Source organism: Ovis aries, chromosome 20 (genome assembly GCF_016772045.2).
Source record: "Ovis aries strain OAR_USU_Benz2616 breed Rambouillet chromosome 20, ARS-UI_Ramb_v3.0, whole genome shotgun sequence".
Taxonomy (NCBI): Eukaryota; Metazoa; Chordata; class Mammalia; order Artiodactyla; family Bovidae; genus Ovis; species Ovis aries.
In genome coordinates this window covers 38,621,986-38,765,519 of record NC_056073.1, presented here as the reverse complement: position 1 = coordinate 38,765,519, position 143,534 = coordinate 38,621,986, and the positions used below count along the sequence as shown (strand labels likewise).

Sequence of the window (143,534 nt, the reverse complement as noted above, 5' to 3'; positions counted from 1 at the left end):
AAAAACTCATATGGGAGGACAGCTGTTTCATTAGCAACTGGAGAGGGTTTAGGAATCTGGGGCCCTGAGTTCTGGGATCATTTGAAGCCTAGTTGTTCTCTACAATTCTATTTATTCTCAATCCCCTCAACATTCCTTATAGCCTCTCCCAAACTTTTAACTAAAGGAAACTCTGGGCATAGCCTGTCTATGGGGCCAGTGTTAGAATCAGGATGTTCTATAGACCCACAAGTCAAACAAAATAAAGAACACCGTGCTTATAACATAATATTTTTAAAGGAATAAGGAAGCCGTTTCTAAAACAAGTGAAAATATACTCTTTCTTTAAATAGGAGTACATCTCTAGATTGTTTTTTAACATTTAAGTAACTGTATTCAGTGTTGGCTACCAACAGCCTAGTAAAAGTAAAGGTGCTTGCTTGTGCTCAGTTGCTCAGTCATGTTCAACTCTTTATGACCCCATGGACTGTAGCCCACCAGGCTCCTCTGTCCATGGGATTTTCCAGGCAAGAAAATTACAGCTAATCCATTCTTAACATTTGTGTTTCTGTGAGTTAGGGATGTTAACAGGGGTAAGAGTAACTGGGATAAACCAAAATTATACACATCCCTGGGAGTCAGCTTTGACTCCTTTCTCTCCTACCCCTTCTCTCTCATTTCAAAGGAGGTTGGGTGGGAGAAAGTCCTGATTGGCACCATTTGCCTATATCCATGGTGTAAACACTCTCACCATCACAACTGATTCCAAGTAACAGAACAGAGTTGGGAAGTGATGTGACTTGGATACTTTGGATGTTAAGAAAGATCCAATAAAATTATCTGGAGAGAAAAAAGAAAAATTTTTTAAAAAGGGAAAAAAAATTATCTTGAGAAAAAATGGGATTTATGATAACAGTTCATAGGCACTGGCCCTCAACCTGGAAAGGAGACAGGAATGGGGCTGCTCCAGGGACCTGAGCCTCCTTGTCGTCTCTCAGGAAACACGGGGCCCCTCTGTTTCTCTCTCTGTCACTTCTCTTCTCTCCTCCGGGAGTTTTTTCTGTGTCATCGTAGTTTCTACTCCTTACATTTGGCTTGGCCTCATGGCCGCAAAGCAAGTACCTTGGGCATCACTCTCTGCATCTTTTTGGCTTCTGTCCTTCCAGCTGCCAACTCCTGGCTGCTTTTCCGTTCAATTCGGGGGCAGACAGTAGCTGCCTGGCCATGTTCAGGCTGCAAGTCATGGGCCGCTCAGGAATAGCCCACCCCTGTTTGGCTCAGGCACTTCTTCCTGGTCCAACCAGCCATGTTCAGGAGAGGCCAGTGGAAAATATGGCTGCCTGGTTCCATTTGGGAACCAAAAGTATGCATGCATGCGTGCTAAGTGGCTTCAGTTGTGTCTGACTCAGTGCAATCCCATAGACTTTAGCCTGCCAGGCTCCTCTGTCCATGGGGATTCTCCAGGCGAGGATACTAGAGTGGGTTGCCATGCTCTCCCACAGGGCCTCTTCCTGAGCCAGGAATTGAACCTGCAGCTCTTACGTCTTCTGCCTTGGCCGGCGGGTTCTCTACCGCCAGTGCCACCTGGGAAGCCCCCGCCAAAGGCTATGCTGTAACCCTGGATATCTATGAATGTGATCTTATGCAGAAAAAAATCTTTGCAGATGTAATCAAGGATCTTGAGATGAGATCACTCTGGATTATCCAGCAGGTCTTATATCAAATGACAAGTATTCTCATAAAAGATGGAAGAGAAGACACAGACACAGGAAGGAGACCATGTAACCATGGAAACAGAGATCAGGGCGAGGCAGCCACAAGCCAAGGAATGCCTCAAGCCAGAGGAAGCTAGAAGAGATGAGGAAGGACCTTTCCCTAGAGCGTACAAAGGGAATATGGGCCTGCTGAAGTGGGCCTTAGAAAGCATCACTACAAACAAAGCTAGTGGAGGTGATGGAATTCCAGTGGAGCTATTTCAAATCCTGAAAGATGATGCTGTGAAAGTGCTGAACTCAATATGCCAGCAAATTTGGAAAACTCAGCAGTGACTGCAGGACTAGAAAAGGTCAGTTTTCATTCCAATCCCAAAGAAAGGCAATGCAAAAGGATGCTCAAACTACCGCACAATTGCACTCATTTCACACGCTAGTAAAGTAATGCTCAAAATTCTCCAAGCCAGACTTCAGCAATACATGAACCGTGAACTTCCTGATGTTCAAGCTGGTTTTAGAAAAGGCAGAGGAACCAGAGATCAAATTGCCAACATCCGCTGGATCATGGAAAAGCAAGGGAGTTCCAGAAAAACATCTATTTCTGCTTTATTGACTATGATAAAGCCTTTGATTGTGTGGATCACAATAAACTATGGAAAATTCTGAAAGAGATGGAAATACCAGACCACCTGACCTGCCTCTTGAGAAATCTGTATGCAGGTCAGGAAGCAACAGTTAGAACTGGACATGGAACAACAGACTGGTTCCAAATAGGAAAAGGAGGACGTCAAGGCTGTATATTGTCACCCTGCTTATTTAACTTATATGCAGAGTACGTCATGAGAAACGCTGGGCTGGAAGAAGCACAAGCTGGAATCAAGATTGCTGGGAGAAATATCAATAACCTCAGATATACAGATGACACCACCCTTATGGAAGAAAGTGAAGAGGAACTAAAAAGCCTCTTGATGAAAGTGAAAGTGGAAAGTGAAAAAGTTGGCTTAAAGCTCAACATTCAGAAAATGAAGATCATGGCATCTGGTCCCATCACTTCATGGCAAATAGATGGGGAAACAGTGGAAACACTGTCAGAGTTTTATTTTGGGGGCGCTCCAAAATCACTGCAGATGGTGACTGCAGCCATGAAATTAAAAGACGCTTACTCCTTGGAAGAAAAGTTATGACCAACCTAGATAGTATATTCAAAAGCAGAGACATTACTTTGCTGACTATGGTCTGTCTAGTCAAGGCTATGGTTTTTCCTGTGGTCATGTATGGATGTGAGAGTTGGACTGTGAAGAAGGCTGAGCACCGAAGAATTGATGCTTTTGAACTGTGGTGTTGGAGAAGACTCTTGAGGGTCCCTTGGACTGCAAGGAGATCCAACCAGTCCATTCTGAAGGAGATCAACCTTGGGATTTCTTTGGAAGGAATGATGCTAAAGCTGAAGCTCCAGTACTTTGGCCACCTCATGCAAAGTGTTGACTCATTGGAAAAGACTCTGATGCTGGAAGGGATTGAGGGCAGGAGAAGAAGGGGATGACAGAGGATGAGATGGCTGGATGGCATCACTGACTCGATGGACGTGAGTCTGAGTGAACTCCGGGAGTTGGTGATGGACAGGGAGGCCTGGCGTGCTGCGATTCATGGGGTCGCAAAGAGTCGGACATGACTGAGTGACTGAACTGAACTGAACTGACACCTTGGTTTCAAACTTCAGGTCTCCAGAGTTGCAATAGAATAAGTTTCTACTGTTTCAAGCCCCCAAGGTTAGAGTGACTTTTTTATGACAGCCTCAGGAAACAAGTACACCCCATATACCCATCATGCAGATTCAAAACTACAATTTTGCCATATTTGCTTTACCTATTCTTTTTCCTTTCTTTAATACTCTCTCTCTTCTGAAATGCTTTAAGGCAAATTCCAAACATCATGTTTTTTCACCCCTATATACTTTAGAATACATCTCAGAATTTATGGATATTTAAAATCTTCACTGCAATACCATTATAACAGCTAACTTAAATAGCAACTAAATAACTAAAAATAAGTACATGGTATCCAAAATGTCTTTTTATTTTGCTTTAACTCAATCACTAAAATACTGTTAGATATTACCCCTCTTTGAATTACTCTGTTTTCCATCTATCTTTCTAGAAAAGAATTGCCCAAGATTAAATGCATTATTACAGGTTTGGGCTTGTAGATGTATGGGTGCTCTTATCCACTAAGTGATGAAAAATTCTTGGAATTTTTTTCTCTAGTTAAAAATAAAGATTTCTTTCTTCTTTTACAATATAAGCTTTTGTCCAGGACTGACATTCATAAGTTCCACTTCAAAGTCATACTGGAGGTGGACAAGAATAAAGTCATGATAGAGAAAAGTAATCTGGATTCTAACATCTTTCCCCAAAATGTAGAAGATATTTGCTTTGAAAAAATGAAACGGGGCAAAAGAAAAAGGTGAAAACCAGGAAGTTACTCTACACTGGATTTTAAATAGCTCTTTCACAAGTTTCTCTTTTCTCTGAAAAACTTCTCCACCAGTTTCGAAATGAAAATTGTATGCTGTGAATAATGGCATTTGGCTATCCTTTCAAGGAGAAGTAGGGTACCCATGGGCTGCATTCCAGTGTCTCTTCCTTTGGCACTTTTTCTGTGGTTCTAAAATTACTTTTTTTTTTTCTAAAGAGATTAATATTAAACTTTTCCTCTGCCCACTAATGAAAGGGATTAAGGGTAAATCATTTCTATGAAATGAGAGGATCTATAAGCATTGAGAGGATATGGTGTCAGAGGTTGGGTAGGATCCTCTGCCTGAGAAGCATAGTCTATATATCCTTGGTGACTCTCTTAGGAGTTTCTTCTTGCTCAGGGACCCCTTGTCAAGATTTACATACTCTCTGGGAAAGTCATACCTTTGCATGTTCCAGGATGTGGTCATGCAAGCAAGAAGATCATTCCTGTAGCTGATGACTACCTGAGAATCAGACTTTCAAAAACTGGGTACTGGATATTTTCAGAAAGATAGAAGAGAGGATTGTGCCATAAGAACTAGAGAAAGGCAGCCTAGAAAACAGAAAAGGGTGAGGATTCCAAAGATAAACCCTCCAGATCCTTCTCCCATTTTTTTTTTCCCTTCAAACCCCAAGTCTTGGGCTTAAAGCTAACTTGGCCATCATCGCAATTGCTGAGTTTCACTTTTTCTGCCTGAAAACAGTGGAACCTCATCATCTGAAGTGGGTTTAGTCAGATCTTGAGATCTAGCCAAGTGACTCCCCCTCCCTTGCCTTCACTCACATATATTCCATGAATGGCTTTCTTTCAACAAGGCAGCTACAACTCCCTCCTCTAGACTTTGAAGCCCTTGATTTATGTGACCTATTTGTGCATGCTTCAACGAAACCCTTGGCAGAGTAGAAAAGCTTGTTCAAATCTCTTCTCCGGGGTAGTATTTTCTTCTATCATAACCCAGTCAAGAGGAAGGAGGAGTGTATCTGATAAGCACACAGTTTATAGCACCAAGGGTCAGGAACTAAGAACGATGTGGATTGAATGTCATCACTTCGCCTCCCTTCCTTGCTAACTTTCTGCTTTAGTGTTCTCAGCTCTCTACCAGAAGGAAGGGTGAATAAAGAGTAGGCATCTTTCTAAGTATAGAGGCCCAGTTTCAGTGACAACATGTAAAATGCTTGGAAGTCATTCCTCCTGTTCTTACAATAAGGAAACAACAAAGCCAGCATGGGGGGAAAAATGGTCTTACTTATATAGGAGCAAAGATAGGAATTTTATCTGACTTCATCAGAAACCATGCAAGCAAGGAAAGAGTGGAGCAAAATATGTAAAGCATTTAAAGGAAAAAACCCCACCAACCTGCAGTTCCATAGCCAGTGGAATTGTCCTTCAAAAGTGACAGAGAAAAACAACTTATTCAGACAAACAAAAAATTCATCACAGTAGACTTGCCTATGAGAGACATTAAAAGTAGTTCAGCGAGAAGGAAAATGATATAGGTCAGAAACTCAGATCTACATGAAGAAATGAAGAATGCTGGAGACGAATGAATGAAAATAGAATAAGATCTTTTATTTTCCTATTCTTTTTTACAGGGTTGTTTTTATTTTTATTTCATTTATTATTTTTGGCTGTTCCACATGGCATGTAGGATCTTTGTTTCCTGACCAGAGTCGAACCCATGTCCCCTGTAGTGGGAGCTTGGAGTCTTAACCCCTAGACCTCCAGGGAAGTCCCTATTTTTCTTATTCTTCATTTATCTACTAGCAGCTGAGCAAAGTAATAGTAATAACAATGTATTAGATGATGATAGCATATAGGTGAGTGAAATTGATGACAGCCATGTTATAAGGGATGGGAGGAAGAAATCAGAAACGCTCTATGAAAAGCTATCTGCACTTTCCATGAATTTGTACAGCATTATTTGAAATGATTTGATAATTTCAACTTCACTTTCACTTTTTACTTTCATGCATTGGAGAAGGAAATGGCAACCCACTCCAGTGTTCTTGCCTGGAGAATCCCAGGGACGGTGGACCCTGGTGGGCTGCCGTCTATGGGGTCACACAGAGTCGGACACAACTGAAGTGACTTAGCAGCAGCAGCAGCAGCAGACTTAAGTTAATCGCAAATATGTACCGCAAATTCTAGGACATACACCAAGAAAAACTTTTCTGAAAGATGTATAATTGATACACTGAAAGGCGAGGAAATGGATTCACATAAAATGCTCAACTAAACGGCAAAAAAAAAAAGATAAAATTTTCAAAAATAACAAGTGCAACAAACAAAAAAATGGTGATAAACATGGTAGATATTGATCCAAATATATCAATAATCACCTTACATGTGAATAGTCTGAATAACACCAATTAAAAGATATAGACTGTCAGAATTTAAAAACAAGATCCAAGAAATACACTTTAAGTATAAAGACAGAGACAGGTGAAAAGTAAAGAGCTGGAGAAAGATAAATCCATGCCAACACTCATTAAAAGAAAGCTAGGGTAGCATGTGAATTTCAGACTATAGAATAAGGAAAATTATCATGGATAAAAAGAAGTATTACATAATGATAAAGGGGTCACTTCTTTAAGAAAGCATAACAGTCCTTAATGTATATGTGCCTGACAACAGAGAATCAAAATACGGGAGGCAAAAACTGCTAGGAGAAACAGATGAAGCCACTATTATAGCTGGAGGCATCAACACTCTTCAATCAGTAGTTAATAGACCTGGCAGGCAGAAAATCAGAAAGGACATCGCTGAACGGAACTGTACTGTCAATCAACTGGACCTAATTGACATTTACAAAATATAGGCTACCTGACTTTAAACAAAATTGGAAATATGAAAAACACACTTAGGAAACCAGTAACTTTAGGTGCAATAATATGCAAAAGAATTCTTCAATTTGCTGAAGTGTGTATGTCTATTCTTTATTGTACCTAATAATTTTTATAGCTTCCCTTTAAACATTTAAATTTTCCCTTTAAACATTTAAAGATTCCCAGATGGCTCAGTGGTAAAGAATCCACCTGCCAGTGCAGGAGACACAAGGGACAGGGTTTGATCCTTGGGTTGGGAAGATCCTCTGGGGTAGGAAATGGCAACCCACTCCAGTGTTCTTGCCTGGAAAATCCCACATAGAGAAGAGCCTGGTGGGTTACAGTCCACGGGGCTGCGGAGTCGGACACAACTGAGCAACCGAGCACACCCAAACCTGTAAATTACAAATTCAGTTAGAAATTTCCTGTATCTTTTAAAATAAACCATCGTCATCCCCTCTAGATATTTGGAAAAGTGGACCTCAGAAGCATCAATGGATGTCACTGGCGATGTGACCAGCATACATACAACTTCTTAAGGAGCTCTTGCCAAAGAGCTTGCCTGGTGATTATGGGTTTTTCCCCTTCCTAAGTCTGAAGGAGAGAGTGACAGAGGGGTGCTGTTCTTCCAATCTGGGGGTCCCACTCTTTAGCGGCTATTAGGGGAGAGGGTGTTGAGGCTCGTCCTTCACCAGGGCATCCCTGCAGGCTGCTTTTGTCTGGTTAATGCTTGACCTTCATTCATTCTTTCAGTAACATTTACTGAGCACCTGCTGTGGGTCAGGTGCTGCCCCAATTGACCCCAGACACTCAGGTCAGCTGTTGAGTCATTAACATTACTATATAGGTCAAAGCAATAATGACAGGCTAGAAAAAAATGGAAATTCTCAGCACAAGTTCCTCGCTCAATTTTGCATCTATTATCACCCATATGATCCTTAGGTAGACGGAATAAAAGTCACAGTAAATCAATGCCAGCTCTTCATCTATTTCCTCCCCTCTTCCTGTTCTCTGGGTGCACGGAAGCAGAATCTCCGGTTAGCTAGTTGGGCCTTATTTCCTGAAGAGCTTCATGAAATTTTCATTAAACTCTTTATTAAATTTTTTTTTTTCATTAAACTTCCATGAAGTTCTCCCAGCCACTTTGAATCCTTGGCGAGCTTCCTCTAGGACTTAAGATGATTGTTCTCATTCATTCTTTCATACATTCAGTGCTTACTAGGTACAAGATATGCTGTGCTGGGGATTCTACAAAATGCAAAAAAAAAAAAATAAGCCTCAGTCATTGTCCTTTAGCAGCTTGCAGTCTATCATAATCTTTTCAAACGGTTCCTGCAAAGTTCTTACTTGTATCCTGCATTTCACAAATCTAGTTGCACGCAAGTATGTTCAGTCATGTTTGACTCTTAGCAACCCCATGGACTGTAACCCATCAGGCTTTTCTGTCCGTGGGATTTCCCAGACAAGAATACCAGGGCCGGTTGCCATTTCCTCCTCCAGGGGGTCTTCCTGACCCAGGGATTGAACCTATGTCCTTTGTGTCTCTTAGCATGGCCCGGCAGATTCTTTACCCCCGAGCCAGCTGTGTGGTGACAAATTTGGTTACTTTGATTCAATTATGTTTTCTTCCTCACTTTTTACATCTTTTGGACGCACCATACATGATGTGGGAATAATATAATTATCTATGTATACTGATAATTTCATAATCATCAAAAACAAAACCCTCCATAGCACAGATTTAAGAATTGAAATGTCTGGATTTGAGCCCCATCTCTGCCTGTGTGACCTCAGACCAGCCACTTAACCTCTCTGAGTCTCAGTTACTTTGCCTATCAAATAGAATTAAATATTTCTACCTTACCTATTGCACAGTTGTGTGTGTGTGTGTGTGTGTGTGTATCAGATGAGCAAATGTACATGCAATCCTTTTCTACAACATAAAATGATACAAAGATGTAAACTGTTATTAAAACTCTGCAATGGAATCAACTTCAGGGTTTGCTTGTGTGTACAGTCCAAGTGCCATAGAAATAGTAACTAAGAGCAGAATTTGGCCCAGGGCACTTAACTACAGCATTTTTTATTTTAAGGGCAGAAGGAAAAAAAAATCAAAGACTTTTTATTCAAAGCAGAAAACTTTCAAACAAGTGTCAACACGTGCCAAGGATATGGTTACTGAGTGGCTCTCCTTGAGGGAAATCAGAGTGTGAAGGCGGGCTTCACTGAGCGGGACTGCCAGAGAAAAGTCTTTAATGTTACCATCTTCCTCCTCCACCCGTGCTCAGAATCCCTTATCTAATCAGCTGGAGACACACATCTTAACGGTCAGACAATAAACATGGGATTCGGTCTAAGTATGGATCACGACAGAGGCCAAAACACATTCTGGTCGGGTGGCTATCATCGTGCCCAGAGGATGACACTTTCGCTTTAAGGGAACTATTAATACAAATCAAACTCCTCTCTCCCAGATTTCTGAAGTGTTTTGTGGTGAAATCTGCCTAACACACAGTGCTAAAAATGACCTTTTGTCCCCAGAACCTAGCAAAGTTTATGCGCAGCTCCTCTGATATGAAACGGGGAGGGCGGTGGCGGGCAGGGGAAGGAAGGACTGCAGCCACTCCGGATTTTTCCAGCCTGGCCTCCGTATCCAGACAACCGGTTCCAGAAAAATAGAAATAGACGGGTTAGTGGAAGTTTGCTTGGTGTAAGAGATGAAATGAAAACTGGTAAAGAGAACTGGAGAACAGTGACTGCTTCAATTAAAAACAAAGAAAAAGGACCTCCCTGATGGTCCAGTGGTTAAGACTTCGCCTTCCAGTGCAGGGGGTGTGGGTTGGAACCCTGGCCAGGCAGCCAAGATTCCACGTGCCTCGCGGCGAAAAAAACCAAGACATAAAATAGAAGCAATATTGTAGCAAATTCAATAAAGACTTTAAAAAAAGTCCACGTTAAAAAATGTCTCTTTAAAAAAAATAAAGAATCTGTGTATTTGCGGTATTAAATAAAAAAAAAAAAGAAAGAGAAATCTCAGATCCATTAGAATGGCTACTATCAAAAAACTAGAAAAAAAGCAAGTGTTGGCAAGGATGTGGAGAAACTAGGACCACTGTGTGTTGTTGGTAGGAATGTAAAATGATGCCAGCCCTATGGAAACAGTATGGTGATTCCTCAAATATTAAAACAGAATTACCATATGATCCAGCAATCCCACGTCTGGGCCTATATCCAAAGAATTGAAAACAGGAACTCAAAGTAATGATTGCACACCTATGTTCATAATGGCATTGTTGATAATAGCCAAGAGATAGAAGCAATGTCCAGGTATCCATCAATGGATGGATAAATAAATAAAATATATGCTAGAGCTATACAATGGAATATTATTCGGCCTTGAGAAGGAAGGGAATCCTGTCACATGTCACAACATGGATGAACCCTGAGAAATAGTATGTTAAGTGAAATATGCCAGTCACAAAAAGACAAATACTGTATGATTCCACTTATATGCAGTACCTAGAGCAGTCATATTCATAGACAGAGAAAGCAGAATGGTAGTTGGCAAGGTCTGGGAGGAGGAAGTAATGGAAAGGTGTTGTTTAATGGGCACTGTGTTTTCGTTTTGCAAAATGAAAATGTTGTGGAGATGTTTTGATCAACATTCTGAACAGGCTTAACTCTACTGAGCTGCATACTTAAAAATGGTTATGAGGGTAAAAAATTTATGTGAATGTGTTTTTAACATAATTTTAAAAATTTATTTCCAATGAAAGGAAAAATCTAAATGAAACCTCACTGTCCAGATCAACCTTAACTAATAGCCAAGCCCTACACTTATGGTTTTCCATGCCTGGAAGGTCCAAACTCTAGAACAGCACCAGTAGCCAACAAATGTTTAATGTCGGGCACATCATGTCAGTCTTCTGTCGAGAATCCTCCAGTGGCCACAGTCACTTTTATGAGGGCTGCAAAGAACTGGCATCATCTCCCCAGCCTGCACCCCGCTTCTCTGCCCTCACCTCCCTTCACAACCCCCTCAGTTACTCCAGCCCAGAGTGGCTGCCTTCTTGTTCTCTGACCCACTGGGCACGTTCTCCCTTCAGCGCCTTTACAAAGGTCTTTATTCTCTTCCTGGAATGTTCTTCTCCGAGGTTCCCACCTGGCTCACTACCTTACTGACTTAGGGTCTTTGATCAAGAACTCCCTTCTGGAAATCCCCTTTCTAACCATCCCAGGAACTGCAACCCAGTCCATCTCCACCCCAGCACCCCCTAACTCCATCCCATCTGTATTTTTATTTATCTCCCTCCCTTCCATCACACTTACTACCAGGAGACATCTACTGTATTTAGTTCTGTGGTCTTTTTCTCTTCATTGCAATGTCAGCACCATAAGGGCTAGTATTATTTTACTCTTTTAGTCACTGCTTTCTAAAAAATCCTCAGCATCTTGAACAGTGCCAACATATCATGAGCTTCCAATAAATAGTTGTCTAATGAATTAAATGACTGGATGGGATTTCCCCGGTGGTACCATGGATAGGAATCTGCCTGCCAGTGCAGGGGACACGGGTTGGATTTCTGGCCTGGGAAGATCCCATATGCCTCCGAGCAGTTAAGCCTTCACACTGCAGCTACTGAAGCCCATGCAGCCTGGAGCCCGTGCTCCACAACAAGAGAAGCTACTGCAATGAGAAACCTACACACCACCACTAGAGAACAGCCCTCCTTGCACCAACTAGAAAAAGCCTGAGCACAGCAAAAGACCCAGTACAACCAAAACTACATAAAATAAGAATGACGGAGTGACCACAGAGAGCATTTGAAGTATAAGGTTACTGAATACTTTCTAATTGTTTATAACCCAAATCTTTTTCCTGCGACCACTATCCTGGGCTTGGGGAGGGGGGCAGGGAATTGCAATACAAGCTCTTCTTTGTCTTCATTGTACACGACTTAACCTGTACACAGTAGCAACTGATTGCTGTTTTTCTGCTGGCACACTCTTTAATCATTTCCCATCAGAGATTAAAAGCAAAGGTCATGTTGGATAAGCACTCAATTAAGTCTTTAGATGATGTGTAAACAGACTTATTAGTCCATATGTGTAATTAATTCTCATGCTACTTGCAGATTGCTTCAACCCCGTGGTAACATGATTCCTGATAACTTGCTACCTGTATTCTATTATGAGTCTCAACCTTGCAGTAAGCCCCCTCCCAACATGTAATTGTGAAAAAGTTTCAAAAGTATGGGCAAATGAAAAGACTGTGCAGTTAACCTCCATATACCTGCCCTTTCAATGCTACTATTAACATTTTAGCATATTTGCTTTAATACTTAACAGTGTATTTCTAATTGGGGGGGGGGGAGTACAGGATATTTCATAGATGGCACATGACAAGGTAGGGCTCCTTAGCCCCTCCTCATCTTCAGGGTTCTGGGGTGGAAACCATGTTGAGGATGGGAGATGCTCAGTGTGTTGGGGAACCGGGGTGGGCCAAGGTCTCCCCAGCAGCTAAGGGCCTCTCTCGTCTTCTCATGTTCTCACTGAGGCTGGTGGCCCAAGGGGCTCTTACTTCTCAGAGGCCACGTGGGCTCTAAGCCCAACCACACTGTAGGCAAAGTCATCGCCATACCGAGGAATGACCTTGACAACAACCCTAGCACTGACTGAAGGAGAGCAGGTGCCACTGTTATAGGAGCCAGCCTGGTCCTCAGTGTGGCCCAGGGTGCTCTTTAGGGAGAACTCTGATGTCTGCTTCACCACCTTTTCTTAAAACATTTACTTATGTATCATATGTATTCATCTGGCTGCACCAGCTCTCAGTTGCAGCAAGCAGGATCGTTAGTTGCAGCCTCTGAAATCTTAGTTGCGGCATGTGAGATCTACTTCCCTGACCAGGTTTTGAACCCAGATCCCTTGCAGTGGTAAAGAATCTGGCTGCAATGCCGGCAATGCAGAAGTAATCCCACTCCTGTGCGTGTACCCAGACAAAACTATAATTCAAAAAGATACACACACCCCTGTGTTCATACCAGCACTATTCACAACAGTCAAGACAAGGAAAGAACCTAAATGTCCATCAACAGATGAATGGATAAAGAAGATAAGGTACATATATACAATGAAATACTCTACTCAGCTGTAAGAAGGAAAGAAATCATAACATTTGTAGCAACATGGAGGGACTTAGAGGTTATCAGACTAAGTGAAGTAAGTCGCAAAGAGAAAAACAAATACCACATGATGTCATTTATTTGTGAAATCTAAAATAGGACATAAATGAACCTGCCTGTGAAGCAGAAACAGACTGAGAACAGATGCATGGTTGCCAAGACGGAGGGATGGACTGGGAGTTTAGGGTTCAGTTCAGTTCAGTCGCTCAGTCGTGTCCAACTCTTTGTGACCCCATGAATCGCAGCACGCCAGGCCTCTCTGTCCATCATCAACTCCTGGAGTTCACTCAAACTCATGTCCATCGAGTCAGTGATGCCATCCAGCCATCTCATCCTCTGTCGTCCCCTTCTCCTCCTGCCCCCAATCCCTCCCAGCATCAGGGTCTTTTCCAATGAGTCAACTCCTCGAATGAGGTGGCCAAAGTACTGGAGTTTCAGCTTTAGCTTCATTCCTTCGAAAGAACACCCAGGACCGTCTCCTTTAGAATGGACTAGCAGATACAAATCATATATAGAGGAGATAATAAGATCCTATATTTAATGTCCTGGGATAAACCATAATAGAAAAGGACATAAAAAAGAATGTATATATATGTATACATCCTGTGCTTATCCACTCAGTCGTGTCCAACTCTTTTCAATTCCATGGACTATAGCCCGCCAGGCTTCTCTGTCCATGGGGATTCTCCAGCCAAGAATACGGGAGTGGATTGCCATACCCTCCTCCAGGAGATCTTCCCAACCCAGGGATTGAACCCAGGTCTCTTGTATTGCAGGCAGATTCTTTACCAGCTGAGCTACCAGGGAAGCCTCATATATGCGTATCACTTTGCTGTAGAGCAGAAATTCACACAACATTGTAAATCAACTACACTTCAATCAAAAAAAAAAAAAAAAAGAGGGATATGGTAACATGGAAAGCAGTATGTGACAAGAAAAAAAATAAGATTTTTCCCATCGGTGGCCCCTCTAACCAGTGTGGATGATTCCTCAGGTCAGTAGTACTTCACATGTGGCTGATACAAGGAAGCCTCAGACCAACCCCTTTAAAGAAAAGTGAAAGTGTTAGTCGCTGAGCCGAGTCCGACTGAATGGATTGTAGCCCACTAGGCCCCTCTGTCCATGGAATTCTCCAGGCAAGAATACTAGAGTGGGTTGCCATTTCCTCCTGCAGGGGATCTTCCTGACCCAGGGATCAAACCTGGGTCTCCTGCATTGCAAGCGGATTCCTTACCATCTGAGCCACCTCAGAAGCCAGCATCCCTCTAAGCCTTGCACTAAATTCCATCACCAGCGTGGGAACAGTCCTTATCAGCCTATGTAACAGATGCAAAGTTTACAAAGCTTGAGTTGGCAAGGACGTGAGTGAAAAATAAATTCTAGCAAAGCTTTGATGATGGTGTCATTTGCTGGCTGACATCTGAAAATCGTTGGCAGTGTTTTGGGGCATATTTTGCCTTAACAAGTAGGGAAGATGTTTTAATTGGTGCCCTTTATTTATCATTTTTGTCATTCATGTACGTGGAAAATTCTAGCATCTTCCACACTCCGTCATTGGCAGCATACCAGACTAGCAACTGTTTCAATAGCGAGAAGTTTCTTCTCTCACTCAGGAAACATGTTTTATTGCTTGGAAGATTGCTCTCCATGAATGTTACCCAGTAAATCTTAATCCAGTTTTATAGATTAGAGCTATCCCCCTCATAGCTGATTTTTCTATCATCCCATTTTAAAGGGTTAGTCAGCGTTGAATGAGTGCTCCTGTATCTCAAATTCTGTATGACACAGGACCAGGTTTACTCAGGGGTGATAAGAAACAGATGAGTCGTTGCACACAGTACACATTATTATTATTTTTTGAAATCAGAATTTTCAAGTTAACTTCGCCAGAGTGACCCTAGTTGCTTCTATTTATTTTTTATTGTGGTAAAATATATGTAACATAAAACTTACCATTTTAACCATTTTAAGTGTACAGTAGCATTAAGTACACTGACAAGTGTTGTGTAATTATCACCACTGTCTATTCCAAAAACTTTTCATCACCCCAAGCAGAAACTCTGTAATCATTAAACAATAACCTCCCATCTTCTAGGCAGCCACCATTCTATTTTCTGCTTCTATGAATCTGCCTCATCTAAACATATAAATGGAATCCTACAATATTTGTCCTTTTGTGTCTGGCTTCTTTCACTTGGGAAAATGTTTTCAAGGTCCACCCATTTATAGTACATGCTGGATCATGGGTCAGGACTTCAGGATTTCTTTTTAAGGCTGAATAATATTCCATTGTATGTATATGCTATATTTTGTTTATTCATTCATCTGTTGATAGGTATTTGGTTTGCTTATATCTTTTGAGTATTCTGAATGATGCTGCAGTGAACACTGGCATACAAGTGTCCACTTGACTCTCTTCTTTCAGTTCTTTTGGGTATATTCCTAGGAGTGGAATTGTTTGGTCTTATGGTAATTTTTTGTTTTGCTTTTGAGATACCACCAAACTGTTTTCCATAGAAGTTGTTCCATTTTACATTCTCATCAGCAAGGTACAAGGGTCCCAGTTTCTTCACATCCTTGCCAATCCTTCTTATTTTCTGTTGTTATTGGGGTGGTGGTACCATTTCCATCCTAGTGAGTGTGAAACAGTATCTCATTGTGGTTTTGATTTGCATTTCCTTAACGCCTGGTGAAGTTGAACATATTTCCACATGCTCATTAGTCACTTACATATCTTCTTTTTCAATATTGTTTTGGCTATTTGAGATCCTTCTAACTTCCATGTGAATTTGAGGACATCTGCAAAAAAGGCCATTGACATTTTGATTGGGATTGCACGGACTCTGTTGATTTGGGAAGTATTGACATCTTAACAATATAAGTCCTCCAATCTATCTCTCCATTTATTTACATGTTCTTTCCCTTCTTTGAGCAATGTTTTGTAGTTTTCGGAGCACAAGTCTTACATCTTCTGGATTAAATTTATTCCTAAGCATTTGATTCTTTTTGATGCTAGTGTAAATTGAATTTTAAAAATTTGGAATTTTTTAATGTACTGTTTGATGAGTTTTAGTAAGTTTATACTATTGTTCAAGACTCATCACGATCTAGTTTTAGAATACTTCCATCACCCCCTAAAAGTTCCCTGTGTGTACTGCAGTCAACCCTTGCTCTCACCTCTTAATCCCAGGCAACTTCTGAACTGTTCTCTTTCTCCACATTTTTTTCTGTTCTGCACATATAAGCAGGTGCTTATATTTATATAAAATGTAATTATCAATATATACAATGCAACATCCATCTTAGGACTCAAAAACAACACACATCCTGGCCAGTCCAAATGACCTCATCTCTTATGGTATAAACTAGTTAAATGAGATCTTGGCTCATCTTTATATCTGAAAGACAAGGAAAGGAAAGTTAGTCACATAGTCGTGTCCAACTTTTTGCAATCCCATGGACTGTAGCCCATCAGCTCCTTTGTCCATGGAATTCTCCAGGCAAGAATACTGGAGTGGTTGCCATTCCCTTCTCCAGGGGAATCTTCCCAACCCAGGGATCGAACCTGGGTCTCCCCCATTGCAGGCAGATTCTTTACCAACTGAGCTATTAGGGAAGTCCCACTTATGTTTGAGGAAGATATCAATAGTCAGGCTAACCAGAGCAGGCTCTGAGGGGGTTAGTTCTTGAGAAAACATCAAGAGATGTGTCTATTCTTCTAAGTATCTGAGGCTTGCGAGCATGCACTGAGTTTCTACTGGACAAATCTACCGCAGAGAGAGACTCAGAAGGAGAGAGGACCGTTACGGTTCTTTCACTTTCTTCAAAACCCCAAATTACAGATGTTGTCCAGCCACCGTTTAGAATCCATTAGAAACTGCTGTGTGTGGTTAGCTTACTAGAATAAAGTCATGCTGGGAGTGAGGTTCAAGAGCGGCAATTGTGTGAAATGTGAGGTGGCATTATTAAAAAGTGAATGAAATGAAGACAGGGGCTGGCAGAGGAGGAGAGCCAATCACGGACTGCGAATACTGGATTCAAACACAGCTCCACCGTCCAAGCCTAAATCCTCTGGATGATGCCCAGGCATCGTAATAACTACAGGGTTTTCTGTACTCCCCTCTCTCCTGAGCCTTTGTTGCTATTCCCTTTGAATTCCCAAGACCTCACATTTATGTTTTTGTTCAACGGTTCTCCTAAGGAGGGTCGAGCCATTGCAAACAATGACTCAAAGTGCTTTCATTAGCTCAGATAAAAGGCTCAGTTACTTTAGCCTACTTCTTCCTGCCAACTACAAAGGCAACAGGAGGCTCAGATGTTACTAGGAGTTGCTAAGAAGCACTTTGCTATTGAAAAGAATAAGACAACCAGGTTTCTTAGAAGACATCAAAATCTCTTCTCCTGAGGGGTTTAGGAATTGTTTAAAGGGTGGGAGATGGGGTTGCATTTTGCCTTGGGATGAGGGCCTGGGAGCCTGGGAATTTGAAATTAACCAGGTAAATATTGAAGCAGAGTTCACTGGAGCTGCTGCTGTATCTTTGTCAGCTCTCAAGGATATGCAAATATTTATCAAGGACCTACTATGTGCCAGGCATTGTACTAGCTGCTGGGGATACAGCAATGAACAACATGGGCAAAAATCCCTGTTTTTCTTTCATTCCGGTGGGAGGGAGAAGACAATACAATAAACAAAACAAATAAAGGAAATGTATGTGGTGCATGGTGCTAAGGAGAAAACTAGAGCAGGGAAGAGAGCGAGTTCTAGGTGAGGAGGGACAATCAATACCTATGACTGTAAATAGAGTGGCCATGGAAGGCTCCACTTAGAACGTGGAAACTGAGTGAGGACTGAAAGAGCTGAGGGAACCATTCATGCAAGCATCTGGGGAAAAAGCAGGCCCAGTGGAAGGCGCAAAGGCCTTGATCTGGGAGCGAGCCAGGAGGACTGCAGGGGAGACAGAGAGGGAAACAGGGAGATGAGGCAGGGGGCAATGGGGATGGGGCAGGTCACTGGGGCCTTACAGGCCATTAGGATGCCTTTCGCTTTCTTCCAGAGTGGGATGGGAGCCATCGGAAGCTTCTGAGCAGAAGAGGGACGTGGTCTGATTTAGGTCTTGAGTTTTTGTCTCTGGTTGCTCTATTGACCACACTGGTTAAGATACTTGGCATCCTCCTGGGCACATGGTATGCATTCCATGAATGCCCATGTTTTGGTGTCTCTCAAATACATGCAAGTTATCCTTGATTGAAATTGGGAACATTTACTCATATAACTCTATAGTCCAAAAGTAGCACCTTCATTAACGTGTGGATGGTTTGCGATTGTTCAGCCATTCATTCATTTACCAAATTTGTATTAACAGGTGCCACAAGGAGCCAGGCACTGTTCATTTTAAGCACTGAGGACTCAGTGGTGAGCGAATAAGCTAGAAAAAGTCCATGCCTCAGTGTGGCTTTCACTGGAGTGATAGGAGGGCAGAAAACGAACAAATAAATAAATAAACAAATACACATATAATGTCAGGTGGTAACAAGTGCTAAGAAGATAAAGTACATAAAAGGTTACTGAGGGCGGGCCATTTTAAATGCAATGGTCAATGATGTGCTTCTTTAGCTCAACAATAGTTGTTCAGTTCTCACTGTATCAATGGACTTGAGTTTGAGCAAACTCCGGGAGATACTGAAGGACACAGAAGCCTGGTGTGTTGCAGTCCATGATGTCGAAGAGTCGGACCTGACTTAGCGACTGAACAACAACTCTATGGGCAGGCTCTCCGCTAAGCTCTGAAGCATTTTGTATACAATCTCTGCCCTGAAGGACCTAGTCTGTAGTGGGCAAAATTCTACAGTGGCCTCTAACATTCCTGCCCTGGTACACACACCCTGCATAATCCTCAAGACTTGTTACTATGATATGAGAATCACTCCTTTGATCGGGTCATGTCAAAGGGAGGTTACCTGCTGAGTCTGACTGAGTCATGTACGCTCACCCTGAAGAAAAGATTGAAAGTGGGAAAGGGACTCAATAGCAGGAAGGTTCTCTGCTGCTGGTTTTGAAGATGGAGGGGGACACAGGGCAATGGCTTCTAAAAATCCAGAGTGACTTGAGATTAATCTCTACCAAGAAGACAAGAGACCTCAGTCCTACAACCACAAGGAATTGAATTATGTCAACAACCTGAGTGAGGCTCAGAGCAGATTCTTCATCAGCCAAGTCTCCAAATCAAGCCCAGCTGACACCATAATTTCAGCCTTGTGAGAGCCTGAGCTGAGAACTTGGCCATGTTGTACCTGGTTTTCACACTGGCAGAACTGTGGTATAATAAATCAGTATTATTTTAAGTAGCTAAATTTGTGGTAATCTGTTATTTAACAATAAAAACAAAGATAAACTCTAATAAGACTTCTGGTTTCTGGTCCAGCATATAAGAAGCTAAAAGTCACCTCTCTATCCTAACAACTCTTGAGAGTCCTTTGGACTGCAAGGAAATCCAACCAGTCCATCCTAACGATCAGTCTTGGGTGTTCATTGGAAGGACTGACGTTGAAGCTGAAACTCCAATACTTTGGCCACCTGATGCGAAAAGCTGATTCATTTGAAAAGACCCTGATGCTGGGAAAGATTGAGGGCAGGAGGAGAAGGGGGTGACAGAGGATGAGATGGTTGGATGGCATCACCGACTCGACACACGTGGGTTTGGGTGGACTCTGGGAGTTGATGATGGACAGGGAGGCCTGGCATGCTGTGGTTCATGGGGTCGCAAAGAGTCGGACACGACTGAGCGACTGAACTGAACTGAACTGAACTACCCTAACAACAAGTAAAAATCTGAACAAACTTGAGAATCAACTCTTTTTAAATCTGTAAGAGAAGGGAGGTCACAGGACAAACTGCTGCCCCCCAGAATTAGACAGACTGACAAGCAAATACGAAGAATCACAACTTACTGGAGCAGAAACCTTTGCGGGAACCAGGGCTGGAGTAGGGAACTTGAGCTGTAGTTGACAAATTGCTGGAGGCTCCATGTGGATAAGACTAAGAGATAAAAACTCCAGAGGGACCCAGTAATTGGGAGCCACTCCACATTTTTGTGAGCTTTGCCTTCAGAATCTCTAGCAGGTCCTCACATTGAGTTTCAGGGAAAAATCGCCTTGTGATTCCAGCAGAAGAGGAAAAGAAGTCATTTTGAAATACACCTGAAATACATTCTGCTCTTAACAAGCCCTGTTCTCAGGAGAAACTACTTAACCAGAGCTAATCTTCTGGGGTTTTATCAAAGACTAACTGATCTTGGGGGAGAAGGCAATGGCAACCCACTCCAGTACTCTTGCCTGGAAAATCCTGTGGACGGAGGAGCCTGGTAGGCTGAAGTCCATGGGGTCGCTAAGAGTCGGACACAACTGAGCGACTTCACTTTCACTTTTCACTTTCATGCATTGGAGAAGGAAATGGCAACCCACTCCAGTGTTCTTGCCTGGAGAGTCCCAGGGACAGGGGAGCCTGGTGGGCTGCCGTCTATGAGGTCACACAGAGTCGGACACAACTAAAGTGACTTAGCAGCAGCAACTGATCTTGGGAGAGGAAAATACTTAACTAGCTGGCTTGAGCCTTCCACGTGACAGAAGAGAAATACCCAATTCCAGAGCCCACTCCAGTCATCCTGTCCTACTTGAAGAGGAGGCGGGGAACTGAGAATTATGTGTGAAGTTCACAGTCCAGAGGCTTAGGCACACTAAAAGACCAAGTCCCAGGACTTCCCTGGCAGTCCAGTGGTTAAGACTCTGTGTTTCTACTGAAGGGGGTGTGGGTTCAATCCCTGGTCGGGGAACTATGATCCCACGTGCGTGCTACAGACAAAAAAAATTTTTTAAAGAAAAGAAAAAAGACTGAGTCCTAATCATAGGATGATTTAGAAAAGAAATGCTCCCCTTTATGTCACCCCTTATCAGCACATCATTGAAGGCCTGTTTATAGGAGTGGTTTCTTTTTTTAAAACTCAGTACATCACATCCAGCATTGAATGAAAGATTACAAGGCAGACTAAAAGGCAAAAAACACAGAAGAGATGGAGCAAGCATGAGATTAGGCTGAGATATCACAGAGATGTTAAAATTATCAAGCCAGGAATTTTAAATAACTATGATTAGTATGCTAAGGGGTCTAATGGAAAAAACAGACATCGTGCAAGAATAGGCAGGGTAGGGATTTTCCTGACAGCTCAGTGGTTAAGACTCTGTGCTCCCAATGCATGGGGCCTAGGTTTCGTCCCTGGAGGGGGAAACTAGATCCCACATGCTGCACGCCACAGTGAAGATCAAAGGTCTTGAGTGCTGCAGCTAAGACCCAGCACAACCAAAGAAATAATAAATATATTTTTAAAATCAATAACAAAGATATTAAAACCTTTTAATTTTTTTCTTCTTTTTCTCCAGGGACATGGTCATTTTTAGTTCCTTGGCACTTCCCCACTCCTCCTGCTAATGCTTCATGGAATTACCTCCCAAATAAACTAGAGTCTCAGGATCTGCAAAGAAAGTACTCAAGTAGGGCTAGCTTCACGTGTGTGTGACCTATGAAAGACCTTGTGTCTGATTTAACACCCTCCTGTTGCCATCTTGAAATTATTAATAATTCGTAAACAAGGTGCCCATGTTTTTATTTCACACTGGGTCGTGCAAATTATGTAGTCAGTCTTGACTTAAGACAGTGGTCTAGCCTTCCATTTAGGATTGGGGTCCTTAATAACTGTGTCATTCCTGGGCTCTGCAATTATGATTCATCGTTCTATTACAAAGGCATGATAGAGAACTTAAGAGAACAACTGAATTTCACTCTTCTGTCAGGAGTCACACTTTGTGCTGTAAGACCTCCATTGGTGATCACATAGCTTGGGTTGGGGTTATTCCTTTAAGGTCAAAAGAAAGCTTATTATATTTGTAATGCGTCATCACTGATGCTCCATTGCCCCGCTGCTCATTATTGGAATTCCACAAACTTTTATTTTCCTGCAGAAAAATTTCCAAGGATTTCCACATCTTTGGGCCCTTCCAATCAATTTCTGAATGTGTGGCGGCATTTCCCATAAGAATAGTCAGTTGGCTCAGACTTCTCTGTTTCTTGTCCTATTTGTATTAATATAGACTTTCAATCCACAAAAATCTGTTCTCATGAGGAAGTAATTAAAAGAAACGTCGGAGATTGTTTATGTGGCGCTGGGCCTGCTCTGAATGATGAAATACATTGATTAAAATTCAAGACTTTGGCCAAAAGAGGGAACTCTTCTCATTTGTTGGTTGGCCAGACCAAAGCACTTCACACTTCTAGGGGGCTGTGTTTCAAATGGATGGGCAATCCTCTCCCTCAGAGTCATCCCACCTCTTCAAGAAAGCTTTCTACTTTCCAGATTTAACATCATCAGATACAAACCTTACTCTTCCCTCTCATCTCACAATAATCAAATAAGATAGTTTCAGCCTTTTCGACTAAAAACAGTCTCCCAACAGAATGTCTAAACATTAAGGAATTGTTGAGTGCGGGTGGAAAGCAGAATACAAATGCTCTAAACTTCAAATGGAAAAAACAGAGATTTCTGCATGGAGGGAAAGGTAGACCAGATGAACTTCTGCTAATTTCAGCGCCAATAAGCTGGTTAGGGAAACTACAAAGGGCAACAGCCAAAAGGCCTTTGGGGAAGTAAAGGCTTTGGGAAAATCGGCTAGAAAATGACGTGCTGATGTAGCCACATGGAAATGGTTGATGGGAATCCCTGCAGTAGACGCAGATTTATCCTTAGTCTCAGCACTATGTTTTCTTCCCTTCTTGGCTTTGCTCATGGTGGCTGTTTCACCAGCCCCCTTCAGCTAGTCACTCCCCCTCATCCCTCCAAGCCTTTCTCTTGATGTAATTTCCTTCAGGAAGCCTTCCCTGTCCTCTCCTGCTGCCCGGTCCTGGGTTGGGCCACAATGATTCAGCACTGCTCCATAGTGCTGCCCAAACTCACTGTGTGTGGATCTTTGTTCAAACAGGCTGTCTACTGTGACTCTCCCCACTGGACTGTAAGCTCCTTGGGAGCAGGTGTGATGCCTTGTTTATCTTTAACTTTTGCACACAGTTGCAGCTTCTTACCAAACCTTGGTGGGATGCCCATCTGATTGGCTTCGCTGCCTGATCTCCTCCCCAAGAACGGTGACCACCGTGACCACCAGAGCCTTTCCAAGGACGAGGATGTGAAGGAAGAGGCACCGACTACACAAGAGCTCAGAAAGTGAACTCTTCCTGGTGAATGAAAACGGCAGCTGGTCAAAGCTCAAATGTGATCTGAAGGGGAACATTTGCTGTATCAGACCACACCCGTGGACTTGGCTTGTTCTTCCTTATTTGAGGGTGTGTGGCTTCCTTTTGTCAGATGTCACACTCGCCCCATGAGGAGGAGCTGTTTGTTTCCATTTTTAACGTTTTGTTTATACATTCTAAGTTTAACGAAGTAGGTGCCTGAAAGGTCCCTGAGCCTCCTATTGGGTGAAGGGCTTGCATTGCAGATATAATGGTCTCTGGGTACAATGGACGTAAATGAACACAGAGTAAACAGGAGGTAAACAGGACCCAGCCACTCAGTTCATCACTCTCTAGGCTTTCCTGATGAATGCAAAAGCGAACAGATTCTGGGAGCTGGCAGAGCCACGGGCTTTCAGTTAGAACTGGATTCAAGGAATTCCCTGGCCCAGGGGTTAGGGCTCTGTGCTTTCATTGCCAGGGGCCCAGATTCAATCCCTGGCTGGGAAACTAAGAACCTGCTAAGTCATGTGTTTCAGTCTAAAACAAACAAACAACAAACTAGATTCACGTTCTAGTTTTCTCAGCTTTTAGGCAAGTCACTTCAGTTCAGTTCAGTTCAGTCACTCAGTTGTGTCCGACTCTCCTCAACCCCATGGACTGCAGCATGCCAGGCCTCCCTGTCCATCACCAACTCCCAGAGTTTACTCAAACTCATGTCCATCGAGTCAGTGATGCCATCCAACCATCTCATCCTCTGTCGTCACCTTCTCTTCCCGCCTTCCATCTTTCCTAGCATCAGGGTCTTTTCCAATGAGTCAGTTCTTTGCATCAGGTGGCCAGAGTATTGGAGTTTCAGCTTCAGCATCAGTCCTTCCAATGAACACTTGGACTGATTTCATTTAGGATGGGCTGGTTGGATCTCCTTGCAGTCCAAGGGACTCTCAAGAGTTTTCTCCAACAACATAGCTCAAAAGCATCAATTCTTTGGTGCTCAGCTTTCTTTATAGTCCAGCTCTCACATCCACACATGACTACTGGAAAAACCACAGCTTTGACTAGATGGATCTTTGTTGGCAATCTTCCATTGATAACTTTAAATGGCATAATTTATATACAAAATACTTGAAAGGAGATAATCAATGTTTCCTCCTTTGTCTCTGTACCTATTTGCCTCAAGGTCACTCACTCAGCAGCCTCTCTCTGGTAACTGCCCTTGAAGACTGTCTCAATTCTCAGTGGCTTAAGAATCACCTTGTTAAAAGGCAGTTCCCGGGCTCCACCTCCAAAGACCGTGGAACAGTGGGCCTGGGTTACAGCCTAGGAAGTGTCATTTTAAACAGCTCTCTCAGGTAATTCCAAGTCAGGTGGCTAGCTGTCCACACTTCTGGAAGCAGTTTGAAAACTTCAAAGTCTTTGTCTTAGCACTAAGATGACTTCCCTTTTCACTGGCAACAGCCTGAAGAAAAACCCCTTTACACCAAAATATTTAATTAGGTGCTCCGCCCTGTTGAGGAAGTGCTGAGGTTAAAAAAAAAAAAAAAAAAGACAGTAAGCTGAGGAGGTGTGGAAGTGGTGGAAGAGGGTGGGGAAAGCTGGTGGTTTTCATTGGCCTACAGAATGCTGTCCACACTCCTTGGGGAATGTGAGTAGGGAGCAATTTAGCAGATGGCTTCTGCTGGACCTGGAGACGCAAGAGGTGAGACGGACGGGAGAGCTTCCAGCTTACATTGCCAGGACTTAGCGTGCATGCTAAGTCGCTTCAGTTGTGTCCGACTCTTTGTGACCCCCATGGACTGTAGCCCGCCAGGCTCCTCTGTCCATGGAATTTTTCAGGCAAGAATACTTAAGTGGGTTGCCATAACCTTCTGCAGGGGATCTTCCAGACCCAGGGATTGAACCCACGTCTCTTATATCTCCTGCACAGCCACCTGGAGCTTAGAAGTACGACTTCATTTTCTTCCTTTATGAGCTATAAATTCCCTCTCCATCACATCCATTCAGTTGTAAACATCAATACTCATACACAGCCCTAAGCCAAACAGAAGAGGCTTTGCTATCACCAGTGGTTTAGGGTTGCCCAGTCCCTGTGGCTTCATTAGAATGGGAAACGGAGGGGTGAGCAGACATCTGCTCAGCCTGCCCCTTGCAAAATCCCCTCTGAAACTTAGAAAATCCACGAGGTCTTGGGCTGCCTTATCTTGCCAGGTCCTCAGGCCGTTTTGCAAAGAACACCTGGCAGGGGTTCCCCTGTGGGCTGATCACTATCTAGGTGCCGGCTCTTGCTGGATTTTCTCTCTCGATTCTTACTTCCCACCCTCCCTCCTCTTTCTGAACACCATAGGCATCTGAAGTTCACTGCTCTTTGAAGAAGTGCAGTACGCTGCTTTCAGTGTTCTCCCACCCCATGCAGCTTCTTCACCTGTGTTCTCCACCAAGTCTCCAGTACAGAAGCCAGCTGGTGTTCTCAGCTCTGCGTCTATTCGGTGAACATTTTATTTTTCAGTTGTAGCAAAATACACGTGGTACCAAATTTACCATCGTAAGCATCTTAAAGTGTACAGTTCAGAAGTGGTAGGTATATTCATTGTTGTGCAGTCCATCTCCAGAACTCTTTGCATCTCATGAAACTGAGACTCTACACCCATTAAACAACTCCCTGTTCCCCTCTTCTCCCAGTCCCTGGGTACTCGCACTCTGTACTCTGTCTCTAGGGATTTGACTGAGACATACAATATTTGTTCTCCTGTGACTGGCTCATTGCACTCAGCATAATATTCTCCAGGCTTGTTCCTGCTGTCACGTGTGTCAGAACTTCCTTCCTCGTTAAGGCAGAATCACATTTCATTGTATGAATAGACCATGTTTTGTGGATCCATTCATCTGTCAGTGGACACCTAAGTTGCTTTCACCTTTGGGCTATTGTGAATAATGCTGCTATGAACATGGTGGACAAATATCTCTTCAGACCCTGCTTGCAATTCTTTCGAGGGCTTTGCCAGAAGTGGAATTGCTGGTGGTTCAGATGGTAAAGAATCTGCCTGCAATATAAGAGACGCAGGTTCAATCCCTGGGTCAGGAAGATCTCCTGGAGAAGGGAATGGCTACCCACTCCAGTATTCTTGCCTGGGAAATCCCAGGGACAGAGGAGACTGACTGGCTATCGTCTAGGGGGTTGCAAAGAGTCAGACACGACTGAACAACTTACATTTCAATGTTTTTCACTTTTCACGGTAACTCCATGTTTAATTTTGTTAGAAACTACGATATTGTTTTCCACAGTGGCTGCACCATTGTACACTCTAACCAGTGGTGCACAAGGGTTCCAATTTCTCCCCACTCCAACAACACTTGCTTTTTTCTGATTTTTTAATAGGAGCCATTCTAATGGGTATGAGGTGGTATCTCATTGTGATTTTCACTGGCATTTTCCTAGTGGTTAGCGATGCTGAGCTTCTTTTCATGTGCTTGTTGGTCATTTGTGCATCTTCTTTGGAGAAATTCAACAAATGTTTCTTTGTCATTTGTGAGTTGTCTATCTAACAGCTATTTCCCCTTGTCCTCTGGCTGACCTCTGATTTCACTTCTCCCTGATGTGGTTCGGGGATAAGTCCTGATTTATCTAAGTCAGTGGTTCTCTAGCCTGGCTAATCCAATGTGTTACCTGAATGATGCTCTGGAAACCTCTGGATTTGTGATTGTTAGTGGCGTGTCCAAGGCCAAAATTTCTATGTGGAAAAGAGGTAGAAATTGCTTGTATTATTCTATGCATGAAAGAGAACACTCCAGTCCAAGGAAGGAAAAGAAGAGAAACAAAAAGTTACTTGAATGCTTACAAAGTGATTAATAATACCATAAGAGGAGTGTGAGCTAATAGCTGGCCATCTGAATTCGCCACTGTGGCCACGTTTATCTATGATGATAGAAGAAAGGAATGGAGCCATGGTTTTGAACAGACTTGAACCCTGGACTCTCATGGTGAAAGTCTGGTACTGTACCATCCAAGAGTTTTAAGTTTCATTCAGGAGAGACAGAAAACTAGAAACCTTGGACAGGCTGGGCTGTCAGAGCTAGACCAACGCTTCCCTGGTGGCCCAGTGGTTAAGAGTCCGCCCTGCAATGCAGGGGACATGGGTTCGATCCCTGGTCCGGGAAGATCTCGTATGCCATGGAGCAACTAAGCCTGTGAGCCATGGGCCGCGACTACTGAAGCCCTTGAGCTGCGTTCCACAAGAGAAGCCACCATCGCTTGCCACAACTAGAGAAAGCAGCAATGAAGATCTGGTGCAGCCATAAAGTAAATAAATAAAGAGCCAGACCACAACTGAAAGCATCCTGAACTGAATCTTGTAACTGCCTCAGACCTTCCCTGTGGTTCCCAGCCAAGTCCTGAAATCTGGGTCAGTTACAGAGTTTAGATGCAATACTAGAAAGGAAAGAAGTGGAGTTCATAGAACATTCTGAGTCTAAACCACATAGGTCTTTAGAGATTAAATTTAACACCTTGATGTGATACCTGAGCCCAAACAAGTAACTTAGTTAAACTAATGGCCAGCCAGGTAGTACCGATCAGATTACCTGAGGCTCAGGTATATAGCAGAAGTAACCTTCTTTAGCTTCTTCTTTCCTGGATCTGGGTGTTATCAGATCAGGCATCATTTCTGCTACGGTTTCCTTCAGTTGTACCTGGAGAGGGCCTTCCGAGTACGCACTGGCTATCACCACTTAGTGAGTCCCAGAGGCACGGCTGGTTGGCTGGATGAAGGGTACATGGGATAGTCTGTGGCTGGTTGTAGCTCTCTACCTATTTCCTATTAGAGTCTATGCTCCTTATGGACAAATCCCAATGCACACCAAAATGCTTAAAGATGACACATGGTCAGCTGCTAGCTGACAGCCCTGTGTGACAAGAACCAGCCATAGGAAGGTCTGATTCAATATAAAATAGTAAGAAGGGTATGTATGTCTCTAGCAAAGCCATTAAAATAGAAAACACAAAAGATCTACTTACTGTCAACATTTCAGAATTTGCTTTCTGATTTACTCTTGCAGATAGTACCAAATTTTGAAATGAACATGGATGAGTGTAAAGTTGATCCAAACTGCTGTGTGTGTGCTCAGTCATGTCTGATTCTTTGGGACCCCCATGGATTGTTGCCCGCCAGGATCTTCTGTCCTTGGAATCTCCCAGGCAAGAAAACTGGAGTGGGTTGCCATTTCCTACTCCAGGGGATCTTCCCAACCCAAGAATTGAACCCACCTCTCTTGCACAAGCGCCACCTGGGAAGCCCATCCCAAGCGCTACCTGTCAATAATTCACACCTGGCCTTGGAAATGGCTTGGTTTGGCTTTGTGGTCTCCACAATGAAGCCACAGGCCCGAAACGCCTCAAAAAAAGTGATTTGTGTAGGATGCATCACAGTTTCAGAATGAATGGGAAAAATTCTGAGGGACAAATTGTGAGAAGTAGAAAAGTACATGAGGTGTTCATTCAATTGGATCAGCATGAATGTAGGTCCTGATACCATTTATCCTATGGAAGAAGAACGGTACTACTCAAAACTGTACCATGAAGTCTGTAAAGAACCTTGAAAATTAGGGGATTTTAAACCTTAAAACTCTAAATGAAGAGAACTCATACCTATGTGTAAAGGATGTTCAGAATTACTGCTGGAGTTTTGTGGATACAATAAGGCAGATGATGTGGAAAACACAGAACATTTGAGAAAGATGAAAGACAGTGACACTCAGAGATAGCTGCTGGGGCTCATCAGGGAGGCTGATTCTCCCAGGCAAAGTATAAATGTTGAGACTTCCCTGGTGGTCCCGTGGTAGGGACTCCAGGCTCCCACTGCAGGGGGCATGGGTTCAATCCCTGGTCAGGGCACTAAGATCCCGCAAGCGGTGCCCAAGCAACAGCAGGAGCAAAGCAGACTACAAGTGAAAGCGCAAATGCCACCTTGCACAGAGAGCTACCTTGTCCGGAGACAAAAGGTTGAATGTGGGGCTGGAACTGGCTTGCGGGTGAGACACCTGATGTCTAGAGGGAGCCTCCAATGGCTGGATAATGTGCAGAGAAGTTTCACTGCTGGGCTGTTCCTAAAAAGGTGAGGAGAATTCAACAAAGGGGGCCAGTGGCTCTCGTGGCACTTCTGGGCAAGCCCGGCAAGGCATCAGTATGAACTGCTCTTTCCCACAAGCCCACCTTGGGGCGTGGATATATTGAGATACAATTAGGTCAAGGCTGATCTGAGTGAGCCCAAGTTGGTCATTCTTCTCTAAACCTGCAAGAGATATTGGCTCATTGGAGCTCTTTACCCCTCCTTCACCCTCTCTCCCCCACAAGAAAAAGAAAAAAAAAAAAAGTCCACAGACAAAGACTTAGAGAAGGAGAGTTATCACTGGAAAAGCACCCAAATGCAGGAACTTGGAGTGACAGAAACGTGGGAGGGAGGATGAGAATTGAAGGTAAGAATTAGAAAATGAAGACCCAGAAACAAGAACACCAAAGAAAAGGGCAGAATGGAATCATGGGGAGAAAGTGAAAAATGTGAAAATTCAGGCTGCCAGAACAGTATTTCCAGCAGCAGACCTGGGGTTGGGTAAGTCTGGATAACACTGTACCCTGTATCTAACCATTCCCTTTATTTTGCAATTCATAATGCAAAATAGCTTATTGCTAGCTTTGAGATCTATTGCAATAAAGAAACCCATGTAACTCATAAATTTAATTAAATACAGAACCTCTTTTTCCACATTACCACCTAGTAACATCCTATAGGGCTAGAATTATACATTATATGTTTATCACATGCTTATATACATTACAGTAAGATAAGTAAATACCGTGGTTACAAGAAGTGTTTACTTATAGGAAAAAGCAGGATAACAATGGGAAAACCGAACTTGGTTAGGAGTCAGCAGAGCTGACATCAGCTGCTGACTCTCTGATTCTGCATATCTATGTAGAAAATACACTGTGTGCATTTTATGTTGCTGAAAATCCAAAATCAGAGAGAATTCCAATGGCAGCAAGGTTTAGAATTCTGGTTTTTCTCCTAAAAGATTAATCACTTGTCCAAGCTACTTAACCTCTTCAGGCTTCAATGTACTTATTTAGAAAGTGAGGGGCTTAGACGTCAAGATTTCTGTTATCCTGTATGTGTGGCGGTGTGTGTGTGGGGGGGGGGGTGTGGGGGGGAGCGTGTGAGTGTGCCAGCTCAGTCGTGTCTGACTCTTTGCAACCCCAAGGACTGTAGCCTGCCAAACTCTTCTGTCCATGGGGTTTCCCAGGCAAGAATACTGGAGCGGGCGCTCGCTTTGGCAGGACATATAGTAAAACTGGAACAATACAGAGAAGATTAGCATGGCCCCTGAGCAAGGATGACATGCAAATTCCTGAAGCATTCCATATCTTTTTTTTAAATAATACTACTGGAGTGAGTGGCCATTGCCTACTCCCCAGGGATTGAACCTGTGTCTCTTGCATCTTCTGCACTGGTAGGTGGATTCTTTACAATGGCATCACCTGGGAAGCCCTTTCTATGATCCTACCAAACTTGAAAACCTTTTGTATCACAGGAGCTCTGATAATCAAAAAAAAAAAAAAAATCCTTTCAATGGGTAGCAGGTGACTCTCCTCCCACTCCTCAAAAAAAATCAGACAGTGTAAGGACTTCCCTGGTGGTCCAGGGGTGAAGAGTCTGTACTTCAAAATGAAGTGGTCAAGGAACTAGGATCCCACATGCCACGTGGTATAGCCAAACAAACGAAAAAGTCCAACAACATATTAGTAGTTTGACACCTCACTCAAAACTCAAAGGAGCCAATCATTTTCTTCTATTGTGGATCTCTGAGTACCGACTGAAAGCCAGCTTTGTGCTGCCTTGACATAAGGTGTAAAGCAAAGTCCTTGTAATATGAATACATGATATCTTCTAGGAGCCTGACCTTGGACTCTCGAGGCTCGTTTCGATGAAAGTCATAGACACCCAGGTGGCTCAGTGGTAAAGAACCCACCTGCCAATGCAGGAGACGTGGGTTCGATCCCTGGGTCAGGAAGAACACCTGCAGAAGGAAATGGCCACCCACTCCAGTATTCTTGCCTGGAGAATCCCACGGACAGAGGAGCCTAGAGGGCTACAGTCTACGGGTCGCAAGAGTCGGACACGTCTGAGCAACTAAACAATAACAACAACACAGACACACAAGTCAAACTTGTTTTAGAACAGGAAACTTGTCAGCTCAGAGAAACAGGACATCCAGGGTGATACCCAGCTTTGGGAATAGAAAAACTGGGAGTCCCAACGGTGTTACACGGATGTCATCTTCCCCCGGCTTTCAGCTCTGCTTTCCTTTCTGCGGGCGATGTTGTCAGGCAGGTTCTGTCTACGCTCGAGCATAGATGGCTTCCTGCACGTCTAAGCTTCATGATCGCTAACCTCTGTGCTGAAAAACGGAGGTACTGCCTTACCCCAAAACAGTTCAGGCAAAATAATGATTGCTAAGAGAGGCCGGACACCTGTCAGTGTTCTGCTGCACACGCATAGACTTCTGCAGGCCTCACAAGTCTGCAAAGTGGGTACTTTAAAATTTCCATTTTACAGAAAGAAACTAAGGCTCAGAGAGATTAAACAGTTTATCTACTGTCTATGTGACCTTCAGCAAATTACTTAGCTTCTCTGTGCCTCAGTCTCCCCACCTGTAAAAATGCCACTAGCAACTATCGACTGGACAAAAGTTCCTTTTGAGTTTTTCTGTAAGACATGGAAAGCATCTTACGGACATACAGAACATCTCACAGAAAAACCCGAATCGGCCTTTTGGCCAACCCAGTATTTCCTAGGCTATGATGAGGATGAGATGAGTCTGTGTAAGAAACGAAGGCTGGTGCCTGGTGTAGAGTCTCTGCATCCAGTGAGAAGCTATTCATTCTCAGTACCGTTTCCACTTGGTACTCTCTTATCCTCTGCCTCTGTCCCAGTAATAGTCCAAAAATACTCAACCTCATACACTTCCTGGTCTCTAACAGCATTAGGGAAGACAGAAAGTGTCACCATGGGTCACAGCTAAGGATGGAGGCAAGGATGCCTACAGCAGCCGAGCGAGAGCAAAGCTGGGGCCCAGATGTCACACCTGGGTTGGTACCATGGTGCTGAGGGTAAGAGCTCCAAGTCCAGGCTGCCCTTGGAGCCTAGATGGGAGCCAGTAGTGAGGCCTATGCCCTGGATGGCAGACCCCAGGCACCAGACAGGAAAACCTTTAACTGGAAGCCTCTCATACTGCCCCTGGGGGTCTGGGGCAGAGTGTCCACTTTGGAGTGGACCAACTTCACCAGCTTCCACCGGGTCCAACTTCAGAGTGTGTCCACAGGACAGCTGCAGGCAGGAGCCCTCCTCCCTGCGAGGGAGACGGTAATGAGTCGACCTGGCTGGGAGAGAGAGCACGGAACCCGAGCAAAGGTCACATCCTGACGGGAAGCCTTTCATTGATGGTGTGCACATGAAGACATGGTGCTAAGCAGTATTCATAAATTATTTAGCATGTTTCATAACAAAGACAGGATCTTATAGACACACGCTCTGGCACCCCCTACTGCTGCTGCTGCTGCTAAGTCGCTTCAGTTGTGTCTGACTCTGTGCGACCCCATAGATGGCAGCCCACCAGGCTCCCCCGTCCCTGGAATCTCCAGGCAAGAACACTGAAGTGGGTTGCCATTTCCTTCTCCAGTGCATGAAAGTGAAAAGCAAAAGTGAAGTCACTCAGTTATGTCCGACCCTCAGCGACCCCATGGACTGCAGCCTTCCAGGCTCCTTCGTCCAAGGGATTTTCCAGGCAACAGTACTGGAGTGGGGTGCCAGGCACCCCCAGGTGCCCTAAAATACTTTCAAACTCAGTTGTGAAATATCCCAAATCAACCAAATCAACCCTCAATACCTGGAGAAGCTTTTCTCATATTCTGACCAAGTGCTGGGTGCCTGGAGCCGAAACTCTTCTAATCTTTCATGTTTCTCCATCATGGTTCTTTGAAAGCAGTCTCCGTTTCTGGCCTCTTGACATACAGTTTACGAGTCATGAAAAGTAGCTGCAGATGAAAACCTGCAGTGTCTTTCTCTTGAATAGTGTGCCTCTGTTTGACCTGTTACAGCACAGGAGGGATGTCCCCTGAGTGGCTGAAGCTGGGGGAGGGGAGGACTCGAGTAATCAGGGCCAAGAGGCCCAGCAAGGTCCTGATTTAGCAACAAAGCAGGTGCCAAGCATCGAGAGGTGTCAAGACCACAGGAAACAGGAGGACACTTCCAACGGCAAGCGTCTCTGGATTGGGGAAGTACGTGTTAGGTCCACGTGACGCCTCCTCCCATAAAATCTGTCACTGGCACAATGATGGGAAAGGACTAAATGTGGGAGAGGATTATAAAATGTTTCACTGTGGGGAGGATTGCATTGTAACAACAAATGAGCTTTGTCCAAAGAGGGCACTTTTGACCTTTTTAGAATACACTTACTACTGTGGTGTTTAGCTAAATGTAAAAATATTTTAAAAATACCTCAAGATGCTCAAAAACTCAGCTGAGCATCACTGACCATCAGCTGTCATCTTGCCTTCTTTACACAGTCCCCGAATGCTGACAGGCTACAGCGACAGAAAAACAGATCCTAACATCAGGACCACGAAGAATCAATACTTAAAGACAAATGTTTACTTTTAGTTTTTTAGTTTGTTTTGGATGAAGTGTCCAGCATTGATGACATCAATCAGTCTGGAATTCTAGGGTGATGTCATCTCTTCCAATATCTGTTCTGTTCCGGCTGTAGGGCCCGTCTCCCCTTGCCCCCCCGCCCCATCCCCCCAGCTTGTGCGTTCCAGAGGACTCAACATCCTATGCCGTATTCTTCTGATTAGCTTGTCCATCTCCACACCCGACCCCCGACCATCAGCGCCTGGGAACCTTCACATCCTCACAGCTTTGCACCTTGCTCAACACAAAATGAGCACACAGGAAATGGTCAGCGATAAAATGCTTGCCAGAAAAAAAAAAAAATCAAAGAAATTTAAAAGGTTTTTAAAATTCCTGTTCCAGTATGACTGAGTAAGCTCCAACTAGTCCATCTTTCCACAGAAAACAACCATGAACTCTGAAAGGACACACATAAGGAGATTTCTTGGGCCACTAGATTTCACTGGTGAGCTCCATCAAACATTTAAGAAGAAATGACAACACTGTCATACAAATTCTTCCAGGAAATAAAGCTGGAAGGAACATTTCCCAACTTATTTTATGAGGCTGGCACCACCCTAACAGTAAAACCTGACAAAGACATAACTCTCCCCTTGTCCCCAAAACCCTTGTGAATTAACAGATTTTGTCTATAATCAGAATGCATTTGAATATCCTGTGTTCAGCTTGTACAGATAGTGCTGCTAGCAAATGTAACAAATTCATATAACGTATTTCGTACTGACTGGTCAGAGAAGAAAAGTTACTAATTTTAAGATTTATATTTTAGTGTCCACCAGAGGTGACTGGCACAATTTTGCAGAAATTAACTCCAAAATGTAATGGAATTGGCCTTCCTGTATCATCACTTTTAGTCCGTCCAGATTTATCCATCAGCGGTTTGAAAATGGAAATAGATCACACAGCACAGGGAACCACACTCAATATTTTATAATAACCTATCAGGGAAAAGAATCTAAAAAAGATGTGTGTATAACTGAATCACTTTGGTGTGTATCTGAAACAAAAACGATAGTGTGAACCAACTCTGGTGGTGGTTTAGTCATTAAGTCATGTCTGATTCTTGTGACCCCATGGATTGGAGCCCGCCAGGCTCCTGTGTCCACAGGATTCTCCAGGCAAGAATACTGGAGTGGGTTGTCGTTTCCTTGTCCAGGGGATCTTCCTGACCCAGGAATTGAACCCTGGTCTCCTGCATTGCAGGCAGATTCTTTACCGACTGAGACAAGAGGGAACCCCATAAAACTAACTACACTTCAATTAAAAAAAAAAAAAAGGCAACCCCGCCACCTCAAGAAAAGAATCTAACTGGATCTCCTTGTCCCTTTTGAGAAAAGCTGTTCATCTGAGGCCAAGTCGTAGCCTAGCTTCCTGATCTAATTGAATCTATTTGGCAGGACATTGATGGACAGGTTGCTCTTCATATTGGTGGCACTCCTATCCAAGTAGGAAGCACAGTGGCCGAGGGCTAGCTCATCAGCAGGGCCTGTCGGGGAGGGGAGCAGGTTTTCCTTAGAGGGGGTGGTGGGCACGGTAGACAACCATGACGGCTCAGCACAGTTGCTGTGGTGAGTCCTGGCAGCCTCCCTCTCATATTTCCTACATATTCTTCAAAAAAACCCTTCATCTCCTTATCGACCATAGTACACCACCAGGGTGGTGATGGTCTAGTCGCTAAGCTGTGTCCAACTCTTTGCGACCCCATGGACTGTAGGCTGCCAGGCTCCTCTGTTCATGGAATTCTCCAGGCAAGAATACTGGAGTGGGTTGCCATTCCTTTCTCCAGTGGATCTTCCCAACCTGGGGATCGAACCTGGGTCTCCTGCATTGCAGGCTCCTTTACCAACTGAGCTACAGGGAAGCCTCAGAAGCCCTGGAGCGGGTCGCTCTTAGTGGAGCGCCAGCCACCAGCCTACATCTCGTCTCTCGGTGGCGGTGGAGGATGGTTAAATTGCCATCATCTGTGGGTCTTCCCCATTTTTCTGAGGTATATGGAATACTTCCTCAAAAGGCACACAATTCACTTTCAGTGAGGTCTTCGCCCGACTCACCAGGGAAGGCCTGGATGAGGCACAAACAAGTTGCGATGCTTTGCGTCCCGGGATCCAGAGAGAGTGTGTCTAAGTAGTGGTGTGATTCTGAACCACAGTCCTCAGGAAACGCCAAGGAAGAAGACTGTGAAAATCAAGTCCAGAGGGCAGAACAACGCCAAAACCAGGAGACAGTCCGAGCCTCAGGAATTGGGCGAAACAAGAACAAACAGAGGGTGACGTGAGTGCTGCTGATTGGGCCTCTGCTTGCTTTTACGGACGCACCAGGTGGCGAGGGGTGGTGGGTAGCGCTGGCCTAAAGGCACCTGATTGAGGGGGATTTTCAGGAAAAGCCCATTCCTTTTCCTTCTCCAGTTATTTGTGCTTGAGTTCTTTTGTCTCTGACCTCTGGAGAGTCATTCCAACTCTCCTCCATCCCTGGGAACTTCTTGCTTTATTATTTTTTTAAAATTTTACTGATTTTTATTGGAGTGTAGTTGCTTTACAAGGGTGTGTTAGTCTCTGCTGTACAGCAAAGGGGATCGGCTACTGTTACATGCATCCCCCTCTTCCTTGCATTTCCTTCTCATTTAGGTCACCAGGGAGCATTGAGGAGAGGTCTCTGTGCCACACAGCAGACTCTCATTAGTTATCTACTTTATACATAGTGTCAATAGCGTATATAGTCAATCCAATCCCCCAGTTCATCCCACCCCCTTCTTTCCCCCTTGGTAGCCATACGTTTGTTCTCTATGTCTGTGTCTCTATTTTTGCTTTGCAAATAAGATCATCTGGAAAATGCCATGGACGGAGGAGCCTGGTGGGCTGCAGTCCATGGGGTCGCTAAGAGTCAGACACCACTGAGCGTCTTCACTTTCACTTTTCACTTTCATGCATTGGAGAAGGCAGTGGCAACCCACTCCAGTGTTCTTGCCTGGAGAATCCCAGGGACGAGGGAGCCTGGTGGGCTGCCATCCATGGGGTTGCACAGAGTTGGACACGACTGAAGTGACTTAGCAGCAGCAGCAGTACCATTTCTCTCGATTCCACGTATATGTGTTAATATCCAGCGTTGGTTTTCCTCTTTCTGACTTCTCTCTGTATGACAGACTCTAGGTCCATCCAGGTCTCTGCAAAAGGTACAGTTTCGAGGGACCTTTCTTTCTGCTGCAATGATTTCCTTTGGCCCACCTCAGACTCTCCAGTTCCTCTAGCAGGGTGTGGCTTGAGCGCTTTAACCAGCTTGCTTTAAAGAGCACCGCCCAGAAGGTGAATTTAGCATCTCCATTACAGGTTACTGAACCTATCCCCTCAGCATGTGCATGCCTGTGGATTAGAAACAGCAAAATTGGTGTCTTCGGAAACCCTGCTCTCTATCTGCAGCCTGATCATCTACCAAGTAAAGGTAGCCATTAATAAGATCACTTGTGATCACCTCTCTGATTTGCTCCCACATCATCTTGGGAGCTCACACACCATTCTTCCGGCTGGGTAATCCACGTGCTAACAAGGGATTTCTCCATACGTGCTGCATATATTCCACACCTGGCCTGAAAGACACATTCAGCTCCAGAGGCAAATATGATACAACTGATGATTCCAAATAAGAGAAGGTCTCTTGGACCTTCTTGGCTCAATGGACCCCAAGGCCTTAAAATGTCATTGTTCCCAAGGAAAACATTTGTAACATCAATCCATGGTTGCCCTATTCACAAATGACCAAGTATGAACCTGTATCTCCATCTGAGACAACTTTTCTTGTTGTACAACTCAGCATACCTGTGATGTTGCTGACCTGAGGGTGATTTCTAAGGACAGGGTGACAGTGGGGGTGTTGGGGGCTCTTCCCAGAAGCCCTATTTGGGATGATGCATTCACAAATGGTGGTTGGTCCGTGATGCCTGAAATCATATAAGTGCTACATAACGGGAACATTGAAGCAAAATGGGCTTCTGTGGACTGGTGCGGGAGCCTAGCTCTCTCTTTTAGCCTCAAAGAACAGACTACAATCTTTTTCATAATTTGGGGGCTGTTTCTAGAATGTATGTTATATCTATGAAAATGCTTTGTAAATTAGAATCCTATTGCTGATAAAGCATCAGCTATTACCTAAAGCAAACCCTCACCTTTCAAAACCACTATTTCCTCCCCGAGGAAAAAGTTTTGCTACTGCTTCTGAGGTGCTGGCTATTTGGCATTTTTCCAACAGCCCTCAACTCTGAAATGTTATACCAGCTAGACACACAGCTTATAGAGAAGCAGCTACTTCACCTAAAATCTCCACCTATTCACTTAATTGATGCAACCTTAAAGCAGGCATCATCTTGGTCAAGCCATCACATCAAGAAGTAGTTGAAGTGTTTGAAAGTGAAAAGTGGAAGTGTTAGTCACCAAGTCATGTCTGACTCTTTGCAACCCCACAGACTATAGCCCAACAGGCTCCTAGATCCATGGGATTTCCCAGGTAAGGATACTGGAGTGGGTTGCCATTCCCTTCTCCAGGGGATCTTCCTGACCCAGGGATCAAACCCCTATCTCCTGCACTGTAGGCAGATTCTTTATTGTCTGAGCCACGAGGGATTTGCCAGTGGTTAAATGCCAACTCAGGGTCAAAGGAATTATTTATTGAGTGCCTGGTGTTTGCAACATATGGGACAGATTTAAATAGACAGAGAAAAACCCCATCACAAAAGTTCTTCAGATTACCACTGATCATAAAAAGGCAAGCAAAATCATTTCTGCCATGAACTGACTGTGGTGACTTATCTCTATATTACATTAACAGAAAAATCATCCAGCCCTCTAACACAAGTACATGTGTAGAGCACTCCACAGGAGTTCAGAACTTACATCAACACAAGTCTTTCTCTGGGACTTCCCTCCCAGTCCAGATGCTAAGACTCTGTGCTCCCAATGCAGGGAGCACAGGTTCGATCCCTGGCCAAGGAACTAAGATCCCTCATGCCACGAGGAGGCCAAAAAAAAAAAAAAAATTATTTTCAACAAATAGTGCTGGAATAATCAGACACCCTCATATCAAATAAATAAATAAATAACCTCAACCCATACTTCATGTTGTAGACAGGAATCAACTCGGAATGGGACACCCAAAAATATACCACTTGTAGAAGAAAACATAAGGGAAAAAAATCTTAGTTATCTTGATTAAGTAAAGATTTCTTAGAACACACACAAAAAAACCCAAAACCACAAACCTTTCTCAACCAACCAAGTAGTATTTCCCAAGTGCCTATGGCAGAGGAGTTATAGGCACTAAGAGAAGTGTTGACCTTTTGAATGAGCAAAGTTGATTGCTTTTGCTTTTCAAGTAACTCAGGATCCACAGTAACCTCATCTAAAGAGCCATCAAAGGAACTGTATGTTGAACTAAACTGACGGCCACCACAAAATCCTTTTTCTCTTGAACTCTATGAAGTCTCCTTTCTCTGTGCCTCTAAGTAAATAGCTACTTGTAAATAGAGTACATGTAGCAACAATATACACTCATATATATTTTTCCACATCTGTTGTCTTATTTAAGAGCAAGGGGTTTTGGAGTCAGAACTGAGTTCCATTTGTGACTGTCCGAGTAAGTAAATGTGACCTTGGGTAAATCTCTTTAGCCTCTCTGGGTCTTAGTTTTCTCCTTAAAATGAGATACATAATAGAAATTACCACTGGGCCACTGAAAGGATTGAAGGGGCGAATATTCACAGATTTCTTAGCACTAGGAGTACATAATCCATCAATGGTAGATTTCATTATTATTCTTTAATAATGGCCCCTACCTTTGTTAAGTCTACCAGGCAGTTACAGTCATCTCTGTTGAATAGATAAGATTAAGTTGTTGATCCGGGGCTCAACAGGGGCGGCTCCGGGGCTTCTGGAGCAGGTCCCAGGACCCCCACCACGCCCCATCACCCCCAGTCAACCTTGTAGACTTTTACAGAATGGGCCGCGCTGTCCAGCACAAGAAGAGAACTCTCCTTAGTGAAGGTCAGCGCCACGGGATGCGAAAGACCGTGGGTGACGATGGGCTTCAGCACTGGAAACTCCTCGGGTTTGCCTAGACAGAGGACAGCCGGACTGGAAGTATCGGCAACCACCACGTTGCCCTGATGATCGAAGGCCACGGCGGAGGCGGTGATCTTGGAAGGGAAAAAGAGGCTTAGCCCAAAGGAGTCCACCTGGCCGATGAGCTGCATGCTCGCGCTGAACACCTTCACGGTAGTGCTGCTGCAGGTGCCGGGCCCCAGCGGGTGCTCGACGACCGCGATGGCCCCGGTGAGCCAGGACACCGCCACCCCCCGCGGGCGACGCAGGTGAGCCTGCAACCTTTCGGTCCTCCGGAGGACCCCTTCGGGAAAGTCGACTTCCAGGAGGTGCAGGGACCCCGCCTCCGCGTCCGTGACCAAGACCCCATTCTGCGGGGTGGTCTCCACACCCCACGGCAAGCAGAAGTGGCCTCCCAAGACGAGTTTGATCTGGCCGAAAAAGTCAAATACTTTGAGGGAGCGGTCGCCGGCGTCGGTGACGACCACGTGGCAGTCGCTGGTGACCGTGACGTCAACCGGGTACCGAAGGTCCTGGGCGGCGTCCCCCTTCTCTCCAAACTGATGCGCGCAGCCTCCCCCGGAGTCGAAGACCTTGACTCGCCTCTTACCGTCGTGCACCACCACGACCCGCCCCGTCTTGGGACACAGAGCCAGCCCGGTGGGGTTGACCAGGGTCCCCCAGCCGCCGAAGGCGTGCTGGCAGGTGAGGACCCCCGCGGCGGCGGGCGCGGCGCGCGGGGCGGCCGGGCCCGGCCGCAGCGCGGAGCCCAGGAGCTCCAGGAAGTGGAGCACCGGCAGGCAGTCGCTGGTGTCGCAGCCCCGGCAGGCCCGCCGGCAGAAGGGGCACTCGAGGGCCAGCGTCCGCGGGTGCGCCAGGGCGGCCACGCAGGCCAGGCAGACCACGTGGCCGCAGGACAGGTTGCGTGGGCGCCGCTGCTGGCGGTGGCCGAACCGCTCGAAGCACACCTTGCACTCAAGCAGGCTGGTCTCCGCCTCGCGCAGCAGCTCCCGCAGCGCCGGCCCGCTCCCAGCGGCCTCGGCCCCCATCGCGCGGCCCCCGCCCCGCACGCCCGGCCGCGCCGTCTGCCTGCAGAGCAGGACGCCGCGCCGGCGCGGCCTGGGGTCACGGCCACGGGGCGGGGCCGCTGGGCCTGACGTCCACTTTGTCCGGCCGCTCGGCCGAGACCTGCCGCCCCCTTGTGGGCGCGCGCGGCACTGTATCCGGAGAGGCGGACAGTGGATTTTAACAAGTTCTAATCCACAGAGTAGACTGCGTGCTGCAGTCCATGGGGTCGCAAAGAGTCGGACACAACTGACCGACTGAACTCAACTGAACTGATCCACAGAATACTCATTGGAAGGACTGATGCTGAAGCTGAAACTCCAATACTTTGGCCACCTGATGCGAAGAACCGACTCATTGGAAAAGATCCTGATGCTGGGAAAGATGGAAGGCGGGAAGAAAGGGGGACAACAGAGGATGAGATGGTTGGATGGCATCACTGACTCAATGGACATGAGTTTGAGTAGGCTCTGGGAGTTGGTGATGGACAGGGAAGCCTGGCGTGCTGCAGTCCATGGGGTTGCAAAGAGTCGGACACGACTGAGCAACTGAACTGAAACTGATCCACAGCCTAGACAGCGTTATTAAAAAGCAGAGACATTCCTTTGCCAACAAAGGTCCATATAGTCAAAGCTATGGCTTTTCCAGTAGTGATGTATGGATAGATGTGAGAGTTGGGCTATAAAGAAGGCTGAGCACCAAAGAATTGATGTTTTTGAACTGTGGTGTTGGAGAAGACTCTTGAGAGTCCCTTGGACTGCAAGGAGATCCAACCAGCCCATCCTAAAGGAAATCAGTCCTGAATATTCGTTGGAAGGACTGATGCTGAAGCTCCAATACTTTGGCCACCTAATGTGAAGAGATGACTCATTGGAAAAGACCCTGATGCTAGGAAAGATGAAGGCGGGAGGAGAAGGGGACGACAGAGGATGAGACGGTTGGATGGCATCACCGACTCAATGGACATGAGTTTGAGTAGGCTCTGGGAGTTGGTGATGGACGGGGAGCCTGGCGTGCAGCAGTCCATGGGGTTGCAGAGAGTTGAACGGGACTGAGTGACTGAACAACAATCCACAGCACATGGTCAGATCTGTAATCTTCACACCAATCATGGATGGAGCATCTTCCCTTTACACTTGAGGACACCTATTGAGGACAAGCAGGCTGCCCCCTGGAACCCAGCAAAGTGCCCTCTGATTTCCTGTCAGCAGCACTGGGTGCTAGGGGCTCGGGCTGGCCAGGTGTGAAACCTAGTCTCAGAGCTCATGACGCTTATGAACTATCGGGAAAACACAGATGCACGAGGGAAATTAAAACCCAAGTGGATGAAGCAGGTGCGCACATTTTCTTTTGGACCTTCTATCATTCTCATAGTAAGTAGTTGTTGTTGTTTAGTCACTAAGTCATGTCCGACTCTTTTGCAATCCCATCGACTGTAGCCTGCCAGGCTCCTGTCCGTGGGTTTACTTAGGCAAGAATATTGGATGGGCTGCCATTTCCTTCTCCCAGGGATCTTCCCAATCCAGGGATCAAACTTGTGACTCTTGCACTGGCAGGTGGATTCTTTACTACTGGCCACCAAGGAAACCCTCTCGTAGTAAAGTAGATGCTCAATGAACACTTGCAAAATGAATTTATGTAAGACATCACTTTGCCAACAAAGGTCCTAATAGTCAAAGCTATGGTTTTTCTAGTAGTCATGTATGATGTGAGAGTTGGACCATAACGAAGGCTGAGTGTTGAAGAACTGATGCTTTCAAACTGTGGTGCTGGAGAAGAGTCTTTAGAGTCCCTTGGACAGTAAGGAGCTCAAACCAGTCAATCCTAAAGGAAATCAGTCCTGAATATTCATTGGAAGGACTGATGCTGGAGCTCCAATACTTTGGCCACCTGATGCAAAGAGCCGACTCAATGGAAAAGACCCTGACACTGGGAAAGATTGAAGACAGGAGGAGAAGGGGGCAACAGAGGATGAGATGGTTGGATGGCATCACCAACTTAATGGACATGAATTTGAGCAAACGCAGGGAGATAGTAGTGAAGGACAGGGAAGCTTGGCATGCAGCAGTCCACAGGGGTCGCAAAGAGTTGGACATGACTGAGCGACTGAACAATCACAACAATGTGACTGTCATAGGACAATACATGAAATACACAGGTGAATTTGTGTCAGAGGCAAGGACCAAGGCTGGAAATGTGTTCCAGAGAAATGAATATGAAATTAGAAAGCTGATAGTTAATAATCAACTTACTGCATGCCCACCCTCTTGTAAGTGGTTTGCATAGGTTATCTTATTTAAACCACACGACAGTCTGACAGGATGTGTTATTTTCATTACCCTGTTTCTGCCATAGAGTTTGCAGAGGTTAAGTTTCTTGCCCAGGGTCACGGGGCTAGGAAGCGACCAGGCTGGGTGGGCTTTGAAGCCAGACAGTTTTCAGAGCCCACGTTCTTAACTATCCCAGTCATTTTCAATTTTGGTTGCACATGGCAAATACCTGGGTCTCATCCTCCAATGATTAATCTGTCCAGGGTGTGGTCTGGCAGCTGGGATGTTTTATTTTTATTTGGTTGCACTGGGTCTTACTTCTGGCATGTGGGATCTAGTTTCCCCACCAGGGATCGAGCCCAGTTCCCCTGCATTGGGAGTGTGGAGTCTCAGCCACTGGTCCACCAGGGAAGTCCTTGGGCAGCTGGGATTTTTTTAAAGTTCCCTTCGAGCTTATCACGTACAGCCAAGTTTGAGAACCAGTGATACAAAAGTCCCTCAAATGACATCAAGTTAAATTCTTTCAACTTCAATCAATATGGAAAACATAGAGAATATACAATATGTTAAAAAAAAATCTTCAAACAGGAGGTAACATAGTCTGTCAGGAATTACTGTGGAACTACAAGCAATCACTTTCAGGAATTCTCCCCTCAATGTCTGCATGAACATTGTCTTTGGTAAAATCACTTATCAGATCATTTCTCCTCATTTAGAGATAATTACCATGATCATTCACCCTCTTATTTGCTAGACTTCTGAGAAAACAGGAAATCTTTATCCCATTAAATCCCCTGGAGGAAGATTTAATGTAAGATAAGAAAGAACATTTTCCTACCATTACAAGAGTCAAAGATTATCTGTGTATTGGGACATAGTAATCAACTCAATATTATAATTTCAGACTATAATACATTTTCATTCCAAATAGAAATTGCTTTCTGCAGTAATCCTTAAGAAAAAACACTCAGGAAACCTAAATTTCCACCTAAAAGTGGAATGTTTTTAGAATTAATGTTATCTAATAGAAATATAATAAGAGCCATGTATATAATATTAAAATTTCCAGTAGGCACATTTTAAAAAGGAAAAGAAGCTAGTGAAATGAGCTTAATTGGATATGCATATTTTATTTAATCCAAAATATCCAAAATGCTATCCTTATGACATATAATCACTGTAAAAATTATTGAGATATTTTACACTTTCTGTTTTATTAGCACTAGTCCAGTGTGTATTTTAAATTTATAGCACATCTTTTTTCAGTTTAGTAACCCCATGCAGCGAGTGATTACGGCGGAGGAACAGTTAGACCTCTAGTTAAGAGATCTAGACCAAGTCTCTGGTATATTACCTTCTCAAGATGCTTTCCAGACGGATTTCGTGGATGTTTGATGTGCCTTTAACTTGTCTCTGCTCCCACATTGTTTTAGAACGAATCCAAAGACCACCACCCCAGCCCTGCCACTCACTGCTGACTGTGACGGGCAACTCCGCTTGGGGAAGAGCCTGCCTTCTTCTTGATCCTGTGCTGCCCTCGCGTGGCAACCGGCGGCACTGCGCCAAGAGGTTGACGGTGTTCAGCGAGGTAAATCCAGATAAACCTGCAAGAAATCCGCGTTCTTTAAGAATGTTCACAATAATCGGTCTATCACTTGTCCTAGTAGACAGTACAGTGGTTCCGGAAGGCACCGTGGCACATACACACACAATCGACCCTAACCATTTGCTGTCAAGACTCTAATCGGTAAAGTATGGAAATCTAACTTCGTGGCATTTGATTGAGAGCTGAGGCCTTCTCAGTGACACAAAGCTTCAGAACTAAAAACGTGTAGGTTTGCAATCTTTCACAGCTGGGATACTGCCCCAGCGTTCCTGTCCATCCAACCCCCTCCCCCCACTTGTCCTTTTTCTACTTTACCAAGTGTATGGAGTCTAATTTTCCTTTCTATCTAATCTTAAAATTGTTATCTTCATCCCTTCTTTCTTTTTCTGAAGAGAGAAACCAAGTTCCAGAAGAGCAGTGCCTAGTGCTCGCCTGTGTACACAGAGGGAGACCAACACGTTATTTTTTATTTAATTTTATTTTTTTGGCTTCACCGTGTGGCATATGGAACTTCCCCCACCAAGGATGGAACCTTCGCACCCCGGCAGTGGAAATGTGATCTTAACCACTGGACCACCACCAGGGAAGTTCTCAGTTCAGTTGCTCAGTCATGTCCGACTCTTTGTGACCCCATGCATTGCAGCATGCTCGGCTTCCCTGTCCATCACCAGCTCCTGGAGCTTGCTCAAACTCATGTCCATCGAGTCAGTGATGCCCTCCAACCATCTCCTCCTCTATCGTCCCCTTCTCCTCCTGCCCCTCGATCTTTCCCAGCATCAGGGTCTTTTCCAGTGAGTCGGTTCTTCACATCAGGTGGCCAAAGTATTGGAGCTTCAGCTTCAGCATCAGTCCTTCCAATGAATTTTCAGGGTTGATTTCTTTTAGGATTGACTGGTTGGATCTCCTTGCAGTCCAAGGGACTCTCAAGAGTCTTCTCTAACACCACAGTTCAAAAGCATCAATTCTTCGGCGCTCAGCCTTCTGTATGGTCCAACTCTCACATCCATTCATGACTACTGGAAAAACCATAGCTTTGACTAGCTTTGTCGGCAAAGTAATGTCTCTGCTTTTAATATGCTATCTAGGTTGATCATAGCTTTTCTTCCAACACATGTTTTTTAAATGGATGAACTAATGAACACTTAAAAGGATGCAACATACAGGCAGCAAACCCAATGTTATAACTTTCCTTTGATGGTTCTCTAGTATTTATAGGAAGCACTGTTAGGAAAATAGCATTTATCTAGGAATCATGCTAAGCACTTTCTTATCTCTAAAGTCCACGTTGAAGGGTTTCTCAAGTACCTTATAGAGTACTTGTCACATATGTACACCTGATGATTAATAAAAGAAATTCCTTGAGTCTAACTCTGAGTTTCCTATGAAGAATCTTTCCTCTTCTGTGGTGGAGTCTCCATGGATTTCCTGTGTACTTTCCTCCAATACTCCTCCCTTAGAGGGCCCAGGAACAGCACGACCATCTCTTCCTGCTGCCACCCAGAAGGAGCCCCAAAGGGGACAGAGGGTTTGAAGAATGGGTCTTGTGGTCAGTGGCTGACTCCTGTGCAAAGTACCAGGCAGAAGAGGAGGGGAAATGGAGACCCAGCTCAAGCGGTGACAGCAGAGAGGGGGTGCAGGGCGACAGGCCATGGAGTCTGGGAGAGCTCCAGCAGGCAGGCTGCTGGTTTTGCAAGCGTGGGAAGACACACCACATACATGCAGTTGAGAAGGAATCCCAGAACAAGTCCAAGGACACAGTTATATCGCACAGCATACCTGACAACGATCAGAGAAGCAGGAAGAGAGCCAGTGGCACAGACTAGAAGCATCTCAGTCCAGGAGGACAGACGCAACCTTTGAACCGAGAAGGAGCAAAGACAGTAGGCACCTTAGCTCGGGCTTGTGAGCGCACAGGAGCAAAAACTCACTACCACTGCCAGCCTGAACCCCTCCTGGGTTGGCGAGTTTTGAGCTTCAGGCCAGCCTTGGGGGACCTCCATAATAGGCAGGTCTCCGTCACCTCCGTCCCTGGACCCGATCTGGGCTCGGGTGACGTCTCCAGCTCTGCTTTCCCCCAAGGGTACCCTGTCCTCCAGCACTCACCCGCCTATCTAATTTCATAAACTTGTGCTGCACCACGTGCTCGGCTCCAGTGGTGAGGGATCGGCAGTGAGGGGTAAGTGGTAAGGGGTAAGTGGTAGACGCTTGAACATTTCGAGCACCCACAGAAAAATGAGCTGGAGCTATATGGTTGGAAATGAGAATCTGGAAATGTCAATGCTTCTCAAGTTTTCACACACACACCAGTAAATAATTTTAATAATGCACCCCAGCCTACTAAAATGAGCTAAACAAGCTAAATCGTTTAGGTATTAGGTGGTGCAGTAAGAGAGGAATGTCTGATTTAACAAAATGTGACTGTTAGTGAAAAATGAAAAGTTTTGAATCTAAAATTTCATAATGAACAGACACGAACCCAGCCCTAAGTACACCTTCACTTCTGAAGACTTCATCATTTAAACAAGATGAAATTAAGAGAAACCTCCCCAACACAGGAAAAAAACTTCTAAAAATAATTTATTTTTACAGTTTGGGAAAAAAATATTTTGTTCCATATAGAGTGGTCAATTTCATTAGTTTAAAAATTTTTTTCTTCATTCTGTCACATATAAAATTATATAAGAAGAAAAATGTGAAAAGGAATGCTAGGATTTAGTACAATTTGACGGTTTATAGTAAAAATTAATGTTTTATTATAATGTCTTAGATGGTTAGCTTTTACCTTGAACCCTATTAAAAGTGTTACATCTCTTCAATACTTCTAAACTTCAAAAAGATACCATTTTTTCTATTATATTTGTTACATACATTGCATTTCTTTTTTCTTTAATTATATAAGTAATACATGCTGATTGTAAAAAATTCTTACAATCTGTAAGACATACAAGTATAATCTTTTATTCCCAGTCATACACTCCTTTCCAAAATATATGCTTTTTCTAAAAAGTCATAAGCATTTTTTAGCAAAGATCTGTGGTATGATTTTCGAACAATTTTTTCCTCCAAAAGTCACCCATTTTCAAGCCTTAGCACAATTTTCAATTGTTCAAAAACATTTTGATATTATTTGTTTCTATTTAGGTCTCATTTACTTTTCTGTAAATAGATATAACCTTTCAATAATCTGGTCAATTCCCCAACTTTTATGTCGTTCTTCAAAAACATCAGCCTTCTCTAGACACTGAATATTGCATACTGAACCTGAAACAAAAAGAAAGTGGCAAGTTAAAATTTTATGACGAATACAATCAATTCTTCAAAAACATATCAAGTGATTTTTAAAAACTGTGTGTACTGAAGATTTTTCCTTTCTTTTTAATGAAAATGGGGAAATACTAAGAGTACATTTTCTCAACTCTGAAGGTTATTATAATTTTTTTAACTCCTAAGAGTTAAAATAAATATACAATCTCTCTAGAAGAATTGAGATCTCTTTAACATAAACGTACCATTTAGCTAAAAAGGCATATTACAGAGATGGGTCCCTTTTGGGGGGATTAAAAGAGTCTCCAATAAAATGGTTTTGGACTTGAAAGTACTTTAGATATTAATGGTTTGCTAACAGCTCAAAACTGTTGACTTTAGTTAAAAAGTTATAGCACATATCTATAACTTACCAAACAATTTTTTAACCTCCCCATCTGTAACGTAAAACGGTGGACCTAAGTAAAAGAGAAGCATGGTGAAGAGTAAGCTCTACAGATCTAATTCTAAAGAGAAACAAACCTTCAGGGCCCACTTCTCAGCTTATTCCCAATGACCTAGGGATATTCATTCCACATACAACTCGATTATCCAAACAGGTGAGGATGGGACACCTTTTCTGCTTCTTATTTTGCACATCTTATACCAAAGACCAGCTAACCACTGGTAACGGCAGACGCGCACCTCCAGCTTCCATGAGATGCTGAGTCAGCCATGGGACTTGGGAAAAGGGATGTGAGAGTGGAGTTCATGCACAAATTCCCCTGGGACTTGCTGCTTCCAGAATACGGATTTTCGACCATGCACAGTCCCTCATTCTACACACTCTGCCCATTTTGCTGCGGGCACTTTAAAGGAAACAGCTTCTTCCCCATTCTAGAAGGTATTCTGAGCCTCCACCCCAGACAGAGCTTGCTCTGTCTTCTTCCCACAGGCCCTTCCTTAGGCCTACTGCTCAGGAAGGGAATTTAACACATTATTGACTGGGGGATTTTTGCTGAAACTAACACCTGTGGCTGGCGATTTGTTATGCACGTGAATTTTGAAATGGCTCAGTCAATAACATTCTGGTGGCAGAATGGTAAAGAACCTGCCTGCCAGTGCAGGAGACATAAAAGACACAGGTTCCATCCCTGGGTCAGGAAGATCCGCTGGAGGAGGAAACAGAAAACTGCTCCAGTATTCTTGCCTGGTAGATCCCATGGACAGAGGAACCAGGTGGGCTATATGGTCCATGGGGTCGCGAAGAGCAGACACAACTGAGCCCACGCACAACACACAAACAAAAGATGTATTAACATCTCTCTGGTCGGTAAGTTGCCAGATCACATTTGCAGGGCTGACATCTGTCTCCCTTAGTTTTTATTTCCATCTGACTGTTCTCAGACTTAATTATAGCCAGTAGGTCTCATCTTTTAATGAGTTTTCAAGATCTGACTTCTTCAAACAGAAAAAAAAAAAAAACCCACTAACATTAATTTGTATAAAACAAGGCACTTTTTAAAAAGCTCCATTAAAAATCAAAACGGGAATGTTTACAAATTCAAAGTATATGCACTTGGTTTTCACTTCTTCCTGAAAAGCCATGACTTAAAAGGTCAAGTGTTAATGTTCAAACGCATTTAAATGAATCCAGAAGAAAACATCCCTTTTACACATTCAAAAAATATAGTTATTTTTAACACGTGCTACAGTCCATGGGGTCACAGAGAGTCGAACACAACTTAGTGACCGAACGAGAACATTTTTAACATGCAATAAATTATAAAATTCCAGCAATTAAAATGCAGGAATAGTTCAGAGATTTTCCTGCCCACCTCCTACCTTCCCACGTGCGCTTCTCACCCTATTTCCTATGAAGACGTATTTGTATTTGTTGGCATCAGCCCAACGCATCCCACCCCCCCCCATCATGGCTGACACAGACTTCATGTATATAAGCAGGATGCCTCCCATGAGATAAAGTAGGAGAAAATAATGCTATCCCGTCATAGAAATCAGGAAACAAGGCAACTGGAAAAAGAACAAAAAGGAAACTTTACCTGCATGTTTAGTTGGATCGTAAGAAAGAACAGACAAGAGGTACTGAAACCCAGGTCTCGTCAGGGACAACATTACATCCGAGTAGCTGAAAAGAATACAAAAAGGCACGCGTTACATTTCTTTACAAAGTCAAGGCCTGTGGGAGACCAGACGCAGGGAGGGAAGCCCAGCTTTCCTTTCATCTGTTACTGAGTTTAATTCTCCGAAAAATCACATGAAGTCGAGTCTTATTCTAAACAGCCAGAAATGGGCTCAGCAAATGATGTTACCCACCTAAGCTGGGAGATAGAGAAGATGGGAATCAAAAGGAGCTCTTGGGACTTCCCTGGAGGTCAAGTGGTTAAAACTCTGCACTTCTAAAGCAGGGGTCGTGGGATCAATCCCTGATAGGGGAACTAAGATCCAAATGCCTCGGGGAATAGACCGGAAAAAAAAAAAAAAAGGAAGCCAGGTTCAGGAAGGAGCCCCTCAGACCAGAAGACATCAAATAAAGTGGAGGAGAGGCTCCTTCCAGAGTGACTTGGACCCCGGAGGCTGGTCAGCTTTGAACATGTATTTCCCGAAGCACTGTCAGTTCTGGGGCAGTGGTTCCCAGACCAGGCTCGTATCGAGATGACCTGGGCATCTATGGGAAGAAAAGATGCCTGGGCGTCAGTCATCCCAAGACTGAGTCAGTACGTTTGCTGTGCGGCTGGGGATGCTGCAGTCTAACAAATATTCTGGGTGATGGGGTGGTCGCCAGGGGCTCAGATAAGAGGCACAAAACCACCCCTTTCCTCTTTTTAGCTGGAGAGGTCTCATAAATGGGCTTCCCAGGTGGCGCTATTGGTAAAGAAGCCATCTCCCAAGTGCAGGAGACATAAGAGATGCAGGTTCGATCCTTGGGCCAGGAAGATCCTCTGGAGGAGGGCGTGGCAACTCACTCCAGTCTTCTTGCCTGGACAATCCCATGGACAGAGGAGCTCAGTGGGCTACAGTCCACAGGGTCACAAAGAGTCAGATGCAACTGAAGTGACTTAGCACGCCCGCATGCAAGACTGATAAACAGGCCAAAATTCAAGAACATTAAAGTTCTGCAAGTATGGCATGACCCCTGAGTGCTACTGCAACTGTCCTTTGGAGCAGGTGTCCTGGGCGGCAGGCAATACCACTTCCCAGCCGTGTCTGATGGGTTCGGAGTGGGGACCAGATGCTAACAGGGCCCATCAGCAAACCAACCAGGAGACAGAATGATGAATTTGACCAATCAGATGACTCCACTGGGAAACTGAGTTAGATCCAAAGGGAAGTTGCTCATAGATGGACCTATAGGTTGTCATACTGAGTGAAGTAAGTCAGACAGAGAAGGATAAATACCCTATGACATCCCTTATTTACAGAATCTAAAAAGAAACAATACAAATGAATTTATTTACAAAACAGAAACAGAGTCGCAGTCTTAAGAGAATAAATTTACTGTTACCAGGGGCAGAGGGGGAGGATGGAGGAAGGGATAGTTAGGGAGTTTGGGATGGACATGGACACAAGCTGTATTTAAAATGGATAGCCAACAAGGTCCTACTGTATAGCACAGGGAACTCTGCTCAATGTTATGTGGCAGCCTGGACAGGAGGGGAGTTTGGGGAAGAACGGATACATGTATATGTATGGCTGAGTCCCTCTGCTATCCACCTGAAAATATCGTAACATTGTTAATGGGCTATACTCCAATATAAAATATTGTTTGCTGTTATTAGTGGATAAGTTGTGTCTGACTCTTTGCGACACCATGGACTGTAGCCCACCAGGCTCCTCTGTCCATGGAATTCTCCAGGCAAGAATACTGGAGTGGGTTGGCCATTCCCTTTTCCAGGGGATCTTCCTGACCCAGGGACTCAACCCGTGTCTCCTGCATCGAAAGGTGGATTCTTTACCACTGAGTCACCAGGGAAGCCCCTAAAATAAAATAAAAAGTTTAAAAGAAAAAAAAAAGAAGAGTTGGTGGTTTGCTGTGGTCTTTGAACTAAACACTGAAGTTGCTGTGCCGGGTGGTGGCTGGAGCTGAGAAGGCTAAGGGCTGTGAGTCAGATACGTGTGAACAGGAGTGGTCAGTGGAGAAAGCCGAGTGCTGAGGCAGGAGGACAGAGGACATGCACACAAGGAGGTGAGTGGCCGTGAGAGAGACAGACAGAGGCCAACAGGCTGCACAGCTCTGGGTAAGGTGCTTTTGCACTTGGCATACGGGTTTCCACCGGGTCCAGCTGTGATGCCGGCCCTGTCCGGAGCCCTGGGAGAAATCAGGGAGGCTGTCCAGGGTGAGGATTAGGAGGCCAGGCTCCACCAGGTCCCCAGGCTCAAAGTCCAACCTCTCCACCTACTGGCTGTGTAAGCTTGATAAAGTCTTTGCCCCTTTGTGCCTCAAGTTTCCCCATCTGTTAAATGGGGATAAGACTAGCAGTGAACGCACAGGCGGTTGTGAGGATTCAGTGAGCTCACACATAGAAAGTGCATAGAAAGGCACTGGTATGTACTTGTAAGCACCTGTATTAAGCACAGTATGTATTAAGAAGTCAGTGACTTCTTCCTTCGGCATCCACGACATAAACTCCCCTAAACCTCGAGCTGGTTTGAGCTGGTCGCTCTACCTCGCATGTGAAAGAACCAGCCCTAAGCAAACTTCTGAGCAGAAACCTTCTTGTCTTAACGTTACGATTATCATTTTTAAGAAGGAAGAACTCGCTGTCCCCATTAAGTGATGAGTCAGACGGGTTCGGCAGGGTGTCCTGGGGCCCACCAGCATCTTTCTTCTTGGAATGCAGACTTTCTCAACTTGTTTCCAAAAATTCAGAAAAATGAGAGATATGATTGATGTCAGACAAAAGGCCTAAGAGTCACAGCAGAAAACACAGCAGTTCTCACCCACATGTAATCTCAGCAGGAAGACACCCAGTACTGAGGGCAGAACTGGGATAAAGCACTAAGTATCTTAAATGTAAGATAAAGTCGTGGATCTGTCCAATGGCTCAAAATAAACAGTTATTCCGGAAACAAAGGCCAGTGTTCTCAGGAGTTCTTGGGGCTGTGACCACAGACACTCTCACACACATAGAGATGGCTGAAAGGGAAGAAAAGAGAAGAAGGGCACCAGAAATAGAGTCCACGGCCAAACTGGAACTAGATTCTCTAAGAGCTCCAGAGGAGCCTCATGACTCTTTCTTACCATGAGTTAGACGGTTCAGGGGCCACTTGGAAGGCCTTCATTTCTAGGATGGAGGAGGCAATAGTGGCTGCTGGGAAACTGCATTTCCCTGGCTTTGAGTCTAATTTGTTCTCAATTATTGACTCAACACATATTTATTAAGCTTTTACTATGAGTTAGGAGAAGGAAATGGCCACCCACCCCAGTATTCTTGAAGCCTGGAGAATCCCATGGATGAAGGAGACTGGTAGGCTATAGTCCATGGGGTCGCAGAGTCGGACACAACTGAGTGACTTCACTTTCACTTACTGTGCGTTAACATTTTATATCTATTTGGGGTTGGCCAAAAAGTTTGTTTGGGTTTTTTCCACAGCAGCTTTCAGAAAAGAACAGAACTGGAAATACAGAAACGACGAGGGCCAATACCAACGCGCGCTTGCTCAGTTATTTCCCCAACATCGTGTGTTTTTAGACACAGTAGGAGCTTAACGTGTATTTGTTGAACACTGGAATGAAAGTTTCCAGTAACAGGAGAGCTGAAGCAATCCTTGAAGGAGGGCGGACAGGGGAGAGGCAGGAACAGTCCCACTAAGGATGGTCCTTCAGGGAACAATGACTTTCAAGCATGTGAGGTAGGGAAGGGTCCCAGAGAAGGAAGAAGAGAGGCGCAATGTCAGAAAGAAAAGGGAAAAAGACATATTAAGAGGATGTGGCATGGTCTAATTAAAAAAAGATGAGGTGTGGCAACAAGCCTAATTTGTCAAACAATTCACGTTTAAAATCTGAGATTTCATTTCACTTTTTGCCACGTGCTATGAGTCTGCCTCCATAAAATTAAATAATTCAATATTTATGTGCCATACCCACATGAGTCTGTGAATGACATCTGGGTTGGAAAGCACACAGGAAAGATCACATTTCACTCAGTGCGGCTTCTCATAGTTTAATTTTCTAATAAGACCAGGTACAGATGAAAGGCCACTCAAAATATCCAGATCAAAAGCCCTAATGCAGTAACGGCTAATATTTAAACTGTCATTTAGGGTCGACACGGCACTTTCTGCACGTGTCATTTCTTTCCATTCCCACAACAACCATATGAGGGGGCCAAGGCATGGGCGTGGCTTTAACTATTTTTATTTATTTTATTTTATCTTCTGGCTGCACTGTGAAGCATGTGGGATCTTAGTTCCTATACCACGGATCTCCTGCAGTGGAAGTGTGGAATCTTAATCCTTGGACCAGCGGGGAAGTTCCTGAATCTCAATTCTGTCATGTACTTGCTTGCTACCCTGTGGACATATAACTTTTAACCTCTCTGACCTTACTTTCCTCATCTGTAAAATGGGAATAATGATGGCCTAATACCTCACAGGGCTACTTTGTGGATGAACTTGTTGATCGACATAAAGAATTTCAACAAAGTCTGGCACATGGCAACAAGCCAACAAATATTATTAGCTGGCTGCGTCAGTGGAAGTGAGGAGGGTGGTATGAGTAGAAATATTACAGGTTTACAGAGGAGTAAACTGAGGCTTAGAGGAACTGACTGTTCTGATGAGAGTAACACTGCTTAGAAGTGACAGGGCCACAAGTCTTGCCCCTGTGTCCCCGTGACCAAATCCTATACTTTTTAGACCAAGATGCTGTTAGATACAGGTCTTCTAATTTCAAATACAACAAGCTATTCCAAACTAGTAAAAGTCTAGGAATCTTCTAGAAACCAGAAAAAGTATGAGATACTGAATTAAGGCTAAAAAGGGGAGAGGGGGAAATAACATAATTAAAGAAACCAAATCACTAACCGTTTGCGATCACTTGGATTAACAGCGACTAAGGCTCCTCTATCCCAAATCCGGTCAAATTTGCCAATATTTGCTCTACCAGAAAGAAAAAGAAAAAAAAATTATGTAAGAAAAACCGAATCTTTAACAAGACAGGGTTCCCCACGGTATGTGCTGGAACCTCACCAGCAGTTAAGGAACTGGGATCTCACAGATGCTTTCCCTCAGAATCTCTAGGGATGTGTTGACACGTGTGTACACGTGTGTGTGTGTGTGTGTGTGTGTGTAGCTGTCCATTTCCGCCTAATTCTAGGCACTGGTGGCAGCAGCTTGGACTTGGGAGCATAAAGGAAGCACAAGGGACAGTTTGCAACAACTCTGCTCTCAGCCCCTGGAACAGGTATCAGGAACTCTCAGAAGAGATCTCTCCTCTGTCCATCTGAGACTGAAATGCATTTCCATTACAGACACAGGTGTGAAGTGGAAGACATTTTCTTCCCCCTCCTTTTCCCTACCTTCCTAGGATCAAAATAATTTTTCCAGAGCTTAGAAGTTACCCAAGGACAAAGATATCACGTGTGCAGACATGTAGGCTCTAGTAAAAACAGCTGCAGAACAGACTCAAATGAATGCTTCATGGATACTACTGCAAATTGGATGGAAGTGATAAAAAGATTCTTAACCTACCTCATGACTGTCTAGCAAACACTCAGATTTTTAAAAGTGGAGAGGAAGACATCAGTCCTACCTGGGAAGATCAAAAAGGTTGCAGCAATACAATGAAATGTTCCCTGAAGAACTCTGCAATGAAAAAGTAAAAAATAAAAAATCCATTGTATTAGGAGGTACCTGAATGGTCAGAGAAAAAAAAAAAGAAAAAGGGGACAAAACATAGCATAGGTAGTAGAGAAAGAATATGTAATTAAACATAAAGGACATAATTTCATGGCAAATCATCTTTACACACCATTTGTTAAATGTTTATTTTTTAAGTTGTAAAATAAATACGGACCACATTATAAAGAATTTACATAATAAAGAAAAAAACCTGCCTGCCACCATCTGAACAGTGATTTTCAATCATTTCGGTGAGTTCCTCTCGATTTTTTCCCCTCTCACTTCCTGCACCTTGCAACTTTCGCAAATATTTTTTAACTGAAAATAATGGCACTTAGAAAAATTAAAAACCAGTATGGAATTCTTTGGGATCAACTCAAAAAAAAAAGGGAAAATCAGATATTGGTTAACCCTGAAGATCAGTTAGCACTTACTCACTCTGGAACTTGTTAAATTTTAGCAAGGTTTCCTTTAGCAGAGTCTTGACATTTTAACTCCCTAAAGACAGCACACAGACTGCTCAGTTACCAGGCAGACATTCTAAAAGCGCAGTTCTGCTGACCCCCCAGTTTCTCTCTTTCTTTCACTGGCCGACCAGCATTTATTTCCCAAGCGTCTAGCGGACAGGATTAGCCCGGGTTCTAGAGACTGCAGTAAATCTGAGACAGGCCTTGACCCCGGTGAGGACAGCCTGGTGGGGCAGCGAGGCGTGGGAACAGAGAGCCACCACGGTACACGATGGGCTGTGCTCCTCTGGTTGTGTGCCCAGAACTGTGGGAACAGAGCGGACAGAGCGGGGCCTCACTTCACTGCCCTCGCTCGGGGAAAGGAGGAACAAAAGGCAGCCGCGGACAAACCGGCTAGATGCATCTGCTGATGTCACGGTGGTGGGCGGTGAGGAGCCTGGGGTTAGGGGAGGGGCAGGGTAGGAGAGGTACTGAAGGACCTGAAAATACTGGATTTTATTCTGAAATGAGGCGCCAACGGAGGCTACGATGAGAGAAGCGCAGGTCTTTGCAGACCTGTCTGGAAACACAAGGAGGAGGGGTCTAGAGGTCAGGAGAACAGCCCATGAATGTCAACTCGGGCTGCAGATGGGACTCACTGGGGAGGTTTACACAGACCTGGTGCCAGGCCCAACCTCTAGAGGTTATGACTTAATTAGCCTGAGCACTGGGAATCTTAAAAGATCCACAGACAATTTGAAAGGTGCCACTGGGGCTGAGACGGAGAAGGCAATGGCGCCCCACTCCAGTATTCTTGCCTGGAAAATCCCCTGGACGGAGGAGCCTGGTGGGCTGCAGTCCATGGGGTCGCTAAGAGTCAGACGTGACTGAGCAACTTCACTTTCACTTTTCACTTCCATGCATTGGAGAAGAAAATGGCAACCCACACCATTATTCTTGCCTGGAGAATCCCAGGGACGGGGGAGCCTGGTGGGCTGCCGTCTATGGGGTCACACAGAGTCAGCCACAACTGAAGTGACAGCAGCAGCAGCAGCAACTGGGGCTGAGAACCATGGCCCCCAGGAGGACTAGCTTCTCTGGACCGAGGCAACTGGGATTCTTAGATGATCTAAGAATGACCTGGGAGGAAGCTGTAAAAAAAAGTACTCTCAAGCTTCCTACTGACCTGAGGGATTAATTTCAATCTTTAGAAGCGAGTACTTTGCGAGAGACTGAATGTACAAACACACAGTGGCCAGACTGCACGTACCAACAACTCATGTCTGATAAGAGAACTCGGACCCATGGCCTCTGCAGCAAGCAGCCTGGGAAGTCAAACCACAACCCTGCAGGACGGTGGTCAATTGACCACCATCCTCCATGATTTATAACACCACCCTTCCTCCCCCTCTCTTCCAACTCAAACACGCTTCCCAAAGCAGTCACCGGGGTGCTGCTCCAAGTTAGCCGATCGCACCTGAAGCCTTCACATCTTTCACCAGGAAGCTTTCCCACCCCACTGCCAGGCTTTGAGCCTCTGTCAAATGCAATTGGCTGACTCCCTCTGAACAAACAGTCTCTACTTGTTCTCATTCGGGTAGATTCTGTTTATTTCCACATTATTATTCCAAGCTAGTGCAGCAGTTTCACTGGATCATTCTGGTCACAGGCAAAAGACAACTCTCAAATCTATCATTTCCAGCCCAGACGCTCCCCCACGCTTTGGAGACAGTTGCCAGTACCTCCTTATCATACCACACATCGTTTCAACTAATCATCTCCAGAACAACGCTCATTTTCTCTGCTGTTCAACTTGTTTCTCCTTTATTCTCTGCCATCCAACCAGTCATCTGAGCTGGAGATGTAACCTCATCACTCTCTGGATTCCCATTCAGTTAATCACCAAAGCCTTCCCAGTGTGACACCCTAAACATAGCTTTAAGCCATCTGTTCCTCTAAGCACCCCATCGCTCTCCTAGTGCAGCCCTTCAAGTTCTTTCCTGGACCACTGCTCACAACCTCCTATTTGGTCTCTCTGCCAGGGGGCTACCGCCCTTCAAACTCACTTCCCTTGAGGCTACAAGGGTGAAAGTGAAAGTGAAGTTGCTCAGTCCGACTCTTTGCGACCCCAGGGACTGCATCCCACCAGGCTCCTCTGTCCATTGGATTTTCCTGGCAAGGGTACTAGAGTGGGTTGCCATTTCCTTCTCCAGGGGATCTTTCCCACCCAGGTATTGAACCTGGGTCTCCCACATTGCAGGCAGATGCTTTACCATCTGAGCCACCGTAGCTGGTTGCAAAAGAAATCCTGGCTGTCACGTTCCTACTTAAAACCCTGTGGTGCAGAATGAGGTACCAGCTTCACAGGGCATCTGAGCTGGCTGACCTGACACCCTGCCTGTCCCAGTCCTAACTGTCATCACACTTCAGGAAGCTCCCCTTAGGCTGGATTAGGAAACTTCCTTCTCGGTTTGCTTAATACCCCAAGTCGTTTCACTGAGCTCCCTGTATGACAAACAATCTCCTATGCTTCTCTTTTCTCCTAAGCTAAGCGATTCTTTAGAGCAGGGACCGTGTTTTCATCTCTTCGGTGTCTTACGCGGGGTGTGGCACTTGACAGGTTCTCAGAAACATTTGTTGATAAATTAAAAAGCCAACAAACCCAAACCAAAATTATGACAAATAAGCTCTGATCTTGGCTTTTCATGTCTATTTGTTCACATCTAGCTATGGTCTATCTTTTTATGTTCCTTATGCTATACAAAGTCCTGGTAAATCTGAAGATTAAGAGGGGTCATCTGATGTGTATAGTGCCTTCACTTACTCATGCTGAGAAAAACCTTTTTGGGGGGGGTATGGAAATAATATTTGCCAAAACCAAAACACACCTTGAATATTTTGGCTCCAGGAATTTCCATAATTGGTTCTTCTGAGTAAGAAAGATTCTGCTCCATAAAAAATTCCCGTATCCCAAGTTCGCTGATTTCCACGCCTACTACACTGTGTCCTCGGTCTGCAAACCTGCATAAAATCATATAATTACACTTAAAGTTTTCTTTCGAGTACAATACTAAATAAAAGGGCATACACCAATGAGCATATATTTTCCTTAATTTTAAGAGATCTGTATGAATTCAGGCTCACAGGGTTTCACAGAACGTGTAGATCCATAGCAAGCAGATTTTTATATTCTCTGTATATTCTATGTAATACAATTTATATATTCTCAAACCCTATGCTATGTGGAGTTCTGAGAAAAGGGTTTATAGGACCTTGGGGAAATTTTAAAAGCTTGGAAAATTATACCTTAGAATGTTGATTTACTACAAATGGACTGGATTGGAAGAGTTTTTGATTTAACAGCATCCTATGAATTTGATATGCTTTTCAATTTCTCGAAATCAGCTCTGTCCATTAAAACTTTCAGTGATGAGAGGAGAATCTCTACTTGTGTTGTTCAATCCAGCAGCCACTAACCTCATAGCTGAGGGCCCTTGAGATGTGGCTTGTGTGATTTAGTTTAAATAGCCACATGGGGCTGACAGATATAGTACTGGAGTACATCCATTTCTGTAACAATGTTAAAATTTCCACTTATTTACACTAAACTCTGTCCAGAAATTTGTTTCATTACCATATGCAAATAGCTATTATTTTCCTGATTAGCTTTATGGTTACAGAATTCAGTTTTGGGATCTTAGACTTCAGAGAAAACAACACTAGTGGCACAAATACCCAGGTACAATATTGATTTTTATGCCACATTAAATAAACACATAACTCATTTATGCTATAATGCAATACATGCCTTCTTAAAAACCACTGCACCATGCAAAATCATGCAATAAAATCATGAAGTTTATGGGGATGGGAGTTGGGGTACACATTAAAAAAACTTTACTGTCCCAATGGAATATTATTCAGTCATAAATAATTGAACTCTTGACATTTATGACAACATGGATGGGCTCTGAGGGTATTATGCTAAGTGAAATGAATCAGTGAAGAACAGCATATAATCTCGCTTACATGTGGAATCTAACAAAAACAAGCTTATAGGTACAGAGGCCAGACTGGTAGTTGCCAGAGGCTGGGGGTGAGTGATGGGTGAAATGGGTGAAGGAAGTCAAAAAGTACAAATTTTTACATGTGGAAAAATGAAGCATAGCCTACGGTAGATTCACGCAGACTGGATTATACTGTAATGCACGGCCCTAAGAAAACCCCAAAACTAAGAAAATGTCCTAAACACTTAATGTTTTCGAGTTTCAGCTAATAGTTTATCTATTCACATTGGATACCTGTACAGACCTTTAATACACAAATTTATTACATAAGTGAAAAATCCTCTAACATAACAACTTTTATACAATAATAGTCATGTTCAACTCTCTGCAGCCCCATGGACTGTAGCCTGCCAGGCTCCTCTGTCCATGGAACATTCTAGGTAACCTGGAGCAGGTTGCCGTTTCTTACTCCAGGGTTTCTTCCCCATCCAGGGATCGATCCCTCCTCTTTTATGTCTCCTGCATTGGCAGGCAGATTCTCTACCACTGACCCACCTAGAAAGCCCATACAGTTACAGTAGCTTAGTTCTGGAATTCTTATTACAAATGACTTTAGACCCTGAAGTCTAAAGGAACCTTCAGCAATCACATTTAATCGGCTGTTTCCTTATACTGTTTTCTAATTTTGCCTCCAAGCTTCTGCTAGAACTAGGTTGTTAACACTTATGACAATAAGACAATCTGTTCATAGAGTTAATGTTTTTCTTGCAGGTAGTTTCCAAAGTAATTCTCTTGTCTGATTCAGTCAGTCAGTTAGGATGTAATGTTCTCAATTTTGTGGCCACCTAGATGGAGGAGCCTGGTAGGCTGCGGTCCATGGGGTTGCTAAGAGTTGGACCTGACTGAGCGACTTCACTTTCACTTTTCACTTTCATGCATTGGAGAAGGAAATGGCAACCCACTCCAGTGTTCTTGGCTGGAGAATCAATCCCAGGGACGGGGGAGCCTGGTGGGCTGCCGTCTCTGGGGTTGCGCAGAGTTGGACACAACTGAAGTGACTTAGCAGCAGCAGCAGCAGCAGCAGACTCTTTAAGCCACAGCAGCCACTCGCAAAAGCTCTCAGCTACAAGTTGCGGGAGCGGTGGCAGGCTGCAAAAATGTCACTGTCCCCACTCAGAGATCCACTCCCAATGCATACAGATTCTGTGGTTTGGCCACCTATGTTTACATAGGGAACAGAGCATTTTTAAGTTACCGTATTTTTCACTTACTAATCGCTTTCATGTATTTTATTTTTCTTTCCTGCTTGATGATCAAAGTTCTCAGCGTTCATGCTTATAAATGAATAGTACATCTTGGCACATAAGATAGCATCTGTACATCAATCATCACAACAAATTCTGTATAGGAAATAATTGTCAGGTTTGTGACTTTAGGGTAATCCATAGTGAGGGTGGCTTGTTAATTCAAGTGAATTCTTTTCACAGAGAATTACTCACAAGAAACTCTTTATCACTGGTTTTATTAGCAATGATTCATGAAAACAAAAACTCCTACGTGCTGGTTGAGGGAGGGGAGGGTTGAGTTGAACTGTGGACTATACACATTCTTGCCAAAAAGCAGTAATTCATTTTTCTGTCCACCTCTATTTAAAATATCTAAAATTAACTTAGCCACATTCCTAAAACACCTACAAAAACCAAACCAGGCACAAAGGTGAAGGAGATTTAAGAAGGAAGACTGGTTTCATTCTTCCCTCTCCCATCTCAATGGTTCTAAACTAATTCTTTTTCGTAACTCAATACAGAAAGACAAATTCACCCCTCTGTTTCGGCAGTGTCTTCACTGTTTGAGAATATTACCTCTATGAAGCCATCAGTAATAGTCTACTAAATATAGAATCCCTGTACATTTCCTGAGAAAGGAACTTTTTAAACTCACATCCTGTTAAATATTCACCCATAGTATCTATCATCAAGACAAGAGAGGATGTTCATGCTTATCTGTTCATACCATTTCATTTCAACTGCTTTTCCACAAAGGGGAAAAAATACCCTCAGTGCTTTCTCGCCTTTAAGAAAAGTATCCAGATACTTCTTTAATAGCCTGAGAAGAAAAAAAAATGTTTTAATTAGCCCAAGGCACAGAGGAAAGGACTACAATCATATAACGCTAAGTACTTTTCATGAATTATCTCACATAATATTTCCCAACAACTTTTACTCAGTAGAGAACCTTGGTTATTAAAATTGCCAGTTTACATATGAAGAAACAGGAAGATTAAGCAGCTTGCTCAGTCATGTAACTAGTGAGGGGTTAACCTGACCCAAACCTGGGATTTTCCTGGTTAGTAATTAAAAACAAAATTTTATTTTTCGTTAGTTGCTATGTTTTAAAAATGTATACCTATGTGATAGAGAAGGAATGGCAGCCTACTCCAGGATTCTCACCTGGAGAATCCCATGGACAGAGGAGCCTGGCTACACGGGCTACATAGTCCATGGGGTTGTAAAAGAGTCGGACCACCCACCACCACCACCACCACCACCTGTGTGCATGTTCTAAAGCCATCTACACGACAGAGAGAACTCATACGATGGTTCTGGGAGATATCCCAACTATTACTCAGTGTGCAAACGTGATAATAGTAACAGTGTCCCCTGGGCAGTCAGGGTGGCTGCCTGGACGAAGGAACATCTGTCACAACCACTTTACTCGGCAATGGGCCATCGTCTATTGCTGCTGCTTCAAAGCTGACTTCGACTACCATTACATTGCTCAGCATGTAGCTCACATTAATTTCTCTCAACTTCTCTTCTTCCACCATGTAGACAGTACTTTAACATTTGGACATATGCTATTGGAAAGCGAAGTCATACCACCACTACTTTTCAGTATAAAGAGATAGCAGCATTAACATAGCTTGAGCATCTGGGTATGTATAAACACACATGACCAATGAATAGATGTTACAGGGGATTAAAGAAAGACATATTTCAAAAATTGAAGATGCCATCAACTGTAGGTCGCACCATGATTTATACTCCACGGGAAGAAATATCACTGTCAATTAAACCATGACATGCCACAGACGCATTCTGACTTCAGAGATGCTCAAATGTGAAAAACTAAACCTGTGCATCTTAAAAATCAGTCAAGTAATGTGTACCTATATTATTATTTCTATTTCCAAAGTCAGTTTCTGATGGGGCATTTCTGTTATAGACCCACATTTAATATAAACATTTCTTACTGATGTCCTTGTTCTTGATGAAATCCAGTGTTGTGATTCACCCACTTTTCTTGCCATTCTTCCAGAGTCAGCACCCGGTCTTTCTGAACCTCAGTGTCTGGGTACTCTTCACTGTCAAGTACCGCTCTTGTATCAGCCATGGTTTTGTAGATGGCTCTGGCTCACAAACAAATGTCCCCAGTGCCTAAAAATGAAAAATGTCTGTAATGCTGTCATTTAAGGGCATTTCAATTCTATGATAAATGAAATAAAACCCTAATATTTTCAGCCATGTAGCTTTAAAAAAAATATTTCAATATTCAAGGAAAAGCCACATGAAAGTTACTTTTCAGTGAGTCTGATGGTTTAGGCATACCTCATAATCCATATTAGGAAAGATCTTTAAATAAATTGAATTACATCTTAGAGTAAAAGAGTTTAACTTTTTTAAAAAGAGAGAGAGGATAAAAAAATAAACAGGCAGTATAACTTTTGTTAGCTGAGAACTTTTCCTAACATCTCATTCTTTTGCATTGGCAGACAGATTCTTTACCACTGAGCCACTAGGGAAGTCCCTTTAACATCTCATTCTTTAATTTTGAAAACTTCTTTTAATGTTTACTTATTGTTTTTAACCAATGTTATGTTGTACACAATTCAGAGCTCAACAGAGTTATGAAAGCAGGTCCCCATTTCTGAGAGGCAACCATCTTTAGTTCTTTTAGCTGAATCTTGACATATATCTCAAAATATGACTCAAATATCATGCTTATTTTGTATCTTAATTTTTCACTTCTAGGAAGCATCTAGAAAATATCAGCATTTAGCCCTCTTTCAACTTGCCAACACACACACACACACACACACACACACACACACATCACCTTCTCATTTTTCCGATTGCATCCATACACACATAGCATATTTGTGATTAAATATTTCAAGTATACATTACAATGACTAGATAAATACTATTCTCAGCTAAGCCATGTAGAATTCTATGATTACTTTTCCTTTCCTGTGCAACCTTTTAAATCTATAGTTAATAACTGTCTGGCTTTTTCATTTATAAAATTTCTATGTATTTATTACTAATTCAGCACTAAGTTCTCCCAATCTCCTATCAGTACACTGTCAGTCTCTGCAGTTATCAGATATCCTATCAACGTCATCTTAGAAGAGCCTTCATTCGTGGGTGCTCTCTTCTCCTGGTACATAGCTGGCCTTCTGGGGTCCTTCCTGAGCATCATCCTGAAACTTTCTTTTTTATCTCGCGCTAGATCCCCTGTTTCCTTAATTGGCTATCCCCCACTTTTCTTTGTTATCACCCCTACATTGGTAAAGTATAACCTTCAGCAGCTTTCTGAGAAAGGGCGTATGGGAGGAAAGGGTTTCTTCTGCAACTTTGCATATATAAAATATCTTCATACTATTCCCCACCCACTGGCAACCCACTCCAGTATTCTTGCCTAGAAAATCCCATGGACAGAGGGGCGTGGAGGACTACAATCCATGGGGTTGCCAAGAGTCGGACGTGACTGGGCCACTGAGCATTCCCCATCCTTGATGTGTAGTTTTGCTGCGTAAGAATTCTCAGGTGGAAAACATTTTCACTCACAATTCTGAAGAAATCATTCCCTTATCATCTAGCTTGCAGAGTTAATGCTTAAATTCAAAGACATTCGGATTCTGATGGGTTTTTTTGATGTGGCCAATATTTTTCTCTCTCTCAAAGCTTTTCTTTGTCCCTTAGTTTATGCAATTTCATAATTCTGTGCCTTACTCTGGGTCCACTTACATCTGTTTGGTGTAGTTCTTTTAATCAGGAAGTTCATATTTTGCAATTCTGGAAGAAGTCTTGAATTATTCAGATGATTTTGATCCCTCCCCTTTTTTTTTCTGTTTCTATTTCTCAGACCCCTTTTATGTGGTTGTAGAACTTCCCAAATGGCTCAAGAGGTGAAGAATCTGCCTGGAGTGCAGCAAACACAGGTTCGATCCCTGGATTGGGAAGATCCCCTGGAGAAGGAAATAATGACAGTACATTCTAGTATTCTTGCCTGGGAAATCCCATGGACAGAGGAGCCTGGCAGGCTACAATCCGTGAGGTCCCAAAAGAGTAAGACACAACCGAGAGACTAAACAACAACAGCAGTAAAATCTTCTGACCCAATACTGTAAATCGCTCACATTTTTTCTATTTTCCAGCTCTTCACCGTTTGCCCTGTTTTTTGAGAGATCACCTTATTTTTATTTTTCTACTTAGTTTTTCTTTCCTGCTTTGAAGTCTTTACTTATTAAGAGCTCCTTTCTGTTGTTGTTTCTGATGCTCTCTTTTCATTTTAATTTTATGTACAGAAAGGCTATAATATTTTCTTTTATTTACCTGCATGGTTTGTTACTGAGTCACTTTTTCTGTTGGTTTTGTCTTGTCTTCCAAACTAGTGATTGCCCTTAAATGCCTAGCAATTGCTTAGTCACTCAGTCATGTGTGACCCTATGGACTGTATGTAGCCTGCCAGGCTTCTGTCCATTTAATTTTCCAGACAAGAATACTGGAGTGGGTTGCTGTTTCCTTCTCCAGGGGATCTTCTTGACCCAGGGACTGAGCTTGCATCTCCGGCTTGGCAGGTGGATTCTTTACCAATGAGCAGCCAGGGAAGCCCCATTACCTACTCACATTTAAGAGTAAATACCAAAAAGCTGATTACAAGGTTAAGTTTGTGGATGGAGCTTACTGACTCTAAGCTTTACTGTAGAATGATGTGAGCAGATATCATTTGGAAACTTAGATGTCATGATCTTTATTTTTTTGGACTTAAGACTTTCCATAAATGGACCTTCTAATTCCTGTTGAAAGCTTGAGTCCTTGGGACCGTGATTCTATACTCACATGCTGCTGCTGCTGCTGCTAAGTCGCTTTAGTCGTGTCCGACTCTGTGCGACCCTATAGACGGCAGCCCATCAGGCTCCCCCGTCCCTGGGATTCTCCAGGCAAGAACACTGGAGTGGGTTGCCATTTCCTTCTCCAATGCATGAAAGTGAAAAGTGAAAGTGAAGTCGCTCAGTTGTGTCTGACTCTTCGCAACCCCATGGACTGTAGCCTACCAGGCTCCTCCGCCCATGAGAAAAGGATAAAAACGGAAGAAGGTGCCAGCATTCATTTGCTTGTGTTCAGTTAATTTCTGTACTTTCAGTATGGTACTCCCATCCCCAGCTGTGAACTGTATCTTCCCAGTCCAAAGACTGCACCCTCTCCAGGGAATAAACCCCGAAACATCTGCTGATGCCGAGAGGAGCAGGAAGTTGGGGAAGGGATCAGGAACTTAGCTTTTCAGGAATCAAAATTTCAAACAATTGCCTTAATTTAGACCAGACCCTTCCACTTCCCAGAGATACCTGGTGCTGCTAACTTGGGAGCACTGGGCAATTCTACACTACAAGAGGATTGCTCATTGGCTTCCCCATTGCTGGTTTAGAATTTAGCTTTCTTCAGTCTGCAAAATCCTTCACCACTTGTCCATCTGCTTTCTTGATTTAGAAATTTTATTCTTCTCTTCTGTCCTTCCTTTATGCCTTTAAAAATCCTGTTGTTGTTTTGGTGGAGTTTCAGGAAGGAATAAAAGCAGATGCATGGATTCAGTATCCCACCTCTATCCCACAAGTCTGCATTTTCAAATAATTTTCTTAAACTTTTTTTTTTAAATGGAAAATGCATACAAAGGTGTTGATCTAAAGAAAAACACACAACCTAAGAGTTATGAGTTTCAATTTTATTTGGGGACCTCACTGAGGACAATAGCCTAGGAGAGAGTCTTTCAGGGGCACGGCCTTTCAGAGCATAGCTCCAGGAAAATGCTCCTAATATGTATGTTCTGTATACATAAGATCTTTTTTTTTTTTTTTTAACTAGGAAAAATATGTAGCCTAGCGTGCGTATGCATGCTAAGTCACTTCAGTCGTGCCTGACTCTTTGTGACCCTATGGACAGTAGCCCGCCAGGCTCCTCTATCCAGGGGGATTCTCCAGAATACTGGAGAGGGTTGCCATGCCCTCCTTCAGGGATCTTCCCCACTCAGAGATTGAACCTGCGTCTCCTGTGGCTCCTGCGTCGCAGGCAGATTCTTTACCGCTGAGCTACTGGGGAAGCCCGTAGTCTAGCACACATCTTGGTAAAAGATTACTGCTAATCACAAAGAACAGATACTTCAAGTTAATGATTTTAGTGACTTCTGTGTACAAAAAGTTGCAGGAATCTGGGACCACTGTATAATTCTCCCTGAAGCATGCTATCTAGGGGCCATTGATCCAAAACACATAATGCCTCACTCTTATTTTCCTTCCTGAAGTCCTGAAACACTTGGTGAATAAATATCACTCTCTGCAGGGGGTTTCAATTTAACCCTTAGTATAACTGGATGATGAGCAATACTCTGTTCCTAATTTTTTTTCCTTTACAAAGAGAACTAAGGAGAAAAGACATGTGAACATAACTGCAAATCTACCTGAAGGTATGTGGAAAATGTCTGTCTTTTCAATATGAAATTTGTTACATAAGGACAATACAACACAATAGTTCTAACGTATCCTGTGAATCGTTAGTGAAACTAATTTGGTTTGGATTACACTAGCAGGCTAATCTTAGTGGAGTTAATTTAATGATTCATCTGTGAGAACAGCAAACATCATGGAAAAGAAGTTATTCAAGAAAAAGTTCCCTTTATGACAAATTGGGCTTCAGTGTGCTTAGGATTAAACGGAGAAGGCACCTCCCTTGGAATTAAGAACACAAATCACTTTCCAGCCAACATTTGTTAACAAATGGCTTTTTGAAAGGCCCTGACATGTCAGGAGGTGATCCTTGAGTCTTCTGAGAGGTGAGAGGAGTATCTGACTATATTGTGTACAGAAAAGCGAGTTGTAGTTTTCCCATTTCCATTTTCAGCCACAAATTTTGACACCTGAACTTGAGCCTGATTAAAACAGTTCTCTAAAAGGGAAGCATTTTATCATGGAACAAGGCCAACCTATTGGGCCCTTCTAGCTCAGTCGGTAAAGAATCTGACTGACAAAAGCAATATTCTCTTTGAATCTGCCTGCAATGCAGGAGACCACGGTTCTATCCCTGGGTTAGGAAGATCCTCCGGAGAAGGAAATGGCCACCCACTTGAGTCTTCCTGCCTGGAGAATCCCATGGACAGAGGAGCTTGGCAGGCTCGAGTCTGTGGGGTTGTAGGAGTTGGACATGACTGAGCAACTAAGCACAAGGGCAGCCTGGAATAGTTTAGCTCCGACTGGACTGAGTGACTAACAACAACCACCTCTCCTCCCAGCTGGCGCTAGTGGTAAAGAGCCTGCCTGCCAGTGCAGAAGACCTAAGAGACCTGGGCTCAATCCCTGGGTCAGGAGGATCCCCTGGAGAAGGAAATGGTGATCCACTCCAGTATTCCTGCCTGGAGAATCCCATGGACAGAGGAGCCTGGTGAGCTACAGTCCACGGGGTCTCAAAGAGTCAGATACAACTGAAGCAACTTAACACACATATTCCTCTCACAAAGACTTGGTATCATGAATATAATTTAGTCATTTCTTAGCCGTTCTCATAGCTTCTCAACACGTACTTAACTTGTCCACATCCCTTTCTGGAGAAAGAAAAAATTTCCTTCTATAACAAGATAAAAGTGCAAAATTATAAGAACCAGGACAGGCTAATTTCATAATCATTCTTACCTATACACAGAAATAGCAGATGTGCACAAATCTCCTTGGGTCTTCTCCCAAGTCTGGTTTCCTCCTCACCTTTTTGATAAAACCATGTTTCTGCTTTAAATTTATTTTAAAATTTTTAGCAAACTGAAAATTTAGTAAATTGAAGTTAAATTTTCCTAAATTAAAATTAGTAAAATTCAGTAAATTTATTTTAAAAATTTTGGTAAATTGTAGAATTTAGAAAACTGAAGTAAATTTAAAATTGAAGATTTTAAACTCAAGGGCACAAATTTTTAGAGTGTGGCTCAGTGATTTCCTATTACATATGCATACACCTATGCATTTACCATGGAGCAAGACAGGATATTTACAACACCCCATTTCTCCCACTTCCCCGCCCCCAGCGCATCACTCGTTATTCTGGCAAGTACTTCTCTTTTCTTAAAATCAACCATGCCCGACAGTGATTTGGAGGTCACTTTAATCAGGGACTCAGAACACTGCGCTCCTTGAGTCCATTTCAGGGCGCGGATTGCCGGGCGGTGCGCACACCGTGGGGTGCCCCGTTCCCGATTCCGATCACACACTCACACTCGCAAAGTGCCCGTTGGTCACCGCACCCTCCTCCGCGCCCAGCGGCCCCTACCTCGTGCGCTGTCCGCCCGCCGGCCGCTGACTCTGGCGCTGCCCCAGGGGCCGCACCGGCTGGGGACCCGCGCCCCCGACTCAGCTCCGCCCCCGGGCCCGCCCCTCTCGCGGCGCACAAACCCCGCCCCGCCTCCCCAGGCGCCCTGGCTTTGCGCAGCGGCGGAAATGGCCAGGGCGGGGCGAGCCGCGCGGCGGAGGCGAAGGCGGGGACCCGGCTCCTCCCCGGTCCCGCCGGCTCCTCCCACCACGGGTCACGTCGTGACAGGGGCGGAAGCGGCGGCGGCGGCAGCGGCCGAGTTGAGGCTGCGGCTCGCGGCGCGGATCCTGCTGTCCTGTGCGCGCAGCGCGCGGCTCCGGAGAGGCGCCCGCAGCCCGGGGCGGCGCGCTCGGTCTCGCCTGTGCTCCGAGGTGGGGGGGGCGGGGAGGACGCGCGGCTCCGGGGGCGGGCGTGGGGGCAGCGGCGGATTTCTGGTGACAGCTCTGCACAAAGCAACCTGGCCGGGGTGCAAGCTCCCCTGCCCCTGAGCCGCTCTCCTCGCCTGGGTGGGAGGTGGACTGGTCCCTCGGGGCTCTACCTCCGTCCTCGGGTTGGAAAGGGGCGAGGGGTGCGGGGGAGGGTCCCAGCCCGAGGAATTGGGGAGGGGGTGGATTCCTGGCCTGGGGTGTTGGAGCGACCGGCTTCCCGGATTCCTCGCGGTGTTGCGGGTTAATCCACCTCCTCACAGTGTTTGCTTTCTGTACAGGGGTGCCGTCTCCCCGAGACTCCTTGCACGCCTCCAGCGCAAAGGTGAGCCTGGGGAGGCTGCGGCTTCGACTTCGGAGGAGTCGAGAGAGCTTTTCGGAAAGCGAGGCGGCTGCCCGTGGCACAGGGAGCCTTTGGGGGCTCCCTCCTGGGGGCTGTCAGAGCCCTGTCACCCGGGGAGAGGCTGCTGCGAGGAAGGGGGCACCCACCGTCCGGGGGCTGGAACTCGGTCGCTTGCCTCCCAGCTTTGAGAGCGTGGCGGCGAGAAGCCGGTACGGCCTCGCAGGTGCTGTTAGCTGGACTGCAGCGCGGGGACCACGCATTAAGACTCTATCGGCATTGCCAGGTTGCTGGGGTGACTCCTCCGGGACCCGGGACCCGGGACCCGGGACCCAGAGGGGGCGGCCCGATTTCAGTAGCTGTTAGTCAACAGCCCAGCAGCTGGCAGGTGAAAGAGGAAGGAAGAGACAGGCCCAGCTGTAGCGAGTTGGGGGTTCTGTGACCTGGAACCTAGCCAGATGGAGGCTAGGCCTTCCTTCGGGAGAGCGTGCAGGCGTCCACACTACTTCGTTTGGAGGATCGGTCACTCCACCAGTGCACACACAGCTCAAGGCTTTTACACTTTGGTTGGTTGGTGGTTTTTTTTTTTTTAAACCGACTTTAGTGGAAGAAAGGTGAGTGGGAGAGAAGGTTTTCTTCAGGAGGTACAGGAGAAAATGACCATCAATAATTAATTATACTCCGTGCAGAGAAAGTCCTAAACAAAGCATTCGGGCAATTGAACTGGATCCATATGTCTGAAAGTTGATTCTTGTGGGTGCAGTTTTAAGTGGCCCGAAGGGAAATTTTTGCCCCTGTTGTCTCTGGAGAAGTTTCTAGTAGTTTGTCCAGTTTCGAAAAATTATGTTAATGCCACTATACGTTTTTATTTCAACCTGGAGTCCTTTAATTCATATTTTTATGGATTCTGTATGGGTTTTTTTTTTTCAGTTTTTTTAATAAGTTACTTCTGAAAAAATCTTGGAACTTACTAAACTAGAAATCTAGACATTGATATATTCACACATATTTAGGTACCCCCCCCAACCATTTTTTCCTTTTTTTTTTTTTTTTGTCATATTAAGAGAAAACCAAAGCTATGAACTTAAAATTAGGAAGAACTATGCTTATAAGGTCATACTGAACCTGAAACAAATTGATTATATTTAAAGTTAGGTGTGTTTATTAATTTGAGGGAAAATCGGGAAAGCACTTCCAGTATACTAATTTGTTTAACTAACACTTGGTCAGTATTTCTAAGATTATATTTAAAAGCATAAGTAACTGTAGTCCTCCCAATTTAAAATTTTTTCCTCCATTTGAGGCCCCAAGAACCCAGCAACAGTGAAAATAAAGAAATTACAGTGTCAAAAAAGAATGAAGGTACATAACTGTTAATGGTATAATTAAAGGTGAAAATGTACTACTCTGAAAATCTTCAATCATATTTTTCCCAGACCACACAGATTTCTTAACGGCTTTCATAGCTAATGTTTTCATTTCCTCTTAACCATTTCTTGGATTACATCATTCTTTTGCAATCAAAAATATGTTTTTCAGTATACAGTTGGGTTAAAATGTTTGATGAAATTTCCAGAAATTATGCTTTCCTTTGAGAGTGCTTGCATTCCCAAGTAACATGGTCAGATGTTGCTTGAACTGATTTTATTTGCATTCCTAAACCGCACATTAGACGCAAATATTTTTGCTGCAATACTTAACATATACAGTGTACACATTTACATATGCTTTATTCGTGGTTCATTTTATGAATAATGTAGGTTATAAGTTTTATGTAAAGAGATTGTAAATTATTTTGAAAATGTGAGCCAGAAGCCCTTCTTAGGGTATAAGAATTAAGGTAGACTGTAGTACTTCTAAAACCACTTAGTGCTTTATCCCAGAGAAGGCAATGGTACCCACTCCAGTACTCTTGCCTGGAAAATCCCATGGGTGGAGGAGCCTGGTAGGCTGCAGTCCATGGGGTCGCTGAGGGTTGGACACGACTGAGCGACTTCACTTTCACTTTTCAGTTTCATGCATTGGAGAAGGAAATGGCAACCCACTCCAGTGTTCTTGCCTGAAGAATCCCAGGGACAGGGGAGCCTGGTGGGCTGCTGTCTCTGGGATCACACACAGTCGGACACGACTGAGGCGACTTAGCAGCAGCAGCAGCAGCAGTGCTTTATCCAGCTACATAATGAGTGCTGTAGGACTAATGGCAATTTTTTTAAATGGCTAAGAGCTGTAATGAATTTCAGAATATGTATACAGTATATTTGTTCCTATATTAACATAATGATTTTGAGATAGTGAAGACTAAGTCAAAGAAAAACCACCTATAACGTTGGTATCAAGATTTCTCAAAGTTGATGTAGATGGCAGATTGAAAGTTTTTACATGTGATGTTCATAAATCCATAACTTACAAATGTTCATGTAAATAGTGAAAGTGAAGTCGCTCAGTCGTGTCCGACTCTTTGAGACCCCGTGGACTGTGGCCTACCAGGCTCCTCCGTCCATGGGCTTCTCCAGGCAAGAATACTGGAGTGGGTTGCCATTTCCTTTTCCAGGGGATCTTCCCTGATCCAGAGATCGAACCCGGGTCTCCCGCATTGCGGGCAGATGCTTTAACCTCTCAGCCACCAGGGAAGCCCTGGTGTAAACAGTAGGATCACAGTTTATGTAGTGAAGCAATAGGATTACAAGCCCTTCAAAGCTTTTCCCCAAGATTAAGATCATATATGTGGGACTTGTATCTTAACAACACTTCTCCACTTTCAAATTCCACTTTCAATTCCTTATCTGTAGGTATGTCCTATTTATTTCTCATGCTATTGTGAGTATGTGTGTGGAGTAAATATGGACCAGGGAAGGAGATGTCTGATAACTGTAGGATCCATATACTAGCGAGTACTTAGTTATGCTAAGCATTTTTCATTCCTTATTTAAGTTAATTGAAAAAAATGGTAGTATGACAAGTCTTGATCATTCGTGGATTTATGCATTTTTTTTTTTTTTGCGTAGACTTTTGATTCTTAATGTTTTAACTGTGCTGTGATTAAACTAGTTTGAGAACTCAGTTTGTCCAGTGACTGTCTAACCCAGATTCCTGTATTCAATAGCGACCAGATAGTGTGCCTGAGATTTATTTGTTGGGTTTTACTGAGAAGAAATGAATGCTTTTTCTTTTTAAATTATGGTGGTGGTTGGTGGTTTCGTCGCTAAGTTGTGTCCAGCTCTTGCCACCCCATGGACTGTGGCCTGCCTACAGGGTCCTCTGTCCATGGGACTTTCCAGGCAAGAATACTGGAGTGGGTTGCCACTTCCTTTTCCAGGGGATCTTCCCAATCCAGGAATCAAACCGAGGTCTCCTGCACTGCAGGCAGATTCTTTTCCAACTGAGCTACGAGGGAAGCCTGTGTACCTTTTAAAGTAAAATAGATCAAAATTTGGGAACTAAGACGTAGTGAGGAAGAGAGGAACATAAACAAAAATAAGATGTTTTTATTCATTGAATTTTATAAACAGTGTCTTTTGTTTATAGGTCCTTCATTTCTGTATATATGTAAAATATATATACTACTAATGGGTAACATTTATTGAGTACTTACACTAGGCCTGGTGCTTTCAATTAATTATTTTACTTAATCCTCACAACAATACTAGGGTACACACTAGTTGTGCCCATTTTATATATGAGAACACTGAGGCTTAGTCTTAGCTTAAATAACTTGAAAGCAGTGGTTTCACACTCAGGCCATCTAACTGTAGGGCATGCACTCTTACCACCAAAACTACTTAATAACTTGACTCCAGAGTGTTGAAAGTATTAGCAGATGCTCTTATTTAATATTTTCTGTTTTTTCTTTTTCTTGACAGATTTTCTGATACAATGGCGACCTCACGGGGGAGAACAAAGAAAAAAGCATCTTTTGATCATTCTCCAGATAGCCTTCCTTTGAGGAGTTCCGGTAGGCAGGTATCGATTATTTCTTCATTCACTGACCCTGTTTTGAGCCAACGGACTTATTGTGATTGGGACTGAAGAATTAGAGATGAAAGAGTAGAATTCCAGCCCTCAAGGGACTTGCAGTCTAGTGGAAAAATTCACCTTGGGATTTCCAGTGTGATAAAGTGATAGAATGTAGGGAAAAAAGCTTATCTGGCGGAGATAAAGGCATTGCTGTGAAACAGCACAAGGTGTTCAGCTGTGTGGTTGCCTCCAGGATGTGAGCTGGGGCCAGATCATGCTTGGCTTGATATCATTCATAGGCATTCATAGTTAGTTGGGTGCTGTTGATGGCTTACTTGCTGCCATCTTTCTTGTAGGGCCATTTTTTTTTTTAAGGAAAATATTGAATGATGTAATTCTTTCTCTAGAATTTGTCTACAGATTTTTATTGTAGTTTTTAAATCTACAATACTGAGAGGATAGAACTTCTCTAAGCAAAGAGAACAATCTTAATTTGAAAGTGGCTTTCATTTTTTATGATACGGCCTAAAAAAATTTCTTTTTAATTTTTTATTGGTTAGATTATCTGGGTCAGATAATCAATATTGAAGTAGAGTTGAAACAGCTTTTTCCTAAAAGAAGCTAGTATGCATTTTCGGTCTCTACTTAGAGACCTGTTTTCGAAGTGGTGGTTCCAGATTTCTAGCAGATTAGTGAATTGTTTACACAATGCAGTCTCAAGGAAATTGCTGTTATCGTCAGTCCCTACCCCTCTGCCAGGATGCTGTTGATCTTCACACTTAGAACTTCTAACGTGGAAGTGATTTCAGGAGTAAACCTCCCACCACCTCCACCCTGGGCCATGCCAGTGTTGATCTTAACCTCAGCTGGTTCTTTCTCAGGCAAAGAAAAAGGCCACGGAGACGACAGATGAGGATGAAGATGGTGGGTCAGAGAAGAAGTACAGGAAATGTGAAAAAGCAGGCTGTACAGCCACATGTCCGGTGTGCTTTGCAAGTACTTCTGAAAGGTCTGTTTAGATGGCGTGTCTTGGCCTCACCTTCCTGCCAATGATCGCGTTCATCCTCAAAGATAGTCTTCCTAAAGATACATAGAGATACTGCTATCCTGCAGTAGAGACATCGCTGGTACATTTTGTACACATCATACCCCACTATTCACTCCCCCATTAGACTAGCCTGTATCAGCTCTGCACAGTGACCAACCCCCTGTGCTCACATTGCATTCCCCATAGTTGTACCTCTGGAGGTTGGGAATGGGAGGATAGTTTGAGGATGGGATGGGGTAAGAGGTAAGGGGGGAGTAGGGAGAACCTTGAGCTTCCTACGGAGACCAGTGTTTGCTTATTTCTCTGGGCTGCTTTTCTCCCTCTTACAGCATACCTCTGCCTCCAAAGATACATACAGGGTTCATTCAAACTACCTCGCTAATTGCACTCTTGCCATTTTGTTGGGATGATCCAAGCATGACCTTTTACTTCCAATGGAAAGAAATCTTCAGTTAAGATTCAATGAAACCTGGAAAACAAATTCTTTCTTTTTTTTAAATCACAAAGAAGTGGTGGTGTTAGTGTTCATAGTGGCTTTATAGTTCGTTCTTTTGCTACATTATTGGCTGTGTGGCAGGTTTTATTTGCCAGATTGCCCACGGGATGGTCCGATCCCAGCTGGCCAGATGTTGCTGCTAGAGACCACACTTCCCTCCTTCACACACATGCGGCAAGCCCGCTGCCATCCCTTCTTTCACGTCCTAAAACCATATCATCACTCCATGGAGTCCTGATAAAACTAAGTCCCAGGGCCTTTTGATGAGCAGGCAGCTGGGTACCGCAGATGTAAGTCCCTGTGCCCTCCCCATGCATTGTTCTGTGTCAGTCAGCCATTTCTTCTGTTGTAATATCCAGTCATTAGGATTCTAAGTGAAGGTAAGGCAAAATGGGCTCATAGGAGGTGTTTGATAAATGTTAACAGAAAAAGCAAGACATGTTTATTTGTTACCGAATCTATCTGTTTTTGCTGTTTTCAGATGTGCCAAGAATGGCTACACATCCCGATGGTATCACCTCTCCTGTGGGGAGCATTTCTGTAATGAATGCTTTGACCATTACTACAGAAGGTTTGTTCTGATGATTGTTGGAAGTTTTGGGGGTGGAAGGGATGGTGGCGTGGGCAGTGGTGAGGGTCAGATGGTTAAGTCTGAGCACTCCCCTCCCCGGAGTTACTGAATTATTTCACTGTTTCATCCATACCTGAACTGACTACAGGTGTTCCAGAACTTTGATGCTATAGTTTGCATGTGTGTATGCTTGTGTGTGCACACTCAGAGCTCAGAAAGTATCTGCCATGAGACAGTTGTTCTCTGTAGTTCACAAATTCTGAAAAATTAAGGCGCTGCTTTGCTCTTCTATGCCAGTGCAAAGGGGCAGGAATGAAAAGATTTTGTGGGGGATGCTGACAGCTAGAGGGTGCTGGACAGACAGGTAACCATCCCTTCTTGATAGTTTTAGATACTAAAAATGCAACCTGTTCTGTGCATGCTATGATAACTTACCCCTCCCCCCTTATAATGTGGCTAGTTAAGTCCTTCACATAAGATTTCTATCTGCCTCCTGTTTTGAAAACCTCAATAGCTTATTGTTTGATATATTTATTTTTATTGTTTTTCAGCCATAAGGATGGATATGACAAATATACTACGTGGAAAAAAATATGGACAAGCAATGGAAAAACTGAACCTAGTCCCAAAGCTTTCATGGCAGACCAGCAGCTCCCCTACTGGGTAAAAAAGATAAAACTGTATGATTTTGTGAAGCATTTATAGGGCTTCCCTGGTAGCTCCAGGGTAAAGAATCCACCTGCCAAGCAGGAAATGGGAGTTTGATCCGTGGGTCAGGAAGATCCCCTGGAGAAGGAAATGACAACTCACTCCAGTCATTCTTGCCTGGGTAATCTCATGGACAGAGGAGCCTGGCAGGCTACAGTCCATGAGGTAGCAAAGAGTTGGGCACAACTGAGCAACTAAACAGAAAAAGCATTTATAGCACTAAATGCAAGAGGAATGGATGAAAATTCCAATTTTTAGGAAAGTTTTCTTTAGTTACATTTATTCTTTCTGTAACTATGAAAGCCAATCACTTTTTTATTTTTGTGGAAAAATCACCTAACTTGACCTGTAGCATAAAGAAGAAACTAAAGACTCATTACCAGCTGTTGATAGCCATTGCTAAGTTTGGTCCATATCTCTCTTCTTTGTTCATGTTTTTCTGTGTTTATTTAAACACAATTTCACACTTAGTATGCAAATCCTAATTTGGTTTAGAATCATACTTTGCATGTAAGTTTTTAGTAGCTTTTAGGTTTTTTTAAATTAACTTTATTTTTTCTATTTAGCCATTCTTTGAAAACACGCTTTCATGATTGTATATATAATATAAATATACCATCATTCAATAAATTATTTGCTAATTTATTTAATGTTATAGGTAATTTGAGCTATTCTATGCATACCTTAAAATTTTTCTTAATTGAAGTGAGATTTACATAACTTTAAATTCACAAAAAATTCACAAGGGAGACTCAAGAGGAAAGAACACACACACACTTATGACTGATTTGCATTGTTGTACTGCAGAAACCAACACATTGTAAAGCAGTTATCCTCCAAGTAAAGAGTAAGTTTAAAAAGGTTTTTTAATTAACCCTTTTAAAATGTACAACTCAGCATTCAGTACATTCACAGTGTGGTCCAATCACCACCAATATCCAATTCCAGAACGTTTCATCATCCACAAAGGAGATTTGTGCCCATTCAGCCGTTACCTCCCATTCCTCCCTACCCCTACCCCCTGGCAACCCCTGATCTGCTTTCTGTCTTTCTGAATTTACCATTTTGGATGCTTTGTATAAAGAAATCAGGCAGTGTGTGACCTTTTACATTTGGGTTCTTTCACCTAACCTCATGCATTTGATGCTGAACACTTGTTAACCCAAATCATGTGGAGGAGATGGCAAAGGAAGAGAGAAGAAATGCTCACTCAAGAGGCGCTAACTCATTGACCTTGACTTCTTACTTTCCATCTAGGTTCAATGTACAAAACCTGAGTGTAGGAAATGGAGGCAGCTTACCAAGGAGATCCAGCTGACTCCCCAGATAGCAAAGACCTACCGATGCGGTATGAAACCAAATACTGCTGCTAAGGTATGATGTCTTTGGTTTTCTGTTTGAATTAATTGATGGATTAGTTTAGTTGTCAGCTGGTAGTAATGACGTATATTTTTCCTTTATTGTATTGGTCATTGTATCAGGATGGTACTGTCCCATGTATAAAGAGAACCTCCACTAAAATAGCTTAACAGATTAAGGCTTTTCTTTTTCTCTCATTATAAACAGTTTAGAAGCAGGCAGTCCAGAGTTGGTATAGTTGCCCAGGGAATTCTCCTTCTAGTTTCCAGCTCTCCTACAAGATCATTATTGCACCATCACCCATCATTCCAAGTTCAAAGCAGAAAAGATGGGAAAGGCTGGAGTATCGTAAGCCAAGTCTCTCCTCCTTTTACTGGGAAACCAGGAGCTTTCCTGGAAGTTCCAACAGTAGATTTCTATTTATAGCTCTTTGGCCAGGACAGGATCTCACAGCTAGTCTGAACAACAGTGGGGACAAAGGAAGAAGATATTCCATAACTGTTGCATGTTTTATATTTTATAATTGGAGGGAAATCGTTCATAACAGCATCGAAATTAGGATCCTGTTAGTAAAGAGAAAAGGATGAATATATTTGGGCTCAATAGACAGGAGTTTGAGCAAACACAGAGATAGTGAAGGACAGAGAAGCCTGGCATGCTGCAGTTCATGGGGTTGCAAACAGTCGGACACGACTTAGCGACTGAACGACAACAACAATATGTTTGGGCTGTTAGCAGTCTTTGTTAATTGGTATATTCTGCCTCTTTGGAGATTTGACAATTGCTTAGCGTTTAAAAATGTGCTAATTGCTTCAAAGTGTTAAAGCATTCATCCATAGAATATGTCTTGTTTTATCAGTACATTAAAGAATATTCGGAATTGTAATCTCAGGTGCAAGATGCTTTTCCTTTCTGAAAATTTTGACTTAATTCACAAAATTCTCCCTCTTAAAGTATATAATTCAGTGGTTTGTGGTATTAATATATTCACAGATATGCAGTTATCACCAGCAAAATATTTTCTTAGTTCAAATTCTTCTTTAAAGAATGAATGAGAAACATTTGAAAAGCTTTATGACGTTTACGATCAAGTTTTTCAAAGCCTGGGATTTAAGATACAAATGTTATTGAAGTAACTCATAATTATTAACATATTTGGAAGATTTTGCAAAGTAAACTGGTGAGAAAAATGGTATGACTATTTAGGAGTTCTGTTTTCTATAGTTTTAAATTTTACATAAGCATTACATGAATATAATCTCAAGTTTAAAAAAGCAAATTGAACATATGGGTGTATATGTAAGTACATGCACACACATAATCTGTAAATGAAAAATGGAAGTCCCCTTTAAACCATCTCTTTCTTCCCACTCTAATAGATAACAACTCTTAATGATTCATTTATCCTACTAGAACTTTCTTTATGCTCTCATTATGTATTTATGCTAGGCACATTTTTTTTAAAGCACTGGAAACAAATATCTAAACTACTTTTTAAAGATTTAAAGAAGTATAGCTCAGAGTGATCATAGCCAATCATAGCCTCTAAGGATGATATCATATCTTTTAAGTCCCCTCTGCCCAAGAAATCCTCCCTTGAGACCCTCTAGCTCCATTCTGATTGATTACCATCTATTAACCTCAACTTTTGAAATATTTATTTAAATGGTGTTTATTGACTCAGAGGCCCTTTGGTTTTCAGCTTGGTCTTCTGTCAAGGACCAAAGTCTGGAAAGGTTTATTTGTAAAACAACATTAAAAAGAATGGTAGCAAACAACACACACTGTTTGGAGCTCACTGTTTGTCATTTAATGTATCTTGAAGATGCTTCCATCTCAGTGCAGAGAGATCTCTTTCCCTGTAAAGACTGTATAATACGTAGTCCGCTGAATGGATTTATCGTGATGAATTTGCCGTGGTCGAAGGGCATTTAGGTGACATTTAAACGTTTATCGTCAGTGAGTGCGCTGTAGTGAATAGCTTCATGCCTGTGCAGGTTTTATTTACGTATTTTTATTTTTGGGTGGCCTGGGTCTTCCTTGCTGTGCGCAGGCTGTCTGTAGTTGTGGCGAGCGGGGGCTACTCTTCATTGCAGTGTGAGGGCCTCTCGCTTCAGTGCCTTCTCTTTGCAGACACAGGCTTAGGCTCACGGGCTCCAGTAGTTGCAGCCTGCGGGCTTAGTGGTTGTGGCTCGTGAGCTCTAGAATTCTGACTCAGTAGCCGTGGCGTCCGGGCTTAGCTGCTCCGAGACGTATGGGATCATCCCAGCTCAGGGACAGAACCTGTGTCCCCTGCATTGGCAGGCAGATTCTCATATTCTGTGCCACCAGGGAAGTCCTATCAAGCTGTTCTAATTTGAAATAATTCTTAGACCCACAAGAGGATTTATAATTTGTGTGTAAGGAATAAAGGATGAAGTTGAACACTCACCCCTAGTTTTAGAAACAGAGCGTGACCAATGCCTCTGTAACCCCCTGGGTGCCCCTCAGTGGTTATCTTCCTCTGCGTCTCCTGCAAGAGCAAGCCGTATTTCAAATTTCGTATTTATTATTCCTCTGCTTTTTGTTTTTGAGTTGATACATATGTATGAAACCCTAAATAACATGTGAAGTTCTGCATATTTTACGTTGGTTGGAAATTGTACCCTGTTGTTTGCCTTCTTCGGCAGCTTTCTTCTTTTCCTTAACACTGAGGTTTTTGGGTTGCCTCCATGCTGATGCCTACAGCTCTGAGTGGTTAATTGTCCCTGCTGTGTAATTTTGCACTGTGGGAATCTACCATAGCGTGTCTGTTCCCTTGCTCATAGGTGTGTGAAGGTTGTTTCTAGTTTGGGAGTGTCATGTTCTTTCATGTCTCTTCTAATGCCGTGCTCAGTCATGTCCGGCTCTTTGCGACCCCATGGACTGTAGCCCACCAGGCTCCTCTGTCCATGGAATTTTCCATCAAGGATATTGGAGTGGGTTGCCATTTCCTGTTCCAATTTACCTAGTGCACACGTGCGGAGAGTTTCTCTGGAATATATTCCAAGGGCTAGATTTCCCAGACCATATGGTATGCCAGTCTTCAGTTTATATAGGTAACTTTTTAAATTGAAATATACAAACAGAAACTGCACAAGTCAAAATGCCATAGTTCAGTGAATTTTCAGAGTCCACATTTAGCCAGGTCCCAGTAAAGAAAGCTGAGTGCCAAAGGATTGATACTTTTGAACTGTGGTGTTGGAGAAGACTCTTGAGAGTCCCTTGGACAGCAAGGAAATCAAACCAGTCAGTCTGAAAAGAATCAACCCTGAATATTCATTGCAAGGACTGATGCTTCCAGTACTTTGGCCACCTGATGCAAAGAACTGACTCACTGGAAAAGACCCTGATGCTGGGAAAGATTGAAGGCAGCAGGAGAAGGGGATGACAGAGGATGAGATGGTTGGATGGCATCACCAACTCAATGGACATGAGTTTGAGCAAGCTCCAGGAGTTGGGGATGGACAGGGAAGCCTGGCGTGCTGCAGTCCATGGGGTCACAAAGAGTCGGACACGACTGAGCAACTGAACTGAACTGAACAGTTAAGAAATTGACCAGCCTCTCAGAAGCACCCTTGCACCGCCTTTCACTCAAAGAGTCCATCCCTTTCCCCTGCCCAGAGTAACTACTTACTTCCTCTTCTCCCACATCCAAACACTAACCAGCCTGACCCTGCTTAGCTTCTGAGATCAGAGAGGACAGGCGCTTTCAGGGTGGTATGGCTATAGGTCCCTACTTACCCTTCCAACTTACTGTGGATGTTGCTTCCTTTTGAACTTTATGCAAATGGCGTAATACAGCATGCATGTTCTGGGTATGGCTTCTTTCAACTCACTGTGACGTTTGGAAGGTGCATCCATACAGTTTACTCTCATTGCTGTGCCGTTGTTTGACTGTAGTACAGTTTGTTTCGGCCTGCTGCTCTTGATGGACTTCTGGCTTGTGCTTAGCTTTTCTCTCTTACAAACTATGCTTCTTCAAGAATTTTCTAATCCTTTTCTTGGTGCACGTGGACGAGCGTCTCTCTAGAAAATGCAGGCATGCCTTGTTCTATTGCACTTTGCTTTTTTGCGCTTCACAGATACGAATTTTTCACGAATTGAAGCTTTATGACAAGTCTGTATTGTCAGATGATGGTTAGCATTTTTAGCAATAAAGTATTTTTATTTTATGTATTTATTTATTTTTGGCTGTGCTGAATCTTCATTTTGGCACAAGGACTCGGGGGCACTTGGACTCTGTAGTTTTCGCACACTGGCTTAGTTGCCCCACGGCATGTGGGATCTTCCCTGACCAGGGATCAAACCCCTGTCCCCTGCATTGGCAGGTGGATTCTTAACCACTGGACCAGAGGTATTTTTTAATTAAAGTGTGTGCAGGTTTCTTTTTTTAAGCTATTGCACACTTAATAGACTATAGTATAGTATAAACATAACTTTTATATGCACTGGGAAACCAAAAAATTCTTTTGAGTCACTTCTATTGTGATGCTTGCTTTATTGCAATGGTTGGTCTCAAACTGAGCCCACAATGTCTCTGAGATATGTCTGTATAGCAAGACTAGAATTGTTGGGCATCATGCAGTCATATCTGCAGGGCTTGATTCCGGGACCCTGCAGGTATCAAAATCTGAAGATGCTGAAGTCCTTTGTCTAACATGGCATAGTATTGCGTATAACCTACACACATCCTCTCGTATACTTTAGTTCATCTTTAGAATACTTTTAATACTTCATATAATGTAAGTTCTATATAAATAGTTGCTGGTGCATGGCAAATTCAGATTTTACTTTGTGGAACTTTCTGCAATTTTTTGGAGTATTTTTTAATCCAAGGCTGACTGAATTTGTGGATGTGGAACTGATCATAGTATGTACATCTTCAGTTATACAAGATAATGCCAAATTATCATGCATTTAAAGGTTTCATATTTTGTCAGATTCTTCTCCAGAATTATTACACATTGTTGTAGGTTGCCATCGAGGACGTCCTTTCAAGAGGAGCTGTCTTCCTCGCACCCTCACTCATGTGGGTGTTTTATTACACTTTCTCTTTTCCAGTCTAATTGATGAAAAGAGATATCTTATTAAAGGTAAACTGACACTTAGGACTGTATTTTAGGGACTTCCCGGGAGGTCCAGTCGTTAAGACTTCACCTTCAGTGCAGGGGGTATACATTCGAGTGCTGGTCAGGGATCTAATGTCCCACATGCCTTGGGGCCAAAAAACCCAGAAGCAATAGTATAACACATTCAATAAAGACTTTAAAAATGGTCCACATTAAAGACTCTTAAAAAAAAAAGACTATATTTTATAATTAAACCTAATTAATACTTTTTGTCTTGTTTTGCAGCCTGAGACCTCAGACCATTGTTCCCTCCCAGAGGATCTAGTGAGTATTTCTGCATGTTTCAGATTAGCCAGCATCACACTTTCAGCGATAAGTGCAATAAGTAAAGCACAGTAACAGTGTTATGAGTGCCTTTATTTGGTTGCTGATCAAAGGCTTTTTAATCTCCCGTGATAACTATGTGATAAAAATGCTAGCAGGAATGGTGTTATGAGTGATCCTCATCCAACTTGAAAAAAAAAAAAAACACTAAAATTTTATCGCTTTATGTTTAAAGGAAATAAAAGGGCAGAAACTGACACCATGCCTTCCTACAAGGATCAGACTTGTTATACTTGTTTTCCAAGGGGGACTTTATGACCTTCTCGCCACTTGAATCGTTCCAGGAAACGAACAAGAGGCCCATGATTTGATGGTCTTGGCCCAGATTCAGCTGTGAGAGGGTTCTCGTGTTATTCTGACCTCAGCGTAACTGCTTTGTCCCATCTCTGCCCAGATGTGGAAGGGGCAGCAGCTGGCAAAGCCTGGCCACGTGTTGCTTGTCTTAGGAAACTTTGCTCCCTGAGCTGACTGATTTTGCCACATAAGCCAGATCCAACGGCTATTTCAGAAGATGATTTTTTTTTAAATTATTAGTTTCTGAGTTATTCTGCATGACAGTGATTCAGGATTGTTAATTTGTAGTTTTTCTAGATGCAAAACTCAGGAACTGTGATTGATGTTCAGGCAAAGGGCGAAATGACACCTGGCAGGTCTGTTCTATTACATAAAGGGGTGTGTGAGACACACACATAAAAAGAATAAATAAATAGCTTACACACACATACACCCACATTAAAAAAAAAAATAGCTGTACCCTCGAGCATTTTTACAGTAAAGCAGTGGCCCAAATAATTTCTGGATTCAGGGTAAACGAGATGACGTTATAGAAAGAAAGGAAAAAATAACTTTAAATACAGTTTTAAAAATTACTTTATGAATATTTCCCCTACTGTTCAGACCATTGTGCTCTCAAGGAATCTGAACTTTAGGACAGAGGCCATGTTCTTGGGATATAAGAACCTTAAAAAGTTCAGAAGAGTCGTCCCTGGATGTTCATATGCCAGTTACTTATTTTTGTCATCAGTTGAGAAAGAGTCTGGGGCAGGTTTATGAAATGGAACTTTCCTTCTTTTTGGTCCAGCCCAGGCTGGTCAAGGGTAGCCAAACCTAAAATAAGCCTTGAGGACAAAGATTGCAAACTGAAAAGCCATCAGGGGCCAGGCAAGTAAAATGAGTGTGTGAGGGACTTTCCTGATGGTCCAGTGGTTAAGACTTTGCCTTCCAGTGTAGGAGGTGGGGGTTCAATCCCTGGTCGGGGAGCTGAGATCTCACATGCCTCATGGCCGAAAAAAAAAAAAGGTATATAACAGAAGCAATATTGTAGCAGGTTTAATAAGTGAAAAAAAAAAAAAAAAGGTCTGCATCAAAAAAAGAAAAAAAATGTGTGAAGCAGCTGGGAATAATTTATGAGGGATGTTGGGGCTTGTAGTAAGCTGAGAAAATGCTTGCCTGAGATTTGGACTCTGAAATCTGCAGGGCAAATAATGCATCTTTAATTCACAAACCACAGTTTGATGGCAGGTGGCACTTGCTTGGAGACTGGAGAACTAACGTGAGAGGGTTCCTGAGCCCAGGATTCTCCTCTATTAGATTCCTAGAATTTCCTGAAGCATACATTCAAGATCATGTTTAGCAAAGACTGCCTAGTATAGGATTTCTGGCTGTGTTGTTTTAGAGGCAGGTAAATTTTATTTTTTATCACAACAGTCATCACCAGGCTGCTTTGATCGAATGATTCCATATGTTAATTCAAAATCTGGAATATGATCACATATTTTAAGACCAAAGATAGTTTCTTCAGTCTACACGGAGCATCTTATTTTGCTGATTGTCATGTATTTTTCCCTCTGAAAAAAATTTTTAGTAACCTCTAGCAAAAAGCAGTAATATTTGACTGCTACTTCAGATAATTTTTTTTCTTTTTTTTGCTGAATTTTGCAGTTTCCATTATCTTTAGATCCTCAGTTAAAAGGGGGAAGGGCCAGGTGATAAATGATTCCTGAACAGAAGGAAGTTCCTCATGTCAGACTTCAACAAACCTAGGCTTCCAGGAGAGTTAGTGGAGGCACCATTAAGACTTATCTGATGTTGGGGCATCCCTGGTGGTCCAGTGGCTGAGACTCTGTGCTCCCAATGCAGGGGCATGCTTTTGATTCCTGGTTAAGGCACTAGGGTCCCTCATGCCACAAGATGCAGCCAGAAAAAAAAAAAGACTTGCGTTGGTGGCGTTTTTTTGCGGGGGAATGAAGAGAGCTTCTTGCTGTAGATCTGAAGGAACTCGGCCTAAGAAACATTCTCTCCAGGTCTCCTCAGGGGACTTTGTTTCTGAATCTGCCTTTGTAGGACTCTGGCCTAGGACTGAGGAGTGGGCGAAGGCAAAGGAGAAGGGTTGGGGATGAATGAGGATGAATGACAGGGCAAGAACCCTCTGTCCTTGGTGGACCCTGCAGGTCCATTTCTTGTCCGCCATTGTCCCTGTTTGTCTTGCTCTGCCCCCTTGCAGAGAGTGTCGGAAGTGTCCAACCATTGGTGGTACTCCATGCTCATCTTACCTCCTTTGCTGAAAGACAGCGTGGCCGCCCCCCTGCTCTCAGCCTACTACCCAGACTGTGTGGGCATGAGTCCATCCTGCACCAGCACGCGCCGCGTGACCAGCGACGCCAGCCCCGGGAAGCTGGAGCACCCCAAGGCGGTCCCCTCTGTGCTGGGTGAGAGCTGGGCCTGGCCCTCCCTGCCTTCCCTCCCCTACTTTGCCCTGGAAATGTGTGGGTGAGCAGAATGGAAAAGATGGGTTTTTTTGTTTGATTGTTTTAAATGTGTTCACTTAGTACAAAGCACCTCATTATTTCATGAATCTGGTTTTACTGTGGATCACTCGTATTATTTATATACATTTGTTCATTTTTCCCTTAATCATTGGGAAGGCCTGTAACACTTGGCTAGGAATCGTACCTACGGAGTTTAATGAGCATTTCTTTGAAAGTCGGAGAGCCTCGTAACTTGATGATCGTGCCTACTCACCCTGACATGCCGGAAGAAAGTTTTGACTTGAGCCACTTTTCTTTCTTCTCTTTGAGTCATTCTTCTTCTAATTATGCCATTGATAATTATAGTCAAATGACCCGCTCTTGAAAAAACTTCAGGTCAAGGCAAGCAGACTGATGACTTTACTTTCAGGGGATTTAAAAAATTCTCCATCAGAATTCTCTGTGTACGAGCGAGAATTCTAGATCATCTCTTGCACACTAACAGACTTGATCTTTGGTGCAAGTAGATTTTGACATTGTGGGCTTTTATTAAGGTTTTAACTAGTAGCACTTGACCCTCTAAAAATATGGATGTGGTCAAAATCACAACTAAAATGATAAATCCCAGTGTTACCGAAGGTGGAATGAAGCAGGCCTTAAGACGCTAATTAGTCGGTGTGTACATATATGAAGGCCATTTGGCAGTGAGAATGAAAAACCTTATAATAGATCCTCTTTGGATGTAGGAATTTATCCTAAATTATCGAAGATTATCAAAAGTAAGTCCAAAGATGTGTGGTGTTGTTCATAGTAGTAAAATAATTGGATAAAATAAAAATGCCCAGAAATAGGGGAGTATATAATAAATAAGATAGCATTGTATGTTCATGGAAGTCGTCTTTAATGACATGGGACAGTGTTCTTGAAGAGCAGGTAAGAAAAACAGCCTTTTCAGTGCATTTTGGGGGCTTTTTTTCTTTCTTTCCTAGAAACAACGTAGGTTAGACTGGGTTTAACACTACACAAGGATTATCAGGGGTTAGTGATTTGTTATTTACTTCTGTGAACCTGTCTTCTAATCAGAAAAACTCCAATAATAGTTTCTTTTAAGATATATTTCCATGGGGATTTGGCATTCAGTTGGGTTTGGAATTTCAGGTTTGCAAAATGAAGTTGTTGTTCAGTTGCTAAGTCATGTCCAACTCTTTGCGACCCTGTGGCCTGTAGCACACCAGGCTTCCCTGTCCTTCACTATCTCCTGGACTTTGCTCAATCTCATGTCCAGTGAGTCACTGATGTCATCCAACCATCTCATCCTCTGTCACCCCCTTCTCCTCCTGCCTTCAGTCTTTCCCAGCATCAGGGTCTTTTCCAGTGAGTCAGCTCTTCATATCAGGTGGCCAGTGTATTGGAGCTTCAGTTTCAGCATCAGTCCTTCCAATGAGTATTCAGGGTTGATTTCCTTTAGGACTGATTGGTTGGATCTCTTTGCAGTCCAAGGAAACTCTCAAGAGTCTTCTCCAATACCACAGATTGCAAGATGAAGACATTCTGGAAATCTGTTGAGAACAATGTGAATATGTAACACTCAAGCATGATTAAGATGGCAGATTTTATAGCACATGTTTTTCTTTAACAAAAAAAATTTAAAAAATTTCTGTGCCACAGAAATTGAATTTGTGAAGAGAGAATAGGGCAATATTTTTTAATTTCCACCTAGCAGGTCTAATTGGACAGAGGAAGTGGAGGCATTTACATAGGACAGACCAGGAAGCTTGTCTAGGCCCTTCTTTCTGGTTTAGTTTTGTTTATGCTCTTCAGCTTACCCGGATTTCCCTGGTGGCCCAGACAGTAAAAAATCAGCCTGCAATGCAGGACCCCCAGGTTCGATCCCTGGGTCAGGAAGATCCCCTGGAGAATGAAATGGCAATCCAGTTGAGTATTCATGCCTGGAGAATCCAATGGACCGAGGAACCTGGTGGGCTACAGTCCATGGGGTCTCAAAGAGTTGTACACCACTGAGCAACTAACGCTTCCCCAGATTTGGAATTTACAGCCTGTGGGATTTACTCCTTTGCTTCTACCCTCAGTTCCAGGCATGAACCGGTACTTCCAGCCTTTCTACCAACCCAACGAGTGCGGCAAAGCCTTGTGTGTGAGGCCGGACGTGATGGAGCTGGATGAGCTCTATGAGTTCCCAGAGTATTCGCGGGACCCCACCATGTACCTGGCTCTGAGGAATCTCGTCCTTGCCCTGTGGTTCACTAACTGCAAGGTGAGTGGGGGGCAGGTTGGCCAGCAGCACGTGGACACAGACTTCTCTTAGAGGAGTGGCTTGATCTCCTTAGATCTGTGTGTCTCCACCACACGTTTGGGTGGGGGCTCTCCTATGCATTGTAGGGTGTTTAGATAGCATCCCTGGCCTATACCCACTAGATGCCATAGCAACCACCATCCCCCCCAACTTGGTGTGATAGCCAAAAATGTCTCCAGATATTGCCAAACGGGGCAAAGACTCACCACCTGAAAACCACTGCTTCAGACCATATGCCACCAGAATTCTGACTCTCTGGTGAGTGAGTACAGTGCAAAGTTGGGTCAAGGAGTTCCGATGACAATGCCGGGAGAAAAAAGAATGAAACATTAAAGACTGAATCATAACCCCCCCGGAGGGCAGGATTCTTCCTCAGTTTGTTATCCTCAAGCATCTGAAACCAGTGATTGGTTCTTTTCTGGGATTGAATGAATATTAGGGGCGTCAAACAGCACTTACCTTGAAAGGGATGAAGATAAATTGGGGGATGGGGCGGGTGGGGGTACTACAATTTTTTTTTTTAAGCAAAGTCTTTCCTGACCCTCGTATTTTTCCAATTTATTAATTTCTTCTGCAATTATTTGAGTGACTGCTGAATGTGGAACATTTTGCCAGACTGCCAGTCTTGGTTAAAGAAAGATATTCTGGGTCTGCGCTGGTATTTCATTGAATTAGACCCCAGCCCTAGATGATTTGATTAAGTTACAGCTGTAAATGCAGTTGATATGAATTACATCCAGGTGAGTGGGCTGGGCAAGGTAGAGTTACTCATTTCCTCTCCAGCAGCCTTGAAGTAGGTATTAAACTAAGTAGTAAACATTTGCTGAACTAAACAAAACTGTGGTCAGAATTTTCCTGTAAATAAACTGTGAAGGAAGATGCATTTTTCAGAAACAGCCTTGGGTTCCTTTTTCTTGACATTTCTTTTTAGTGGACTTTGAAATTGGACTTATACCGTGGAAGACTCTGATTTAAAAAGTCCTCTGCTTATCAGTGTGTCTCTATTTTAATTTGTAATAAGATCATAAGATGTATCTATTTAATACTCTAGCGGGATTATGGTTGCTTTTAAGGAGTCAGAAAAACACACAAGGAGTCAGACTAAGTATTTTTTCTTTAAGTCATGAATACAAACACATTTTTTAATCCTCTGCAACAATCCAAGCCAACGTTGTACATGTTATTTCTTTCGTATTTTGAGCCTGTAGTCATCTTCCTGTGTTTGATCAGGTTCTCTTGGAGCTGGGGGTTGGGGACAAGTAGAAAAAAGGCCAGAGTGGGCACCTCCCCCCTGCGCCCCATGGCCCAAACCTGTTCTAACTTCACGACCCTGCGAGGAGGCTGCCTTACTCTGGAATCTTTGAGATGAACCAACCCTTGCCAAAGCTTCTGGGGTAAACAAAGTCAGGGTCTTTTTCTTTCTTTTTTTTTTTTTTCTGAAAAGTTCCTAAGTCCATTCCTCCTATATCTTATCAGTGATGAGAACCTAGGTTTTTCAGATCCCAGGGCCAGCAGCAGCCTGGGTTTCTATAATGGCCTTTGTTGTGTGGTTTATTGAGTCAGGAATATATTTGTGGTGTGCTCTGCACCCACGCTCCCCATATCGGTCATTCTCTGCGAGGGGAAACTTAGGTGATAAAACAGAGATTGCCGTGTGCCTCTTTTGTTCCTTTCTTTCTTCCTTCACCAGGCAGACCTCCCTTTGGTCTTCCTATGTCTTAGTGATAAATGGTAGATTCCAGTTACCCTGGGAGGTTGTTTTTTTATTTGGTAGCTCAGATGGTAAAGAATCTGCCGCAGTTTAGGAGACCAGGGTTCGATCCCTGGGTTGGGAAGATCCCCTGGAGAAGAGAGTGGCAATCTACTCCAGTATTCTTGCCTGGAGAATTCCATGGACAGAGGAGCCTGGTGGGCTACAGTTCATGGAGTCGCCAAGAGTCGGACACAACTGAGCACTAACACACCACACAAAACGTGCACGTGAGATTTATCATTTTTACCATTTTAGCCATTGTAAAATGTGCAATTCAGTGGCCTTAAGTACATATACAGTGTTGTATAACCCTCAGTTCTATGCAATTCCAGAACTTTTTCATTACTCCAAGAGGAAACCCCACACCCATGAAACAGTGACTCCCTACTCCCAGCTTCTGGCAACCCTAGCCTACTTTCTGGGCTTGCCTGGTAGCTCAGCTGGTAAAGAATCTGCCTGTGATGCAGGAGACCATGGGTCAATTTCTAGGTCAGGAAGTTCCCCTGCAGAAGGGATAGGCTACCCACTGCAGTGTTCTTGGGCTTCCCTGATAGCTCAGATGGTTAAAGAATCCGCCTGCAGTGTGGGAGACCTGGGTTCGATCCCTGGGTTGGGAAGATCCCTTGGAGGAAGGCATGGCAATCCACTCCAGTATTCTTGCCCGGAGAAGCCCATGGACGCAGGAGCCTGGCAGGCTACAGTCCATGGGGTCGCACAGAGTCAGACATGACTGAGCGACTAAGCACAGCACTGCCTACTTCCTGTCTCTGTAAAATCTGCCTATTGTGGGTGTTTCACATACATGGAATCATGTAACATGTGGCCTTTGGTAACCAGCTGCTTTACTTAGCATGACCTTTTCAAGGTTCTTCCCTGTTGCAGCGTGTGTCCGTACTCCATTTCTTTTTATGACCAAATCATATTCCGTGTATGGACAGACCACCTTTTGCTTTATACTGTCATCCACTGATGGACGCTTGGATCATTCCTACCTTTTGGCAGCTCGAATAATGCTGCCACGCGTTGAGCTCTTTCCAGTACGTAGATGGGAATAGAATTGTTGGGTCATGTGGTTCATTCTGTGTTTTCCCTTTTTGAGGAACCAAGACTTGTTTTCGGTTAGTTAGTTTAACAATCTGGTTTTATTTCCAAACACAGGAAGCTCTTACTCCTCAGAAATGTATTCCTCACATCATCGTCCGGGGTCTCGTGCGCATTCGATGCGTGCAGGAGGTGGAGAGGATACTTTATTTTATGACGAGGAAAGGTCTCATCAACACAGGAGTGCTCAGCGTTGGCCCCGACCAGCATCTTCTGCCTAAAGATTACCACAACGTAGGTGACGGTAACTCTAGCAGCGCTGCTACCAATGATACATGATTGTACGTTAATAATACAAGTAAAACTCACATTATTGCTGTAAAAGCTTTAGCAAGACTTTTGTAGATTTTGTGTTTCTTCAGGAGAAAGAATATAAATTACTGTTCTCCTTGACGGTAGAAAAGAGGAAAGGATGGATGGCTTAGGACAAGTACTGATGTGTTCTTTAGGGAAATAACTTTCTACAAATGGGACAGCAAAGAAATACAGATGAACTAACATTGCTTGGCAGTTGGCTCCTTCTAGTACGTTTTTTTTCATTGCTCTAATTGGATTTTTGTTTCTTTTTTTCTTTTCGTAAAGAAATCAGTCATCATTATTGGGGCTGGTCCAGCTGGATTAGCAGCTGCTAGGCAACTGCATAACTTTGGAATTAAGGTAAGACTTGGGGGACATGGAGGCAAAAACAGATGGTTAACTGCTCCTTTGGTCCAAATTTTCTAAGACTGGGAAACTAGTTCCTGATTTTAGCAAAGAATACTGCATACATTATAACGTCCATGGGGTTGTAAGAATCGGACATGACTTAGTGACTAAACTACCATATTTGGGGTAGCCTTCTTTCCCAAGGAAAGATATTCTTTCTTATTTTCATATCAAAATGCATTTTATTTTTATTAATTTTAGAAATCCTTTATTTTCTGTGTGTGTTGGTTTCTGCCATACAATGATGAGTATCAGCCATAATTATACATATATATTCCCTCCCTCTTGACCTCCCTTCCCCCCACATCCCTAAGTCATCACAACACACCTAACTGGGCTCCTTTTGTTATATAGCAGCTTCCCACTAGCTAGCTATATTCTTTCTTTTTATTTAGTGTATTGCCTTATTCTACTTGTTAAAAATTAGCCAAAATAGAGTTGATTACAAAAAAATTGTGCAATTCAGTATCTAATTTCCATTAGATTCATTCAAGTCTCCCAGATTTCTGGGACTTCCTAGGTCTGACTCATTTCTCCATTTTTTTAAAAACTTGTTTTGCAGGGACTTTGGTTTTCCATTAAACCAAACGTGAAAATCAATTTGGTAGAATTGAATTAGTCTTTCTCCGTGCTCTGTGTGGCTAAAAGAATCAACATTTTTCACAGCATCTTCTCTGCTGGCAGAGTTTCAGAAATGAGAAAGTTTGCAGTGGTTATGCCTCAGAGGTTTTCCTTTTGGTGGAATGCAAGATCTATGTCTTGGATTCTATATTTACTACTGACAAAAACGGGAGAATCTGAGTTGAGTTTATAGGAAGTGTGTTTGCATTTCAAATTATTGTCTAAGAGGTATTAAGCTGTGAGGTATTTTAATTGGCCATATGTATATTTCAGCAGTAGATATTAGGACCAAGGTTTCTTATGTGTTTTTTGCTTAGAAAACTCACATTATGTTACAGGGAAAGTTATTCCTGAAAAAAAACTGTATGTATACATATGTATTTATATGTATAACTGAATCACTTTGTGGTACACCAGAAGCATTGTAAGTCAACTATATTTCGATTAAAAAAAAAAGTTATTTCTAGCCAAACTCGGGGGAGGAGGAGATTTCTTTAACATTCAGCCTTCCTCTTATAAATGAAAAAAGAAACTGGAAATGGATGGTTCTAGGTTCATCTGAAGTCAGAAAGAAGGTGGAGAGTCACGAGTTGTAGCCTTTTCTAATTGGAGAAAATAAGGAATTTAGGTCCAAGGAAGAAGAATATTCAGGGGACCTCTGTTGTTCTCCCCTTTCTCTGGGGAAACCACCCCTCCTGGTTAGGAAATAGATTCCTCTGAGTAACCTCAGAGATGCTTAGCTCGGGGAGCCTCCTGGAGCCATCTGAAGGAGTGCTCCTGGGGCTCCAGAAGCGAAAGGACTGCTTTTGGACTGAAGAGGCTTCCCATTTTCAGCTTCTACAACCAAGGGCAGAGTCACTCTTTGAGGCACAGGGCTGTCCACCGGAGAGCAGCTCCCCCACCTCCAGCATCAGAAATTTGCAGGAGATAAAGTAATCTGGCTGTGGGACCAGTCTGTGCTGGCCAAGCCCCTGGGGTCATGCTTAGAATCACACGGGATTTTTTTTTTTTTGGTCTGTTTCTGTTTTACAGATACATTCATTTGTGTCACAGATCCCACGTATAAGTGACATCGTGGGGTATTTGTCTTTCTCTTTCTGACTCACTTCACTCAGTATGATCATCTCTGGGTCCATCCATGCTGCTGCAAATGGCATTATTTTGTTCTTTTTTGTGGCTGAATAGTATTCCTGTGTGTGTGTGTGTGTGTGTGTGTGTGTGTGTGTGTGTGTGTGTGTGTGTGTGTGTGTGTACATATACACGCACTGCATCTTCTTTTTCCATTCATCTGTCGAAGGCCACTTAGGCTGTTTCCACATCTGGGCTATTGTGAATAGTGCTGCTATGGACATGGGGATGCGTGTATCTTTTTGGATTATAATTTTGTCCAGAGAGACGCCCAGGAATGGAATTGCTGGATCCTTGACACACTGCCTTCTTTTTAAAGTCGTTTTTCTAATAATATGATGATATATTAACTAGATGCAAAACTCATCTTACTGTGTCACTTCACCTTTGTACTGCATTTGGGATGACTGTTCCATATTCTTCAGCTTCTCCGATTGTCTCTCTTTTTAGGTGACTGTCCTGGAGGCCAAAGACAGAATCGGAGGCCGAGTATGGGATGATAAGTCTTTCACAGGCGTTACAGTGGGACGAGGAGCCCAGATTGTCAATGGCTGTGTTAACAACCCAGTAGCACTCATGTGTGAACAAGTGAGTTTCTTTAAGATTTGTACTGTAGGTGAACAAAAGATGGTCTCAGTTTGCTTGTGTGCAGTATTAATATGGCTCTAGATAACATGCAATAAACCCAGAATGATTTGTTCCCCCTCATCCCCTCTGAAAAGTAAATAAGAACAATTACAGTTCTTCCTTTCTCCGAAGGTGGAACTGGAAGACTTAATACCCCCTCCCCCGCCTTGGTCTGTAATTATATTTGTGTGTTAATTTGCAGGCCACTTAATTAGCTTATTGCTGTAGGGTTGCCAGATTAAGCAAACAAAAATACAGAATGCCAATTTAAATTTGACTTTCAGATAAACACCAATACTTTTTTTGATATAAGTATGTCCCAGTATCCCATGGAATATTTTGTATGCACTATCTGGGACCTATTTATACTTTAAAAAAAAAAAAGTATTCATTGTTTATCTGAGAATTAATTGGGCTTCCTGTCTCTCGTTGGGCAACCCTACCTGATTTCTTTGAAGACCAAAGCTTTTTGTGAACTATTGATTGATGGTCAGTTCAGCCTCAGCTTCTGTGAGTGTCTGTGCGTTTGTGTGCTCTTTCCCGTGAGACTCCACAGAGGAGAGGGGGTGTCAGAGCAGGGAGGGGCGGTGCGCAGCACTAGCGTCTGAAGCATGGATAAATCTTGGTGGAGGGCATGGCCTGGAAGCTGCTGTTGGCACCCTTCCATTCTCCGGTGCCATGCTGGTTTTTCACTGCCTGCCTTTGTGGCCATGCCCTGATCAGCCTGTATTTTTGAGAGATCCTGACTGACCCTTTGCTCCACAAGAGCTCTGTCTGATTGCAGCTTAGAACCTGTACCTATTTTTTCCAGGGAAAACTTTTCACCTTCTTATTCTTATTATTTTGAAGCTTGGCATCAGCATGCATAAGTTTGGAGAAAGATGTGACTTAATTCAGGAAGGTGGAAGAATAACTGACCCCACTATTGACAAGCGCATGGATTTTCATTTTAATGCTCTCTTGGATGTGGTCTCTGAGTGGAGGAAGGATAAGACTCAGCTCCAAGATGTCCCTTTAGGAGGTATGGGGAGAATGGTGTTCTGATTGTTCGATCTGAGTCTCATTCTAACCTAAGCTTGATCAGCGGTAGCATCATTCATCCATGAGCCTGGGTGGACCCAATGAGAATAGTCTTTCGGAGCATCCCTTTTGGACTGGCCATTCCACAAAGGGGAGCAAAACTGCCTCAGGGACCTTTAGATATGTGTGTGTGCATACACACACACACACACACAGCTTACTTCACACCATAGCCAATGTTTTTAAAAAATCACATAAATGTTTAATTTTCAGTTTCCCAGAAGAGCTTGCTTTTAAGAAAGCATGTAATAAGCTCTATGTGAATAACTAGCCACCATATAATGACTTTTCTAGATGAGTTTCGATGTGCCAGGATTTCTTTTCCTTTTTCAGACAGAAGGTTAAGATTTTTTTAATGTATATACATTTTGTTTAAGAATGCAAGACTCTGTATTATAATTTAAGAATTTTAATTCAAAACTTTTAGGCTTTGGTACCAAATGGACCATATTCACCACAACCCTCTAGAAAACCTAACAGTAACAGCTCATTTCCTTGAGGGCACCAGCTGAGATCTTACTGTATTGCTTCTTAAATTGATATTTATTTAACCTATGATTTCATGACCTGAATGTATTCATTTGTTATTCTCGGGAGCATAGTGGAGTCGCTTACATTGTAAGCATTTTAACTCAACTATCAGGGTGTTAATTGGTTTCAACTTTGTGTTTCTGTGTGCGGGTTCTGGCATACGCTCCATCTCTGTTTGGGGTAAATTTCTCAGCAGGGATTGTCTGTCTCTTCTTTTAATCCTCTCATCCCACCCCACCCCGCATGACCTCAATTCTTCACCTCTGAGACCGACCCACTTTCTAACCGCCCTTAGTAAAAGTGTTGACAGACAAACCATAACAGAACATTTTTAGAAACGTCCTGGGGTTGACTGGGATCATTTAGCCAAATGTGGCAGTGTCCAGACCAAGTGGCAAGTTGTTGAATTTTCTGGAAGACAGCGACTAGGCAGACTTGCAGGATGTTCTCAGAATTTGCTTAGTGTTTGTGTGATAGTTGCTGGGTGGCGCTCTCTTTACAGTTCTTTCAGGATCACTGTCTACAGAAATTAATAATGTTGTTTTGGCTTTACTTAAAACAAGTTATTAAGGGAGGACCAACCATATTTACTCTATAAGTAGTTGTTTTATCATAGTGATACATTGTTTTGAAAAGCTTTAGTAATAATGCCCCCATCTCTACATGAGGTTACATTAGAGCCTGCCTAGTGGTTTCTCAGCTGTCTGAGCTCTCACCTTATTAGATTTAGCTCGAAAGACAAAAGTATAAGTAGTTAGAAGTTAGAGTGAATTTCACAAAGCAAATGGACTAAAGCTTTAAAATGTTATTTACGTAGAAATCACATTAAGGCTTCTCTCTGCCTGCTTCTACTTTAATTTTATGTCCTATTTTAGCAATCTTGATGCTTCCCACACCTTTACAAAACCTAAAGAAAAACAGAAACTGCATAGCGGGAGACAAGGATGGCGCTGGAGAAGGTCCTGAAAGTGGAAAGAACCCAGCGGCCTAGGAACAAGAGCGCAGCACAGAGATGCTGTGGACATCTCCGTACAGCAGTCTAGCATAAGAATGGAACATATTAATGAGAACCTTCAGTTGTCGAAAAAAAAGTTAACTGGTACCCAGTTCTGTTTCTAGTCAAGCACGTGCAGAATACCTTATAGAAGCTTTGAGTCTGCCGTGTCTCCGTCGGATGGTTGTCATCACTGGGAACATTACAAAGAAGTCATTTGTGCTGAGATATTTGTCAGGCACAACCCTTTTCCCCCTCCACCTCCCCACAAAAGGAATCTAAGATAATCATCGGAATGATAACACCAGGATGTGTATATGTAGTTGAAAGTTCTAGTTGGATGGGATAGATAAGTGCTGGGTGTGGATAACCAAGGGAGCGATTCCTGAGGCTGGTAGTGACCAGGTGATGCTAGTCTATAAAGGATGGATGGGACCGAGGTACGGGGGGAGGGCATTCCAAGAAGAAGCATGGTAGTAGCAGATGTTGCCGGGTTGGCATTTACCAGGAAAAGATTGAGTGAGTGGGCAGGTAGGGTTTGCTGTCTTTGGAAAGGCTAAAAATGTGTTCACACTGTCTGGCTGTGGGTTTTGGAATTTATTACATAGGCAATGGAGAACCAGTAATTAAAGGTGTTGAGCCGGAGAGTTACCTTCGTGAAAGTCCATGGTGGAATATTTGGAATGTTTGCAAGAGACGATAGCCAGTTGTCAGTCTGTGATAAATCTTCTGGTCAAGGAGAGCTGTTAAAGAACTTGACTTTAAGGTGGTTCAGTAGGAGCGGAAAGGGAATGGGAATTCTCTGTCTGTATTTATATATACAGACAGGAGGTTACTTTTCCTTTATCTCAAGCAAAGGAAAAAATTGGTTCTCCACTAAGCAAAAATGAAACAGGGTTGAAGACATAGGACCCTCATAGCTTCGCTCCCCATTAAGATAGCTTTTCTTTCCTGAGAGAAACCAACCTTGTCAAGACATTGACCCTTTCCCCCGGGACCACCTGGGAAAGATCTTCCAAAGTTTGAGGCCTTGCGGGTTGAAGGAGGTGGAGCACAAAGGATAAGGAATTGGACCATAATGTCCAAATTTTTTTTTTTTTCTGCTTTGCTCCATTCCCATTGCAGAAAAGATAGAGGAGATCTACAAAGCTTTTATCAAAGAGTCTGGAATCCAGTTCAGTGAGCTGGAGGAGCAGGTGCTTCAGTTCCATCTCAGTAACCTGGAATATGCCTGTGGCAGCAACCTCCATCAGGTGGGCTTTGAACATGCTTGTTTCTCTGTGTGTGTGTTTCCATATTGAAACGTTGAGCCCATGATGGTCTGGATAACGGGGATCAATGGGTCTGTTGCTTAAAAGTCCCAGAACCACAGCTTTAGAGTATACAAATCCCATGGTGGTTTTGAAACAAATTCTTTAAAGCAGGAGACGTTTTAAAGAAGCATTATTTCTGCAAAGCATTATTTCTGTGAAGATGCTCACGCTATAAACCTGAATACAGGAAGGCTGTTGTGCTGAGGGGCAGGGGTCACAGGCTTGTGTCTGTCCACTGCCCTCTTCAGGGGGCCCTCAAGGCGTGCCTGTGCAACTGGGAGCTGAAGACACTGCTCTTAAGAAGCCAGAATAGAGCATCTTTGCAATTAGGATCTGTTTGTCTTGCTAAAATAAATTTAAAATTGCCTAGGTCAGGAAAATCCCCTAGAGAAGGAAATGGCTACCCATTCCAGTGTTCTTGCCTGGAGAGTTACATGGAGCCTGACGGGTGACAGTCCAGGGCATTGCAAAGAGTTGAACACGACTGAACAACTAACTTTCACTTTTCAATTCATGTCACCAGCTCTGATCATGCAACTTGGATATGCTGCACGTTGAATCATGGTTCTGTGGATGATCCCCTACTTAATTATCCTCTTTGGTAGGGGTGGGGGAGGGACAACAACTGATGTTTGCATTCGGTGATTCTTTGCAATTGGAATAACACTTTTCTAAAATCATGCTGCATTTCACCTTCTATGTAATTTCCATGTCGAAGACATCTAGGTGGCATATTTCTATATGGAGTTGATCAGATGCGGGTCTCCTCTCATAGAATTCTCTTTTTCCAGTGTTGTTGATGTATAATACATCTTTTTGTCAGGGAGTGGTACCCATGGCCAAATCATATCTACATTTTGTTCTAAAATAAGCTTTCCTGTGCATTACTGAGAAATTTCCTTCGCCTGGAGCAGTACCCACCTGGCTCTAGCTGCTCGTCCGTCACCCCCACTCCCTTCCTGTTTCACCCTGTTCCCCTGCCTGGGATGGCTTTCCCCACCCTGGGCTCCTTTTCTCGTCCCTTAGGTGCAGCCGCAGTCTCCACCATCTCTTGTTTTCCAACCTCTCCTGGTGTTTCCCAGGTGTCTGCTCGCTCCTGGGACCACAATGAATTCTTTGCCCAGTTTGCCGGTGACCACACCCTCCTCACTCCCGGATACTCCGTCATCTTAGAAAAACTGGCTGAGGGACTGGACATCCGGCTCAGGTCTCCGGTGAGTGTCCACGGCGGTGGGTGGCTCAGGTTTGGTGGCGTTTGGAGCATGTGAAGTTTGGGATTTGTAGATAGCAGACAGGCGCCTGCTTTGATGTTCAGCCAGTGTCTGCAGGTACTTTTTGATACTATGATCAGTTGCACTCTCCTTGTCGATTAGGTCACTGCTGTTGTTGGAAACAATAGTGACTGAGATGCACTTTTATTAATAATCAAGCGTTCAGGTTGCTCACCACCTCCCTGATCCAGTGCGGTTCTTTTCACACTTAAATTTTCCCTTCAAATATACATTTCTATGAAATCATGTTGTACGTGGTTATAATCATAGAGGCAATTACATATATATGTCTGTATTTCACCTTACACGATGTTATAAAGATTTTTGCATATTCTGACATAGTGTTTATAAATTTTAATGACTGAGTGAGAGTTCCCTGGAGGAAGCGATAGCTGTTTAGTTCTTCAAATGCCAGGAAGTAGTTCCCCATAGCCTGGGAAATGTAAACTCCCATCCTCAAAGAATTGGAGAGGACCCCGGATCGTGTGGTTCCATCCCTCATTATGTTTTCCATAATGGCTTTTCTTGAGCAGGTACAGAGTATTGACTATTCTGGAGATGAAGTGCAAGTTGCCACTGCCGATGGAACAGTGTGTACAGCACAGAAGGTAAGCGCTGTGCTTCCACTGGGTGCTGCCAGGGGCCTGGGAGTGAGGGAGACCAGGCTTTTCCACCAAGCAGTTTGCCTTTAGCCATCTCCCTGAAACCTTATTTGAACTCTGAAGAACTCTGTATCTCCACTAGTTGTGTGTGGTTGTACAAAGCCGATTTAATTATTTGACCAGCATATAGATTCATGGCAGATGGAATTCTGGGTAGTGCTGCATTAGTTCTGAGAGTTGAACAAGGAAAGAAATTCTTTGGCCAAATAAGTTTGTAAAGTAGGATATATGAGTCTGTGTTTCGGGTTAAATAAGAGCATATTAAAGGCTCTGAGAAGTCCTGCGTTTGAGCAACCTGTTTTCCTCTGTCTGATTCAGTGGTTTCTAAGTGGGCGGTGTCTTTGTTTTTGTACCACAGAACCTTTTTTCAGATCGAGAACACTCTGTGTTTTTATCTTGAAACTGGCAGAAGTACTTTTACATCATTTGAATTTTTTGTAAACAGCTTTAGTAGGCAGACTGTGAAAGGTGCTGTAATGTAATATATGAAATCACATTGAGATTTCTGTAGTGTTAGAAAACAAAGTTTTGAGGGTGGAGGGGGCTTAATAAACCCCATCGATCTATTTAATTATGTCTGAAGTGTTAACCAAAAACTGATGAACTGTCACCAGTTCCTAGACTAGCTGTGTTTTATGCTTTTCAGTTAACTAAAAATATTTCATAGTCCTTGGTATTCACACAGAAATGATGGTTTGCATGTCAAATGGGAAAGATCGGGTAGTGTATAATTCCGGGGGGGATGGATAATTCCTCATATTGTTCCTGCCATTAACTAGCTAGGTAGTGAGTACTGGTCATATAGACTTTGGACTAGCAGTAGTTCTCAGCCCTGGCTGCACCTCTGAATCACCTGTGGTGCTGGTTTAGTCACTAAGTCATGTCCGACTCTTTGCAACCCCATGGACTGTAACCCACAAGGCTCCTCTGTCCATGGGATTTTCCAGGCAAGAATACTGGAGTGGGTTGCCATTTCCTTCTCTGGGTAGAATCACCTGGGAGGTGCTTAACAAGAAAGGTTACAAAGCCCCACCCTACATAGGTTCTTGCTGAACTGGTCTGGTCATGTTTTTAAAGCTTCCCAAGTGATTCCAACATGTGACCAGAGTTGAAAACTACTTGTCAGTAGCATCCGTATTTGTGATTCCCCAGGTGAGAATCAGGCCAATATCTAATATTCCTCCTAATGGTAAAAAAAAAATTTTAAATACTACGTTATAAAATTGTAGGCTTCTCTTGTGGCTGAAGCTGAAACTCCAATACTTTGGCCACCTCATGCGAAGAATTGACTCATTGGAAAAGCCCCTGATGCTAGGAGGGATTGGGGGCAGGAGGAAAAGGGGACGACAGAGGATGAGATGGCTGGATGGCTTCACCGACTCTATGGACATGAGTTTGGGTGAACTCCGGGGGTTGGTGATAGACAGGGAGGCCTGGCGTGCTGCAATTCATGGAGTCGTAAAGAGTCGGACACGACTGAGCGACTGAACTGAACTGAACTGAACTGAACCTGTGGTAGAGATGGTAGAGAGTCTGCCTGCAATGCAGGAGACCTGGGTTTAATCCCTGGGTTGGGAAGATCCCCTGGAGAAGGGCATGACAACCCACTCCATTATTCTTGTCTGGAGAATCCCATGGACAGAGAAGCCTGGTGGGCTACAGTCCATGGAGTTACATAGACTCAGACCTGACTGAGTGACTGACGCTCACAGGCCTTATAAAATTGCAAGTCAGCTCGTGGTTCAGGACAGCACGCTAGGTGTGCTAACCCTGCTGCGTCACCCTCTGCCTGACCCTGACCCGGCCCATTTGCTCTTTTTCTTTGTATTCTGGCTTTTAGAGAAATTAGAGTGGAGTTTCAGGCTGTGATTCAAAAAGCCTGCTCTGAAATGATGAAAGCAGGTATTTTTAGTAGTCAGCACGCATCACACAGTTTCAGTTGGAAGTTACCCCAGCTTATAAGTGAAAGATGTCCAGCCCAACAGAGTACATTGATAAACACTTGACAAAATTTAAACGGTTCATTATTTCCCACAGGTGTTAGTCACTGTGCCACTGGCTTTACTGCAGAAAGGTGCCATTCAGTTTAATCCACCGTTGTCAGACAAGAAGATGAAGGCCATCAACAGCTTAGGAGCAGGCATCATTGAAAAGGTGACTGAATTACTTAAGCCTGGCAACTAGAGAGATGAGTATCAGATGACAGGGATCCCCAAACTTCTGGTATTGGGAAATAGGTGATTTTTGAATCCACATCACATTCAAAGACTTCCTTTTCCTTTGAGTAATTGTTCCTGAAGAATACAGAAGGATAGCATCAAAACAAAAAGAGCAGAGCGGACAGAGCTCTGCAAGTTTTGATTCAGGAGAAAGACTTTTCATTATTCAGGGTTTGAACTGGGAATATAAATAAGCAATTCTTTTTTTTTTTTTCCTGCTTTCCATATCTACCCTTCACTAGTAGTAGTTGTAATAGTAGTTTAGTCGCTAAATCGTGTCCGACTCTTGCCACCCCCATGGACTATAGCCTACCAGACTCCTCTGTCCATGGGATTCTCCAGGCAAGAGTACTGGAGTGGGTTGCCATTTCCTTCTCCAGGAGATCTTCCTGACCCAGGGATCAGATCCGGGTCTCTTGCACTACAGGCAGATTCTTTACCAGCTGAGCTACCAGGGAACCCCTCATACCCTTCACTAATTAGCCCCAGTGAGGAGAGTGTTTTACTTCCTTTGCCTTGAAAAACTGCTTTAGCAGAATCTGCCAGTGCTGCAGTAGGTACCAAGAGACCTATGAGTAGTAAGACTTTCATCTCCTGGACATAAGCTTCAAGACTAAGTCTCAGCAGTGCTCTGCATCTTCGGATTAGCCTAGAGGTTGTCAGTGGGTCCCACCATTATCCGTGGGAGGACAGGACTGAATGGCATTAAAAAACAGATGTTCACAGAGATAACAAAGGGTAGAAGAATGGAAAGGGAGTATGTTTGAGTTTTTTGGAACGTCTTTTTTTTTTTTTTTTAAACATAAGTATTTAAGAGCTATGGGTGGCTTCTTAGAGATTGCCCCACTTTTGATTTCAGTGAACTCTTAATAACCACCTTTCTCTTGCTTGCTTTCCAGATTGCCTTGCAGTTTCCTTACAGGTTTTGGGACAGTAAAGTTCAAGGGGCTGACTTTTTTGGTCACGTTCCTCCTAGTGCCAGCAAGCGAGGGCTTTTTGCCGTGTTCTATGACATGGATCCCCAGGTAAAGTCATGGGTGTTAGAACATGGTTTGAATTCCCTTGTTAACAGTTTAGAATTTGGTTTGGTAATTACTCCCGTGTCAAGCCCAGGAACTAATAGACATTGTGGATACTCTGGATGTTTGTTTGTATGCTGGGGGGACACTTGGAGGGCATGCTTCCCTGTAGGAAAGGAGCCCCTGTGTCTCTCATATTTTCTTAAAGTACTAATGTTGGTCCCTGGGAAATGAATTCGTTGCAAGGAAGTGCAGGAATTCTTCCAGAATCCTCTTAGGGTGAGTTGGTGATAGCACAGTAATGAATGGCACTTGAAATATACTCCCCAAGGGTCCTCCAGGGGGAGAGCGGCAGGTATGATTGGCCCACACGAGGGCGGGTCTGGGACTCACTAGACGTGATTGGTTGGGGGAGGAGGACCAAGGAGAGGACCACCTGGACTAGAAAGTGATGGTTGTGCTGATGTCCTGCCAAAGCCTCACAGTTGTTTTCCCTCCGGCGCATTTGTCCCAAGACAATTTATCTTCAAAGGTTCCACGTGGGAGCCAAGAGCAGAATGTCCTTATTGTTCAAGAAGGGCTTTTTTCCCCCCCATTATTTTATGTGCAGAGTTCCCTTCTCAGTCTCATTCCATTTCTTCTAAAACAAGTTCTTAGAAGGGAAAAGCCAAGAGAACCTGGGGGTTTGATATGTACATGACTTCTGGAGTTTTTCCAGCAGGGAACAATAAAATGCATAGATGAAGGTGGGTGGCCTGGGCCACAAGACAGTAGGAAATGACGACCTGTGTCCTGTGAGGATGAAGGCCACGTCTGTTGCGTTGGCCAAAAGGTCATTCAGGTTTTTGCATGAGATCGGCTGGAAACACCCGAACGAACTTTTTGGCCAACCCAGTGCTTAGACCCGTGCGTCTGGAGACTCGGGCCCCCAAAGCCCAGCCTGTAAAGTGCTTTTCCCCGTCACGTGTCCAGAAGCAGCACAGCGTGCTGATGTCGGTGATCGCGGGGGAGGCGGTGGCGGCCGTCCGGAGCCTGGAGGACAAGCAGGTGCTGCAGCAGTGCATGGCCACCCTGCGCGAGCTCTTCAAGGAGCAGGTCAGACACACGCCCTTTGAAAAGAGAAAAACACACTTGCCGCTGACTTCCCGTGCTCTTCAGAGTGGCGCGGGCCCCAAAAAATCCATTCGTACCGAGTACAAAGGGGCTCAGGGCAATGGGCCACAGTCTTCCTCTCTCTTTTAATATCCAAGTGTTAGTTGCTTGGCTGTGTCCAACCCTTTGCAACCCCATGGACTGTAGCCCGCTAGGCTCCTCTGTCCATGGAATTCTCCAGGCAAGAATACTGGAATGGGTTGCTGTGTCCTCCTCCAGGGCATCTTCCTGACCCAGGGATTGAACCTGGGTCTCCCATATTGCAGGCAGGTTCTTTACCATCTGTCTGAGTCACCAGGGAAGCCCCAACTTTCCTCTTAAGCATTAGTTTACTCACGCCACGATGACAGACTGCCCCAGACTGGGTAGTCCAAGCAACAAAAATTCACTGTCTCACAATTAAGGAGGCTAGACACCAGATTGAGGGGTTGGGGTGGGGGGTCGTTTTTCCCGAGGCCTCCCTCCTTGGCTCACAGAAGGCTGCTTCCCCCGTGTCCTCGTGTGGTCTCGCCTCTATGTTGTCTGTGTTCAAATCCTCTCTTCTTAGAAGGGCACTTGGCATCCTGGATCAAGGCCCACCTGAATGACCTCATCAAAGTCCTTACCATTGACTTACCTCATCGAACTCCTATCTCAAATAGACTTGCCTTCTGAGGTCCTGCGGGTTAGGGTTTCATCATCTGAATTTGAGTAGAGGGACACAGTGAAGCTTATAATAGTACCCCATTCCTCCTCTTACACTCTTTTCCTTTTTTTCCTTCACATCATGCACATCCCCTTTCTCTCCTCAAGAGGGAAAAGACTCAGCATTTTCCAGAGATCCTATATTTGGGTATCCTGTTCCCAAACCCTCACAAGCTTTGACAGCAGTTTTCCATTCAAAGGGACCTTGTCCAGAATTTTCTTGCACCCCCCCCCCACCCCCCGCCACTGCTAGTCTCTTTCCCTTTTCTCCAAGAAGCTCAAGATACTTTCTATTCGCCAGTTTACTAAATCTCACCGTCTCTGGAGAGTTATAAATGGCACGATGTATGTCTTTTCCCAATAAAGGAGCAGAAGTAGAAAGAAGAGAAATGACATAATGTACATTAGAAAGAGGGGGGCCTTCGGGGTATTGCTTATTCCACACGGGGCAGTTCTCTCTCACAGTAGTCCCTCACCTGGGACTTTGTCTCAAAATTTGTTTCCAAATCAATTATTTGGAACTTAGCGCACAGTTTGTACAGAAATCTGTTTCACGGTGGCGCTTGGCAGTGGTCAGCCTACAGAATTATCTGAAACTTAAAGAGTGAAACATGACCGGTGTAGCTGTTCTGTGGAGAAGCCTGTTGAGAATTCCAGTCAGAGGTCCTCAGACCCTGCCCGTCCCTCTCCTCCTCTGGTCCAGCGCATTCCAGGTGGTGAGAAGGGGAACATGTGTGTGTGTCAGTCGCTCAGTCATGCCTGACTCTTAGTGACCCCATGGACTGTAGCCCGCCAGGCTCCTGTCCATGGAATTCTCCAGGCAAGAGTATTGGAGTGGGCTGCCATGCCCTCCTTCAGGGGATCTTCCCAACCCAGGGATCGAACCTGGGTCTCCTGCATTGGCAGGCAGATTCTTTACTGTCTGAGCCGCCAGGGAAGCCCCAGGGAAGAGGAATGCCTGGACTCTTAGCCTTTGGTGATGACCTCTGGTAGGTGGGGAAAGTGTCTCTGGCAGAAGGACAAGGTGTTGGAGTGAGGAGACGTGTGGGTGTTGGGGAAAGTCAGAAAGATGGGGGAGCGACAGAGGAAGAGACACAGATACAGAGGCTTGGGCAGAGCAACAGGCGGGCAGGAGGGTCATACTGGGAACTGCTGTCTCAGGATGCCACAGGGATTAACTCACTTTCCGGATGGAGGGAGGGCTGTAATCTTAGAAAGGTTGGGTTGCACCCAGTCCAAGTCCCTTCCGATCCCTCTGCTTGACACAGGAGGTCCCAGATCCCACCAAGTACTTTGTCACCCGCTGGAGCACGGACCCCTGGATCCAGATGGCGTACAGCTTCGTGAAGACGGGGGGCAGCGGTGAGGCCTATGACATCCTTGCTGAGGAAATACAAGGAACCGTCTTTTTTGCTGGCGAGGTGGGTTTCATTACTCCGACCCCGATTACTTTCATTTGGATCACTTGCTTTTAGTTGAAGTGGTCTGTGTTCAGAGTTTAAAAGCAACATCAAATACCGTCAAAAGTCTTATGGCAACGAACGGCAGGTACCCTGACAATATTCTCCTCAAATTCCCTGAGCAGCCATTTTTAACTCTTTTTGCTGTTTTCTTCTGGAGTTTACTTCATACCTTAAGATTTTTACTTTGTTGTCTTTGGATTTAAGAAGTTAAGACATCACCTCCAGACTTCCTGTCAGGTTAAAGACTTAGCCTGTTTCATCCCTTCCCTCTGTTTACTTCACAATTTAATTTTAAATTAGTGTCAGTGCTTATATGATGTGGTTGCTTACTGCTGAGCCAGGAAGGCGACCGCTGATTCTTTTCTTACACAGCTGTTTCCTCTTCAATCATAGTAGCCTCTTCTTTCATTAGCTTAACTCTTTCTATGCTGCTGCTGCTAAGTTGCTTCAGTCATGTCTGACTGTGCGACCCCATGGACAGCAGCCCATCAGGCTCCTCTTGTCTGTGGAATTCTCCAGGCAAGAATACTGGAGTGGGTTGCCATTTCCTTCTCCATAACTCTTTTTATACTGCTTCTTAAACCTCCCCACTTTTTTCTGTTGTTGTTGAGCCATGCCTAGGAATCTTAATTCCCCAACCAGGGATCCAGCTCATGCCCCCTGCAATGGAAACACAGAGTTGCAGAATCCTAACCACTGGACCCCTCATTCGAAGAGTTGACTCATTGGAAAAAACTCTGATGCTGGGAGGGATTGGGGGCAGGAGGAGAACGGGACGACAGAGGATGAGATGGCTAGATGGCATCACCGACTCAATGGACTTGAGTCTGAGTGAGCTCTGGGAGTTGGTGATGAACAGGGAGGCCTGGTGTGCTGCGATTCATGCGGTCGCAAAGAGTCGGATATGACTGAGCGACTGAACTGAACCAAACCACTGGACCACCAGGGAAGTCACATGCCTCCGCACTTGGTGGACAGCCTGTAGGTTCCATTCCTTGAAACCCCCTTTCCTGACATCTTCTCTTTGCTCTAGTTTATCTTGGGGACTCCTGCAGATGTATCCTCCCAGGATTCCTCCTTACCACTTGCCAGGGTTGGGGTTCATACTTCCTAGATCTCTCTTTTCAGTACTTATTGTTGAAATTATGATAAAAAGATTTCTGGGGTTGAATTAGTTTGCTTTTGCTATTCCCCACCACCCCTTCCCCACCCCCAACATCCATCCAGTTCATCAAAATAAATTCTCAGCACTCTTTTCATCTGTGTTCATACCCTAATACCATTTAGGTTATACAGTTCTCCTCGATTCATCTAAGTGTTTTTAATATTTTCTTTTCAGGGTTTTTGAATTATTACAAAAGAATATCATTTTAAAACCAGCTGACTTTGATTTCCTCTTTGGGCTATAAAGCGCCAACTTTGTAGGAACAGAACATAATGGTTGCATTCCAGGCCACAACTGTCAGCTGCTTCCAAAAGATGGCCCTAATAGGGCCAAAGGGCCACGAACGGGCTTTAGAAGTTTTGACTTTTCTTTGCTGCTTTGATACAATTGCTACCTCAGTTGAGTTGCTTAGCCGTGTCCGACTCTTTGCAACCCCATGGCCTGCAGCATGCCTGCCTTCCTTGTCCATCACCAACTCCCAGAGTTTACTCAAACTCATGTCCGTTGAGTCGGTCCATCCAAGCGTCTCATCCTCTGTCGTCCCCTTCTCCTCCTGCCTTCAATCTTTCCCAGCATCAGGGTCTTTTCCAGTGAGTCAGTTCTTCACATCAGGAGGCCAAAGTATTGGGAGTTTCAGCTTCGGCATCAGTCCTTTCAGTGAACATTCAGGACTGATTTCCTTCAGGATGGACTGGTTGGATCTCCTTGCAGTCCAAGGGACTCTCAAGGCTTCTCCAGTTGCTACCTCAGCTTCTTATAAAGGGCTTCCCCAGTGGTTCAGTGGTAAAGAATTTGCCTGCAGTGCAGGACACCTGAGTTCAATTTCTGGGTCAGAAAGATCCCCTGGAGGAGGGCATGGCAGCCACTCCATTACTTTTGCCTGGAGAATCCCATGGACAGAGGAGCCTGGCGGGCTACAGTCCATAGGGTCGAAGAGTCCGACATGACTGAAGCGACTAAGTACTTCTTATAAAACCCATTTCTTTTGAGGTTTCTATTACTCCGCTACTCTTTTCCCCTGAGTAATGGTGTCCCCCTGACCTCCTGATCATCCTCCCACTTATTAAAGTCTTTGGCACCAGGATGTTTTTCCATTTCATGCCAGCTACCAGTTTGGGTAACATGTAACCTAAATTCACATGGAACTTCGTATTTCTTATATTCCCTTTTCTATAACCTGCTGCTGCTGCTGAGTCGCTTCAGTCGTGTCCAACTCTGTGCGACCCCAGAGACGGCAGCCCACCAGGCTCCCCCGTCCCTGGGATTCTCCAGGCAAGAACACTGGAGTGGGTTGTCATTTCCTCCTCCAATACATGAGAGTGAAAAGTGAAAGTGAAGTCGCTCAGTCATGTCCGACTCCTAGCGACCCCATGGACTGCAGCCTACCAGGCTCCTCTGTCCATGGGATTTTCCAGGCAAGAGCACTGGAGTGGGGTGCCATCGCCTTCTCCATTTCTATGACCTACTTGACAACATTTTAGCTACTCTTCTCCCATAATCACATCCCAGATTTTTGTCTTGGTTGCATGCGTGTTCGTCACTTCAGTCACGTCGATTCTTCATGACCTCATGGACTATATATGCCAGGCTTCTCTGTCCATGGAATTTTCCAGACAAGAATACCTAACAATGACAGAGAATACCTAACAGTTGTAAATCCAAGCCTAACTTTCCTGTCCTGGTTTGCTTATTCTCTTCTCACTATACCCTCCTTGCAGGTGAGGTTCTCTGTTGATAGTCCTCACCTTTTCTTTCCCTTCTGTGTTTGTTACATCTCTTCTTGTTAGTAGCCATCCAGCAAAACTCCAGCCAAGGATGAACTGATTCACTTCTTGTGATTGTCTGATGGGAGGGGGCTGTGTCTTACCATTATTCTTAACTCCAGTACCTGGCATACATAATACCTTTATGAATGTCACACAGTACTTCACACGAGTGCTGACTGTGTAGAATGAATTTGGTATGGTGAGCTAAGCCAGAAATGTTCAGGTGCTGTGATGGGTGAGTCGAGTGTTCCTGTGAGCACACAGGAGGGGCAACATTTTAGGAGGATGGGAGAAAAGTTTAAGTTCGTATTATATTTTGATAGTCATCTAAATTTCTTATACATGATCTCGAATTATAATTTTTTTTTTAAACAGGCAACAAATAGGCATTTCCCACAGACTGTTACAGGGGCATATTTGAGTGGTGTTCGAGAAGCAAGCAAGATTGCAGCATTTTAAATCGAATTTGTCTGGACGCAGCTTTCTTCTGTATCCCAAATGGAAAGGTTTGAAAAACATGTTAGACCTCACTTTGATAAAATCAAACAATCCTCTCTAGGTAGCAAAACTTGAATGTTCTAAGGTGGTATGTATGGTAATATAAACCAGTTTTTTACCATTCTGAAAGCATGGGTTACAAGAATCCTTTTTAAGCACTTATATTTAATAGCATTTTCCATTGGTCTGACTAGTGCTAAATGTTCCAATTTCAGAGTAAGGCAGAATATAACCTTCAGTTAAGACCTTGGATATGATTCTTCCATGGTTAAGAGATTCTCTCTAAATCTGACTTTTTTTTTGGCTGACCAATTTTCACACATTGAAAAACCAAGTCAAGCAGGAATCATTAAAAAAAAAAACAAAGCCATGTACTTCTGTGACAATTAATCAGTATCTTTGCCAATGAGCCTTAAGATTTTTATATAGTTCTAATATTGACTTTTACTTAAATTTAGATAGAAATCTTCCCTTTTTGGATACAGTACAAACTCTTCCAAGGTAAATAAAACCTGTATTTTATATTGTATGTATTTCCTCCCATTAGGTGTTCAAAAGAAATTTAAATTCAGGTATCTTTTATAGTAAAACATATTAGATCTGTGCACTCATTGGCAAAATTTTCAATTCAGCAGTACAGGTTGTGGTATCATTGAGAATGGAGAAGAGATTGTGTGGTCTTCATACTTAAGACTCAGAATATGGCTATTTTTCTTAGAGCCATGTTTGTGCAGATGGCACATTTTAAATAGCCTTAACTTTGGCAACCACTAGCATAAGGGTCTTGTCAGAATAATTTAATAAAAGTCTCTCCCTACTGCCTCTTTTTAAAATAACTGATTAAGTCTCTAGGAATATTTTTTATAGAATTATGTTTTCAGTATTCCATAGGCAGGTCCACTGGAAAACTGCAGAAAAATGTGAAATATCCTGGGATACATATTACACATTTTATAAGCCATATCTTAAAAGCCTGAGAACATAGTAAATATTTTCTTTTTCCTTCTTTCACTCATGACAAATAAACACTGATTTCAGGGTCTTCAGGATGCCCATCTTGCCAAGAAACGTCAGTTTACAGGTTAGAAATATGGGTAACTTAAGTGCTTTTGTTTTAAAAAGTCTTTGAAGAATTCTTTCAGTACGTTGGTCAGCTTAAAAAAGGACTCAAAATGACTTTGAAACCACTTTTCAAAATATTAGGTATTTTTAAAATTTAAAGTCAGGTTGTAACTAGAAATTGTATTTTATGCAAAGAATATATGGTGAACTTTAGAAAGAGCTTAGACACACCTCCCTCCCCAGAAGTATGATACAACTGAAAGAAAGGAAAAAGCAGTAAATTGGTTTCAAAGTTAACAGGAAAAGGTTGATATTTAGGGTTATCTAATGAAAGTCATTGGTACTGATTGGGAAGTATTCTGCTTCAAGTGTTTCCTGTATTACAATGTTCAAATAGCATGTGTCAAGTGATAAATGCAAAAACTTTAAGTTGAAATGGTTCACAGTCCATCGTTACTTTGGTTTCTGAGCACTTAAACTTGTATAGTGCTATAAGCTAACAAGGGGGGAAGACCTATCTAAATAAAGTACGGTAAATGTGTATTTTAAAAAAACCCCTCATTTCCTGTCTCAAGTGACATCACCTAACATTTTGTTCTTTAAGGAGCCACGGTACTTTTTTTTTCTTATTTGAGTATGTTTTTCACTGCTGCCTGAAGATTTTAATAGCAGTGAATATGTATGTGTTTTAACTGCCGACTGTGAACAACTGATTGTGTAAACTGCTTAATAAAACGTGTTTTTCAAATACACTGTGCACTGTAGTGATGAATACACACTGCTCAGCAGAAACACCCTCACCACAGTCTTTCACACACACCAGCTCAATCCCTTCAACCTCCAAACCTCTTTAGACTGTGCAGGTCATAGGCATTACTGTGTATGCTTTTCAAGTGAATGATCACAGTTAAGTTAACTCTGATCAACTTAGTTTTGTGAGAGCACAAGCTTCCCCCACCCCGATTTCTTTGTAATGTATTTTTTCAAAGTAAAAGTGATCAATTACCAGCAATGAGCACTCCAAATTATATGGGCTACAAGGCTAATAAATCCATAAAAAAAAAATCTCTACTCTGAAATACATGTTAAGATATCAAATGCAAAGAGACAGAGGTGTTGATTTATTGTTTTTATTGACAAGGTTTATAGGAACAAATCAAGTATTTAAAACCAAAGGCCAGTTCTCAAGTCTCATTTAGTTGTTTATTTCAACCTTTCTTTAATGTCTTAATAACTTTATCAAGAAACAAGTCAAACCTGTGAAAATACCTGTTAGCAGTCAACATATTTTTATAAATTTCTGTACTATGATGCAAAGATATTTTAAACACTCAGTGGTTCATCAAGGGCCTAATTCTCACATAAGCAGCAGTTTTAAAATTCAGAGATTATTTAATAAATTTATTAACACAATCAAAAGACAAAATTAGTCTCATTCAGGAGTGGTCCATGTGTCGATCACCTAGAATCCTGAATGGCCAAAATTTAACACCCCTGATTCTGTGAATATGTTACGTTTCTTTAACGTTAGAAATAAGTCCATCACCTTTGAAAAATACTTTGTCAGATACCCACTACTGTCTATACATTATCATCTTCTGGCATTACACTTGATACTTTCAACCATAATTATAAAGGCGGCCAGGTTTCCAGTAAATACCAGCTTTTAATGTGGGCAAAAGCAGTTAAAAATCAGTATATTTATTTGAAGCCAAACGTGCTTCTACTTGATCCAGATCCCCCCAATTTTTGAAGTTTTGATGTGTTGATTTTGGTCTACCCTTAATATAAAATGTATCTACAGACACTTGCAGAGTTAACACTAAAACTATAAACTGATGACACTTCGAGGCAAAGCAGAGAACTAACTATTGCTTCAGTGTTTTCTTCACTGAATTCTGACTTGCACTGCTCCGTCATACCATCTGGTTGAACACTGTCATTTCATAGTTTATAACTGTAAAGATACCTACTTATATGAGTTTAAAAATTGATCTGCACAAAAGAAATAAAAAAACTTTATATACAACAAATTCGTTTTTAAAAATACAAAAATAACATCTGTCACTCCTGTCATGCTGACAATTTTGACATATATATACATGCAGGAGAGAAGTTCCAATTTAGTAATCTGGGCTGCTGAAGCTCACATATTTTTAACATGATGAACACACCGCCACTGGTTTTAACACTGACAGACGTGTATTCAAAATATTTTATCTACTAAATACTGCAACAGTCTCTGCATGTATAAATGCCAATTACCATAGTTTCTGTTCTACTTGATTAAAAGTATGACTTAAGCTAATATTGCGCACATACACTAAAAACTACAACAGTTCAAGAATCTAGTCTTATATAAAGAAATCCAAAATGTACAAAATACAACTATAAAAGCAAGGGACAATTACTGTAGCCATGCAAAAATTTAAACTAAAAACTGCATAAAAATGCAATTTAAAACGGCAAACGCAATTCACCTAACACTTGAGATAAAAAGGTCAGCAGGAAGTTCTACCAACAACGCTTGCAAAGATTTAGAAAAGGAAATACATTCTCTTTGCTGGTATAATGGTATATAAATCAGATCTTTAGCTCCATGTGCATGGGTCATCTGTCTCTGTCCTCTTTCTCAAGAAATCAGCTGTAACAAAAGAGAATGTGGTACACATAAATCAAAACCTCCCTTTATTTTTAAACTTCTACTTTACTACTGTGATCTTGGGAAATCAGCTGGGATCAATAGAAGACTACAGCTACTGTTGATTTTCTCCTGCCTTTAACTGGTGGACAGGAAGGACCATGTGCTCAAGTGGTCGCGTGAGCTCCTTGGAGCTGACTGCCTGCCCATGTACACTGAGCCTGTATCTTCATCTGAGGCCAAGTTTTGTCACTAATGTTCTATTTTTAAGCTCTAAAATGGGGATGAAAATTACTATCTTTTCCTATCTATCTTGAGGAAATTTTGAGCAACAAATATTTAGTGACATAAATATTTTGAGAAATATGCAACATTTACGCGTATTTCTTGTGTCTTGTGAGTCCAAAATGATCAAAACTGCGAAAGCTGGATAGTTACCTCTTTAACAGTTGTTTTTATGAACTCTTTTCTTTCAGTTAAGTCATAAGCAGGATAATTTTCATATACCTATAGTGAAAAGGGAAAACAAAAGTAGATTTAAAAATCCAAGAACATTCTCTCTTTGGATAATGAAGAAATCTGTGCCATGGACAAAGAGCTACATGTAGCTTTGAACAGTACATGCTAACCACCAATGGTTCATTCACCATGTAGAATTCTACAGCAAATGAGTAGTTTTAGTAACAGTGTATATACAGCAGAAAATAAACTAGCGTGCAAATATTTTCAGTGTTTTATATAGTAGTGCAGCTGAATTAACAATATACATGCATTAGGAAACCATTTAGAAAGAGCTTAGTTAAGTGGATTAAATTCTTTATATTGGTAGGTTACCTGTTATTTTTTAAAGGTATCCTTTTATTTCTTCTGTTATAGCATCTAATGCATTTATGATTTTCAACTCTGATGAATTTCAGCCTCCACATCACTGCTCCATCCCTTCCCCAAAGCTATTATCACTGAGATCCAGTTATATCTTTGAGTCCACTCCTAAATTTTTAGCCTCTAGATTTCTCAACCTGATACTTGCTGCTTAGTTTCACAATGACTTCTAGTCCTGACCTGCCCATATACACCCGGCTGGCTTCACTCCTACTGTACAATTCAAGGTCAGCAAACGTTTTTTCAGAAGACGTTTCCAGCTTTCCAATGAGTTTTGGTCACAACTACTCAGCCATGCCACTGCAGCATAAATGCTACCATAGGCAATACTCAAAGGAGTGGGTATGGCTGTGGTACAATGGCCCACAGGCTGTATTTTGCCAACCTCTGCGAACATGGTCAATCACTTACATTACTCTAATTGTTTGCCCTTTGTTTTTTCTCTGCAAAACTCCAACCCTTGTCTAACTACCAATTTTTCTACGGTTAAGTTCTGGAGGAAAATGTAACAAATTTAAAAAGAATGGTCTTTTATCAACCATACTTGAATAAAGTTAAAGAATGGTCCTGTTAAGTTCGTGGTATTCAACGTCATAGCCTCCCTAGAAATCCCAAGGAGTTCTAATTAGGTCTCCCTTGCATTCTTACCAGTGGCAACTTTATCCCCTTGTGTCCCACATACTTGCTCTCAGTTGAGAAGGCATTACTCTGAATTTCCTCAGCTTTCTAACTTGCCCCTTCTCCAATTCATGTGTACAGGATCCATCAACAGTTCTGTCTCTACCTTTGCAGGGACCATCTCTCAAGGCTCAGGATATTCAGCTTCTCCTTTCTCACAACTGTCCCTTAGCCTAACACAAGCTTCTATTCTCCCTCCCTGACCTTAGTAAATATTTTATCAGCTTGTATCATTCTCCAATTTAATTACTAACACAGAAACTTTAATTAATTCACTTTCCTATTAATTCTCAAAGGGATAACCCTGGCATCTACCATCCTGCAGAACTGCTATTAAGCGAGCAATTCTCTCTGAATTTACAGAGTCCAAAAAAACCCTATGTTCTTCTCACCTGACCTCTCCATGTTATTAATAATCCCCTTAAAATTACATAAATGTGTTCACAAAGTCATTAAAATGAACAGTACTTGTCTTCCTTCAACTTTCCTTTCAGTCATCTTCTCTCAGAGGAAACCAATGATCAGTTTGCTATTATTCTTCCAGATCTTTAGAAATGAGTTTATATACAAACATATGAACGTGTCAAAGGCAATATAGTCTTTCTGTATTTACATAACAGGGAAATACCTGTTTTAAAAACTTGAAAATACCTGGAAGGTTTTTCGATGTTTGAACTGCTACACAGTATTCCAAGAGTATAGATGTACAGTTTAAACATTTCCCTATCGAAGGCCATTTAGGTTGTTTCTGATTTTTCAGTATTACAGACAGGCTGAACATTATTGAAATCATTTTGTGTAGATGTGACTATGTCTTAAAAATAGAGACCTAGAAATGGAATTGCTAGGTTAAAGGGTACTTGCCATTTAAATTTTAACATATTACCTAACTATTCCCCAAAGTTGTTACACTTTATAGAGAATGAGAGTACATTTCCCTATACCACTCCTAACACCTGTCCCAGGGCCTGATGTGTAGCAGAGGCTCAGCTAATGCTGAATAAATTAGAAAAACAATAATCAATATCTTTAAAAAGTTAGGAATATTCCTTTAGTACATTTAACATTTTAGTTTCCTTTTACCATAAGAAACTAGATTCTAAAATCTAATCTCAATCTAGAATATGGAATCATATTCAAGACTAGATCATTTCCTGAGAAGTATCAGAAGAATTTCACAAAAATTTGAGCTAAGAATCTAACCTAGAATCTAACCTTCTCATTTATCATAGTAGTACTCAAAGTAAGGTGGCCCAAGAGATTTTGCTTGGTTAAACAATCTAGGGATGCATCAGTAAAAATTATTTCCAGGTTAGGAAAAAAGATTACTTATTCCTATGCAGTTTGGAATGTATCACTTCAACTTCAGTCACTGTATACATTCTACTGTTTGTTTATAAAATGACTCCAATAGGGCAGAGGTTTTGACTAGTTTACTCCAAGTGGTACCCCAGCACCTGCAAGAACAGCTGGCATGTAGTAGTTCTATAAATACTTGTTCAATGAATGAAAGCATGTAAGCCTGAGGGATGGGTAAAAGATTTTTTTCAAATAAAAGCAATTTACCTCTTTGCAAATCTGCTTCATTGTGACTTCCTCCAAGTTAGCACTGGCCAATAATTTCTTTACTGTTTCCTTTAACTCTTCATCTGTAGGAGGTTTCTTCAATTTTTTAATTAAAGGTTCATCATCTGAACTATCCTCAGATTCACTTTCTAAAAGTAAGATATTTTATGACATGAAAATAAACTTTTTCTTACATAGAAAAGTAAATTAATATTCAGGACAGATTAGGAAAGATTCTATAAGCATTCATCAGATTCTTCAAAAGGTACTAAATTAAAAAAAATTATAGATAGCTCTATAGTACCTATAAAACATGCACTGAAATTTGTCAATTTTGAAAAATTATAAACTACACAAAACTGGTATACTCCCCTCAATGTTCTTCAGTTTACCTATTTTTCATATATGTTTAAAAACCATACTATAGCATATAAGTTGTATCTTTAGGGTTGCTGAAAATGTGTTGTTTCTAACATACCTTTTTTGGAACTATTTTGATTCTTCTTGGTGGTACTGCTATCTGCCTTCTTAACATTAGCACCTTTTACAGATTTTTTACTTTTAGGAGTGGCTTTCTGTTTGGGCTTTTCTCTTTTGGATGTCTTTTTTGGTGGCTGCTGGAAATAAAAACAAAGTATATATATTGATGAGTGATTAACTGCCATTCCTCTACTTTCCACACCCCTCAACAGTACTAGAGAAACTTAATTGGTCAATATCACCAGTGAAAAATTATTACTAACTGTCCACTTCTGAGATGAGTAACATTCAAGGAACTTAGTTTTATCCCAACACAGGACTAGTCAGGTGAGGTAAAGAATCAAACTTTAAAAATAATAGGTGCTCACATTTCTTACACACTATGGAGAGAAAACTTTATATGCAGAAGACTTTACTCTTGGGGGAAAAAATTGTAAAATATAAGTACTGTTAATATTCTATTATTTATTATCAATCTCTCCCAACTAAAAGGTAAGTTCCAAGAGAACAAGTATTTTTTTGAACTTTTTGGGTTCACTGATGTATCCCTAACTCCTAGAATAGTGCAAAGTAGTTTCTCAATAACTTTTTATAAACATATGAGGAAATGAAGGCTCAGAGAGGTTTTGTCCAGTCACATGATAAAATAAAGAGCTTCAAACAGATCTCCGGATAATCCGGATCCTGTTTTCTTAAACACTAACTCAGCTAATCAAGTAAAAGCAAAATACACACATATGGAGATTAAAATGACAAAATTACAGTTAAAAAAAAATCTTTAGTTTGTCAACTGCTCAGCTGTGTCTGACTCTTTGCAACCCCACTGACTGCAGCCAGCCAGGTTCCTCTGCCCATGGGATTCTCCAGGCAAGAACCCTGGAGGGGGCGGTCATTACTCTATGTGACAAACTCATGGTAGGAATTCAGTAAAGTATCTTTTTCATAATGTAAGTGCTGGCACAGGGAAACAGTGAAAGCCAAGTAGTAACAAACTGTAGAAACTCATGTGTTTCATCTTGAGCAGAGAGGCAATCAGATAAGTCACATCACATGCTTTAGCCTTACAGGTGCTAAAAACCACTTCAGCTGCCCTGAATATAAGATACTGGGTATAGGAAAAAGATGTTAGGTACTTTGGAAAACAGCGAATCTCAAAAAGACAGACCTTGACACTGCAACAATAGACAATTTTTGGAAGTGAAGGCAAACAAGATCACCTAGGACTTGGGAGGCAATGAGAAGAGGCCCTGGGAAAACTGAGGAGGAAAGTAAAAAACCACACCCACTGAAATTCTACATGACCTTTCAAGTTTTCCTTAGTTCCATTCCCTCTCCTCTACTTAGGAAAATTTCACTCACAAGTCTAAACCTCTCTCAGCAATCACCTTCTCCAAATCTTTCAGCCAACCTGATTAATCGGCAGCCACCACAGTACGTGACCTACAATTTATTTGCTCTGTCGTTATGGAAGATTTTGTGAAGCAGTGAATTAGAATACAGGTTTTTAGAGCCAAACTTCCTGATTCAAGTCCTGACTTCACCAGACAGCAATTCTGAATTCTCAGACAAATCACTTATTCTTCCTGTGTCTGATTCCGCATCTGCATAGTAGAGGTAATAATACTAGACTTGGCTAAATTTAACATTCCCCCACTCCCACATCTTAGACACTGGGATACATTTTACAATCTATATTTAAATGATGCCTTCCAGGCGCTGCAGATTCGACCAACTATGGCCGTTATCTGTAGAACTTCTGTGAAGATCAGATGAGTAAATACATAAAAGGCACCAAAGAAAACATTTAACGTATTTATGTGTTTCAAAGTGTAGGTATTTACATGTCTGTTCTCCCACTACATTGCAAGTTTCTTAGGGGCCTATCTGATAATGTCCATGAGAAGAGACACCTATCTAATTTAGCTCTGTCCCTGAAAACTACAAGAGCACCTGCCATAAAGTAGCCACTTCAATACTTCTGGCTATGTTCATCTCTGTATCATTTGCAGGATCTGGTTTATCTGTACTTTGAACCCAGAACATGGTTAAAAATTAAAAGGAAAATGAAAAAGGCATTTGTACAGCACTGCTTTCATATACACACGCTCACATGACCTAAAAAAACAAAGCAAAAAAAAAAAAAACAACAAAAAACCCACAATGACAAACAACTGACATTATTATAATTGAGGAAAATACATCTGTGCAGTTAAGTGAAACAATGCCTTACAGCTAGTAAGAAGCGAGACCCGGTTAGGTCCAGTGTGCCTCCTACTATACTAGCTGCTTAAAGAGGACCAAAGCAGCTGCAGTTTTCTGTAAGCCACAGGTCAAATTACTGAACTGAACCAGTGCAGCAGGTCAATACCATGATCTAACCCACTGTTACATACAAATGTTACTGATAATAACAAAGAATTAAAAGTGCTGGGAGAAAATACAGAAAGGCAACAAAATGTAACCAAACTCAGTATTAGGGCTATCTCTGGCCCTTTCCTCCAAACTCTGTATGGGCTCCAGGATCATTTCTCTACAATTTTTTTTTTTTTTGGTGATGCTAAGATGGGCCTTTCATGTAATTCAATTTTGTATCATTTTCTCCAAATCCGTTTCTTTCCTTATGCCAACCTCTCCTGTTTATCCTTTATGGCTCAGATCAAACTGTAACCTCCTGTGAGGTTTCCCTCTCTGGATCTTTGCTCCCTACCTGCTCACAGACAGAAATACTCCAGCTTGAGCAAACCACTTTCTTAACTCTTTTTCCCGTACTTTTCCCCTCCTAATCTTTGACCTCTCCCCTCCTGCCAACTAGACTGAACGGCTTAACACTGAGACTCTATCTTGTTTCTTGATCTCCACTGCCAAGTTTAGAACTACCACTTAGCCGTTGCTATGTAATTATTTGGAAAATTGAGATGGGAAAAGATCCTTGGAGACAACTTTTCAAGATCTATTCTAATTCCAAGGTTCTATTTCATTAGAATCACTCTGCTTGCTAAGACATTTTTTTCTATCAATAGCAGCTAGCCAAACTTTTTGATTTTTATTATCAGTCTTTCGGCACAACTTATCTAAATAGATTGTATACTTTAAGAGAGAGAGAAAAAATTAAGGGTGGGGGCTGGGGAGGACCTATGTATTTCTTAAAAGCCCCACAGCTTACTCACCTAGCTATAAACTATGTAAAATGAGAAAAATGTATGGTCTAGGTCTGTCACCAAGCCTTTTCTATGAAGTGCAAATAGTAAATATTTTAGCTTTTGCTGGCCCCTTATGGTCATTGTTGTACAATCTTACTCTTTTGTCTTACAAATACTAAGAAACTGGAAAAATCACCCTTGGCTTCTAGGCTGTATGAAAACTGGATCTAGGCCATAGTTTGCCAACTCCTGGTCTAGGTCATGAACTATTGGAGACACACAGAGAATAGGCAGAATCAGAGATCAACAGGCTGAAATTTACACCAGCAGATGTGGATATATGCCCATGTTAAACTTTCCTAAAGCTACTGCTTAAAATCAGATTTGGATATAGAGCTGAAGACAGAAGTATATGAACTAGCAGCTCTGGAAAGTTGGATAATTAATATCCAAAGCAAAAAATAAGAATGTACCACCTTCTCTCATGGAGTCAAGGCTACGCAAGGTACAAGATGTAAAGGACAAGGCACATGGTAGGTTCTCAACAGTATCCTCCTTGCTGTCGTTAGTCGCTCAGTCGTGTCTTTCTGTGACCCCCTGGACTGTAGCCCACCAAGCTCCCCTATCAGTGAGATTTCTCAGGCAAGAATACTGCAGTGGGTTGCCATTTTCTTCTCCAGGGGATGTTCCTGACCCAGGGGTCAAACCAGGTCTCCTGCATTGCAGGAGGATTCTTTACCGCTGAGCCACTGCAGAAGCCCATCCTCCTTGTCATGCACCAATAAAGGCTTACTGAAAGACTGGTAGCTCTCCCCACCTAAACAGTCAGTTCTTGGAAGACAGAAGCTATGTCTCTTTTTCTCCACTTAGCAAAATGCTCAGGTAGAATAAGCAATCATTTTGAAGGAACGAGAATGCCGAATCTGTCCCCAGAGGTTGTATTACTCACACAACAAGGCCCAGCATGTGGGTTCCCTATAGTCTGGCTCCAGTGTATACTGCTCTAGCTGCTTTCCTTCTGGACAAACCACCTAACGACAGACACGTGTGTAGTGCCTTTCCATGCCCCATCTCTGTTCACATGTGCAACTTTCTTTTCTACCCCCAAAGTCAATTACAACTGGTTTTCTTCCAGCGTCTTCCCAAAGCTTTCCCTCATCAACACAGCTCTTTCTTTTAAAATCCTATACCAAGTAGTACTCAAATGATATTTGGGTAGAAAATATCTTCTGTAACCCCAACAGCACATAGCACACTCTCAATTTATCGAACTGAGCAACTGAAAGTGATTACATTAAAAACTAAGATCTGGCCTATTTTAAGTCTTTTAAAAAATACTTTGAATATTTTAGTAATTATAATAAACACATTATGTAGCATAAAAGGTTGGAAGAACTCATGACAGTTAACACCTTTTGCATTTAATCAAACAGAAAGTTAAGACTTTGAGTCTTTCAGCAAAATGTATGGAAAAAAAATTAGGTGAAAAATGGAAAAAAAGTAAAAAAAAAAAAAAAAAAAAAAAAAGCTAGTTTCCAAATTGCGATTTACTTCTAGATTCTGGCTTGCCATTTCTGAAGATGCTGTGAGTGGTTCAATGAGAACCATCAGTATTGTAGGTGTTTCTGATGCACTAAAGGGAAACAGATAAAAGGGAAACCAACTGCTGCCAGTAATTTCAGACAGTACAATGTACTGTAATCTAATAACCATGAAGGTACAGAAGCAGGGGAATGACACAAGCACTTTTTGAAGCAGGGGGAAAAAAAAAAAAACCCTTGGGAGAAAGCTTACCTATCTTTTATAGGGAGCAGGGCTATTGAAGGAGGGTCTTCAAAAAAGATGCCTGTCACAGAGCCAGAATTCTGTCCTCACAGCAGAAAGGTTGTACTGGGTGAACAGATGAACAAAATAAGCATTAGCTTCTAATACACTATCCTTTTAACAACTTGGCCGAGAAAACTCGAGAATGCCAAGAGTAAAGAATGTGCAAGCCTTGCTCTAACCCACAAGAGGCCAAGAAAGCAAGTTTAACTCTAAAACAAGATTTTATTTAGGTAATTATTCACTTTTGCCTTCCAACAAAACATTCCAATAGTTTATATATTCTGTAATTCCTTTCATCATATGGGGGGGGTTTCTTATTTTTTAAGACATAATTAAGGGCTAAGAAAGCTTTCACGTTCACCCTCCCGCCACTACCAAATTCCTCAAATGGTCCAAATGTTCACCAAAACTGTAACTGCAAAATTCTCTGACTGGGTAAACACTGTATGATGGCTCACTCAACATCCCACTTTTTATCTGTCTTCCTCCGACAGACGCAGGAGAGCTGACACCTGGGTCTTTCCAGCTTCCCCTACAGCCAGCGGTGGCCAGGTAATAGTGCTCTGGCCCATGCAATGCACATGGAGATCTCTGGTGAAAAGTATCCTTGCCAGGGGAGAAAACATCAAAAGAAAGCTTTTTGCCCTTCTCTATCTGGCACAGGGACACAATGCCTAAAGGTAAAATAATCTTCCTGAGATCATGAGGTTAAATGGCACACGTCAAGACGGGGCTCAGGAGGAGATAGTCCCTAAATTCTTAATACTTTTCTTGAGCTGCTGTCCTGGCCCAGAATTGCCTGTTTTTGGATTCCTTGTCCTGAAAGAAAAAGTAACTCCTGTTTCGGACATTAGTAATAGGGGTTTTAAGTACAGAGCTGAAGATATTCCTGATGTATTTGGGAATCTTCAGATAAATTCAATACTCACAAAGTAAATATTCACAGTTAGTTTTATACTTTCCTAGACATAAAGAGTGTTTATAAAAACACTAGAAAATAAAAACTGAAGAAGCACTAAGCTAGCTCTTAAGGATCTAAAGTATTATTAGAGTTGTTTTCACTAACGTGGAAAGCACCGCTTCTCCTTTCTTTGTACTCTTCAGTGAGTTTTCTGTGCTTAAGGTGACACGTAGTGAAAGGCATGCCTGAGCATGGTTTAATCTCAGCAATCTTCTCCTAAAAATTCTATTCCAATACGGGAATCAACTGATTTTCATAATAAGTAATTAAACCTCTATTCTCTTTGTAAAGAAATCTCACGTACCAGTTTCTGCCTGGTTCCAAAATGCTCTCCTTCTACCACCCTGAGTAATAAGCAAATGTCCAAGAGACAAAATGATAGAGAGGTTTACAACAGCTCTTTTATAAAGAAATTATTACCCAGTCACTCTCAGAAAGAGCATCTTCTTGTTTGAATTAATTCAAAAGAAAAAGAGAAGGAAAAATGGTTGTGAGCCCCTCACGGTCTATCACAGAAACAGAGGTACAGGTACAGAGAACCTCAAAGTATTTCAGCAGTTGCTGGCTAACACGCTAAATGTGACATACTTCATATAAAAGACTAAAAAAACAAAAAACCCTGCCAATTCTTTAAGTAGTTTTCAGTGAGTTTAATCCTGTATTTTAAAAATAATAAACTTACTTATAAATTAAGCATCCTGGTCTTTCACACAGCTAAATATGAAAAGGACCAGGTGAATAATACTCAGCCTCACTTAATTGGCTAGTGAACACTATAACTGGAACTGGATGTCTGCTTAAGACTTCTGACTTCAGCAATACGATATAAATTATATGATCCAAAGCTCTCAATTTACAGAGGAAAGAAGAAACAAACAAGTTCATTTATTTATTCCAAGAATCTAAAATAGAACAAGAAGTTAATCTTAACAGGGAAAAGTTCTATCTATGAAGGAAAAATTCATTTCAGGAAATAAAAATAAAAAATATCAACAAAGTAATTTTACATGGAAAAATAATCTGCAAAAAAATTTATATCTATATGCAATCCTCAAATTTTCCCATGTAACAGCAACTCTTCTGTATGGCCTCTTAGAAATAAGAGGTCTTTTCATAGTACTGAACAAAAACATCTCCATTTATGAAGTCCCTAATGAGGCTGCCACTTAACTGAGTCTTCAAAAAATAGAAGAAAAAGGGAAAACAAAGTTACTATAGAAATACTATCCTTCCTGCCAGCACTTACCTTTCAAAGGCAACTGGAGCCTTTCACAGTAATGGAATCAACAATAAAGTTTGTGAGAATGGCCCTAAATTTGAAAGTCTTTAAGTGAAAAATTACTGTTTGTGAGACGGTGATTTAACAGGAAAAACAAAGATTTCTCAGTCCAGATTTTACTAGTATATTTTATGAAGTCTGTCAATACCAGCCCAAGCAGAAAAACCATACAGCATGACGATACAGCTTTTATACTGTGTGACTGTATATTAGGTTGGTTGAAAAGTAACCGTGGTTTCAGACCATAAATTTTAAATCATTATAACTAGGCTCAAACACATCTTTACTAATCAAAATAGAAACCATTACAATCAACACATTTCTGCCAACGAGAAATAAATTTATTCTCGCAGCGTGAAAAAATCCATTCTGTGAGATTCGACGAGTTCCTGGAAAGCACATTCTGTCTCCTGCTGGTTGTGGAAGAATCTTCCCTGCAAAAAGTTGTCGAGATGCTTGAAGAAGTTGTAGTCAGTCGGCAAGAGATCAGGTAAATATGGTAGATGAGGCAAAACTTTGTAGCCCGATTCTTTCAACTTTTGAAGTGTTAATTAAGTGTGACATGCAGTCACGTGTTGCCGTGGAAAAGAATCGGGCCCCGTCTGTTGACCACTGCTGGCTGCAGGTGCTGCAGTTTTTGGTGCATCTCATTGATTTGCTGAGCATACTTCTCGGGTATGATTTCACCAGGATTCAGAAAGCTGTAGTGGCTCAAACGGGACCACTAAACAATGACCATGACCTTTTTTTGGTGCCTGTGTGGCTTTGGGAAGTGCTTTGGAGCTGCTTTTCGGTCCAGCCACTGAGCTGGTCTTCACCAGTTGTTGAATAAAATCAACTTTGTTGCACATCACAATCTGATCAAGAAAATGGTTCATTATTGTTGTGTAGAATAAGAGAGGACAACACTTCAAAAGAAAAACGTTTTTATTTTCGGTCAGATCACAAGGCACCCACTTATCAACCTTTTCCGCCTTTCCAATTTGCTTCAAATGCGTAATGACCACAGCATGGTTGACGAGCTCTGCAGCAACTTCTTGTGTAGTTTTAAGAGCATCAGTTTTGATGATGGCTTTCAACTGGTCACTGTCATCTTTTGATGATTGGCCACTATGCTCCTCATCTTCAAGGCTCTGCTCTCCTTTGCAAAACTTCTTGAACCACCACTGCACTGTACTTTCATAGGCAGTTCCTGGCCCAAACATGTTGCTGATGTTGAGTTGTCTCTGCTGCTTTACAACCCATTTTGAACTTGAATAAAAAAATCGCTCAAATTTGCTTTATGTCTAACAATCATTTCTATAGTCTAAAATAAATATAAACAGCAAGTAATAAGTCATTAGCAAAAAAAAAGTGAGAAATGCATGTTAAAATGAGTAATATAACAACATTTAAGAATGTATTCCAAAAAAAGTACTCCAATATCAAATGGCAAAGTTCAACAATGTAAAACCGCAATTACTTTTGCACCAACCTAATTCTAAATGTCTGAAAAGCATTTTTGTGTTTTTTTCCTTTATCGATTTTCATCATTTGACCTAGATTCCTAACAAGACCCTCATTTAAGGCACTGTAGAAAGAAAAGCTCTGATTTGTAGTGGGAGAGTTCCATGTGTGATCCTTATACAACAACCAACATAGTCATGAATCAGGAGTTATCTGCATTCACCGACAGCAACTAACTCTACTCAGAACAAAGGGACAATATTCTGAAGGAAAAAATGAGTATAAAATATACTCACTTTTAAAGTTACACCTTAGTAATGACAGAAGATTGGATTTAGAAATCTTACATATGAAAAAATGTCATAATAACAGTAATAGCAGCTAATATTTTACTTAATACTGTGCTATGTACTGCTCTAAGTGCTTAATACAACCCTTGGAAGATACTACTACTATTATCCCCATTATACAGATGGGAAATTGAAATACAGAATTTGTAAGTAACTTGCCCAAAGCCAAACAGTGATGATCAGAACATAGCTGGGATTTGAACTCAGTTTCCAAAGACCATGCTCCTAACCATAGTACCTCTATGAAAAAATTAAATGTTTATATTCTAAGACAACTTTTCATGCTTTAAATCTGCCTTTGAAAAGTTTAATGAATATACATAGTAGATAATCAAAAATGTGTTGAATGAGGAAATCTATTGCAGAATTGTTACTATTACATATTCACATATAACATGTTTTCCTCCCACTTCCTTAAAATCTATTCCATAAAAACCTCAGTGCTCAAATTACTCATCTTCCTCACACCAAAAATATATTAAGATACTATTTATGAAACACCTGCTGGATCTGTACTATTCTTTTTAAAACTAGGAAGTGTTTCATACTTAGCTTTACAGAAGTCTTTATAGAATCTGACGTTAAAACACGCACGGATTTTTAAATACCCAAAGACAAACACAAAGCACAAACCTTTAAAAACATAGTTTACCACATCTTTGTTCTAATAAAGTAGTTGTCAACTGAAGGTGATTTTGTCTCCAGGGGACACTTGGCAATGTCTAAAGACACTTTTGGTTTCAACTAAAGGTTGGGGGCAGGGGTGTGCTTACTAGCCTCTAGTAGGCAAACTCTATAATGCCCAAGACAGCCCTACCTCCACACCGAAAAATCATCTCCACCCAGGCCAAGCCATGTTAATTTAACGAAGTCCCTAAGTAAAACAAGGGAGATTACCCAAACAAGTTCAGTCAGCAAACCACTATTAACAACAGGAAATCATTCCTTGTACCCACTCGTCCTCATCTACTTGGCTCAAGGTACATTTCAGGAAGAGGGTAAGCTACCCTTAAATGGTTCAGCAACTCTCTTTCCGAACTCTCTGGAAACTAAGTATTCTCAACATTTCATTGTTGTCCAAGTATTCTCAACATTTCATTGTTGTTAGGTTGCTAAGTCATGTGACTGTTTCGTAACCCCATGGACTGTTGTAGCCTGCCAGGCTCCTCTGTCCATGGTATTTCCCAGGCAAGAATACTGGAGTGGGTTGCTATTTCCTTCTCCAAGGGATCTTCCTGATCCAGGGATTGAACCCGTATCTCCCGCATTGGCAGGAGTATTCTTTACCACTGAGCCACCATGGACAACATTTTTAAGTCCCAACATTTAAAAAATATTCCCAAATAAAAGAAAATGGCAGGCATTCCTAAGTGATATGAAATTTGCCCACCAACAAAATAAACTTCAAATGCTGCCAGTTTCATTAAGTAATCCCAAAGTGAGATAAAACGGTGGTTCTTAAATCCCTTTTTTGCATAAAACAGAATAAAATAGCACAAGTCAATTAAAAAATACTGATATACTATGGAAAAATTCTCCTCAAGATCTCTTTTATGGTACTGTCACACACACCCCAGCCCCGCCTTCATTTACGTACTCTCATCTACAAGGTCCAGCTCAAATCCAGTCCACACCAACCTCACTCTTCCAACTCTTACACTCTGGCACAGTAATAAAAATAAAATCTCCTTAAGAAAAACAAAGGGTTTACATTTCATCATTTCTGTGTCTTTGGAATTAAAAATCACCAACATGGCATGTATGTGTTTTCCGACCAATCTATTATACAGACTAATATTTAACTCTCCGCATGAAAAGAAATGAGGAAAAAGCGCCAACATGTTACCTCCTCTTCACTCTCTTTATCTTCATCCTCTGAGGACTCCTCTTTGTTTTTCTTTTCCTCTTCATCACTGCTAGATTCATCTGACAGGATTTCAGGACATTTGGTTCGCTTAGCTTTCCTGGCCATCCCAGAACTGTTCCGTTCCTTTTTGTTGCCTTTGCTAGAACTTTTTTTAGATTTTGGCAATGGCTGCATAAAATAAAAAATACCAATGAGGTCTTAAGAGAATACCAATGAGATACTACAATTCCCAGTCAATCACCTGTTTCTGATAACTACCTCTCAACTCAACAGCTTCTTTCCTGACACAAGCTTAGCAGCTTTACAGAGTAATACACCTCTAACTTCACGTGTCACGTTAACCTTTTTGCCTGCATTACCGATAGCTTTTCATTTTGTTTAGAACTCTCAACACCCAGGCAAGAGACTCTTCACATACTGATATAGGACTAGAAGTCTGAGTGTACACTGTGTGACATTTAAGACGTCTACTTATACTTCATCAGGACAATATTTTCAGTTAGACTCATAATTTATTTCATTCCCATCAACATTAAAACTGTCACTGTCTTCCTGCTTTCCTCCAATCAACAGACTGAGAGACATCATCCATAAAGGAAATAAAACCTCACTTTACACGTCCTGAATTTATGAACCATATATTTTATATTCGTATTACCTAGGGGTTCTTCTACTTTCGGTAATGCCAGGATTACACTCTCACTTATGATTTTAAACACAGTAAGTGTTTAAACACAGTAAGCAGTAAGTGTTGAGTATGTTAATTATGAAACTAATTAGGAACTACAAAATAAGTGCCACTGCCATTACTTTGATATTCAATTAAATCTTGCATATTTTAAAAGCAGAGATCACATGAGGAAAATGATTTGATATTAACCAACAAATTTAATTTTTAAATGCTTTCTTAGGGGAGTAATTGGTAACTTCAGAAATTGAAAACCATAAAGTAACTTTGCATAAAGATTCTGAAAAAATATACACTAAGGAATTAAAATTATGCATATCTTGTCTTTGTTTTTGCCTGTTATTTTCTACAATAAGCAGAAACATTAAGAAAAATTCCATAACATAATCTTAAGATACACAATTGTGTACACGTTCTCAGTAACTTTAAGTAGTATCTCTCACAAATACAGCAGAACCACAGCTCCCTTCCCTTCCGGAAACTCTCAGGCTTTGGAGTCACTGTTACCCACACCAAAATTAAGAAGTGGCTGTTTTGTGTAATGTGGCACTTTCAGGCTATCTACAACCCACGGGACAGCATCCAACTTGCCCAACCTACCCTTCTAAAGGCAGACTGGGAAACAGTCAATCTAGGTGCCTCCAGAAACTAAGTTAGTGGACAAAGATATTTCTCAGAGAGGTTCTCCATAAATCTCCTAGGATAAACATATACAGATAATCTCATTAGGTGAACTACTGCCATTACCAGGAACCAATCCATTTTGATGAATTCTTTGATATGTGTTTGGAGAAAAGCTAATTCTGTCTAAACTCACTACTCATTAAATGAAATCCAAGATATGAATATATTTGAAAAAAGTGATCTCCCTATGTCAGCTCAGGAACCAGATGCAGGTGTTGAGAAAATAATCTGTATGTGAAATCAGTTAAGATGAGGACTGGAATGGGGAGGGGGGGTGCTGGATAAATCTGCACAAGAAAATGAAAGGATGTTTCATCATTCAAGAACCCAATCAAGAAAATTCAACTTCTAAAAATAAATGAAGAGATCTTCATTTTTTAAAACTAATAATATATAAGTGCCTTAGAGGTTCTAAAAATAGTTGAATATATTCATCGGAAACCAGTGTCAAGAGCATCCATCCCTTTGAGGAACAAAACCTAACAAACAAGATAGAAGTACAAAAGGAGAGTAAAACAATGTTAAATCAACCCTTTCAAGCACCTCTAAGACTATTCTAGAGCAGAAAAGATGAATACTTATGACTTTATAGTGTTTTCCTTAAATGATGGAAGCAGATGGTAGCATAGAAAATAGCCTGAGATCGATACCATTAGATTAAGGAGTAATCAACACAGAATCAGATATGAAAAATGGATATTAGAATAAGACATCGTTAAAAAAAAGATAAAACAATGGTTCTCAAAGTATGGCTCATGGACCCCAGAGTTTCCTGAGACCTTCCCCAAAGCCCTAAAGGTCAGAACTATTTTCACAGTAATACCAAGAGAGTATTTATTTGCTCTTTTCACTGCCCTGACATTTGTAGTGATTGCTTAAGCAACAAAGGTAGGCAAACCTACTGATACCTCATGGAGCCTGAGGCAGAAACTTGGGTTTGTAGTCATTTCACTCCTCACCACCTCATAACCAACCACACACTAGTCCTTGATGTTGACTCTCAACCTAACCTCTGAGCACATCTTCAAAACATCCGTACAACAAAATGGGAGGTTCACATACAGTACTCTGGCTCCAGGAGGAAGTTCACGGATTTTCTTGATGAAAAGCATTTGTGCAACTGAGCAGTGAAAATGCCTGGGAAATACCATGGACAGAGGAGCCTGGTGGGCTGCTAGAGTTCACGGGGTTGCAAAGTTAGCTACGTTTTTCTCTGGAACATTATTTTTAAAAGGATAATTGAAAAATGATGCTTATTCAAACTTCGTATTTGAAAGACATATTCTGAAAAATGAATGTGAGTCTGTCACCTCAAAAAAAAACCCAAAACACCCCAAACCGACAGCACTTGTTTCCAATGATAAATTTCAAAGTTTCAAGTGAAAATTAAATTTTGGAAAGTTCACCTCCACTATCATGGGCCTGACAGCCTCCCAGTACTTGAAGATTCTTTCCCCCCTGATAATAGTTATGTTAATGAATGTCGTTTTTTGACAGTGAAATGTGCTAACATTTGGAAGATATGCGTAATTCAGGGAATCACTATTTTCCAAATGGAGGGTACCTATCAGAAAACCACACACAGGTAAAAGATCCAAGTTTATCAGCATGATTTTAGATACTACATTACAGCTAACCTTTAAGACTCTGCCCCCCCAACTATGGAGGTTTACTGCTGTATCAAAGGAGACTATCCAAAATTACTGGAAAGGCTTTTTAAAATATCCCCCCTTTTTCTAACTACATAGCTGTGTGAAGTTGGATTATTTTTTCTTATACTTCAAGCAAAACAATACATTATTGCAACAGAAGGAAATGCAGAAGCAAATGAGAATAGATCTGTCCTAAGTCAAGACACAAACAGATCTGCAAAAACAGAATGTCATTCTTCTCATTAAAATTTTGGAAACTACAGCTCTTTTTCAGACAAAATATTACTTTTGTTAACATGCAGTGGGCCTGTTGCTATTTTAGAATTTTTCAGTTTTAATTTAGAATACAGTGTATATCAAAATGGGCTTCCCTGGTGGCTCAGTCTCTAAGAATCTGTCTGCAACTAAGGAGACCTGAGTTCAGTCCCTGGGGTAGGAAGATCCCCTGGAGAAGGAAATGGCAACCCATTCCAGCATTCTTGCCTGGGAAATCCCATGGACAGAGGAGCCTGGTGGGCTATCATCTATGGGGTCACAAAGAGTCAGACACGATTTAGGGACTAAGTCACCATTACCCAATATCAAAATAACTCACATAAAACAAAAGCTCTAGAGGTCCTCACTAACTTTAAGAGAGTGATAGGGTCTTGAAGCTAAATACATTTGAAAACCACTGAGGGAAAACTGAATTAAACACATTCCTCATAATTCAGGCAGCTTAGTAACTGCTTCTGGGGAAACAGTGTTCAAACTCATCTTTTAGATAAACCAGTGAGAATTCCATCCCCATCACCTCTTCAATTTGTAGCTACATGACAAAAATATCCTTAGGGATCACTGTCCAGCTAATAGCAACAGGACCAAGAGCAGGCAAAAATAAAAGTCCCAGAGTTATTTCCCAGTTTTCTAATCTTAACGCCCTTCTCTCCTCACTAATGGACTCTGAGCTCTTAGGCCTTCTAGATCTCTTCTCAATTCTTTCCCATTACTATGAGAATATATGAAAATAACTGCTACAAGACTTAAGCTGAAAAGGCAAGTTCAGATAAATAACACTTCAATTCAGTGATGTCCTTTGCTACTGTTAAACAATTTGGGCAAATCTAATCCAGATTTGAAGCTGAAACTAATACTTTGGCCACCTGATGCGAAGAGCTGACTCACTGGAAAAGACTCTGATGGTGGGAAAGGCTGAAGGCGGGAGAAGGGGACAACAGAGGATGAGATGGTTGGGTGGCATCACCGACTAATGGACATGAGTTTGGGTAAACTCCGGGAGTTGGTGATGGACAGGGAGGCCTGGCGGGCTGCAGTTCATGGGGTCGCAAAGAGTCGGACTGAGTTACTGAACTGAATCCAGATTTTAGAATAATGGCAAAAACCATAAGACCATTTCACTCCCCTGTCCAGCTCCTGGGCTCTCTTGATGTTTCTGGAAACCCAACCTAAGAAACTTCAAAAAGCCAGCTTTTTTCACCCCCTTTTCATCACCTTATTCCAGTATCTAGTAAATCTCTGGCTCGAGCACACTACCTTGTCTTTCTGGATCTGATTACAGGCTGTACACCCTCCCTCACCAGCCCAACAGTTCCTCCTCAGCCCTATTTCTGTTCAAGTGTCTTCTAGATACGTAACTGTGGATTCTTTGTATTTCTGTCCCATTTGACATTTAGGTAACAATTATCTATCTTTCTTAATCTTACATCCTTTATGCTTGATAAGGGAGAACACATCTGTATGCCTTCTCTGTTTTCTCTATCAAAATTGTTGCGTGTATGTCAACCAAAGGCAAATTCTTTGAATGTAGAAGATATTACTGAATATTGATAGCAATGTTGCTAACTATTAAAATGTTCATTAAAAAAAAAAGAGAGAAAGGAGAAGCTAAAAAGAATTGATTTGTTACTGAAATAGTAAGAATTGATCCTCACTTTGCCAGAAGGCTTTGGATGCATTAAAAAATTCAAGATCCTTTTCACCAGTTCACTATTTACACCCGATCTCTCCAAGTCAAGAACCTCGCAGATGCTCTTTAACATGGCATTTCTAAATCTGAAACAGAAAACGGAAAAAGCCAATGTGATTACATAGGAAAATTTATAAACATTCTCCACAATATAAAGATAAGAGCTAACCCAACTGGCTCAGCCACAAACATTAAGCAAGCAGCCAGTGTTTCTGTGAATCTTAGAAGCACTCCCAATAATCCTGACTGGGGCATGCACAAAATATAGCCAGGTACTACTGTAAACAGAAAACATCATTTACCATTTAAGTTTTAATTGTGGTGTAAGAAAAAACTTACTTCATTCACTAGAAAATTATGTAAAATTTTTCATTACTTAAAATTCACAAACTTGTTAATTCTTGTGGCTGGTGATTAAATACTACATTTCCCCCTGAGCATTCCTACTGACAATGTCTCAAAGAAGGTAATAGGTAATCATATTTAATACTCAAGTTTTAAACTACAGGGGCCTTAATAAAAAACTTTAAACAATGTATCATCTTATTTAAAAAATTGTTTAAAAAGAATATATCATCTTGTCTGCATTAGGGTGGAAATTATTTCTGTTAACCTGACTATCTTCAAAATAGTTTAAATGGCACTTAAAAGTGAGGGAATGGAGTGGCTGACACAGAATAGGAGTGGAAGAGTTTTTACTACATTTACATTCCCTTTGGACCTTCTGAATTTGGAGCTGTGTGAATGATTTACCTCTGTGTATCATTCTTCTAAGGAACAGAAATGTCTTTTAGCTTTCAATAATCTTGATAGCCACTATTTTTCAGAAAGCAAGTTAATAGTTTATGATGACATGGTCTTGGAATTTAAAGCAAAGAATCAGCAGTCTACTGAAAATGTAAGGGCAGTTATACTTAAAATGTTAAAAAAAAAAAAGCTGAAGCACATTAATCTAAACATGATTATTTATAAAGATAACTTACTTTTTCAACATTTCTTCCTTCTTTTTATACTGGATACTTCCTTTTTCAAACGGAAAGCCACTGAACTGACCCACATTCTTCTTTAATGAGGACACCTGAAAACGTTTCTCCTATTATTAATGCTACTTATTACCCAGTAATGTAAACAAGAAAAATTTCAAAGCCAACATTTTTCTTTTCACATTTGTCTCCACGTTACAATAGCGGTTTATTCCATATTTTAAAATTCACAATGGAAAAGTGCATTTGTTACTAAAATATTAACATTATAAAATGTTTACAAACTTAATTCTTTGAAAATACCAATTTCAATTAAAATGTATTTCATTTGGGAAATTTCCCGAGTAATTATAAAACCACAATTAAATGTTATCTGATAACACCCAGGGATATGGAAAGCTACTACTCTTATTCCCTGGCAGTTCAGTGGTTCTGGCTCCCCGTTCTCACTGTCAAGACCCAGGTTCATTCTCTGGTTGGGGAATAAATATTCCACAAGCCAGGCAGTGCAGCCAAAATAAATAAATAACTTAAAAAAAAATTCCTTCCTTAAGTAACATAAGTTACCAGTACTATTAATTTTTCAAATAAGAAAGTCAGGGATTTATTCTTTAAAAAGCAAATAACAGAGTCCCTCCAAAAGTCAATACCATTTAGCAGTAATGGGACTTGTGTAGATCAGACTATTGTCAGGGTGGAATGAGGTAACACACATGAAAACAAAGCTTACCACGCTTCAGACAGCCAAACAATGTCAAGCTTTACTTTGCCCATGCATAGCCCAAAGCGAAGTGTCCTCAGGTGTATGGAACACTGAAGTTGTGTGTACAGTATTATGATCAGTAAATGAAACACTGATTTATTTTAACAAACTGCTGGCAAAAAATTATCCCCTGGTTTATCAGATATTTCCTCATAAGGAGACACAATATTCTGTATCGTTTATTCTGAATGGCTAGAAACATTCAAAAAATAAATTTCTTCTAACACAGTTAAAGATCACTAAATCAAAACTTTGATTTCACAATCTGAAATTTTAGTTTGGCTTAAAAACAACTATGGGCTTCCCTGATAGCTCAGTTGGTAAAGAATCCGCCTGCAATGCAGGAGACCCCAGTTCGATTCCTGGGTTGGGAAGATCTGCTGGAGAAGGGATAGGCTAACCACCCCAGTATTCCTGGGCTTCCGTTGCGGCTCAGCTGGTAAAGAATCTGCCCGCAATGCGGGAGACCTGGGTTCAATCCCTGGGCTGGGAAGATCCCTTCGAGAAGGGAAAGGGTATCCGCTCCAGTATTCTGGCCTGGAGAATTCCATGGACTGTATAGTCCATGAGGTCGAAAAGAGTCGGACACGACTTAGCGACTTTCACTTAAAAACAACAATATAAAGAGCTCTGGATATTATAATACTAATGGCTATATCTAGCTACATTGTATGGAATGGAGATTGATCTAGTTGATTTAGTTCTGGAACTAAAGTCCTTTCCAGAACTAAAATTATGTTCCTGTTGTAAAGTATTTTAACACGTAAGTACACTACTAGGTAAAAAGTATAAAAAAGGTCTTACTGTTCCTGGTCTGTTGTAAAGCAGTTTATGGAGATTTCTAAGTTCATCTGTTTTCTTCTTACTCAAAAAGAAATGTATCCTTTCAATTTCACAAAGTTTCTGCCCTTTTCCTAGGGGGGAAAAAAAATACCATGTTAAACACCCATTATGTGTTAGAACATTTAATGAGAATTATTTTTAGAGCTTAGTTTACATATGCTCTCACAGGACAAATTAAATTACACCTATAATATATTAGTACTTAATAAACACTAAAAACTAAACATTGCTAACCATCATGTTGTATACTGAGGCATTTTCACTACAGAATGAAAGGAATAGAAACTTACCTTGTGCGATTGTAAATGGCTCTCTTTGTAAAGAAGAGACTTGCATCGTCAACCTCTCTACTTTCTTCTTTTCCCTCTTGCCTTCCACAATGAGGCTCTTTTCTAGAAGTTAATTTAACACTTCGTAAGTAACAAAAAGCTTAAAGGATGTATTATATCAACATGTAGGAGAAAAAAAACTGTAGAAACCTAGTACCTCCTAAGTATGATTTAGAGAAGCAAATGACACAAACAGAGGTGAAAATACTTGGTAAGTTAGTATCATCACTGAAATTTTAAAAATGTAATATTTTATCGACCTGGCCAACTTAACAGAGGAACTGGTGCTTTAAAAAGAAAAAAAATCAGAAAGCAAACAAACTGTTATCTAGCTACAATTATTGCTACAGAAGTCAATTTTTGAAAAATCACCAATATGCTCATTAACCTACAATTTGATTAGACATATTCTATTTATTGGGATTCCATTTACTGTATATCAGAAAACAGCAAGTTAAAATTGAGATAAAAGAATTTCAAGAGATATCCAAGGAAAGCAGTAATTTAGTAAGCTGATAGAAGAAAGAAAAAGAAGAACAATAAGACAGAGCACCCAGGTTAGTTACTACAGCTAGGGTAAAATTCTGCAAGTTAACATTTAAGGCAATCAACTGGGATGCCATTACTTTGTAGTTCAATAAATGATATTCATAATAATGGTCATAAAACCTTGGGAAAAAAGTTTTGCAATGTTTAGTCTGGACTGCATTTTTTTAAGCTAGGTAGTATATACTTTAACACTTAAAATATTAAGCTGGATTTTCTAAAACCCATTTATTTTCTGACTGAGATAAACTCAGACAAATAAGAGGACGATACATATTGTTAGAAGGCCTTCCATTCGTTCACCTGAATGCCTGTTTTGTGCAAAGCTGCACTAGGTACTAAGTGGGCATCAACAGAGGATTAAGAAATTGAGGGACTCCCCTGGTGGTCCAGTGGCTAAGACTCTGAGTTCTCAATGCTGGGACCCTGGGTTTGATCCCTGGTTGGGGAACTAGATCCCACATGCCACAACTAAGATCATGTGCAGCCAAATAAAGAAATAAAAATAATATTAAAAAAAGAAATTGAATATTTCCTGAAAAGAGATTTTATCTACTAGAGTCTAGGAGACTCAAATATACTCCAAAAAAGATAATACACTTCAAGAAAGATAAAACTGAAGTTCTGTGAGTTGATGAAAGAGTCATTGTTTTAGGATTATGGAAAAAGGATCAAAACATTGGAGCTGGCTTGAAGGACAGGCAAGATCTGCAGATGTAATGCTCAGCCCAGAAATTTAAAAAAAAAAAGGGGGGGGGGGACTCCAGCAGGTGTGCTCTGGCCATGGCTTGTATTAGCTGAACAAAGAACGGACAGACAGCACTCTAAAGCAACTCTGAAGATCACCCGGCTTTCCTTCCCTGAATGATTTATGTCCTTTACTGGCTGTTGATTACCATCTATAAGCTAATGACTTCCCTGGTCTACCTCCAGTCCAGAGCATTCTCTTGAGCTTCATACTGTCAACTGGACAGCTCCACTTCATGTCCTACAGGCGCCAAACTCAATGCACCCAAAACAGAAGTCATAATCATCTCCACTCACTCACCTTCCTGAATTCTACTTTTCAGAAAATGGTAGTATAATCTACCCAGCTGCCAACGACAGAAACCTCGAAGTCATCTTTTATGAGGCATCTCCTGCCACCTTTCCCCTCACTCCCCAAATCGCTGCCAAGTCCAGTCAATTCCACACCTTATTTGGCACAAATTTCAGTGCCGTGTTTCTAGACGCCTCACTAGTAGAGTTATATTTTCAGGGCTAAGTAGGATGAAAACATCCTCCATTTAAATTGTCACACAAACTCCTCAGAGGAGGAAAAGAGAACAGTAACAAATTTAAGACAACTACAAAACTGCCTGGGCAATTTTTTCTTAATTTTCATGTTAAAAAAAAAACCCCACAATTTGAACTATCAATCTCCCAAGCATTACTGTACTGGTCATTTATGGTGCCTTTATTGAACACATGACTTCTATAATTTTTTCCTGACATGAAGAAATTCATCATCTCATTGGTATCCAAAAGCAAAAACTGCAGGAAAAAGTGCTGAGAAAGTCTTGGACTAGCAGTGAGATACTGCAGCCAATTTTCAGTTATTACATTATGAATAATTTAAAATTAATCCGTATTTTTCTCCTAAGCGTTTCTGTACTTAAACGCAGACATGCTTCCCCTCTTAGAGCACCTACCACTTTAGACAAACAAAAAAGCACACTGAGTAATCTCAACCCAGATTGTATTCATAAAATGCTGATTATGGACTGGTTTAGGCTTGGAAAAAACCAAAACAGTGAAACCTGGGTTTGGGACGAAAATCTCAAACCTCTTCTCAAGTTTGGCTGAGTTGTAATCAAGTATTAAATAAATCCAGATTGGGCTAATATCATCAAGGAAGGCTAAGATCTCTGACACGGAGTTTTAAGTGGCTGGAAACATTTCATGAAGCTGGCATACCTCAAGACTGACCGCAGGACCACTCCTCGACTCTGTAAGGTTCTCCCCGTTTCAAGCATCCAGTCACATACATCACTACTGTTCTCCCTCTACACCAAAACTGAGACAACTCTGAGCTCTTTATTTTAACTTTCTTTTCACAGTTCACTGCTTTCGTACTCTATTTTAAGGAGCAACCGCTTTCACCGGTGTTTCCCCGTGAAAGTAACTCTCCCAAACCTCTGAAACGAACGTCTGCGTAAGTTCAACAAATATACTCGAACGATTAAAATATTTCCAGGTCTAGCATTAACAACTTCTTCAATTCTTACTGTCAGAGACTTACAATTTCGAAACGCAAAGGATGTGTACTGAAGAGCAAAAGTAAAAGATTACCGTAGTACCCCAAGGGCAGCAGTTAAAAAAAAGCAAAAAACCAGATCTGAAACTTAGAAACTTCCTGTCAAACAGTGCAATGTTATGAACGTCTGTTGCTGGTGAAAAGTAAACTACACTCCGAAATAACAACGGAACGAGGATTTTGTTCTTTTTAAAATAGAATTCACAAAGTTATTTTCTCCGCGGCTGCTCGGAGCGCGCGCACACACAGACAAACCCCAGATAATTCCACATTCTTACTGGGGGAAAAAAAAAAAAAAATCACTCCTACTGAGCGTCTGTAAGTGCACAAAGAGCCAGAAAAAGCGTTTTCGGTACAATCCATCACTAGGAAAGACGACGTCCTGTCCCCACCTTTCTCTTCCTCCTCCTCCTCCTCCTCCTCGTCGTCCTCGTCCTCCTCTTCACTTTCCTCTCTCGGGCCGGGCATGTCGGGCTCTTTTTCGGACGCGGGCTGGGCGGGGGCTGCCTCTCCCTCCGCAGCTGTGCCCGAGGAGGACATGCTGTGGACCTGCGGGTGCGGAGGACACCAAACCCCTTGGCTCGGTCTCCCCTCGCCCCCGGCCGCCCCGACCGGTCGGCCCACCCTGCGCAGCCCCAGCGAGCCGCGAGGAGCCCCGACCTCAAAGTTTGCCTCCCCGCGTATCCGGGAAGACTGCGCTCACTCCCCCGGGGGGGCGGCTTTTCTCTCTGGCCCCGCGGACCGTCGCGCGTGCCGAGGCGGGAAAGCGCGGGCGCCGCGCCGCCCCTCCCACCGCCCGGCCCCGCGCCGCCGGCCGCCCCGCGTCCCCTCCCCTCCCCCCGCCCCAGGCCGCCGTCCAAATGGCCGCGGAGGTGCGGGCGGGGCCCCGCGCGCCCTCTCGGCCTCCCCTCGGCCGACGCGGCCCTCACCGCGGGTCCTGGCGGCCACGGGCCTGGCGCGCGAGGGCACGAAGAGGCTCCCGGAGGCGGCGACGGGCGCCGAGGAGGACGCGCACGGGCCGCTCGCTGGCGTGACGCTCGCGCCGCGCTCTCGGCTGCCCAGAATCAACACGATTTTCAAAATGGCGGTTCGGGAAGGAAAGCGGGAATGCGGCGGCCAATCAGGGCCGCGAGCTGGGAGTTGGCGCGCGCGGGGTTGGGGGGGCGGGGCGGGCGCTCGCCTCTGAGGAAAGCCCCCCGAGCCGGGGTGGAGCCTCGCAAGGGCGCCCCGGCCGCGGGCGCAGGGGCCTCGCGCGCTCCGGCGCCGCCCCGGTGGCGTCCCGTCGCCGATCCGGCGTTCCGCCGGGAAAGCGGACAGGCCGCGTCGCGGGCGGCGGGCGGGAGCGGGCGCGGGGCCGGCGTGGCGGCGCTGAGCGGAAGAACGCTAGGGGGCCTGCCTGTGTATTGTCTCCGCGGCTCGTTCCCGGAAAGGAGGAGGAGCGGCCGTGGGTCCGGGAGGCGGCGGGAGGGAGGGAGGGTGAAGAAGTTTACATCCAGTTAAGTCCCTGCTACAGTTATTTCCCAGAGGTTGAGGGGAATTACTAAGTGAGTGATCTCTTTTGGGTCCCAGAGATCACGCTGGTGATGACTCCTGAATCTGCTGTTGTTAGGAGGACCCCATCGCTTGCAAAGTGCATCGCGAGGAAGAAGATCCTACTGCATAGAAAGTTCGCGTCACCGGAGACAAAAAGATTTCCAGACCTGTAAATGTTAGGGGGAAGTCGTTTGTGTTCGTTATAATAGAAGAAAAAACGGAATCGCTCAGTCCAGACTCTTCTGGAGACGTCTCCGCAGAGTCCTTTAAAACTTAAAAACAACAACAACACATTGCTCCCATATCCTTGAGTTTCCGGGCCTGTAGGTCAAAACCCTCGCAATAAACTCACATTTGGCTTTGTTAAAACGGAACACTGCTCCTCCCCCACACCTTGCTCAAATGCTCCACCTTTGTGTCTGTGATTCCCATTGTTTCACATCCCCCCCCCCTCTCCTGCCCCCCCTCCCCCGCCTGCCCCACCACTGTCTGCCCAAAGGATTCTTTTATTGGACGTATTTATATTAGAAACAGGGTCAGTTAAATTTGCCCGAATGGATTCCTCTTTGTATGGCAAAAATTAGACATGGTCTTTGAATCTTCTCTTTTCCTTTTGTGCCCCTACGGAAAACATAAGCAAGTTCTGTCTGAAAACAAGCAAATTCTGTCATTTCTTCCCTCAAATTTTAAACCATCTCCCACTCTACTGGTGCCACTCAATCCTGTCCACTCTCTTGCTTGGATTTTGACATAGTCCCTCGCTGATTAGGTGGCTTACACGTTGCTACCTCCACCTCCTATTAGTCACACAGCAGCCAAGGTAATCCATTTGGGAGTTTTGTTTTCAGTTACTCTTGCTTCAGTTCAGTTCAGTTCAGTTGCTCAGTCGTGTTCGACTCTGGGACCCCATGAATCGCAGCACACCAGGCCTCCCTGTCCATCACCAACTCCCAGAGTTCACTCAGATTCACGTCCATTGAGTCAGTGATGCCATCCAGCCATCTCATCCTCGGTCGTCCCCTTCTCCTGCCCCCAATCCCTCCCAGCATCAGAGTCTTTTCCAATGAATCAACTCTTCCCATGAGGTGGCCAAAGTACTGGAATTTCAGCTTTAGCATCATTCCTTCCAAAGAACACCCAGGACTGATCTCCTTTAGGCTGGACTGGTTGGATCTCCTTGCAGTCCAAGGGACTGTCAAGAGTTTTTTCCAACACCACAATTCAAAAGCATCAATTCTTCGGCGCTCAGCTTTCTTCACAGTCCAACTCTTACATCCATACATGACCACTGGAAAAACCATAGCCTTGACTAGATGGACCTTTGTTGGCAAAGTAATGTCTCTCCTTTTCAATATGCTATCTAGGTTGGTCATAAGTTTCCTTCCAAGGAGTAAGTGTCTTTTAATTTCATGGCTGCAATCACCATCTGCAGTGATGTTGGAGCCCCA

At 42.6% G+C, this 143,534-nt stretch overlaps 4 protein-coding genes and 1 non-coding gene across 16 annotated transcripts; 2 read left to right on the top strand and 3 right to left on the bottom strand.

Annotated features, from left to right (window-relative positions):
- Window positions 1–30,801: 30,801 nt before the first annotated feature.
- LOC114109787 (U6 spliceosomal RNA) lies at window positions 30,802–30,906 on the top strand. The gene has a single exon (XR_003586362.1). It is a non-coding gene; the product is annotated as a U6 spliceosomal RNA (small nuclear RNA).
- A 7,954-nt stretch (window positions 30,907–38,860) lies between these two features.
- Window positions 38,861–41,439, bottom strand: NHLRC1 (NHL repeat containing E3 ubiquitin protein ligase 1). Its single transcript, XM_027958731.3, has one exon. It carries the CDS (start codon window positions 41,357–41,359, stop codon window positions 40,175–40,177), a length of 1,185 nt encoding a protein of 394 aa, XP_027814532.2. The 5' UTR covers window positions 41,360–41,439; the 3' UTR covers window positions 38,861–40,174.
- Window positions 41,440–47,810: 6,371 nt separating this feature from the next.
- TPMT (thiopurine S-methyltransferase) lies at window positions 47,811–70,479 on the bottom strand. 5 transcript variants are annotated; one of them, XM_060403476.1, is made up of 10 exons: window positions 70,398–70,479; window positions 69,773–69,841; window positions 64,064–64,264; window positions 62,824–62,916; window positions 59,692–59,824; window positions 56,269–56,321; window positions 55,542–55,616; window positions 50,558–50,643; window positions 48,929–48,973; window positions 47,811–48,512 (listed from the first exon to the last, which is right to left on the bottom strand). In XM_060403476.1, the coding sequence occupies exons 3-10, from the start codon at window positions 64,201–64,203 to the stop codon at window positions 48,400–48,402; spliced, it is 738 nt and encodes a 245-aa protein (XP_060259459.1). In that variant the 5' UTR covers window positions 64,204–64,264; window positions 69,773–69,841; window positions 70,398–70,479; the 3' UTR covers window positions 47,811–48,399. The 5 variants fall into 5 exon arrangements, with proteins under 5 accessions (XP_060259459.1, XP_011956630.2, XP_011956627.2 ...); XM_012101240.4 differs by having other exon boundaries at window positions 64,064–64,247; XM_012101237.5 differs by lacking the exon at window positions 69,773–69,841.
- A 163-nt stretch (window positions 70,480–70,642) lies between these two features.
- Window positions 70,643–113,434, top strand: KDM1B (lysine demethylase 1B). Of its 2 annotated transcripts, XM_015102829.4 has the most exons (22): window positions 70,643–70,807; window positions 71,143–71,186; window positions 75,062–75,161; window positions 76,037–76,164; window positions 77,181–77,270; window positions 77,822–77,933; window positions 79,236–79,352; window positions 84,713–84,751; window positions 87,315–87,519; window positions 89,649–89,833; window positions 92,784–92,960; window positions 93,309–93,383; window positions 95,631–95,768; window positions 96,657–96,828; window positions 99,538–99,665; window positions 100,808–100,939; window positions 101,530–101,604; window positions 103,696–103,812; window positions 104,777–104,902; window positions 105,869–105,991; window positions 108,001–108,153; window positions 111,502–113,434. In XM_015102829.4, exons 3-22 carry the CDS (start codon window positions 75,075–75,077, stop codon window positions 111,583–111,585), a joined length of 2,463 nt encoding a protein of 820 aa, XP_014958315.1. In that variant the 5' UTR covers window positions 70,643–70,807; window positions 71,143–71,186; window positions 75,062–75,074; the 3' UTR covers window positions 111,586–113,434. The 2 variants fall into 2 exon arrangements, with proteins under 2 accessions (XP_014958315.1, XP_042092955.1); XM_042237021.2 differs by lacking the exon at window positions 70,643–70,807 and having other exon boundaries at window positions 71,145–71,413.
- A 366-nt stretch (window positions 113,435–113,800) lies between these two features.
- Window positions 113,801–141,619, bottom strand: DEK (DEK proto-oncogene). 7 transcript variants are annotated; one of them, XM_027958959.3, is made up of 11 exons: window positions 141,483–141,619; window positions 140,946–141,102; window positions 137,673–137,774; window positions 137,344–137,453; window positions 135,777–135,871; window positions 134,759–134,879; window positions 129,783–129,971; window positions 118,932–119,070; window positions 118,454–118,602; window positions 115,766–115,834; window positions 113,801–115,330 (listed from the first exon to the last, which is right to left on the bottom strand). In XM_027958959.3, the coding sequence occupies exons 2-11, from the start codon at window positions 141,091–141,093 to the stop codon at window positions 115,319–115,321; spliced, it is 1,134 nt and encodes a 377-aa protein (XP_027814760.1). In that variant the 5' UTR covers window positions 141,094–141,102; window positions 141,483–141,619; the 3' UTR covers window positions 113,801–115,318. The 7 variants fall into 7 exon arrangements, with proteins under 7 accessions (XP_027814760.1, XP_027814762.1, XP_042092956.1 ...); XM_027958961.2 differs by having other exon boundaries at window positions 118,932–119,067; XM_042237022.2 differs by lacking the exon at window positions 141,483–141,619 and adding an exon at window positions 141,214–141,250.
- Between the last annotated feature and the right edge of the window lie 1,915 nt (window positions 141,620–143,534).

What these genes read in the sequence shown, in the direction of transcription:
- KDM1B (XM_015102829.4), top strand. Translation starts at nt 75,075, where the DNA reads ATGGCGACCTCACGGGGGAGAACAAAGAAAAAAGCATCTTTTGATCAT. An exon ending in TTTGCAAGTACTTCTGAAAG is followed by an intron (nt 76,165 to 77,180) that starts GTCTGTTTAGAT and finishes TGCTGTTTTCAG; the next exon opens with ATGTGCCAAGAATGGCTACA. An exon ending in TAGCACTCATGTGTGAACAA is followed by an intron (nt 95,769 to 96,656) that starts GTGAGTTTCTTT and finishes ATTATTTTGAAG; the next exon opens with CTTGGCATCAGCATGCATAA.
- DEK (XM_060403472.1), bottom strand. Translation starts at nt 141,093, where the DNA reads ATGTCCTCCTCGGGCACAGCTGCGGAGGGAGAGGCAGCCCCCGCCCAG. An exon ending in GGAGGAGGAGGAAGAGAAAG is followed by an intron (nt 137,775 to 140,945) that starts GTGGGGACAGGA and finishes ATTAACTTCTAG; the next exon opens with AAAAGAGCCTCATTGTGGAA. An exon ending in TTTACAACAGACCAGGAACA is followed by an intron (nt 135,872 to 137,343) that starts GTAAGACCTTTT and finishes AAACGTTTTCAG; the next exon opens with GTGTCCTCATTAAAGAAGAA.
- TPMT (XM_060403476.1), bottom strand. Translation starts at nt 64,203, where the DNA reads ATGGCTGATACAAGAGCGGTACTTGACAGTGAAGAGTACCCAGACACT. An exon ending in CATCAAGAACAAGGACATCA is followed by an intron (nt 62,917 to 64,063) that starts GTAAGAAATGTT and finishes TTTTCTTCTCAG; the next exon opens with GCTATTAAAGAAGTATCTGG. An exon ending in AACCTTTTTGATCTTCCCAG is followed by an intron (nt 55,617 to 56,268) that starts GTAGGACTGATG and finishes TCTTTCTGGTAG; the next exon opens with AGCAAATATTGGCAAATTTG.
- NHLRC1 (XM_027958731.3), bottom strand. Translation starts at nt 41,359, where the DNA reads ATGGGGGCCGAGGCCGCTGGGAGCGGGCCGGCGCTGCGGGAGCTGCTG.